We start from the raw sequence: 122594 nt of genomic DNA on the forward strand, positions 1-122594 counted from the left end.
ATACGTAGTTTAACCAGACCCCTATGGGCCATTCTCTATATAATACACAGATCCCTATGGGCCATTCTCTATATAATACGTAGTTTAACCAGACCCCTATGGGCCATTCTCTATATAATACACAGATCCCTATGGGCCATACTCTATATAATACGTTGTTTAACCAGATCCCTATGGGCCATTCTCTATATAATACACAGATCCCTATGGGCCATTCTCTATATAATACGTTGTTTAACCAGATCCCTATGGGCCATTCTCTATATAATACGTTGTTTAACCAGATCCCTATGGGCCATTCTCTATATAATACGTTGTTTAACCAGATCCCTATGGGCCATTCTCTATATAATACGTTGTTTAACCAGATCCCTATGGGCCATTCTCTATATAATACACAGATCCCTATGGGCCATACTCTATATAATACGTTGTTTAACCAGATCCCTATGGGCCATACTCTATATAATACACAGATCCCTATGGGCCATACTCTATATAATACACAGATCCCTATGGGCCATTCTCTATATAATACGTAGTTTAACCAGATCCCTATGGGCCATTCTCTATATAATACGTAGTTTAACCAGACCCCTATGGGCCATTCTCTATATAATACGTAGTTTAACCAGACCCCTATGAGCCATTCTCTATATAACACATAGTTTAACCAGACCCCTATGGGCCATGTGGGGGACACAGCCACTGCATGCACAGCGAGGTGCAGATACATGTGCAAAGGATTTCTAAGCTTTATGTAAGCGCTGAATCTGGGTCTGATTTAAGATGTGTGTAAAGAATGTATTGCACAAATCAGAGGACGCACAGCTCCAGTCACTGACGTGCCAGTGCAAGTCGTATGTTCTATTCCAGATTCTGGAGAAGCAGAGCGATGGCTAGGACTCATGCATTCAGCGTGTGAGCATTTTGAATACAGTCAACTCCTGACATTGAAGTGCACATCGAATGCAAACTCAAACACCGAGTGTCCTAATGGTAGCATGTTCCCTATGTTTGTGCACTACTTTTGACCAGAACCCTATGGGCCTATATACAGGATAGGGAACTATTTAGGATGCAGCCATTGTCAAATACTTTCTTTAAAATAGTTTCAGATGTCTTCATGCTCCATTTGGTTCATACAGTGACACCATACTGAGTGTGTGACATGTGAGTGTCAGACACAGGTACGCAGGCAGACATCCAGTTTAAACATGATACTATAGAAGATGTTAACTTGACATACAGGTACTGAACAAAAGACGAAGAACATTGCATTCTCATGGAGACTATAGGAGGGGCAGGTGAATGTTAAGTCCCCTGTTAAGTTACACCTCGCCTGTTCTGTCAGCCTACCTCACCGCAGTCCATTCATTGAGTGGAGACAGTCACAGCAGGTGATTGTTACCATACAGTGTAATGTTGTGAAATCATCTTGAGAGTGTGAACACCCTTTCTGTTGTTCCATGTCGAAATCAAGGTCAATCTCGTCAGTGTCGGTCCTCATTTACCTCCAGGATTTAAGTGTCGACAGACTTTGGATGACATATACTGAAATGGTCAATAGGGCTCTGGTCAAAAGTAGTGCACTTTAAGGGAATAGGGTGCCCTTTGGCTGTGTTCTCATTTCATTTACAACTACAATGTGTTGGTTGGGTTCTGTTCATTTGCAAGCCATCGTACACATGCAAAATTGAAATCTTACTACCTCGCAAAACTACCTGAGGCTCAGCCTGTGTGTGTTGTAAAACCCTGCTGAACAGAGTAAATGCAGTCGTCTCCGTCAGTCTGAAAGGTTCATGGGGAAAGGAAGTGGCTCCATGACATCACAGTTGTCCTCCAAATTGCAGAGAGATAATGTCCCAAATGGCACCCTATTCCCTACATAGCTCACTACTTTTGACCAGAGCTCTATGGGCCCTGGTCAAAAGTAGTGCACTATATAGGGCATAGGGTGCTATTTGAGACGCACACAGAGAGACAGATCAGGAGGAAGTGGTTGACATGGTACAGCGGTGACTGTCATGACCCGATGCTAGACACAGATGGGCAGACACAACATAACACTGAGCTCAGCAGTACACCCACAGACAGTGGACATAGAGAGAGAGAACAAGAGACAGTATGGGGGCCTACACCTGTGGTGGCCTAGGTAGTCTGGAACACACGAGTCTGTTAAATCTTGTCCAATGCCCAGTCTAGAACACACTAGTCAATAGTCTACCTTTCTCTCACACAGGCTAATCAGATCATTACTGTTGATTTGCCAGTCTTAAGAACAAGTCAAATATGCGTTGTACTAGAGGTACGAATTAATTAATTGGAATGGCCGATTAATTAGGGCTGATTTCAAGTTTTTATAACAATCTGTAATCTGCATTTTTGGACACCGATCATGGCCGATTACGTTGCACTCCACGAGGAGACTGCGTGGCAGGCTGACTACCTGTTATGTGAGTGCAGCAAGGAGCCAAGGTAAGGTGCTAGCTAGCATTAAACGTATCTTTATAAAAACAATCTTAACATAATCACTAGTTAACTACACATGGTTGACGATATTACTAGTTTATCTATCTTGCCCTGTGTTGCATATAATCTGCGCGGTGCCTGTTAATTTTCCATTGAATCACAGCCTACTTCGCCAAACGGGTGATTTGACAAGCACATTTGCGAAAAAAAATCACTGTCGTTGCACCAATGTGTACCTTAGCATAAACATCAACGCCTTTCTTAAAATCAATACACAAGTATATATATTTTATATAACCTGCATATTTAGTTAATATTGCCTGCTAACATGAATTTATTTTATCTAGGGAAATTGTGTCACTTCTCTTGCGTTCTGTGCAACAGAGTCAGGGTATATGCAGCAGTTTGGGCCACCTGGCTCGTTGTGAACTGTGTGAAGACTTTCTTCCTAACAAAGACAGACAATTTCGCCAAACGTGGGATGATTTAACAAGAGCTCATTTGCGAAAAAAGCACAATCGTTGCACGAATGTACCTAACCATAAACATCAATGCCTTTCTTAAAATCACTAACTAGGGAAATTGTGTCACTTCTCTTGCGTTCATTGCACGCAGAGTCAGGGTATATGTAACAGTTTGGGCCGCCTGGCTCGTTGCAAACTAATTTGCCAGAATTGTACATAATTATGACACAACATTGAAGGTTGTGCAATGTAACAGCAATATTTAGACTTATGGATGTCATCCATTAGATAAAATACAGAACGGTTCCGTATTTCACTGAAAGAATAAACGTTTTGTTTTCGAAATCATAGTTTCCAGATATGACCATATTAATGACCTACGGCTTGTATTTCTGGGTGTTATTATATTATAATTAAGTCTATGATTTGATAGAGCAGTCTGACTGAGCGGTGGTAGGCAGCAGCAGGCTCGTAAGCATTCATTCAAACAGCACTTTTGTGCGTTTTGCCAGCATGACATCAAGCCTATCAACTCCCGAGATTAGGATGGCAATACTAAAGTACCTATTAGAACATCCAATAGTCAAAAGGTATATGAAATACAAATGGTATAGAGAGAAATAGTCCTATAATAACTACAACCTAAAACTTCTTACCTGGTAATATTGAAGACTCATGTTAAAAGGAACCACCAGCTTTCATATGTTCTCAAGTTCTGAGCAAGGAACTTCTTGGCGCACCCATCCCGTTAGCAGGATCATTTTCGTCAACATCCGCTGAATTGCAGAGCGCCAAATTCTCATTAAATTACTAAAAATATTTAATTTTCATGAAATCACAAGTGCTATATAGCAAAACACAGCTTAGCTTGTTGTTAATCCACCTGGTGTGTCAGATTTCAAAAAAGCTTTACAGCTAAAGCAAACCAAGCGTTTATGTATGGACATCTCTCTCAGCAGACAAAACATTACAAACAGCTAGCAGCAAAGTAGTTTGGTCACGAAAGTCAGAAAAGCAATAAAATGAATCGCTTACCTTTGATCTTTGGATGTTTGCACTCACGAGACTCCCAGTTACACAATAAATGTTCCTTTTGTTCCATAAAGATTATTTTTATATCCAAAATACCTCCATTTGGTTGGCGCGTTTTGTTGAGTAATTCACAGGCTCGAGCGGTCACGACGGGGCAGACAAATTCCAAATAGTATCCATAAAGTTCGTAGAAACATGTCAAACGTTTTTTATAATCAATCCTCAGGTTGTTTTTACAATAAATAATCGATAATATTTCAACCGAACCGTAGCTTTTTCAGTAGGAGAGAGAGAGAGAGAGAATAAAATGTCTGCTCCAAGCTGTTGCACATGCAAAACTCTGCTGGCACCCAGCCATCCACTGACGCGATGTGATCGTTCTCGCACATTTTTCAGAATAAAACGCTGAAACTGTCTATAGACTTCACACAATCTGGTTGCTATCCCTTTAAATGGAGGGAAGGCATGCAATGGAACAGGGAGCATTCAAAATAAGAGGCACTTCCTAGTTGGATTTTCCTCAGGTCTTCACCTGCAATATCAGTTCTGTTATACTCACAGACAATATTTTAACAGTTTTGGAAACTTTTAGTGTTTTCTATCCTAATCTGACAATTATATGCATATTCTAGCTTCTGGGCCTGAGAAATAGGCAGTTTAATTCGGGGACGTTTTTCATCCAAACATCAAAATACTGCCCCCTACACTCAACAGGTTAAACGTTAGCTTTTTTTTTTTTTATATGGCACATATTGCACTTTTACTTTCTTCTCCAACACTTTGTTTTTGCATTATTTAAACCAAATTTAACATGTTTCATTGATGTGTATTATATTAAGTTAAAATGAAATTGTTCATTGTTCATTCAGTATTGTTGTAATTGTCATTATTACAAATATATTAAAAAAAATATACATTTTTTTTTAATCGACGGATTCATCGATATCGGCGTTGAAAAATCATAAATCGGTCGACCTCTCCTACGTACATCTAACAGTAGTTGTTAGAACACCCAGTAAAGGTTTAACCTGCAGACAATGGGGTCACCATAAAAACCATGAGTAATGAAGCCTCACTTAGACAAGGGTTTCCCCAACTCGGTCCTGGGGCCCCCGTTCTGGTTTTTGTCCTAGCGCTACACAGCTGATTCAAATAACCAACTCATCATCAAGCTTTGATTATTTGAAATCAGCTGTGATGTGCTATGGGTAAAAACCAAAGTGTGTACCTAGGAGGGGCCCCGGGACCAAGTTTGGGAAACCCTGACTTAGACTGACACACCAGATAATATTCAAACACTGGCACCCACTCTGCATGCAGATACGTATTAAACAATGACGATGTCACATTGGTTGATTGCATTTGTTTTGAAATGGGACAAGGGCTGGGACAAAACCAGTATATAGAGATACTCAACAGTAGAGCGGCAAGAAAACAAAATACAAAGTGGGTTTTAGGAAAACAGCCTTAATGTTGGAAACAAACATCATTATGTTGTCATCCAGAGTCACATGTATTTATATTTCCAAACTACAGCACACAGTATGTTACATCCAGCAGGTTAAAGGACCAACGAGTTTGGTCTGCTTCCTGTTTACATTTTTGCCATGGAAAAAAAATATTGAGATACTGGTATCGTCCCAGCCTTAAAATGTGACCCCACCCAGATGTACTGTGTGTGGGCATCTAAACCAACAGCAATGGGGTTGCATCCTATTCCCTATGCAGGCCCTGGTCAAAAGCAGTGCACTATATAGGGAATAGGGTGCCATTCGGGATGCAGACTGTGGGCTTAGTGGACCAACAGGACAGGAGGTAGGCCTAGTGAGGGAGGGGCCCTCCTCTGTTAGTGAACCAACAGGTCAGGAGGTAGGCCTAGTGAGGGAGGGGCCCTCCTCTGTTAGTGAACCAACAGGACAGGAGGTAGGCCTAGTGAGGGATGGGCCCTCCTCTGTTAGTGAACCAACAGGACAGGAGGGTAGGCCTAGTGAGGGAGGGGCCCTCCTCTGTTAGTGAACCAACAGGACAGGAGGGTAGGCCTAGTGAGGGAGGGGCCCTCCTCTGTTAGTGGACCAACAGGACAGGAGGTAGGCCTAGTAAGGGAGGGGCCCTCCTCTGTTAGTGGACCAACAGGACAGGAGGTAGGCCTAGTGAGGGAGGGGCCCTCCTCTGTCTGCTCTTCTACCTGCTGAAACAGGTCCATCTGCTTTGTCTTCTGCCATGTTTAACCCCTCAATGCCTGCCAGTGCCTCAAGCTATGAGGTAAGAGGGAATAGGGAGAGGAGAGGAAGGCCTAGGTATGGTTGCATGGGTGTAGAAGGGAATGTCACCAACTGCACCTCAAAATAGGCATGTAACATAATAGTAAAAGACTGCAGTACTCATTGCAACTTTTCCTTAGGCATTTGAAACAGATTGCAAAATCTAGTGAATAATTTAGTATCATTAATTAATTTCCAGGCAATATGTTTTCATTCAAAAGGGGAATCGTGAAAAGGGATGGATGACTGACCATTGCCAGTTAGTAGTCACACCCAATTCTAAAATAAACCAAGGACAAGTCTTTTTCCACCACTCTTATGGAAATGTTTGTTGCAGGCCGACCTGGGTGTAATCTGTCAGGGTTGCAATGCAGACCACTAGTGTGTGTAGGCTATATCAATAACACACATTTTTAATTTCTCGGCACATTTCAGACAAGGAGTTTTGTGATGCTGATGAAAATGCTAATGCTGTTGCAACAGTTGTGTTCTTGTAGGCTACGATGTATTTATTATAGGCAGGTGCTGGTTCAGTAGTCTACAAACTGATAAACCCTGGCATAGCGCACGGCCTACGAGTTTTGGGGAAATTAGCTTTAAAACTGGAACATTTTATCTCAGCTTCATGGCAAAAATGTGTAAAATACCACGACATTTGCTATAAAACGGCACATTTTTCTCTATGCCCCATTGCACAGACCTTGCGGGGCCGTGAAACCGCGCTACACCACTGCCAATACAATGTTGCAAATATGTTATGCTATGACCCATATCCCTGAATAAATCATCTGTTAAACAAATAAGAGAAGGATAACTATCTATAGGCCTACCCCAACTCTGCTAAAGTGAACAACATACATGTGACAAGTAGGAACTACATTCAGGAAGTAAAGAGGGCACCTGACCAAAGATGGTGGATAAATGAAGATGGTTCACTCAAGCAGTTTACCATTGAAAAAAATGGTCCGTTCCGGTCTACTTAACGGGGTGGGTCTCCCATAGACACTAATTCAGTAGCAGCTGGGTCTGGACCAGAAAGAAACAGCGAGTGGGGTGTCTCGCTTCCTATTCCATCTCTGACCTTGGCAGTAGCCAGCAGGTAAAGGAACCATATCCAGAGTTGTCGACGCCAAGTTATACTAGCATAGAATTAGAACAATGTTTCACAAAATCAGATAAACTAAACCGTAGATAGTGCTGGCATATCACGGAATAAAACTGCCTGTTTATGGACAGAGGTGAAATTTATGAGTCGACACGCTCAAAATACATCCTGCATGAATCCCAAATACTTCCTCATACGATTCCGCCTGCTCACTATCAGAACAACAAGCATTGGCAAATATGGTTGCCAACTGTAGCGTGCACTGCAGTCATGTTTTCCGGTGATACCTTCGAAAAAAGCTTTCAAGCAAATATAGGACAATTGCAATTCAACAACAGGTGTCAGCGCCCCCCCCGTATTAAACTTACCTTGGTGTAATATAAAATCCACAGCTCATTCAACCTCTCCTTCGAAGCCATTCTCCACCGTCCTTCTGTGTGTAATCCCTTGGTTTCAGTATGAATGTATCATTGTACTTTTACATTTGTTTGCAATAAGAGCGTTAAGACTGTTTCCAGAAAAAAGGACGAAACATTGGTCTCTTGTAACATCTTGGCAACATAGCTCGCAGTATCCAAAGTGATCGACAGACAGAATATTGTATGCTCTCCCCAAAGTTTAGCAGATTGCCAAATTAATTATAAAAGACATGGTTAAAAAAAAAATCTGCCGTGGATATCATGTCAAGAGCAAGAACAGATAAAGAATTCCAAAGCAAAATAAACCCGCATGAATATGATGATCCCCCAATTACGAAGTAATTCCCACGGACACAGCAGTCAGATGGTATCTTATTATAATACGGTTACGTCTTAATATACAGTTATGCATCTCCTTCCATATCTACAGTAAAGTGTCGGCGCAGTGAGGCGACAGGACGTTGACTCCACGCCGTTCTGTAGAAGTCTCCTAAACATCCACTTTTTGGAACGTTCACGCAAACCCTCTGGCTTCGCGACAGACTGCGAGCGCACTGTAGTATGGACAGGTAATATTCTTAAAGACACATCCACCCTTTAAAAAATGTCCATCTGGAAGTTATAACTAAACATTTAAACAGGACTTACAAAGGCCATGTTGTATGTTCTAACATTTACGTTATCAAATTGAATATGATGATGATGAAGCCCAAATATAATAAAACATTGTCATCTCACAAAATACACTCTTAGCAGCCCCATCATACTAAACAAAGATAATAAAGAGCATCGTTATCCTTCAAAAGAGAGAACAATGTGCATATTGAACTGACAGGCAATGTGGGGATTTCTGGGAAATGACAATAGTCTGTGCCAAATGTTCCCAAAGGATTTGTCCTAATTACTTGAATCAGCCTATGGTTAATTGGAATAGAGCTAGAAATCCATTTCTATGCTATAAACAGACATGTAGGGGCAGTTTCCCTGACACAGATTACTCCTAATACTGGACTTAAAAGCATTTTCAATGGGGATTCTTAATTGAGCTTGGTGTTTAGTCCAGGACTAGGCTGTGCCCTGGAAAACGTCCCATAGTGTGTTTCCCTTGAGTCTTGCCCATTGCCCACTTGGCTTGTGGATCTCTCTCCTCTATAAACACAGCCATCCAAGCTGATCCCTCCTCTTTCCAGTGTTTATATCTGACAGTAAGAAGTACAGAGCACTAAAGCCATAAAAGCAGAGGTATTAAACAAGGTATTAAATAAATATATAACCATGACAGGTACAGGCTTACAGTGAAACATCTATTCAACAGGGAACAGTATGGTACACTGTATGGATTTCCTATACTAGATCTTGTTAATTAATGTGTTTGAACAAATGAGGGGTAGAAAGACACATTACTCTCAGAAACCAAGAACTAAAATCTTGCGTAATTGCGTCATGAGCGATTGTGTGTACATAGGCTATATCATTGAAAAACAAATATGTAATTGAACATGTACAGTTAGTTGTGTATACGGAAGGGAAGAGCTTCCTTATTGTGTCAGTACAGATGGTTCCTTATTTTATTGTTCATTGAACAAATTACAAAAGACAGACAAGAAAGAACGTAATAGTTTTACTTCAGCCAGTCAATATTTGATTTTTTTTTTTTCTGTCAGATTTTCAAAGAGATTTTCAAATCGGTTTTTTTTGCTGTCAGATTTTCAAAGACTTACTGATAATTTAACTACCAACTCAAAGCTGTTCAGTCAAAGGTGGAGCCTCGGGGAAACTACACTGTTGAAACGGGTTGGAACTGGAAGGGATTGGGGTTGGTATCCCGGGCCGGTATCCTCGTGCCAATGTTATGCGATAACACTGCCTCTCAATGACCTCACACTAGTCACTCAGAAGCTCCCGAGCGGCACAGCGGTCTAAGGCACTGCATCTCAGTGCTATAGGCGTCACTACAGATCCTGGTTCGATTCCAGGCTGTATCACAACCGGACGTGATTGGAAGTCCAATAGGGTGGCGCACAATTGGCCCAGCGTCATCCGGGTTAGGGTTTGGCCGGGGTAAGCCGACATTGTAAATAAGAATTTGTTCTTAACTACCTTGCCTAGTTAAATAAAAACGTTATGATTATCAATCTAATCCATCATACAGTCAATTTCCTCTGTCCCATAATCTGTATCTTTGTAGAGGAACTGTGGATTACACCCCAGAGGCTGATAATAACTGATATACATAGGATTGGATATACAATTTATTTTGATAAAGACTCAAGATTCAAATGTCTGGGTTTAGTACATTTTTTTGTAAGAAGGGAAAAAAACGATATTTATTGTATGACCAACTGACACAAGTTAGTGATTGTGTGTGATGGTGAATTTTTAACACAGAGCCAACCATAGAGATCCTATTAAATGTGTATTCTAATTCCTAATTCTATGGGGAAAACACTGGTCAACAGGAGGATGGCCACAACAGAACCTCCAGGCAGGCAGCTGTAATATTGCCATGGCAATGGCCTACATTCCACACCAGGACCTACCCACTACCCAGTGCTGGCTGGGTGGCCCTCTGTTGGGCCTAGCTGGGCCTCTCTCTCTATATGAAGGATGAATACAAAGCCACCCTCACTCATGTGCTGATTGTAGACTGACAGTGTAAGAATATAATTATTTGTGTTAAGAATTCAGGAGCATAGGCTATACTGAAAAGATTTGGCATGGGTCCTCAGATCCTCAAAAAGTTCTACAGCTGCACCATCGAGAGCATCCTGGTTGCACTGGTTGCATCACCGCTTGGTATGGCAACTACTCGGCATCCGACTGCAAGGCGCTACACAGGGTAGTGCGTACGGCCCAGTACATCACTGGGGCCAAGCTTTGTGCCATCCAGGACCTCTATACCAGGCAGTGTCAGAGGAAGACCCTAAGAATTGTCAAGACTCCAGCCACCCAAGTCATAGGCTGTTCTCTCTGCTATCACATGGCAAGCGGTACCGAAGCAAATCTAGGCCCAAAAGGCTGCTTAACAGCTTCTACCCCCAAACCATAAGACTGCTTAACAGCTTCTACCCCCAAACCATAAGACTGCTTAACAGCTTCTACCCCCAAACCATAAGACTGCTTAACAGGTAATCAAATGGCCACCCAGACTATTTACATTGAAACACCTTTTTTATGCTGCTGTTTATTATCTATGCATATTCACTTTATCCCTACCTACATGTACTGTATATGTTTCCTCAATTACCTCGACGAGCCTGTACCCCCGCACATTGTCTAACCGGTACCCTCACACATTGACTCGGTACCAGTACCCCCTGTATATAGCCTCCATAGTTATGTTATTGTGTTTCTTCAAAAATAAAACTTTTATTGTGTTTGTATTATTATTATTTTTTAATTTACTTTAAAAAAGACTCTTCATTATTGCTTAAGCTTGTAAGTAAGCATTTCACTGTAAGGTCTGTTGTATTCGGCGCATGTGACAAATAACGCTTGAATTGATTTTTTAAATATTTTTGAGGATACTCAAAAGAACTGAAGAATCGATCACTGCGGGACTGTCTTTATGTCCAGAAAAAACGGATTTAACACCATCTGTAAATACACACTGCTTTCATTCTTTTAAATCATTATCCAACCAGCTGCATGCAGCCTGGTCCAGGCCAATTGACGAAAGCCTCTGAATAAGTACTGAGTGATCCATAGTGTCGGAGGCTTTAGACGGGTCAATAAAAGAGGCCGCACAGTGTTTCTTCTTATCCAAACAATTAAGAAAATAATTTAAAACCAAAGAAGGAGCAAAGATGGTGCTTTATTTAATCTGGTCTGAAACCTGACTGGTGTACATTTAGAATACATTTCCTAGTTAAAAAGGATATACATTTAGGTTTTCCAAGGATTCTAGAATTTTTGCTTGGCAAGAGAGTCTGGAACTAGTTCAATAAAGATTTAGGTCACACAGATCACCACCTTTGTGAAGGAGTTTATGGGCCACCTTCCAGATCCCTGGGAATTGTACCAGGAATAATTGTAAGGTTAAGAATAATAGTTATTATTCTGCATTCAGAGGAGCAGAAAGCTGCAACAAGAAAGGATCAAGCAAATGAGCCGCAGTGGATGTTTTTTTTAACATCAATCTTGTGCAAGACGTCCTGCACATCACAAGTGGAAAGCTGTTGAAATGAAAACAAAGATTCACTAGAGATTGACAGAATTTCCATTGAGCCAATTAAAGAACTGGGAGAGGGGCAGGCAGTCGACTGGTTGACCAGGGTCAACTGAACCACGACGTATTTTAAATAAAAAGCCTTCCAAGATCAAATGAAATGTTTATTTTTTTGCACCCCTGCGTATTTGCTCAGTTAACAAGGTGCCAATGTTGAACAAGGCAACCATATAGTTTGATGTTTTATTTTCATTGAAAAACATTAGAGGCCTGATTGTTGATCATGATGTCCTTTGTCCTGTGACATTATTGCAGGCTTTTCAGCCTTATAATTTGATATAATTTTGCCTTCTACTTTTGCTCTGGTAAATGCATAGGTTTAAAAAAAAAAAATACATATTTTATAAGATATTCTGATGATATTAGTGTGTTATTATTTTGCACATCATTTAATACAGTAGCCCGCCTATTTGCTCAGATGTTCAGGCCATGAATCGATGCGCTCAGCACTCGCTTCTAAACCTTTGAGAGTAGCTACTAGCTAGTCCTATGAATCGATTTCCGAACCACGACAACACAACGTGAAACAAAAATGGAGCAATCGGTTGGTTCACTGCAGGAACAAGCATTAAAAAGGAAAGAAAGACTTAAAGCTTTGAGAGGTCGACAACTTCAAGTGAGTATCACCCAGCAATAACAATGTCTGTGTTGTAAACAGTACAAACATAGAATTAGCTAGCTCGCTACCAGCTGTTTGAGTTAGCTAGGTAACGTTAGCTAGCTGATGGAAAGAGCAGGAGCTAGTTACACACAGCATTGCTCTTGACATTCGTTTGATATGTACATAGCTAGCTAACGTTAGCTGTGCAGAACGGATTAACTGGAAGCTCAAATAACAGATTCTACATGGTTAGCTAGTTAGATAACTACTAGGCTAGCTAACTAACTGTCTGTATTTAGCTTGCTATGCTAGTTAGCTATTTGTGAACTGATGGTGAAATTAGCTAGCTAGCTATGATGGGATAATTTACTCAAACATGTTAGTTCATTAATCTGTTAGTTCATTAATCGACTGTTGATATTAGCTGAGAATTCTCAACGTTGTTCTCTCGGGGTTGTTTTGATAACTGGTCATGGGATTTGCAAGCAACAACCTGTCTAAATGACTATCGCCCCTTAGTAAGCACATCTGTAGCCATGATATGTTTTTTAAAGGCTGGTCATGGCTCACATCAACACCATCATCCCAGACACCCTGGACCCACTCCAATTCGCATACCGCCCCAACAGATCCACAGATGACGCAGTCTGTTCATGTGAGAATACATTGACTAAAGTCACAGTGCAGCGTTCAACACCATAGTGCCCTCCAAGCTCATCACTAAGCTAAGGACCCTGGAACTGAACACCTGCAACTGGATCCTGGACTTCCTGACGGGCTGCCCCCAGGTGGTGAGTGTAGGCAACAACACATCCGCCATGCTGACTCTCAACTCGGGGGCTCCTCAGGGGTGCGTGCTTAGTCCCCTCTTGTACTCCCTGTTCACCCACAACTGCGTGGCCAAGCACGGCTCCAATTCCATCATTAAGTTTGCTGATGACACGGCAGATGATCACCTACGACTATGAGACAGCCTATAGGGAGGAGTTCAGAGACCTGACAGTGTGGTGCCAGGACAACAACCGCTCCCTCAATGTCAGCAAGACAAAGGAGCTGATCGTGGACTACAGGAAACAGAAGGGCCAAGTACACCCCCATTCATATCGACAGGGCTGTAGTTAAGCGGGTTGAGAGCTTCAAGTTACTTGCTGTCCACATCTCTAAGAGCTACAGAGGGTAGTGCGTACGGCCCAGTACATCACTGGAGCCGAGCTTCCTGCCATCCAGGACCTCTATACCAGGCGGTGTCAGAGGAAGCCCCTAAAAATTGTCAGACTCCAGCCACCCAAGTCATAAACTGTTCTCTGCTACCGCACTGTAAGCGGTACCAATGCACCAAGTCTGGAACCATCAAATTGTATTGGAAACACATATTTAGCAGATGTTATTGCAGGTGTAGCAAAATGCTTGTGTTCCTAGCGCCAACAGGTAGTATCTAACAATTCACAACAATACACACAACCTAAAAGTAAGAATGGAATTAAGAAATATATAAATATTAGGACGAGCAATGTCGGAGTGGCATTGACTAAATACAGTAGAATACAGTATCTACATATGAGATGAGAAAAGCAGTGTGTAAACATTATTAAAGTGACTAGTGTTCCATGATTAAAGGGGCCAATGTGTCCATATCTATGTATATAGGGCAGCAGCCTCTAAGGTGCAGGGTTGAGTAACCGGATAGTGATGGCTATTTAACAGTCTGATGGCCTTGAGATACAAGCTTTTTCAGTCTCTCGGTCCCAGCTTTGATGCACCTGTTCTGACCTTGCCTTCTGGATGATAGCGGGGTGAACAGGCTGTGGCTCGGGTGGTTGATGTCCTTGATTATATTTTTGGCCTTCCTGTAACATCGGGTGCTGTAGATGTCCTGGAGGGCAGGTAGTGTGCCCCCGGTGAAGCGTTGGGCAGACTGCACCACCCTCTGGAGAGTCCTGTGGTGGTGGGCGGTGCAGTTGCCGTATCAGGCGGTGATACAGCCCTACATAAGGCTCTCAATTGTGCATCTGTAAAAGGTTCTGAGAGTCTTAGGGGCCAAGCTACATTTCTTCAGCCTCCTAAGGTTGAAGAGGCGCTGCTGTGCCTTCATCACCACACTGTCTGCATGGGTGGACCATTTCAGATTGTCAGTAATGTATTTTTATTGTTATTTAAAAACATCTTATTTAACTAGGCAAATCAGTTAAGAACAAATTCTTATTTTCAATGACGGCCTAGGAACAGTGGGTTAACTGCCTTGTTCAGGCAGAGAATCCCAGTGGAAAGAGGGGAACCGGCCAGGCAGAGACAGCAAGGGCGGTTCGTTGCTCCAGAGCCTTTCCGTTCACCTTCCCACTCCTGGGCCAGACTACACTCAATCATATGACCCACGGAAGAGATGAGTCTTCAGTAAAGACTGAATGATGCAGAAAAATTAATCCATGCTTTTGTCACTTCTAGGTTAGACTACTGCAATGCTCTACTTTCCGGCTACCCGGATAAAGCACTAAATAAACTTCAGTTAGTGCTAAATACGGCTGCTAGAATCCTGACTAGAACCAAAAAATGTGATCATATTACTCCAGTGCTAGCCTCTCTACACTGGCTTCCTGTCAAAGCAAGGGCTGATTTCAAGGTTTTACTGCTAACCTACAAAGCATTACATGGGCTTGCTCCTACCTATCTCTCTGATTTGGTCCTGCCGTACATACCTACACGTACGCTACGGTCACAAGACGCAGACCTCCTAAAAGTCCCTAGAATTTCTAAGCAAACGGCTGGAGGCAGGGCTTTCTCCTATAGAGCTCAATTTTTATGGAACGGTCTGCCTACCCATGTCAGAGACGCAAACTCGGTCTCAACCTTTAAGTTCCTCTGCTGCTGTTGATACGGTCCCAAACTAGAGGGCGTCTCAGGAGTAATTCAAGATGGAGTTCTCACAACCTAAGAGCTCTGTGTGATGATCCCATTTGTATCCTACAATGCATTTTATATCATCACACTTTTTTTCTCTGTAGCTAGCTGGCTGGCAGATGCTTTGTTCAGTGTGGCCCCTCGACATCTGGCTAGTCATCATGGGTCCTCAACTTATAGCTACATAATACGGCACCAGTGTTTCCCTGCTAGGGATAGGCCCCTCGACATTTAGCTAGTCATCATGGGTCCTCAACTTATAGCTACATAATACGGCACCAGTGTTTCCCTGCTAGGGATAGGCCCCTCGACATCTGGCTAGTCATCATGGGTCCTCAACTTATAGCTACATAATACGGCACCAGTGTTTCCCTGCTAGGGATAGGCCCCTCGACATCTGGCTAGTCATCATGGGTCCTCAACTTATAGCTACATAATACGGCACCAGTGTTTCCCTGCTAGGGATAGGCCCCTCGACATTTAGCTAGTCATCATGGCTCCTCAACCTATAGCTACATAATACGGCACCAGTGTTTCCCTACTAGGGATAGGCCCCTCGCCTAAAAGAGTTTGGCTTTTATCAGTTACACACACACACACATACTGTATGTAGTCTACCAGTGTTACTGAGTGCGACCAACACAACCAAAGTCCACTTTACAGCTTCCTCCTTCTTGACCCTCAGTCCTGTTGTTTACATTGGTATTTTGTTCTCCTGCAGCAAACGTCCTCCAAATGACACCACATGTGTTGTTTGTTCCAAGGTCAAGCAAGCCACCGTTATTGGCCGTTAATAAGACTTGGTCTCCCTCCCAAATGGCACCCTACGCCCTATATAGTGCACTACTTTTGACCGGGGCTCTGTTGAATAGGTTGCCATTTGCAACACAATCAGGGAATGTCCTTCAGTGTGTTTGGCTGAGCCAGCCAGTGACAGCCCCGTAGTGGGCTTGTCCCAGCAGCCTGGCTAGTCTTGATGAACGGCTGTTGACATTCCTGCAGCATGTGATTGTTGTACTGTACCGGAGAATGAGTCCTTTTGGATTGTTCCAGCTGGTGGACAGGAAGCCTCTCCAGGAAAACGCAGGACTGGGAGGAGTCCTGCTAGTCCTCATTGTTATGCTCTGTGACTTGGGTCACGGTCAACAACATTCTGATATAAAAAATAAAATAAAAACATCACTACTTTTTTGTTTACATGCGTATGTTTTATGGTGACATGTTTTCATACAGGGAACCACGCCTGTCCTGTGGCCTGGTTAGTTGTACTAACTCCATCCACAGTTTGCAGAAGAAGTGGGTGGCGTGGTAGTGTCCTGGAGAGAAGTGGGTGGCGTGGTAGTGTCCTGGAGAGAAGTGGGTGGCGTGGTAGTGTCCTGGAGAGAAGTGGGCGGTGTGTTAGCCTTGAAGAAAGATGTGATCCTTATTACTTACTGTCTAGTGGGGACGGGGGACGAGTGACTCAACTCTTAAAACAAACTCAATGGGGGGACCGAGCCATTTGGGGAATTTTAGATTCTCCCTGACTGCTTTTTTTGGAGGTTGTTAGATCTCAAAGATTATCTTATTAAAACATACATACATACATACTACTGTTCAAACGTTTGGTGTCACTTAGAAATGTCCTTGTTTTTCATGAAAACATACAAGAATTAGTTGCAAAATGAATAGGAAATATAGTCAAGACGTTGACAAGGTTATAAATAATGTTTTTTTTTATTTTTAAATTGAAATAATAGTGTCCTTCAAACTTTTGCTTTCGTCAAAGAATCCTCCATTTGCAGCAATAACAGCCTTGCAGACCTTTGGCATTCTAGTTGTCAATTTAAGGTCATCTGAAGAGATTTCACCCCATGCTTCCTGAAGCACCTCCCACAAGTTGGATTGGCTTGATGGACACTTCTTACGTACCCTACTGTCAAGCTGCTCCCACAACAGCTCAGTAGGGTTGAGATCCAGTGACTGCTGGCCACTCCATTATAGACAGAATAGCAGCTGACTGCTTCTTCCCTTAATGGTTATTGCATAGTTTGGAGTTGTGCTTTGGGTCATTGTCCTGTTGTAGGAGGAAATTGTCTCCAATTAAGTGCTGTCTACAGAATGTTGCACAATGGAGTGATTCCATCATCACCCCCAGACCATCTCCTTTTACCCTGTACAAATCTCCCACTTTACCACCACCAACGCACCCCCAGACCATCTCCTTTTACCCTGTACAAATCTCCCACTTTACCACCACCAACGCACCCCCAGACCATCTCCTTTTACCCTGTACAAATCTCCCACTTTACCACCACCAACGCACCCCCAGACCATCTCCTTTTACCCTGTACAAATCCCCCACTTTACCACCACCAACGCACCACCAGACCATCTCCTTTTACCCTGTACAAATCCCCCACTTTACCATCACCAACGCACCCCCAGACCATCTCCTTTTACCCTGAACAAATCCCCCACTTTACCACCACCAACGCACCCCCAGACCATCTCATTTTACCCTGAACAAATCTCCCACTTTACCACCACCAACGCACCCCCAGACCATCACATTGCCTCCACCATGCTTGACAGATGGCGTCAAGCACTCCTCTAGCATTTTTTCTGGGTCTCATGAATGTTCTTCTTTGTGATCCAAACACCTCAAACTTAGATTTGTCTGTCCATAACACATTTTTCCAATCTTCCTCTGTCCAGTGTCTGTTGTTTTGCCCATCTTAATCTTTTCTTTTTATTGGCCAGTCTGAGATATGGCTTTTTCTTTGCAACTCTGCCTAGAAGGCCAGCATCCCGGAGTCGCCTCTTCACTGTTGACGTTGAAACTGGTGTTTTGCGGGTACTATTTAATGACGCTGCCAGTTGAGGACTTGTGAGGCATCTGTTTCTCAAACTAGACACTCTAATGTAGTTGTCCTCTTGCTCAGTTGTGCACCGGGGCCTCCCACTCCTCTTTCTATTCCGGTTAGAGACAGTTTGTGCTGTTCTGTGAAGGGAGTAGTACACAGCGCTGTACGAGATCTTCAGTTTCTTGGCAATTTCTCACATGGAATAGCCTTCATTTCTCAGAACAAGAATAGACTGACGAGTTTTAGAAGAAAGTTCCTTGTTTCCGGGCATTTTGAGCCTGTAATCAAACCCACATGCTGATGCTCCAGATACTCAACTAGTCTAAAGGACAGTTTTATTGCGTCTTTAATCAAACAACAGTTCTAACATCATTGCAAAAGGGTTTTCTAATGATCAAATAGCCTTTTCAAATTATAAACTTGGATTAGCTAACACAACGTGCCATTGGAACACAGGAGTGATGGTTGCTGATAATGGGCCTATGTAGATATTCCATTTTTTTAAATCAGCTGTTTCCAGCTACAATAGTCATTAACAACATTAACAATGTCTACACGGTATTTCAGATCAATTTGATACTTTAATGGACAAAAATGTGCTTTCTTTCAAAAACAAGGACATTTCTAAGTGACCCCAAACTTTTGAATGGTAGTGTAAATATAATATATATATATTAGGTCCGTTATCTTTTCTGCATACTTTATATCTGGTTTTAGTGATTTTAAGTTTACACTGAAAACATTTGACCATCCTAAAAAGTATATAATTATTTATTTAAATTATTTTGCAGTGGCGGCCATGATTTAGTAGCGGTGCTGCTAACAGCTCTGCTAAATGCACGCTGTAACCTGGTGTTTGTCACCTCAGTAGCCCGGTGTTTTGTCACCTCGGTAGCCTGGTGTTTTGTCACCTCAGTAGCCTAGTGTTTTGTCACCTCGGTAGCCTGGTGTTTTGTCACCTCGGTAGCCTGGTGTTTTGTCACCTCGGTAGCCTGGTGTTTTGTCACCTCGGTAGCCTGGTGTTTTGTCACCTCAGTAACCCGGTGTTTTGTCACCTCAGTAGCCTGGTGTTTTGTCACCTCAGTAGCCCGGTGTTTTGTCACCTCAGTAGCCTGGTGTTTTGTCACCTCGGTAGCCCGGTGTTTTGTCACCTCGGTAGCCTGGTGTTTTGTCACCTCAGTAGCCCGGTGTTTTGTCACCTCAGTTGCCTGGTGTTTTGTCACCTCAGTTGCCTGGTGTTTTGTCACCTCAGTAGCCTGGTGTTTTGTCACCTCAGTAACCTGGTGTTTTGTCACCTCAGTAACCTGGTGTTTTGTCACCTCAGTAACCTGGTGTTTTGTCACCTCAGTAACCTGGTGTTTTGTCACCTCAGTAACCTGGTGTTTTGTCACCTCAGTAACCTGGTGTTTTGTCACCTCAGTAGCCCGGTGTTTTGTCACCTCAGTAACCTGGTGTTTTGTCACCTCAGTAGCCCGGTGTTTTGTCACCTCAGTAACCTGGTGTTTTGTCACCTCAGTAACCTGGTGTTTTGTCACCTCAGTAGCCCAGTGTTTTGTCACCTTTTAATAGCCCGGTGTTTGTCACCTGACAGGTGAGAGATGGAGAGGACGGGGAACCAGACAGGAAGAGGGACCGGGCCGAGGAGGAAGCTGAAGAGGAGCGACACAGGTTAGTTTCTCCTGGGTCCTTTTCATTAGTACGAAAAACAAAAACAAGCATTTCATGTTGGACAAGTTCAGGTAGTCAGTCAGTTTTTGTTCCAGATGGGTGCCTATAGTGAATTAGACCAAGGTCTCCCAATGCACCTCATCCTCCCAGTCAGGTGTCCTGTGTTCAGTGTTTACTCTGGGTTGGAGTAGGTGTCCTGTGTTAAACAATAGCTGCACAAATATCCTGCAGCTGAAACACAGAGCCCAGTCAGCTGCAGGATATTTGTGCTGCCATCTCTTCCTCCCTCCCACACGACAGACGCTTTTTTTCCATTGTTTATGTTTAATGATAGTCCAGGCAGCACTGGGCTGGCAGTGCACTCACAGGCTGGCCATTGCAAGTCCCTCTTCTGCATTCCAAATTACACACTATCCCCTATTTAGTGCACTGCTTTTGATAAGAGCCCTATGGGTGCTGTGTGGGATGCCGCCTGGGTTTGTGGGTTTTGTTTTGTGGGTCAAACTCAGGAAGTACTTCTGAAGAGAGTGGAACAGTACTGGCCGTGGTATGGACGCTGGTTACAAACACTTTGCTACTTGGGAAATGTTTTTTCCACCGCTCTGTTAGTCTTCTGAGACAATATCTTGTGACCAGCCATGTAGTTATTAAAATTGCATGGGAGCTCAGATTGCAGGACAGCGGTATCAAAGACCAAGATGGCTGTGATGCAGCAGACGTGGTTGTCCTCAAAGTCTTCCTGTTGCTTTCATGTAGCCTGATTGATTATGAACAGTTCTGTTTTCTCCCATGTTCTGACAACTAGGGCCAGCCTGTAGGTTACTGCTACTGTAGGTCCATGGAATGTACAGTGCATTCTGAAAGTATTCAGACCCCTTGACTTTTTCCACATTTTATTACATTACAGCTTTTTTCTCTTTTTTTAAAATTAAAAAAAAAAAATTATACCAATTTATCAACACACACTACCCCATAATGACAAGGCAAAAACAGGTTTGTAGAAATGTTGGTCAGTTTATTAAAAAGAAAAATCGGAAATATCACGTTTTACATCAGTATTCAGACCCTTTACTCAGTACTTTCTTTAAGCACCTTTGGCAGCGATTACAGACTCCAGTCTTCATTTACATAAGTATTCAGACCCTTTACTCAGCACTCTGTTTAAGCATCTTTGGCAGCGATTACAGACTCCAGTCTTCATTTACATAAGTATTCAGACCCTTTACTCAGTACTTTGTTTAAGCACCTTTGGCAGCGATTACAGACTCCAGTCTTCATTTACATAAGTATTCAGACCCTTTACTCAGTACTTTGTTTAAGCACCTTTGGCAGCGATTACAGACTCCAGTCTTCATTTACATAAGTATTCAGACCCTTTACTCAGCACTCTGTTTAAGCACCTTTGGCAGCGATTACAGCCTCAAGTCTTCTTGGGTATGATGCTACAAGCTTAACACACCTGTATTTGGGGAGTTTCTCCTATTCTTCTCTGCAGATCCTATCAAGCTCTGTCAGGTTGGATGGGGAGCGTCGCTGCACAGCTATTTTCAGATCTCTCCAGAGATGTTCGATCAGGTTCAAGTCTGGGCTCTGGCTGGGCCACTCAAGGACATTCAGAGACTTGTCCCCAAGCCACTCCTTCGTTGTCCTGTTGGAAGGTGAACCTTCGCCCCAGTCTGGGGTCCTGAGTGCTCTCCAGCAAGTTTTCATCAAGAATCTTTCTGTACTTTGCGCTGTTCATCTTTCCCTCGATCCTGACTAGTCTTCCAGTCCCTGCCGCTGAAAAACATCCCCACATCACGATACTGCCACCACCATGCTTCACCGTAGGGATGGTGCCAGGTTTCCTCCAGAAGTGACGCTTGGCATTCAGGCAATCTCGTTTCTCATGGTCAGAGTCCTTTAGGTGCCTTTTGGCAAACTCCAAGCGGGCTGTCATGTGCCTTTTTACTAAGGAGTGGCTTCTGTCTGGCCACTCTACCATAAATACCTGATTGGTGGAGTGCTGCAGAGATGGTTGTCCTTCTGGAAGGTTCTCCCATCTTCACAGAGGAACTCTGGAGCTCTGTCAGAGTGACCATCGGGTTCTTGGTCACCTCCCTGACCAAGGCCCTTCTCCCCTGATTGCTCAATTTGGCCGGGCGGCCAGCTCTTGGAAGAGTCTTGGTGGTTCCAAACTTCTTTCATTTTTAAGAATGATGGAGGTCAGTGTGTTCTTGGGGACCTTCAATGCTGCAGAAATGTTTTTGTACCCTTCCCCAGATCTGTGCCTCGACACAATCCTGTCTCGGAGCTCTATGGACAATTCCATCGACCTCATGGCTTGGTTTTTGCTCTGACATGCACTGTCAACTGTGGGACCTTATATAGACAGGTGTGTTCCCTTCCATGTCCAATCAGTTGAATTTACCACAAGTGGACTCCAATCAAGTTGTAGAAACATCTGAAGGATGATCAATGGAAACAGGATGCCCCTGAGATCAATTTAGAGTTTAACAGCAAAGGTTCAGAATACGGTATTTCTGTTTTTAATTCTTAATACATTTGCGAACCTGTTTTCGCTTTGTCATTACGGGGAATTGTGTGTAGGTTGATGAGGGAAAACAATTATTTAATCAATTTAGAATAAGGCTGTAACGTAACAAAATGTGGAAAATGTCAAGGGGTCTGAATACATTTCGAATGCACTGTAGCTCTGAGCTGACTGCTTTGAGCTGTGGTGGACCAGAGTATGTCAGCATTCCAGCCTGGATCCACACAAGTATTGACCTGCCTGTTGGTTGACTGCTAACTCTGATAGATGCCTCACCCCCAACAGGCTCTCTGCTGTCTCCTCCAGCTAACCTAGCCTACATCTCAACACCCAGACCCATCCCCAACAGGCTCTCTGCTATCTCCTCCAGCTAACCTAGCCTACATCTCAACACCCAGACCTATCCCCAACAGGCTCTCTGATGTATCCTCCAGCTAACCTAGCCTACATCTCAACACCCAGACCTATCCCCAACAGACTCTCTGCTGTCTCCTCCAGCTAACCTAGCCTACATCTCAACACCCAGACCTATCCCCAACAGACTCTCTGCTGTCTCCTCCAGCTAACCTAGCCTACATCTCAACACTCAGACCTATCCTTGTCTCCTCCAGCTAACCTAGCCTACATCTCAACACCCAGACCTATCCCCAACAGACTCTCTGCTGTCTCCTCCAGCTAACCTAGCCTACATCTCAACACCCAGACCTATCCTTGTCTCCTCCAGCTAACCTAGCCTACATCTCAACACCCAGACCTATCCCCAACAGACTCTCTGCTGTCTCCTCCAGCTAACCTAGCCTACATCTCAACACTCAGACCTATCCTTGTCTCCTCCAGCTAACCTAGCCTACATCTCAACACCCAGACCTATCCCCAACAGACTCTCTGCTGTCTCCTCCAGCTAACCTAGCCTACATCTCAACACTCAGACCTATCCTTGTCTCCTCCAGCTAACCTAGCCTATATCTCAACACCCAGACCTATCCCCAACAGGCTCTCTGCTGTCTCCTCCAGCTACCTTATAGCCTATATCTCAACTAGTGGTTAGAGCGATGGGCCAGTAACCGAAAGGTTGCTGGATCGAATCCCAGAGCTGACAAGGTTAAAATCTGTCTTTCTGCCCCTGAACAAGGCAGCTAACCCAGTGTTCCCCGGGCGCCGAAGACGTGGATGTCGATTTAAGGCAGCACCCTGCACCCCTCTGCACCCCTCTGATTCAGAAGACACATTTCAGTTGAAGGCATTTAATTGTACAACTGACTAGGTCTCCTCTTTCAGCACTGATCCATGCTCCAATCACTGTTCACTCCCTCAGGAGGAAGCCCTATTCAAAGGCATGTTCTCAGGCTGTGTTCCCAATAGTGCACTATTCCCTATATAGTGCACTACTTTTGACCAGGGCCCTATATAGAGAATAGGGTGATTTGGGATGCATACATTGAGGGTTAGGTTTTCTCCTGTCTTTGGGCTCAATCCGTCTATCCTACAGAGATGTCACCCAAGCTCGCTAAGAATTCCACCAAGAGGGCCCTTGATGATCGATGACAATCTATCGTAGCATGTGGGACACCAGCTCTCTCCTCAGCTGTTATCTGCTGTGCTGGAGACAGACCCATTGAGCAGATGGAGAATGCTAATGAGATGTGTTCAGCAGAATAAAGGGAGGCCTTATTCCCTGACTGGTATAGTAACCTCCAGAGATAACAAACTGTAGCTGTGTTTGGTTTAGGCCTGTAGAATGTCTCCTCTCGTCAGCTGGTTCTGCAGTAGGACCTAATACATGTGGTTTAGACCTGTAGACTGTCTCCTCTCCTCAGGTCCCTCAGCTGGTTCTGTAGTAGGCCCTAATACATGTGGTTTAGGCCTGTAGACTGTCTCCTCTCCTCAGGTCCCTCAGCTGGTTCTGTAGTAGGACCTAATACATGTGGTTTAGGCCTGTAGACTGTCTCCTCTCCTCAGCTGGTTCTGTAGTAGGACCTAATACATGTGGTTTAGGCCTGTAGACTGTCTCCTCTCCTCAGCTGGTTCTGTAGTAGGACCTAATACATGTGGTTTAGACCTGTAGACTGTCTCCTCTCCTCAGCTGGTTCTGTAGTAGGACCTAATACATGTGGTTTAGACCTGTAGACTGTCTCCTCTCCTCAGGTCCCTCAGCTGGTTCTGTAGTAGGCCCTAATACATGTGGCTACACTGCCACCACCTGGTGCTTTACCATACTCTCTCTCTCTCACACACACCTGCTTATGGTATAGCTGATGGGTATAAAGCAATGCACAGCACTAAAGCCAGGTTTTGTGTTGAGTAGAGAGCTGAAGCTGAGGAACTACACCCCAGAGGATGAAGAGCTGAAGGAGAGACAGGTGCCCAAGGCCAAACCTGTTTCAGGTGAGACATCTGAAGTGATGAGTTATCTCCAGAGAATAGCTTGGGGAAGGCACTGCTGTGGTGAGGATGTTGAGTACCTACAGTACCAGTCAACAGTTTGGACACGCCTACTAATTTTTCTTTATTTTTACTATTTATAGTGAATACTACAAAACTTTAAAATAACACCTACGGAATCATGTAGTAACCAAAAAAGTGTTAAACAAATGAAAATATATGTTATATTTGAGATTATTCAAAGTAGCCACCCTTTGCCTTGATGATAGCTTTGAACACTCTTGGCATTGAAGAGCCAGTTTCAATTAACAGGTGTGCCTTGTTAAGTTGTGGGTTTTCTTTCCTTCTTAGTGTGTTTGAGACATTCAGTTGTGTTTTGACAAGGTCGGGTGGTATACAGAAGATAGCCCTATTTGGTAAAAGACCAAGTCAATATTATGACAAGAACAACTCAAATAAGCAAAGAGAAATGACAATCAAGCGCTATGATGAAACTGGCTCTCATGAGGACCGCCACAGGAAAGGAAGACCCAGAGTTACCTCTGCTGCAGAGGATACGTTCATTAGAGGTAACTGCACCTCAGATTACAGCCCAAATAAATGCTTCAGAGTTCAAGTAACAGATACATCTTAACATGAACGGTTCAGAGGAGACTGTGTGAATCAGGCCTTCATGGTCGAATTGTTGTAAAGAAACCACTACTAAAGGACACCAATAAGAAGAAACAAGAAACACGAGCAATGGACATTAGACTTGTGGAAATCTGTCCTTTGGTCTGATGAGTCCAAATTGGAGATTTTTGGTTCCAACTGCCGTGTCTTTGTGAGACACAGAGTAGGTGAACGGATGATCTCCGCATGTGTGGTTCCCACCGTGAAGCATGGAGGAGGTGTGGGGGTGCTTTGCTGGTGACACTGTCAGTGATTTATTTAGAATTCAAGGCACATTTAACCAGCATGGCTACAACAGCATTCTGCAGCGATATGCCATCCCATCTGGTTTGGGCTTAGTGGGGAATATAATTTGTTTTTCGACAGGACAATGACCCAACACACCTCTAGGCTGTGTAAGGGCTATTTGACCAAGAAGGAGAGTGATGTAGTGCTGCATCAGATGACCTGGCCTACACAATCACCCGACCTCAACCCAATTGAGATGGTTTGGGATGAGTTGGACCGCAGAGTGAAGGAAAAGCAGCCAACAAGTGCTCAGCATATGTGGGAACGCCTTCAAGACTGTTGGAAAAGCATTCCTGGTGAAGCTGGTTGAGAGAATGCCAAGAGTATATAAAGCTGTCATCAAGGCAAAAGGTGGCTACTTTGAAGAACCTAATATTTTTTAAATATATTTAGATTTGTTTAACACTTTTTTTTGGTTACTACATGATTCCATATGTGTTATTTCATAGTTTTGATGTCTAAACTATTATTCTACAATGTAAAAAATAAAGAGAAACCCTTGAATGAGTAGGTGTGTCCAAACCTTTGACTGGTGCTGTACCTACTACAGGATGCAGCTGTACATAAGACATGCTTTGTGTTGTTCCAGTGGAGGAGAAAGTGAAGGAGCAGCTAGATGCAGCGAAACCAGAGTCAGTCATCGAAGAAGTGGTAAGTTAGTGATCTTTAAATAGTTCAGATATCCAAAGCCCTCTGTGATAAGTTAGTAGATAGTCTACTGTTTTGATTAGTGTTCATGTTAAGTTTCCACCGTTTTGAATACATGTGATCATATTTCCTCCGTAGGATTTGGCCAACCTAGCCCCCAGGAAGCCTGACTGGTAAGACATTTTCACTAAGACGTTATACTTCATAGTAGAACAAGTCTAATTCTTGGTTAATTTCCGTATGCCTTGTTGTTGTGGTCTAATATCCTGTTTCTGATTGAAGGGATTTGAAACGAGACGTGGCGAAGAAGCTGGAGAAGCTTGAGAGGAGAACACAGAAGGCCATCGCTGAACTTATCCGTGAGTATCTGTTATTGTATTAAATACAGCGGATGTTATGCTGGGACCAGATATGACTGGTCTGAACATGGAGTTAGTGACTGTATCAACTATATATGACTGGTCTGACTGTATCAACTATATATGACTGGTCTGAACATGGAGTTAGTGACTGTATCAGACTATATATGACTGGTCTGAACATGAAGTTACTGACTGTATCAGACTAATTGCTCTGTGGATTCCAGAGTCCAGGGAGGCTTGACGTGATTCCTCTACTCTTCCTGTGATCTACATTCTCAGAATAGATTTGGCTTCGGCCCACATATTCCATCAGAAAGCACCAAGGGATAGATTCAGTCTGGAGGGGCTGTAAACTGTCTAAAATGGGCCGTTCCAGGTGTTTTGTTGTGAAATGATAAACATTTTAGGAGCTAAAGACAATAAAGAATACATGGTGACAGCAGCTTGGACACTACAGTTATGTCTCCTCTACACCAATATCAGCTCGTTTGTATTTTGTGCAACATCCTTTTCTGAAGTATAGATGTGTGTGTGTCCAGGTGATCGTCTGAAAGGCAGCGAGGAGGAGCTGGCTGGAGCTGTAGGAGCCATAGGGGTCACAGCAGAGGGGGACTCAGACTGACCCCTTAATCCAGAGACGCACCACGCGATCCTGGATCTGACCCTACCAATGTGTCGGTTCCTGTTCTGTTCAGCTGAATGTTTGTTGTGGGAATCGGAGGCTTTTGGTTTCTGTAGCTGTTAAAGCTATTGGGGAGTGAATATGCCAGTTAGATGTGTCACCTTGATGACTTCTGAACTCCGGTCCTAGTACGCGTCACAAATGACACCCTATTCCCTATATAGATCACTACTTTTGACAAGTAGTGTGCTAGATAGGGAGTAGGGTGCCATTTGGGATGCAGAGCCTGTGTGAAAGTCCGACCAGGCTTTGTCAGTGTAGTGCTAGCTAGAGGATCATTGGGGGCTGTTGTATACAGCTGTTGTAAGGATCGTCTGTTATTCATGTTTTTTTTTTAATTATATTTTTCCAGTAAAATGATTTGGATTTTCCCAACGTTTGTGTCTTGTGACCTTTTCTGTTGAGACTGTGAAATATTATGTACAATAGACAACACAAAATGAGTTCCTCCACATTTTTTTTTAAATTCCAAATTTATTTAGAAAATCAGCTGAAAACTGATCCTTAACCAATCAGATTGTAAAGTGACCCTAATCCACTTGTATAATAAGTTACTGCAACAGGAAATGTATTGCTACTCTATTGACATAAAATATACTATTAGCCCAACAGTTGACTGTCGGGTTCAACTACGATGGAAAACAGATTACAATGAACAGAGACATTTTTGGTATGATGATATTTCACTAATTATACATCTAAAGCACCTAAATTGGCCTGAAAAGCGCAAAACTATTTCTTTCACAAAGTGCTTCCCACCAGTCCCCGAAACACACCAAGTTTCTCTATCAAAGGAGGCTACAGATGTAGGATCTTAATTTGAGCCAGGTTGCTACAGCAGGAAAATAATCCCGTAGCAACAGGAGATGTGAATTATTATGTGGATTATAATTAATGGACATTTTTTTTGTAAGGGTTGATTACATTGCTCATAATGGAAAATCAAGTCATGAATGGAAATGCCAAATACATGACAAGATGGTTCTCCTGCAACAGAGTGATCTAAGATCCTACATCTGCATTTCACATATTATAACAGCACTTTGTTATTTATCATATTGTCACACAGGGCTACCTACTTCACTCTCCATCTGTGTTCCAAATAGCACCCCTGGGCCCATAGGGTCCTGGTCAGAAGTAGGGTACTATATAGGGAACAAGGTACCATTTGGGACGCAAAGAGGTAATTGCTCACTTCACTGAAAGCCAGTGAATTAGGCCGTATGAGAGAGATACGATAACACCCACAAACCGCTTTTTCCAACTTCACAATAATGACACATTTTGTGATATAGGTCATCATTGAGAGTAGGTATAGCCAACACTCTGGTCCATGGAGTTAACATGCCCCCTGCTGAGACTTTAGCAGGCCACACTAACACTCTGGTCCATGGAGTTAACATGCCCCCTGCTGAGACTTCAGCAGGCTGCACTAACACACTGGTCCATGAAGTTAACATGCCCCCTGCTGAGACCTCAGCAGGCCACACTAACACTCTGGTCCATGGAGTTAACATGCCCCCTGCTGAGACTTCAGCAGGCCACACCAACAATCTGGTCCATGGAGTTAACATGCCCCCTGCTGAGACTTCAGCAGGCCACACTAACACCCTGGACCAGAGACTACCTGAAGGTAGCTGTACTAACACCCTGGACCAGAGACTACCTGAAGGTAGCTGTACTAACACCCTGGACCAGAGCTACAGCCCAATCCATCTCCTACACACTACAGTACCTTTTTAAGATGGGCCATGTCTATATTGGAATCAAAGAAGCTCACGTGTTATCATATAGAAGATATAGCTTGATAATTAATACTGCAAGAATAGAACAGCACAAGTGTATCTACTGTGACACTCATCTCTTAGAGAACATATTTCATTAAGATGCAGCATCTCTAAGCATTGTGATGGTGGAAATAGCATTCAAGGCCTGTATTCCCAAAATGTCTCTGAGTAGAAGTGCTGATCTAGGATCTCGGGTCATAATGAAGACGGTTACAATAACTACATGGAGTTCCTGATCCTAGACCAGCACTCATATTCTGAGATGCTTGAAACATACAACCCCTGATGAAGAACTCCTGGCAATTCAGTCAAAGGAAACAGCATTTTTTTGTTTAGTTGTGGTTCTAGTAGAAAGTTTCAAAGGTAGAGGTTGTCTTGGCACTCGGGTTAGTGTGTTGTTGATGATGATGTCATACGGGTTGGTGCATCATGCAGATGAGCTGATGACACAGGCCTTTTCTGAACAACAGGAGACAGTAGAGACTTCTTATCTGAACAGGAGCAGACAGGTGACAGTAGAGACTTCTTATCTGAACAGGAGCAGACAGGAGACAGTAGAGACTTCTTATCTGAACAGGAGCAGACAGGAGACAGTAGAGACTTCTTATCTGAACAGCAGCAGACAGGAGACCGTAGAGACTTCTTATCTGAACAGGAGCAGACAGGAGACCGTAGAGACTTCTTATCTGAACAGGAGCAGACAGGAGACCGTAGAGACTTCTTATCTGAACAGGAGCAGACAGGAGACCGTAGAGACTTCTTATCTGAACAGCAGCAGACAGGAGACCGTAGAGACTTCTTATCTGAACAGGAGCAGACAGGAGACCGTAGAGACTTCTTATCTGAACAGCAGCAGACAGGAGACCGTAGAGACTTCTTATCTGAACAGGAGCAGACAGGAGACCGTAGAGACTTCTTATCTGAACAGCAGGAGACCGTAGAGACTTCTTATCTGAACAGCAGCAGACAGGAGACAGTAGAGACTTCTTATCTGAACAGCATCAGACAGGAGACAGTAGAGACATCCTATCCCTTCAATCTTATCTGTTATCCTGATGACGTTGTCACGGAGACCTCAAGTCATAGCCCTTCTTTATCAGGATAATTTTAGACTCAGCTGGGGTCTGTTCAGGAGGATGTAACGTTACAGATGGGGTCTGTTCAGGAGGATGTAATGTTACAGCTGGGGTCTGTTCAGGAGGATGTAACGTTACAGCTGGGGTCTGTTCAGGTGGGTGTAACGTTACAGCTGGGTTCTGTTCAGGTGGGTGTAACGTTACAGCTGGGGTCTGTTCAGGAGGATGTAACGTTACAGATGGGGTCTGTTCAGGAGGATGTAACGTTACAGCTGGGGTCTGTTCAGGAGGATGTAACGTTACAGATGGGGTCTGTTCAGGAGGATGTAACGTTAAAGCTGGGGTCTGTTCAGGAAGATGTAACGTTACAGCTGGGGTCTGTTCAGGAGGATGTAACGTTACAGCTGGGGTCTGTTCAGGAGGATGTAACGTTAAAGCTGGGGTCTGTTCAGGAGGATGTAACGTTACAGCTGGGGTCTGTTCAGGAGGATGTAACGTTACAGATGGGGTCTGTTCAGGAGGATGTAAAGTTACAGCTGGGGTCTGTTCAGGAGGATGTAACATTACAGCTGGGGTCTGTTCAGGTGGATGTAACGTTAAAGCTGGGGTCTGTTCAGGAGGATGTAACGTTACAGCTGGGGTCTGTTCAGGAGGATGTAACGTTACAGATGGGGTCTGTTCAGGAGGATGTAACGTTACAGCTGGGGTCTGTTCAGGTGGATGTAACGTTAAAGCTGGGGTCTGTTCAGGAGGATGTAACGTTACAGCTGGGGTCTGTTCAGGAGGATGTAACGTTACAGATGGGGTCTGTTCAGGAGGATGTAACGTTACAGCTGGGGTCTGTTCAGGAGGATGTAACGTTACAGTTGGGGTCTGTTTCAGGAGGATGTAATGTTAAAGCTGGGGTCTGTTCAGGAGGATGTAACGTTACAGATGGGGTCTGTTCAGGAGGGTGTAACGTTACAGTTGGGGTCTGTTCAGGAGGATGTAACGTTACAGCTGGGGTCTGTTTCAGGTGGGTGTAACGTTACAGCTGGGGTCTGTTCAGGAGGATGTAACGTTACAGCTGGGGTCTGTTCAGGAGGGTGTAACGTTACAGCTGGGGTCTGTTCAGGAGGATGTAACGTTAAAGCTGGGGTTTGTTCAGGAGGGTGTAACGTTACAGCTGGGGTCTGTTCAGGTGGGTGTAACGTTACAGAACCTTCAACAGACATGACATCACAGGAGGCTGCTGAGGGGAGAACGGCTCATAATAAGGTCCGAAACGGAGCGAATGGAATGGCATCAAACACCTGGAAACCATGGGTTCTCCCCAATTAAGGTGCCACCAACCTCCTGTGCATGACATGAACAGACATTATGATCGGTAGACTAGAGAATCTGCAATATTCTCAATATTTAATCTCACTGAATACACACCTGGTAGCTTTGATACTGACTGACTGGTAAACAGACTGATAGGTTGACTGACTGACTGGCTGGCTGACTGGCAAACTGATAAACAGACTGATAGATTGACTGACTGGCTGGCTGGCTGGCGAACTGATAAACAGACTGATAGATTGATTGACTGACTGGCTGGCTGACTGGCTGGCTGACTGGCAAACTGATAAACAGACTGATAGGTTGACTGACTGACTGACTGGCTGACTGGCGAACTGATAGACAGACTGATAGACTGACTGGCTGACTGGGCAGAGGGGGTTTGTTGTTGTTATTGCTTGTTGATGTATTTGGTTGGCTGCGTGTCTGTTGAGTCCCTGGAGTCCTGGTCGTCCATGGGAACAGGAAGTTGGATGACTTCAGGAAGGGGAGTTCTAGTCACACTGATGGCTTCCCCCTCCTCTCTGTATCTTCCTGGCCGCCGGCCCCAGCTCCACCTTACAAACCCTCTCAGCAAACTTCAGAGAACACATGGTCTCTCCCACGTTACTCTCCAGAGCAGACACCTGGAGGAGGATCAGAGAGGACACTTCCAAACGAATATGACAGTATAATGAGTGTGTTTGATGTAGTGTACTGTATGTTGTGTAAGCCAGGCTGCACCACCTTAGCCTAGTTGTCTTGTAATGTGTAGGCTAAATACAGTATGGACTTCTCCATTCAGAATGCTTTTAGTCCAGGACAAGGCTTAATGTCCGGGAAGCCAGCCCTATGGGTATACATATAGGTGGATATACAGACATTGTAATCTGTGTGTATCAGACATACTGTACTGTCCTGAGTCCCTACCTGCACCACCATGGCTGTCTTGTTGCCCTTGCCCAGTGAGTCCTGCAGCAGGTATGTGAGGCGACTGTTTCTGAAGGGGATGTGTTTCTCCTTCCCCCTCAGAGCCTGGATAACGTCCCCCAGAGCCAGCAGGGAGCGGTTGATGTTCTGGGCCTCCTTCAGCCTCTCTCCCTCAGCTCCTGACTTCCAGACCCTCTCAGAGCCAGCCAGGTCCACCAGGTTCAACTTGCCTGCAGATGTCACAAAAACAATCACCCGTTAACATAACATTTTCTGGTCCCTTGAATCGTTTCAATATTTGGAACCGGCCCACTTGCCAAATGAGTAGTGCACCCCGGACAAAACACACCTCGCCGACGAACGGTGAAAAGCAGCGGGCGTCGATGAACGGTGGTGATTCAGCATGTAGAATCACGTGGGAAATGAACAGAAAATGACAGCCGCTGTTCTGATCACAATAGGACAGCCGCTGTTCTGATCACAATAGGACAGCCGCTGTTCTGATCACAATAGGACAGCCGCTGTTCTGATCACAATAGGACAGCCGCTGTTCTGATCACAATAGGACAGCCGCTGTTCTGATCACAATAGGACAGCCGCTTTTCTGATCATAATAGGACAGCCGCTTTTCTGATCATAATAGGACAGCCGCTGTTCTGATCACAATAGGACAGCCGCTGTTCTGATCACAATAGGACAGCCGCTTTTCTGATCATAATAGGACAGCCGCTGTTCTGATCACAATAGGACAGCCGCTGTTCTGATCACAATAGGACAGCCGCTTTTCTGATCATAATAGGACAGCCGCTGTTCTGATCACAATAGGACAGCCGCTGTTCTGATCACAATAGGACAGCCACTGTTCTGATCACAATAGGACAGCCGCTTTTCTGATCACAATAGGACAGCCGCTGTTCTGATCACAATAGGACAGCCGCTGTTCTGATCACAATAGGACAGCCGCTGTTCTGATCACAATAGGACAGCCACTGTTCTGATCACAATAGGACAGCCGCTTTTCTGATCACAATAGGACAGCCGCTGTTCTGATCACAATAGGACAGCCGCTGTTCTGATCACAGTAGGACAGCCGCTGTTCTGATCACAATAGGACAGCCGCTGTTCTGATCACAATAGGACAGCCGCTGTTCTGATCACAATAGGACAGCCGCTGTTCTGATCACAATAGGACAGCCGCTTTTCTGATCATAATAGGACAGCCGCTGTTCTGATCACAATAGGACAGCCGCTGTTCTGATCACAATAGGACAGCCGCTGTTCTGATCACAATAGGACAGCCGCTGTTCTGATCACAATAGGACAGCCGCTGTTCTGATCACAATAGGACAGCCACCTGCTGCTTCTAACGGTTAGTTGGCACTGTGTGTCCCGTCTCTAAGGTGTGATGTGACGTACCTGTGGTCTTGGCCCCGCTGGCCAGGTCAGTCCCCAGCACAGTGATCATGAGGAGGGCATGAGAACGAGAGCTGTGCTGGTTCATCTGGGTCCCGAAGGTGATCCTGTTACGACGCGCCTGCGCCAGAAGCTACACAGGAAGTGACAGATTTCATGGAAATGTGATATAGAATTATAGGAAACTTGCAAGTAACATATTTTCATATGATTGTATACACTTTCCCATTACAGTAAATTAACCATTAGGGTTCTGATGGAGATGTATGGCTCAGTAGGTAGAGCACGGCTCAGTAGGTAGAGCACGGCTCAGCAGGTAGAGCACGGCTCAGCAGGTAGAGCACGGCTCAGCAGGTAGAGCACGGCACAGCAGGTAGAGCACGGCTCAGCAGGTAGAGCACGGCTCAGCATGTAGGTGCACGGCTCAGCAGGTAGAGCACGGCTCAGCAGGTAGAGCACGGCACAGCAGGTAGGTGCACGGCTCAGCAGGTAGAGCACGGATCAGCAGGTAGAGCACGGCTCAGCAGGTAGAGCACGGCTCAGCAGGTAGAGCACGGATCAGCAGGTAGAGCACGGCTCAGCAGGTAGAGCACGGCTCAGCAGGTAGAGCACGGCTCAGCAGGTAGAGCACGGCTCAGCAGGTAGAGCACGGCTCAGCAGGTAGAGCACGGCTCAGCAGGTAGAGCACGGCTCAGCAGATAGAGCACGGCTCTTGCAACACCAGGATTGTGGGTTCTATTCCCTGGGCAACCCATACGTAAAATGTTTGCCAGTTGGCTGTAAGTTTCTTTGAATAAAAGCGTCTGTTAAATGGCTTAATACAGTATATTAAATTATTATTCAATTTGAGGTCGAAAAGTCAAGGAAATTATCTATTGATATAGTTGGATAAATCAGTCTCACTGAAAAAAAGTATACAGTTGCCAAATTCCGGTAACTCTCCCCAAATTCCCAGGTTTTCCAGAAATAATGGTTGGAAGATTCTACCAATCAGCAGGGAATAAACAGGAAATCTCTGGAAAGTTACCAGGACTTTCACCCTAAGAAAAATAAATGTGAGTCTCCTCACTTTCTTGATGTGTTGGAAGCTCTTGACCTCTATGAGCCGGAGTCCAGGGACATGCAGCTGTCCTGTTCCGTCTGGGTTGATCTTAATGTCCAGCTTCTCTCCATCCTTACTCAGCAGGTCTCTGGGGACAGAACAGGAACAGGAAGTTATTGTCAGTTTATCACAACACTAACACTAACTTAAAGCACTTTTCATATATTTAAGGCCTCCTTTACTAATATAAAACAATATAGTAGCACAAATATAAAACGGAAGACTCGAATAATGAATCATAAAACATATCACCACTTCTAAATGCTGGGATATTTTTCTGCCAGTCATTGAGAGGGAAGGAGAGCAGCTGGGAAGGTACCTGAGCACCTCGTTGTAGATCTCCACAGAGCTGACAGTCACGGTGTACGTCCACATGTCCTTCCTGTCCTCTATCTCACTAAACAGGTGTTTCAGAGCACGCTGGTTGATGCCTGGGTTCTCTGTGCTGCCCTGACGACAACACAGGATGGAGATTTTGATACAACGAGTCAATTTCAATCAAATATTCAGCCTTATTTAACAACAACACATTTATAAACCTTACATTACACATTGGTATGCAGTGCTACAACACACCTCCATGGTGTGGGTCTTCCCAGAGCCAGTCTGCCCATAGGCAAAGATGCAGACGTGGTATCCATCTATACAGGATGTCACAAGGGGCTCGATCTCCTGGAAGACCTTAGACACAGTAGAAAACCAGAGGTTAGCGAGTATCGTTCACAGTCACTGCTGTTTTTGAGTCACACCACAGAAACTGAAATACCACCCCTGAGCCACTCATTTAAATAGATAGAGAAGTGACAGTACTGTGTCTCGTAATGGAGGCTGAGTTTCTCAATACCTCTTCCTGAGTCGCCTGAGGGTGGAAGACACGGTCCAGTTCAAAGTTATGGCTTCGGCCCTGCCCTTTCAGCACAGAGAGAGCTGATTCGTTGTTGGGGTCCGTGGTTACCACCACCGATTGGCCCTCCTCATGCTGGTCCTCCTTCAGAACCGGCTTCACACGGCACAGCACACGGATGTTGCCTAGCAACAATGACAGTTTATTTTAATAATGATACAGCGTTATATATAATTGCCTTTTTTTTCAATAGAACAAAGAGACTCCCTCCTCCAGTCTCTTCCTTCATATGGACGTTGTTTCACCATACCTTTGAGCTCGACCAGCTGCTCGTGGTACTTCCTCCGCAGTGCCACCTCCTTCCTGTACTTCTCCAGGAGGTCCTTGTTGGCCTCCGACATCTCACTCATAGCTGCTGATATCTACACAGACAGGCCAGAGATAAACGGTGAAATCTCACTCATAGCTGCTGATATCTACACAGACAGGCCAGAGATAAACGGTGAAATCTCACTCATAGCTGCTGATATCTACACAGACAGGCCAGAGATAAACGGTGAAATCTCACTCATAGCTGCTGATATCTACACAGACAGGCCAGAGATAAACTGTGAAATCTCACTCATAGCTGCTGATATCTACACAGACAGGCCAGAGATAAACGGTGAAATCTCACTCATAGGCTGCTGATATCTACACAGACAGGCCAGAGATAAACGGTGAAATCTCACTCATAGCTGCTGATATCTACACAGACAGGCCAGAGATAAACGGTGAAATCTCACGCATAGCTGCTGATATCTACACAGACAGGCCAGAGATAAACGGTGAAATCTCACTCATAGGCTGCTGATATCTACACAGACAGGCCAGAGATAAACGGTGAATACACACCACACCTTTTCAGCTTGGCCTTTAATTAATGTTATATCTTTACTGTAACTTCAGACATTGTTTTCTCTTTACATCTCTTCTGCTGCCTTCTGTTTGGTTTTTATCTCTTTCATTTGATTGATTTACAGTTTTGTGGGTTTAAATCGCACTTTAAATAAAGTTTGATTTGACTTGAAACAACGCTGGTTAATCCAGCAGCAGTGTTGTGTGGGACCTGTTTCTTGGCGTCGGTGATGGCTGCTCCGTAGAAGTCGGAGAAGTTGCGGACCTGGCTCCTCAGGCTGGCGTAGTCTGTCTTCATGGTGCGCAGGGTCGGAGGGAGCGCTGTCAGACGCTTCTGCAGGTCTGACACAGGACACACACAGACACACACACACACACACACACACACACACACACACACACACACACACACACACACACACACACACACACATACACACACACACAGACACAGACACAGACACACAGACACACACACACACACACACACACACACACAGAAAGAAAGAAAGAAAGACTGTCACAGATGCTCAATGGTGATGTGATGAGCATGAAGCACAACATCCTATGAATCAACAGCACTCCCAGATTCAACAAGCCCATCATAGCATATCTGCACAGCCTGTAGAAGCTTCTGAAGGTTGTATTAGATGGGACTCACTAAAGAACTGGTCCTGCAGGCTCTGGAAGTGTTCTACGGAGCACGTCGCTGCAGCTTTTACAGCCTCCTCCTTCTTCTCCTCCAGGTGACCTATCTCCTTCAGCAGTTCCTCCTGCAGTACACTGATCTCCCGCTCGTACGCTGCAATCTGGGAGAGGCAGTCCCATTCACATTCAGCATATGATGATGAGGTTCATGAATTGGAGTGCGTCCCAAATGCCACCCTGCTCCCTATTTCGTTCACTACTTTAGACCAGGACCCATTGGGCTCCAGCCAACATGGGCCCAGTAGTACGTGACATAGGGAATAGGATGCCATATTGGATGGAGACAATACCTTGCATAGCTTGGTAGGAATGAAGGTTAGTATTATACACGTTAGTTTCTTCTTCTGGTTAGTCATTTAACTGTTAAATCTCATCATTGTGAACTTTGAAGTAGAATACATTTTGTCTCAGGAATGTAATATTTCTTCATGAATATTTCACAGAACATATTTACCTTTTCTGAGGACGTTCAAACCAATACGGTGACTTTTCATTGGTTCTCACCTTGTGTTGCAGGTGACTTATCATTGGTTCTCACCTTGTGTTGCAGGTGACTTTTCATTGGTTCTCACCTTGTGTTGCAGGTGACTTTTCATTGGTTCTCACCTTGTGTTGCAGGTGACTTTTCATTGGTTCTCACCTTGTGTTGCAGGTGACTTTTCATTGGTTCTCACCTTGTGTTGCAGGTGACTTTTCATTGGTTCTCACCTTGTGTTGCAGGTGACTTTTCATTGGTTCTCACCTTGTGTTGCAGGCGACTTTTCATTGGTTCTCACCTTGTGTTGCAGGTGACTTTTCATTGGTTCTCACCTTGTGTTGCAGGTGACTTTTCATTGGTTCTCACCTTGTGTTGCAGGTTACAGCTGAATTCATCTGACTTCCTGATGTGCTCCTCCAGTTGTCTGCACTTCTCGTTCTGATTGGTCAGTTTCTCTGACAGCTGCTCGTTCCTCTCTCTGGCCTCAGCCAACTGCCTCAGAGTCACCGGTGACTCCACCTCCACAGTTTGAGTGACAATCTGTCCCGGAAAATACCAATGAAGGTTATAACCTCATTTAATATAAAACAATTTATTCAACAAGACCAGTTTCTGATTCCAAACCATCAGAAAACTGTTATCAGATTCATTTGAATGAATCCGGGACCGAGTGGCGCAGCAGTCTAAAGCACTGTATCACAGTGTTAGAGGCATCACTACAGACCCGGGTTCGATCCTGGGCTGTATCACAACCGGCTGTGATCGGGAGTCCCATAGGGCGGGGCACAGTTGTCCGGGTTAGGGAAGGGTTTGGTCGGGTTAGGCCGTCATTGTAAATAAGAATTTGTTCTTAACTGACTTGCCTAGTTAAATAAAGGTAAAATAAGAGAATGAGAAGGTATTGTATATACAGCAAGGTGTCTTTTTCAGACAATCCCTACCTTGACCTGTGGGTCTTTGGCCCTCTCTTTATCCAGCTCTAGCTGCAGCTCCCTCACTCTCTCCTCTCTTCTCCTCTGCTCCTCTCCTCTCCTCCACTCGCTTTGTTCACTCTGTCGCTCCAGGTGAGACAGCTGATCAGCCCTCTGCTGCAGGGAACTCTCCAGGTGCTGCACCCGGCTGCGCAGGTTCTCATTCTCCTACAGGGGGAGACAGATCACCGTTAGAGAACATTCTCCTACAGGGGGAGACAGAGAGCACCGTTAGAGAGAACTTTCTCCTACAGGGGGAGACAGAGAGCACAGTTAGAGAGAACATTCTCCTACAGGGGGAGACAGAGAGCACCATTACGGAGAACATTCTCCTACAGGGGGAGACAGAGCACCGTTAGAGAGAACATTATCCTACAGGGGAGACAGAGAGCACCGTTAGAGAGAACATTATCCTACAGGGGGAGACAGAGAGCACCGTTAGAGAGAACATTCTCCTACAGGGGGAGACAGATCACCGTTAGAGAGAACATTCTCCTACAGGGGGAGACAGAGAGCACCGTTAGAGAGAACATTCTCCTACAGCGGGAGACAGAGAGCACCGTTAGAGAGAACATTCTCCTACAGGGGGAGACAGAGAGCACCGTTAGAGAGAACATTCTCCTACAGGGGGAGACAGAGAGCACCGTTAGAGAGAACATTCTCCTACAGGGGGAGACAGAGAGCACCTTTAGAGAGAACATTCTCCTACAGGGGGAGACAGAGAGCACCTTTAGAGAGAACATTCTCCTACAGGGGGAGACAGAGAGCACCATTAGAGAGAACATTCTCCTACAGGGGGAGACAGAGAGCACCGTTAGAGAGAACATTCTCCTACAGGGGGAGACAGAGAGCACAGTTAGAGAGAACATTCTCCTACAGGGGGAGACAGAGAGCACCGTTAGAGAGAACATTCTCCTACAGGGGGAGACAGAGAGCACCGTTAGAGAGAACATTCTCCTACAGGGGGAGACAGAGAGCACCGTTAGAGAGAACATTCTCCTACAGGGGGAGACAGATCACCGTTAGAGAGAACATTCTCCTACAGGGGGAGACAGAGAGCACCGTTAGAGAGAACATTCTCCTACAGCGGGAGACAGAGAGCACCGTTAGAGAGAACATTCTCCTACAGGGGGAGACAGAGAGCACCGTTAGAGAGAACATTCTCCTACAGGGGGAGACAGAGAGCACCGTTAGAGAGAACATTCTCCTACAGGGGGAGACAGAGAGCACCTTTAGAGAGAACATTCTCCTACAGGGGGAGACAGAGAGCACCTTTAGAGAGAACATTCTCCTACAGGGGGAGACAGAGAGCACCGTTAGAGAGAACATTCTCCTACAGGGGGAGACAGAGAGCACCGTTAGAGAGAACATTCTCCTACAGGGGGAGACAGAGAGCACAGTTAGAGAGAACATTCTCCTACAGGGGGAGACAGAGAGCACCGTTAGAGAGAACATTCTCCTACAGGGGGAGACAGAGAGCACCGTTAGAGAGAACATTCTCCTACAGGGGGAGACAGAGAGCACCGTTAGAGAGAACATTCTCCTACAGGGGGAGACAGAGCACCGTTAGAGAGAACTTTCTCCTACAGGGGGAGACAGAGAGCACAGTTAGAGAGAACATTCTCCTACAGGGGGAGACAGAGAGCACCATTACGGAGAACATTCTCCTACAGGGGGAGACAGAGAGCACCGTTAGAGAGAACATTCTCCCACAGGAGGAGACAGAGAGCACCGTTAGAGAGAACATTCTCCTACAGGGGGAGACAGAGCACCGTTAGAGAGAACATTCTCCTACAGGGGGAGACAGATCACCGTTAGAGAGAACATTCTCCTACAGGGGGAGACAGAGAGCACCGTTAGAGAGAACATTCTCCTACAGGGGGAGACAGAGAGCACCGTTAGAGAGAACATTCTCCTACAGGGGGAGACAGAGAGCACCATTAGAGAGAACATTCTCCTACAGGGGGAGACAGATCACCTTTAGAGAGAACATTCTCCTACAGGGGGAGACAGAGCACCGTTAGAGAGAACATTCTCCTACAGGGGGAGACAGAGCACCGTTAGAGAGAACATTCTCCTACAGGGGGAGACAGAGAGCACCTTTAGAGAGAACATTCTCCTACAGGGGGAGACAGAGAGCACCATTAGAGAGAACATTCTCCTACAGGGGGAGACAGAGAGCACCGTTAGAGAGAACATTCTCCTACAGGGGGAGACAGAGAGCACAGTTAGAGAGAACATTCTCCTACAGGGGGAGACAGAGAGCACCGTTAGAGAGAACATTCTCCTACAGGGGGAGACAGAGAGCACCGTTAGAGAGAACATTCTCCTACAGGGGGAGACAGAGAGCACCGTTAGAGAGAACATTCTCCTACAGGGGGAGACAGATCACCGTTAGAGAGAACATTCTCCTACAGGGGGAGACAGAGAGCACCGTTAGAGAGAACATTCTCCTACAGCGGGAGACAGAGAGCACCGTTAGAGAGAACATTCTCCTACAGGGGGAGACAGAGAGCACCGTTAGAGAGAACATTCTCCTACAGGGGGAGACAGAGAGCACCGTTAGAGAGAACATTCTCCTACAGGGGGAGACAGAGAGCACCTTTAGAGAGAACATTCTCCTACAGGGGGAGACAGAGAGCACCTTTAGAGAGAACATTCTCCTACAGGGGGAGACAGAGAGCACCATTAGAGAGAACATTCTCCTACAGGGGGAGACAGAGAGCACCGTTAGAGAGAACATTCTCCTACAGGGGGAGACAGAGAGCACAGTTAGAGAGAACATTCTCCTACAGGGGGAGACAGAGAGCACCGTTAGAGAGAACATTCTCCTACAGGGGGAGACAGAGAGCACCGTTAGAGAGAACATTCTCCTACAGGGGGAGACAGAGAGCACCGTTAGAGAGAACATTCTCCTACAGGGGGAGACAGAGCACCGTTAGAGAGAACTTTCTCCTACAGGGGGAGACAGAGAGCACAGTTAGAGAGAACATTCTCCTACAGGGGGAGACAGAGAGCACCATTACGGAGAACATTCTCCTACAGGGGGAGACAGAGAGCACCGTTAGAGAGAACATTCTCCCACAGGAGGAGACAGAGAGCACCGTTAGAGAGAACATTCTCCTACAGGGGGAGACAGAGCACCGTTAGAGAGAACATTCTCCTACAGGGGGAGACAGATCACCGTTAGAGAGAACATTCTCCTACAGGGGGAGACAGAGAGCACCGTTAGAGAGAACATTCTCCTACAGGGGGAGACAGAGAGCACCGTTAGAGAGAACATTCTCCTACAGGGGGAGACAGAGAGCACCATTAGAGAGAACATTCTCCTACAGGGGGAGACAGATCACCTTTAGAGAGAACATTCTCCTACAGGGGGAGACAGAGCACCGTTAGAGAGAACATTCTCCTACAGGGGGAGACAGAGCACCGTTAGAGAGAACATTCTCCTACAGGGGGAGACAAAGAGCAAGACCATATTCACATATAAATGTGTGTTATAGATCTGTCATTCTCATTGAAAGCAAGTCTAATGAATGGTAGATCTGTTCTATGTGTGGTATTTCTATGTGTCCCATTCTTAAGTTCAATTTGTACGCTGTTTCAGCTTCAAACAACTTAAAATTCAATATTTGTGGTTATTGTATAGGGACTAGTGTTCCGTTTGGGACTGATTCTCACCTTGATGAGTACAGAGCTGGACTGGGAAGGGATGACAGAGAGCTGCTGCAGGAGGCCCTGGGTGACAGTCAGACTCTGTTTCAGACTCTCGTTCTCCGCTGACAGACACACAACCCGCTTCTCCGAGTCTGTGGCTCCCTGAGGAGGAACACAATGGATTACAGTAAGCATGACGAACAGGTTATATCACACTAAAGCATGATGAACAGGTTATATTACACTAAAGCATGATGAATAGGTTATATCACACTAAAGCATGATGAACAGGTGATATCACACTAAAGCATGATGAACAGGTTATATCACACTAAAGCATGATGAACAGGTTATATCACACTAAAGCATGATGAACAGGTTATATCACACTAAAGCATGATGAATAGGTTATATCACACTAAAGCATGATGAACAGGTTATATCACACTAAAGCATGATGAACAGGTTATATCACACTAAAGCATGATGAACAGGTTATATCACACTAAAGCATGATGAACAGGTTATATCACACTAAATCATGATGAATAGGTTATATCACACTAAAGCATGATGAACAGGTTATATCACACTAAATCATGATGAACAGGCTATATCACACTAAAGCATGATGAACAGGTTATATCACACTAAAGCATGATGAACAGGCTATTTCACACTAAAGCATGATCACTAAAGCATGATGAACAGGTTATATCACACTAAAGCATGATGAACAGGTTATATCACACTAAAGCATGATGAACAGGTTATATCACACTAAATCATGATGAACAGGTTATATCACACTAAAGCATGACGAACAGGCTATATCACACTAAAGCATGATCACTAAAGCATGATGAACAGGTTATATCACACTAAAGCATGATGAACAGGCTATATCACACTAAAGCATGATGAACAGGTTATATCACACTAAAGCATGATGAACAGGCTATTTCACACTAAAGCATGATCACTAAAGCATGATGAACAGGTTATATCACACTAAAGCATGATGAACAGGTTATATCACACTAAAGCATGATGAACAGGTTATATCACACTAAATCATGATGAACAGGTTATATCACACTAAAGCATGACGAACAGGCTATATCACACTAAAGCATGATCACTAAAGCATGATGAACAGGTTATATCACACTAAAGCATGATGAACAGGCTATATCACACTAAAGCATGATGAACAGGTTATATCACACTAAAGCATGATGAACAGGTTATATCACACTAAAGCATGATGAATAGGTTCTACCTGTCAATACCGGTCCCACAATATTGCCTGTTTGTTGCCTAACCAGTATGATTTCCCTATAGGTTTAAAACCAAGCCAGTGAAAGATACCTCAATGCTGACACACCGTAGGGATTTTCACACTACACCATGTTGTCTCTGACTACAGCAGCAGTGTAAACATGTACCGCGGCAGCTTTGCTGATAACAAACGGAGCAGATTGTCTTGAATGCTTACAGAGTCCGTTCTCAGTCTGGACAGCTCCTCCTCCCGCTCCTCGATGCAGTTCTTCAGTTCGTCGATCTGGGGAGGAAACAGGGGAAGTATGTCGTCTGTAGTCTTGTACAATAAGTTTAAAGGGAAGAAGATGGGATTCAAAAGGACGGATTGGATGCTGAAAAAGAGAGTCGTTTTTTTTTGTTCATCGATTGGAAATGTGCATTTGACAGTGTGCGGGTGGGTACTGTCGTAATGTTTTTAAAATAATATGAATTATGACTCATAGCACGCTAACTTCAATCATCTCCAAACTGCACGCAGAAACATACAAATGGTATTCATGAGGTCACCTGTCTCTGGGGAAGTAGAAAAAATACCTACATCTCTAAATCTCTCATTATCCCTTTAAACATGAACACCCCATAACAGGGTTAGGGCCAATTTAAATTCAATAAATTGAAGATGTTAACTTTATTACACCTTATAGTCAGATGGCTGACAAAACAACTATGGGGGCTGATGATGATGGCAATTAGACAAAGTTCTGTGTTTGTGGTCAAATCCCCTGAAGTTAATAGTGGCTATTTAAACCACTCTGAACCACGGAATACAGTTACAGTATGGATGGATTACATGGATTACAGTTAGAGTATGGATGGATTACATGGATTACAGTTAGAGTATGGATGGATTACATGGATTACAGTTAGAGTATGGATGGATTACATGGATTACAGTTAGAGTATGGATGGATTACATGGATTACAGTTACAGTATGGATGGATTACATGGATTACAGTTACAGTATGGATGGATTACATGGATTACAGTTACAGTATGGATGGATTACATGGATTACAGTTAGAGTATGGATGGATTACATGGATTACAGTTAGAGTATGGATGGATTACATGGATTACAGTTAGAGTATGGATGGATTACAGTTAGAGTATGGATGGATTACAGTTAGAGTATGGATGGTTTACAAGGATTACAGTTACATTATGGATGGATTACAGTTAGAGTATGGATGGATTACAGTTAGAGTATGGATGGATTACAGTTAGAGTATGGATGGATTACAGTTAGAGTATGGATGGATTACAGTTAGAGTATGGATGGATTACAGTTAGTGTATGGATGGATTACATGGAATACAGTTGATCCTGGCCCATAGACGACTTCCAGGGTAAGGAACCATCTGACTGACGATAAGGTGTAAAAAAGTTAGCTATCCCTTAATTGAATTTACAAATCAATCATTGCAAATGGGGCATTAAATGGTCAAGGATTTCTTACTAAACTGAATCTGATAAGCTTTAGTAATTGTGTTTATGAGCCCAAGCGTTTCCCAGGAGCAACAAAGGGACAAGTGGGAAATGGCTTCAAACAGTCAAATGGCTGAATTGAGAAGCGATGAAAAGGATTAAATGATGTGTTTCGTGTCGTTTGTTTTGTTTTGTTTTGTTACCATGACTACAAGTATCACTGAAATAATGCTCCTGTTACATATGTGTTAACACATATTGTTCAGATGTATTGTATCATATAAGGGACATATATGTAATAAACATTTGAATACTAAATGTGTTACATATATATGAGCATGTAAGTATTATGTATATATGCACATATATGTGGATATAAGGCAGAAATATTTGTCACATATGTGAAAACGGCCAATTATTGTATATTCCAACATATATGTGACATATCTAGTGCCCTCAGAAACTGTTTCAAACCTGTTGACATTTCTACATTTTGTTGTGTTACAGCCTGAAGTTAAAATGGGTTAAATCCAGATTTTGTGTCACAATACCCCATAGTGTTAAACGTAATGATGTTTTTATTCGTTTTTACATATTAATAAAACATGAAAAGCTTGAAATGCAGTGGTGTAAAGTATTTAAGTGAAAATACTTTAAAGTTCTACTTAAGTAGTTTTTTTGTGGTATCTGTACTTTACTTTACTATTTATATTTTTGACTACTTTTACTTTTACTTCACTACATTCCTAAAGACAATAATGTACTTTTTACTCCATATATATCCCTTTAAGCATGGTGAAGTTATTAATTACACGTTGGATGGTGTATCAATACACCCAGTCACTACAAAGATACAAGCATCCTAACTCAGTTACCAGAGAGGTTAGAAACTGCTCAGGATCTCCCACTCCTCTTTCTATTCTGGTTAGAGTCAGTTTGTGCTGTTCTGTGAAGGGAGTAGTACACAGCATTGTATGAGATCTTCAGTTTCTTGGCAATTTCTCGCATGGAATAGCCTTCATTTCCTTGAGTTTCAGAAGAAAGTTCTTTGTTTCTGGCCATTTTGAGGCTGTAATCGAACCCACAAATGCTGATTCTCCAGATACTCAACTCGTCTAAAGAAAGCCGGTTTTATTGCTTTTTTAATCAAACAACAGTTTTCAGATGTGCTAACATCATTGCAAAAGGGTTTTCTAATGATCAAATAGCCTTTTAAAATGATAAACTTGGATTAGCTAACACAACGTGCCATTGGAACACACGAGTGATGGTTGCTGATAATGGGCCTATGTAGATATTCCATAAAAAATCAGCCGTTTCCAGCTACAATAGTCATTTACAACATTAACAATGTCTACACTGTATTTCTGATCAATTTAATGTTATTTTAATGGACAAAAAATGTGCTTTTCTTTCAAAACAACGACATTTCTAAGTGACCCCAAACTTTAGAACGGTTGTGTATATTGCCACATATTAGTTGGGGTGCTGGGTGTTTGTCTGTAAGTATGCATCCATGTATCTCCCTCCTCTCTCTCTCTCTCTCCTCTCTCTCTCTCTCTCTCTCTCTCTCCTCTTTCTCCTCTTTCTCTCCCCTCTCTCTCTCTCTCTCTCTCTCTCTCTCTCTCTCTCTCTCTCTCTCTCTCTCTCTCTCTCTCTCTCTCTCTCTCTCTCTCTCTCTCTCTCTCTCTCTCTCTCTCTCTCTCTCTCTCTCTCTCTCTCTCTCTCTCTCTCTCTCTCTCTCTCTCTCTCTCTCTCTCTCTCTCTCTCTCTCTCTCTCTCTCTCTCTCTCTCTCTCTCTCTCTCTCTCGGTGTGCATGCGTGTTTACATTCGTGCATGCATATGCATGTGTGATGGACTGTACCTGATGTTGGAAGACCTGTACTCGTGAGTGTCGGTCCTGTTCTCTCTGCTCCAGTTGGGAGTGCAGCAGCCGTAGTTCTCCCCTCAGCTGGCTCTTCTCTCCCTGTAGTCCATACAGAGACTCTACCAGCCTGTGGAGCCCTGCCCCGGCACCAGGGACATCAGCACCACACTCACCTAAAGGCAGACAATACTCTAGGATTATGACAGACATCTTTGTCATTATACTCATTATCAGCAGCAGTATTATCATCATCATCACCACCATCATCAACATCAGGCTTTAATGTTTTCCACTCGGGTGGAAGTAATGGCATCAGCCTGCTAGTTAAACCTGCCTTTTACCTCGCATGCTAAATCAAGTTTGGGTACATATTAAATGCCCCATGTTAAATGTCTCAAAGAGCAGACTATTTAACCATGTCTAAGTAGAGTAAAGCAACATGATCACAGGGAGAGTTTAGACACTGCGTTGTAGACGAGCTACATGATAAACAACTAACGATAAGAGAAATGTGGAAAGTGTTTCAGCTTTACACAACATGCACGTTTCTAACATCCTGGAGAGTCTTTGGGTGTGAATGACGGGGTGATTGTGGAGAATCTCCCAACTCACACACCGTGTAGATCATCATCGGAACACATCTCATTAGAAGGGATAGAACACCGTCTACTAACATCCTGGAGAGTCTTTGGGTATGAATGACGGGGGATTGTGGAGAATCTCCCAACTCACACACTGTGTAGATCATCATCGGAACACATCTCATTAGAAGGGATAGAACACCGTCTACTAACATCCTGGAGAGTCTTTGGGTATGAATGACGGGTGATTGTGGAGAATCTCCCAACTCACACACCGTGTAGATCATCATCGGAACACATCTCATTAGAAGGGATAGAACACCGTCTACTAACATCCTGGAGAGTCTTTGGGTATGAATGACGGGGGATTGTGGAGAATCTCCCAACTCACACACTGTGTAGATCATCATCGGAACACATCTCATTAGAAGGGATAGAACACCGTCTACTAACATCCTGGAGAGTCTTTGGGTATGAATGACGGGTGATTGTGGAGAATCTCCCAACTCACACACCGTGTAGATCATCATCGGAACACATCTCATTAGAAGGGATAGAACACCGTCTACTAACATCCTGGAGAGTCTTTGGGTATGAATGACGGGGGATTGTGGAGAATCTCCCAACTCACACACTGTGTAGATCATCATCGGAACACATCTCATTAGAAGGGATAGAACACCGTCTACAAAAACAAACAGCAACGCAGGAGAACAGAACAACACACTACAGTAGCTGTTGTTGACTTCCCTTCAGAGAGGCAGAGCGCCCAATTGTCATACCTGTCATAAAAGTAAAGATAACTTCATAGAAAATGACTCTGGTAAAAGTGAAAGTCACCCAGTAAAATAGTACTTGAGTAAAAGTCTAAAAGTATTTGGTTTTAAATATAGTTAAGTATCAAAAGTAAATGTAAATGTAGAAATCATTTAAAATTCCTTATATTAAGCAAACCAGACGGCACACTTTTTTTGTTTTTTAAATTTACGGATAGCCATGGTTACACTCCAACACTCAGACATCATTTACGGATAGCCAGGGGCACACTCCAACACTCAGACATCATTTACAGATAGCCAGGGGCACACTCCAACACTCATCATTTACAGATAGCCAGGGGCACACTCCAACACACATCATTTACAGATAGCCATGGTTACACTCCAACACTCAGACATCATTTACGGATAGCCAGGGGCACACTCCAACACTCAGACATCATTTACAGATAGCCAGGGGCACACTCCAACACTCAGACATCATTTACAGATAGCCATGGTTACACTCCAACACTCAGACATCATTTACGGATAGCCAGGGGCACACTCCAACACTCAGACATCATTTACAGATAGCCAGGGGCACACTCCAATACTCAGACATCATTTACGGATAGCCAGGGGCACACTCCAACACTCAGACATCATTTACAGATAGCCAGGGGCACACTCCAACACTCAGACATAATTTACGGATAGCCAGGGGCACACTCCAACACTCAGACATCATTTACGGATAGCCAGGGGCACACTCCAACACTCAGACATCATTTACGGATAGCCAGGGGCACACTCCAACACTCATCATTTACAAATGAAGAATTTGATCCGCTAGATCAGAGGTAGTAGGGATGACCAGGGATGTTCTCTTGATAAGTGCGTGAATTGGACCATGTTCCTGTCCTGCCTGAGCATTTTAAATGTAACTAGGACTTTTGGGTGTCAGGTAAAATGTATGGATTAAAAAACACATTATTTTCGTTAGGAATGTAGTGGAGTAAAAGTAAATAGTAAAGTATATATAAATAAAGTAAATTAAAGTTCAGATACCCCCCAAAACGACTTAAGTGATACTTTAAAGTATTTTTACTTCAGTACTTTACACCACTAGTTTTCTGCTCTGATCGGCCTGCAGAAAACACCGATCACAGAAACAACCAGAAAGCCTTTCCTTTCCTCCACCAGGACACACAGCCTGCACCACAAATCTTTCCCTATTCATTTAACCTTTATTTAACCAGGTAGGCCAGTTGAGAACAAATTCTTATTTACAATGACGACCTACCCCTGCCAAACCCGGACGATGCTGGGTCAATTGTGCACCGCCCTATGGAACTCCCAATCACAGCCGGTTGTGATACAGCCTGGATTTGAAACAGGGTGTCTGTAGTGATGCCTCTAGCACTGAAATGCAGTGCCTTAGACCGCTGCATCACTCGGGAGCCCATATTCCCCCAAGGGAATGTTACCCTATTCCCTCCCTATTCCCCCAGGGCCCTTGTAAGGGGTGCGTAACTGGTGGCAGGGAAGTCAGATGCAGGAGAGCAGAACTAGGTAATAGCCGGAGCAGTTTAATTTAAAAAAACAACGGCATAAGAAAATAACCAACATGGGTGCAAAACCCGACGCGCACCAGTCAACATGTCACAAGCACTACAACATACAATACCACACAAAGACATGGGGGGAACAGAGGGTTAAATACACAACAATTAATGAGGGTAATGAAAAGCAGGTGTGTAGGAAAAGTGAAAAGTGGATCGACAATGGCTAGAAGACCGGTGACGCCGACCGCCGAACGCCGCCCGAACAAAGAGAGGAACCGACTTCGGTAGAAGTCGTGACAGCCCTGGTCAAATGTTACCCTATTACCCCAGGGCTCTGGTCAAATGTTACCCAATTACCCCCAGGGCTCTGGTTAAAAAAAATGCACTATATACAGGGAATAGGTTGCCATTTGGGAGTGGGATGCGCACACAGTGGCTGTTGACAACACCTCAGAGAGGCAGGCGGCTCAGACCTGCAGAACAACCAAACAACCTTTCCTTTCCTGCACCAGGATCACAACACTGGGAAGTGTGGGAAGTGCCCCCCTCCCATCCCTGTCCCAGGGCTATTTATATCTGACACGTACACGTGGAGGTCTAGCATCTAGCATGTGACGGAGGCTGGTATGTAAGTGCAGTGGAGGGAAGAGAAAGCAGCACTCACAGGGATAGTTTATTCATGATATAACAACTGATTCCCTGGCCAAGTACCATTGTACCATACATCCATCCATCTCTTTATCTAACTCTGTCTAACACTCACAGGGATAGGTTATAACAACTGATTCCCTGGCCAAGTACCATAGTACCACCATCCATCTCTTTATCTAACTCTGTCTAACACTCACAGGGATAGGTTATAACAACTGATTCCCTGGCCAAGTACCATAGCGCCACCATCCATCTCTTTATCTAACCCTGTTTGACGCGTAATGAGAGGAAGTGATGCCTGAGGTCTCCCACTTAGGAGAGCCACACATCCTGCTGCAGAGCAGAGAGAACCTCGTTTTGGTTCATCAAGTGGCATGTTTCTCCAGGGTTATACTGTACTAGACAGAGAGCAGTATACTGTATTAGGAGAGAGGAGGGATCACTTACTATGCAGAGCCCACTGTCACTGTCACACCAATCTGTCATGACATCCTAAACACTCAAATGAGTAAATCATTTGATTTTGGGTGCCGACATTACTGTCACACATACAGCCACACACACAAGCATGGGCATATATGCTACAAACGTGAGCGCGCAAACACACACACACACGCACGCACGCACGCACGCACGCACACACACACACACACACACACACACACACACACACACACACACACACACACACACACACACACACAGAGATCAGATAGGTTGATAATGGTGAGGGAGGGCTGTCCTTCTGTTGTCTGATTAAATCTAAAGGAGAGCAGATCCCTCAACACCATCCATGGCTTTGAGGTCAGTTCATCTGCATCCCAAAGGTCATCCTATTCTCTACATAGTGCATTACTTTGACCAGCCAAAGGCCACTATCTTTGGAATAGGGTTCCATTTGTGACACAACTACAGTCTGATGTCATTCCTCATCCCTGATTCCAACTTGATTTACACCAACAGCCCTCTTCTAAGAAGCCTGAACATTGTGGAATAGATTGTCTTTCTCCCAAACTCTCTGCCCTATTCTACGTCCCGAAGGGAACCCTATTATAGAGCACTGTTGACCAGGGCCCTATGGGAACGTTACCCCTCTGCTCTCTATGACTCTAGCACTGTCTCCTCCCTTGTCTCTCTACAGTGAAAGTAAATACCTGAGTTTCCACAGCCACTCTCTTCACGTGATGCAAGACATTATAACCATCCACTGGGTTTTTTCATACAAGCACTAAATAATTGGCAAATATCTCAGTCAGGTGTAGCCTGTCTTCTTTTCTCTGTACTACAGACTGGAATATATCCTCCCTCCCTCCCTCCCTCCCTCCCTCCCTCCCTCCCTCCCTCCCTCCCTCCCTCCCTCCCTCCCTCCCTCCCTCCCTCCCTCCCTCCCTCCCTCCCTCCCTCCCTCCCCATGTATGACCTTTTACCATAAATCTCCTTAAAAGGACTCCTTCCATTTTCTCCTCCTCTGTCTTCCACTTCCTTTCCATCGTCTCCCCACACCTTACACCTCCATCCCCTGCTCCACCTCTCTCACTCTGTCGTTCCTTCTCTTCATCTGATCCTGGACTCAAACCCCCTTGAAATGTAATCCCCCCACCTAACATCTCCATCCCCCACTCCACCTCTCTCACTCTGTCGTTCCTTCTCTTCCTCTGATCCTGGACTCAACCCCCCTTGAAATGTAATCCCCCCACCTCCTCCCACTTCACACCATGTTAATACCTCCCTCCAACCCCCTCCCAAACCCATTCTCTCTCTCTCTCCTCTTGTCTCACCTCCTCTCCTCCCCTCCTCCCCTCCGCTTGACTTATACCCTTCCTTCTCCCCCTACTTCCTTGTACCCCCCTCCTTCCCTCCCTCCCCTGTCTCACCGTCGCTCCCCGGGGTGCTCGGTGTGTATTGCTGGGTGTTGATGACCTCCTCCAGGCTGTCGATGACGCTGTTCTTATCTCTCAGCCTCTGACGGTACGATGTCCTCAGGGTCTTCATCTGGCGGCGGTGCTGGGCCCGGTGCCTCTTCAGCTGGACCCGGTACTGATCAGCCTGCTGCTGCAGCTGCTGGAGGTGGGAGTACTGCTCCAGAAAACTCAGCAAGTGGGACATCACCGCCACCAAGGGAGACTCAGACATCAACTGGACCAGGAGAAAACGTGGGTTTAGATGGATTTCATCTAACAAGGCCAAGGCTTGAAGCAAGAAACTGTAGTAATTATTGCATGTGTACTTAACCCACGGAGACTCCCACAACTAGACCAGCAGGAAGTTTAGATACAGCATCAGTTATAAGAAGGTCATGGCTACAACTAGACCAACAGGAAGTTTAGATACAGCATCAGTTATAAGAAGGTCATGGCTACAACTAGACCAACAGGAAGTTTAGATACAGCATCAGTTATAAGAAGGTCATGGCTACAACTAGACCAACAGGAAGTTTAGATACAGCATCAGTTATAAGAAGGTCATGGCTACAACTAGACCAACAGGAAGTTTAGATACAGCATCAGTTATAAGAAGGTCATGGCTACAACTAGAAGCAACAGTACTATTGTGTAAATGAGACCCTATATTGAGCACTACTTTTGACCAGGGCCTATGGGGAATAGGGTGCCAAGGTGTTTGCGGTGAAGCCTACCTTTCCTGCCGTCTCCAGCTGCACCTGGACCTCCCTCCTTTTCTCGTTCTCTTGTTTAAAGGACAGGAAGGCACCCAGAGGAGTGCATGCTGGGATATCGGGCACTTCACCACCTCCACCATCATCTTCATCACTCAGGGACAGGCCGTCACTATCACTGCTACTGCCTTGAAGAAAATACATCAGCATTTTAATAAGGGCATGAATTCATATGATCAATCACTGAGAAATCACCATAAATCACCATGAGAAATCACCATGAGAAATCACCATAAATCACCATGAGAAATCACCATGAGAAATCACCATAATTCACCATGAGAAATCACCATAAATCACCATGAGAGATATACCACATCAGAACAGTAGCTATTATCATTCCTGTTATTCCTATTCTACAGTAGCTATTGGGCTCCTGAGTGGCACAGCGGTCTAAGGCACTCAGTGCAAGAGGCATCACTACAGTCCCTGGCTCAAATCCAGGCTGTATCACATCCGGCTGTGATTGGGAGTCCCATAGGGCGTGGTAAACTTGGCCCAGCGTCGTCCGGGTTTGGCCAGGGTAGGCAGTCATTGTAAATAAGAATTTGTTCATAACTGACTTGCCTAGATAAAGAAAGGTAAAAACATTTGTTTTATCATTAAGCCTGGTATTTAAGTGTCTATTGATCACCATGAGGAATATCTATCTATACCATAATAACAGCAATTATCACTGATATCTGTCAGTAGTCAGTACAGTAGTTAAGTATTTAACCAGTGTTACAGTTGCCTCTATTTATAGACATTGTTGTCATAAAGCATCCACTCACTGGAGTCACTCAACCTGCTGCCACGCCCCCTTTTCTTCCTCTCCTTCCTGGGGGTGTGGCCTTTTATCCTCCTGCTCCTTGTTTCCATGGAAACACGTCCTGGCTGCTGATCACAGCAACAGACAGACAGGGGGATGGCAGAGAGCAGAAACAGACATTAGTGTTACTAAATACTGTTTTTACCTCCAACACAGACACGACACACACATACACACTGCCAGCCTGCAATGACACTGCCAGCCCAGATGCTGTTCCCCATATACAATAAACCTACACAACATGTATGACAGCATGAACATCTCTCTCTACCGACATAAAATAGCATTTCAGATGTATGTCTGTGAGACTAGCAGTAACATATCCCCCAGACAGTAGACTTACAAAAATAGCTCAGTATCTATACAGTTTCCCTGCTGTCATGGGATTGGTTGTCCTGCTGATGGTTACCATCCTCTGATGACAAGACAAAGGAACCGCGTGGGGCTGTAGATAAACCCTGTTACTAGACTCTACTGAGGGTTGTAGATAAACCCTGTTACTAGACTCTACTGGGGGCTGTAGATAAACACTGTTACTAGACTCTACTGAGGGCTGTAGTTAAACCCTGTTACTAGACTCTACTGAGGGTTGTAGATAAACCCTGTTACTAGACTCTACTGAAGACTGTAGATAAACACAATTACTAGACTACTGAGGACTGTAGATAAACCCTGTTACTATACTCTATTGAGGGCTGTAGATAAACCCTGTTACTAGACTCTACTGAGGGCTGTAGATAAACCCTGTTACTAGACTCTACTGAGGGCTGTAGATAAACCCTGTTACTATACTCTATTGAGGGCTGTAGATAAACACCATTACTAGACTCTACTGAGGGCTGTAGATAAACCCTGTTACTAGACTCTACTGAGGGCTGTAGATAAACACTGTTACTAGACTCTACTGAGGACTGTAGATAAACACTGTTACTAGACTCTACTGAGGACTGTAGATAAACACTGTTACTAGACTCTACTGAGGGCTGTAAATAAACCCTGTTACTAGACTCTACTGAGGACTGTAGATAAACACTGTTACTAGACTCTACTGAGGGCTGTAGTTAAACCCTGTTACTAGACTCTACTGAGGGCTGTAGTTAAACACTGTTACTAGACTCTACTGAGGGTTGTAGATAAACCCTGTTACTAGACTCTACTGAGGGCTGTAGATAAACCCTGTTACTAGACTCTACTGAGGTATCTGTATACTACACATTGTGAGCTTCCAAGTGCATTATATTAGTGCCCTGTAGTGCCCTTTATAGGGAATAGGATTCCATTTGGGCGTAGATGCTGTGACTAGACTCACCGCTGAGGCTCCGCCCTGAGCAGCTCCCAGGGATTCTTCCTCCTCCTTCTTGAAGACAGTGTAGAAGATGTAAACTAGCAGGGAGTAGAAGGCATACATCTCCCCTCCGTCTGGGACTCACTGTTACAGTGACAGTCACGGAACTAGATACCCAGGGAAACACTGTCACGGTCCAACACTGCCTCGGCTCACTCTGCAGAGAGGAGAAAGAGAGAGATAAAAGGAAGAGAGAGAGAGAGAGAGAGAGAGAGAGAGAGAGAGAGAGAGAGAGGATGACAATGTCGTTCTATAGCCGATTCATTTTCAATACACCAAATCTCCCAAGGAGGGATGCCTATTCACTGACAACAAAGGCTCTGGCAGCTGAAATATCAAATGCTGACGGATGAGGATGCCACAGAGAAAGACCGATTAGCATAGATCTGTCTAAATAGATCTGGCTGGTTACTCTTGATCTTTCCTCAGAGATCATCCTTCCATCTTCCTCTTTAATCCGTTTTCTGATCTTAAAACGCTCCTCCTCTCCATCTGTCAGAAACATTTAGTCTTCTCCTTTCTTACCCATACTTGTCTTCATGTCATTAATGATGTCGGTTCCAGACAATCCAACATTCTGCATTCCACCACAACATTCTGCATTCCACCACAACATTCTGCATTCCACCACAACCTTCCATGTTCTCCCTGTTTGGTCTGTTATTGTTCATTCCTTTGCAGCCCCTCTCCTCTCTGCTGCAGCAGCATCACTGCACTGACCAGCAGCTCCTGTGTGATTCTCTGTCTCTCCTTCTCTTCTCCCCTCCACTCTCTCTCCTCCTCCTCCTCCTCTCTACTCCATCCATCCACAGGCTGCTGATGCAGTGGGCATGCTCAGTGCAGCTCTCTGCAGTGCTGAAGCAAGCAGCTGAGATGGAGATTGATTGTGTTGGGGGCCATGTGGCCTCATGCTGTCAGCAGTATGCAGCAGCCACGGTTGCTTCACAAATGGCACCCTTTTCCCCACAGGGCTCTGGTCAAAAGTAGTGCACTATGTAAGGAAAAAGGTGCCATTTGGGATGCACCCCAGGAGTCTGAGCTGGAGGAGAGGACAGACAAGACAGTCACTGATACTATCTGATGGGCACTCACATGGAAAGGATCAGGAGCCATTGTTTATGTGTACAGACGCGAGTCGCAACAACACATTGTTTATGTACTGTATATACAGACACGAGTCGCAACAACACATTGTTTATGTACTGTATATACAGACACGAGTCGCAACAACACATTGTTTATGTACTGTATATACAGACACGAGTCACAACAACACATTGTTTATATATCTACAGACACAAGTCACAACAACCCATTGTTTATGTATGTACAGACACGAGTCAAAGCTAAGGACCAAGCTAAGGATCATTGGTTCGATGTTTCTGACAATTACTGTTTCTGTGTGTATACCCAACAACATATTGTCATTTTTGTTAACAAATGATGTACCAGTACACAAATGACTTAAATGACAAACGATGCCAATATCCAAAAAAGGTTCATTCAAGCATCTATTGACTATACGTATTACTCATCCACTACAATGTAAATAAGAACATGAATTAACAGGTAGATATCCTTAGTTAAGTCTGGCCCTATTTATGTTTGGCTGAGCTGGGCTTAGAGCTTTGGGAGGAAGTCTGCAGAAAAGAGCAAGTCTTGTAAAATAGCAGATCGAGGCTGGCGCTGTGCTATCCTGGAGTCCTGGGAATTACAGCAGTTCCGTTCTGCAGTGTCCACTCAGCGTCTCTATCCAATACAGAAATAAATTATTCCTTGGCTTTGAGGAGAAGAAAATCTTAATGCATTTTGGGATGCATCAAACTGAGCATCTATCTGACAACCAAATAGTCATTTATTCACAAGTTAATCACAAATACAACATAACTTACACAGAGGGTTAACCAATTAGCATCCCGAAATGCATCAAACTGAGCATCTATCTGACAATCAAATAGTCATTTATTCACAAGTTAATCAAAGTACATCACAAATACAACATAACTTACACAGTGGGTTAACCAATTAGCATCCCGAAATCAATGCACAATCCTCCAACTAGTATGGAATATCATTTTATTGGTCGGGTCCACATATTTAGCAGATATTAATGTGGTTGTAGTGAAGAGCTTGTGTTCCTAGTTCCAACAGTGGACTAATATCTAACAATACACACAAATCTAAAAGTAAAAAAATAAAATAAATTAATATTGAAATATTAGGACGAGTAATGTCGGAGTCCAGAGTATAAATGTATATATATATATATACAGTACCAGTCAAATGTTTGGACACACCTACTCATTCCAGGGTTTTTCTTTATTTTTGCTATTTTCTGCATTGTAGAATAAAAGTGAAGACATCACAACTATGAAAAAACACATATGGAATCATGTAGTAACCAAAAAAGTGATAAACAAATCTAAATATATTTTATAATTGAGATTCTTCAAATAGCCTCCCTTTGCTTTGATGACAGTTTTGCACAGTCTTGGCATTCCCTCAACCAGCTTCACCTGGAATGCTTTTCCAACAGTCTTGAAGGAGTTCCCACATAAGCTGAGCACTTGTTGGCTCCTTTTCTTTTACTCAGCGGTCCAACTCATCCCAAACCATCTCAATTTAGTTGCGGTCGGGTCAGGTCATCTGATGCAGCACTCCATCACTCTCCTTCTTGGTCAAATAGCCCTTACACAGCCTGGAGGTGTGTTGGGTCATTGTCCTGTCGAAAAACAAATGATAGTGGGACTAAGCGCAAACCCGATGGGATCGCGTATCACTGCAGAATGCTGTGGTAGCCACGCTGGTTAAATGTGCCTTGAATTCTAAATCACAGACAGTATCACCAGCAAAGCACCACCACACCTCCTCCTCCATGCTTCACAGTGGGAACCACACATGCGGATATAATTTGTTCACCTACTCTGTGTCTCACAAAGACACAGCGGTTGGAACCAAAAATGTCACATTTGGACTCATCAGACCAAAGGACAGATTTCCACTGGTCTAATGTCCATTGCTCGTGTTTCTTGGCCCAAGCAGGTCTCTTTTTCTTACTGGTGTCCATTAGTGGTGGTTTCTTTTCAGCAATTTGACCATGAAGGCCTGATACCCACAGTCTCCTCTGAACAGTTGATGTTGAGATGTGTCTATTACTTTGTAAAACATTTCTTTGGGATGCAATTTCTGAGGCTGGTAACTCTAATAAACTTATCCTCTGCAGCAGAGGTAACTGGGTCTTCCTTTCCCGTGGCAGTCCTCAGGTGAGACAGTTTCATCATAGTGATTTATGGTTTTTGCGACTGCACTTGAAGAAACTTTCAAAGTTCTTGAAATCATCCTGATTGACTGACCTTCATGTCTTAAAGTTAATAATGGACTGTCATTTATCTTTGCTTATTTGAGGGTTCTTGCCATAATATGGGCACACCTGTTCATTGAAATGCATTCCAGGTGACTACCTCATGAAGCTGTTTCAGAGAATGCCAAGAGTGTGCAAAGCTGTCATCAAGGCAAAGGGTGGCCACTTCACCTCATTTGCACAGACTGTATATAGACTTTTCTACTGTATTATTGGCTGAATGTTTTGTTTATTCCATGTGTAACTCTGTGTCGTTGTATCTGTCGAACTGCTTTGCTTTATCTTGGCCAGGTCGCAGTTGTAAATGAGAACTTGTTCTCAACTTGCCTACCTGGTTAAATAAAGGTGAAATGAAAATACATTTAAAAAACTTTGAAGAATCTAAAATCTAAAATATATTTTGATTTGTTTAACAATTTTATTTGGTTACTATATGATTCCATGTGTTATTTCAGAGTTTTGATGTCTTCACTATTATTCTACAATGTATAAAATAGTACCTATAAAGAAGAACCCTTCTTGTATAGACATTATGGACAGTATGTGGATATAATATGTAGTATATCTGAAGAATCAATGAATATAGATCCATAGTGTTAGTGGTGTGAACTCTGCAGATGTATCTAGTTAAATATCACTGTACACAGTAGCTATCTGCTGAGGCTTCAGAATGAACAGGATCCTGAATATGAGGGGACTTAGGGTCGCGTCCCAAATGGCACCCTATTCCCTTTATAGTGCACTACTTTTGACCAGGGCCCATATAGAGCTCTGGTCAAAAGAAATGTGGCTATATCGGGGATAGGGTGCCGTTTGGGACGCGGCCCGACTGTTTTGGTACCCCGGCCATGTACCCTGGCCAACTAAAGCTATCGGCTCTCAGACGTGTCCTTCCTGTCAATGACATTGGGTTCACAGTGAGCATAGTCTAGTACAAGCTGTTTGGTGCTCATCGTAGGACAAGACACTGAAGTCAAGCCAGCCCAGGTTCAACCAGAGTGTGCCCCAAAATGCCACCCTATTCCCAAAATGGGCTCTGATTAAAAGTAGTGCACTACATAGGGAGTAGGGTGATATTTGGGAGGCACACTCATAGACATAGACAGTAGTACATGTCTGGAATGCACTTCCATCCTCCTTATAGAGCCACCGTTGGGAGGATATTTTCACAGTGTAAGCAGAATATTTTATAGCCAATTGGTAATGACATTGTCCTGTAAATCAACATCCAGAGATGAATTAGACTTTCTAACATGCGGAGTGGAAGAGGTTGGGAGTATTAGTGACCCATGACAATCAGTACATACAAGCGTTAGATCCAAGCACTACTCCTTTTGTTGATACTTTAGCAAATCAATATTTTTGCACATAAAATGTTATTAACCTCTGTTACTAATATCATCAATAATGTTTACAGTTTTAGAATTAGACACCAGTGCTTCTTCGACTTGCATAGATGAAAGTACTAGGATAACAGAGCAGAGCTCCCTGGCCATGACAATAAGCTGAACAAGTAGAACAACGCCCTTGACAGTGCACATACACTGGCAACAGCCACCTGTCCCAATGGTGGATCATGTCACCTCCAAATTGGCAGAATGGCATCATTATATGGATCATCTCTTGGAAAGGTCATTGGCCAGTAGGAATTGGAAAGGTCATTGGCCAGTAGGAATTGGAAAGGTCATTGGCCAGTAGGAATTGGAAAGGTCATTGGCCAGTAGGAATTGGAAAGGTTATTGGCCAGTAGGAATTGGAAAGGTCATTGGCCAGTAGGAATTGGAAAGGTCATTGGCCAGTAGGAATTGGAAAGGTCATTGGCCAGTAGGAATTGGAAAGGTAATTGGCCAGTAGGAATTGGAAAGGTTATTGGCTACAGATCAAAGGCAAGCCACAGTGCTAGAATAAGTAGAACAAGCTTGCTCATTTTGATTGCACCCATGACTTTACCAGTCAAATCACCATGGTCAGAGGTTCCAGACCGTTCTATTCGTTCTACTTCTATGAGGCAAGGCACTGCAGGACAAAATAAATAGACCCTCCATCTGGTTCTCTTCTGTCAGCAGCTCTATGTGCACATCATGAGACCACATCAACTTAACAATCAGTCATTATCATGTGTGAGGGACTACTGAACTGTTCAGACAGTCAGTAACTGTTACAGTGATGTTACAGTTTCCCAAACTCCATGCTCGGGACTCCAAGGGGTGCACGTTTTGGGTTTTTCGCCCAAACACTACAAAGCTTGATGATTAGTTGATTATTTCAATCAGCGGTGTAGTGCTTAGGAAAGAAAGGAAACCCCGGGTCCTGAGGACTGAGTTTGGGGAAACCCTGACTTACAGTGGTAACAAGTTAAAATGGGGAGTCCAGGTCCTTCAGTTCCAACAGGTACTTGCTAAGTGCCTTCTCAGAGGCCCAGCACCCTACAGCCATGGAGCCCTTCAGGAGCCACTTAAGCAGTCCCACAGTGGCCCCTGGAGAGACAAGGGGAGCCAGAGTCTTGACCCCCACCATGGGGGCCACCATTTGGGGCAGGCTGAGGGCCACACTGCCCAGGGCCCCGACAGCGTTTCCCGCAAACAGACACACAGTGAGCGAGCAGGAGACGGCAGACAGCGCCAGACAGCGTGACATCAGCATCAACTCGTCCGCTGACAGCCAATCGCAGAGCACCGGGAGGAGAGCTGAGCCAATAAGGAGGATGTTGGCTGTGGTGCGGTCTTCGCTGAGCCACAGGAAGCCGAAGGAGAGCAGCGGTGGAGCCAGGACCTCGCCGGCCCACTCCAGGTCCCCCTGTACAGAGGTCAGGTATGGGCTGAAGGAGAGAGGCAGGGTGCAGAGGCCTGAGGAGAGACCGAGCAGAAAGAAACCCACTGCTGGAGCTCTGTGGTCCTACGAGAGAAAGAGGGAGACGAGGGAACAGTCAGGGTGAGGAGAAAGAACGAGTCATGACAATAATCAGTGGCAAAGGGGTTGAGAATGGTTTAATGGTACACAAAAGTTAGACTCAAGTGTCTCACTCAAGTGAACACCAATATATCCCAAAATTACCTTGAAGAGCTGATATGCTGTGTGCAGGGCAGAGACGGACAGTGTGACGTTGGAACATGCTGTGATCAACTCTGTCAGACAGCCTGCCATTGGACTTGACTCAAATCCAAAGCTACAGTTGGAGGATCACTCGGTTCATTTGATATGAAGAGACTGAGTGGGATTTGTGAAGGAGAATGAGTTTTCAGATATCTGCAAGTAAACTGTTGAAGACCATACCAAAGTTGAGAAAACACTGTTGAAAGTAAGCTAGTAGTCTTGTCTTGCACCATAGCTATGTGTACAGTGTTAACATTCTAAAAAGCTATGTTTCAGGTTAGTAGCCACGTTTAGAATGACCAAAGTCAAGACTGAAACTAATATGTGAGCTGAAAAATATCGGTTAACATTCAACCTTACCTGTCTCTGTTCCGCTTGTTTGAACACGTGAGACAAGCAGTACCAGGATGTGGGCGTTCCCAGACCGTAAACAACTGCGCATGCTCGGCTCGGCTTCCACCAAATTGGAAAAATATGGCGGCGCTGTTGACAACAGTAACAGAGCAGTGGATACGAGAGAAGCTACATCTAAATCACCATTGCCTTGGTAATATATTTGACACTTAAATTATAGCTTGTAAGTTGGTAGCCTAGATGTATGATTAGTTTGATTTAAAACCAGTTTTAAACTTCCATTAATAGCTAATTAACGCACAGAGACTTTGCTTAGTGCTAACGTTAGCTCGCCTGCTAGGCTAGCTGACAAAACAATGCTTTGAATTTGTCTGGCCACAGGTAGCTTATCTAGTGAAAGATGGACAACGTTACCATGGGTCTTCAACTACCCAACTACTCTACTTTGATTGCTGGCTACTAACATTCATGACCACTTTACAGCAGATGTGAGATCACTGAGCCTCCCAGGATCATACAAGGAGAAAATCAGACATCTGGGAATCTCACTAAAGAACTTTGTCCGTTTGAAAACCCTGAACCTCTCCTGTAATGCACTAATCTCTGTCGAGGTGAGATGTCTATCAACAGACAAATGTATATACAGTACATGGTGAAATGGTGACTGAAGTCTGAATGTGTAGATGTGTAGATCTGAGTCCGTCCACAATGGTACGCTATTACATATTATTCCCTATATAGTGCACTACTTCTAACCAGGGTTCTGGGCAAAAGTAGTTCACTATGTAGGGAATAGGGCACAATTTGGGACATAGACTGAATGTGTAAGTCACATTTGTTTGGGTGGGTATAATTTGTGGAACGTTCCAACAGGAATCTGGTTTCCAACAAACAACGCATAGTAATACAAAGTAACATGATCAAGTCACCTCGCTAACTAGCTGCCGAATAGGCATCAACTCACCACGTAGCTTATTCTTCATGTTTGTCCATAGGCTACCAGAGTGAGGACAGACATTTTTTGGAATAAGTGTGGTGATTTAAAAACTTAATGAAATAGCCCACTCCCTACCCGGTATCTTATTCTGCCTCTATACAACTTTATATGTGTTGTTTGTTGGCAACCTTGTTATTTACAAAGTTCTTGGAACAGATTCATGTTGGAACGTTCCACAAATTATCCCCCCCCCTATTTGTTTCTTTCTATGTTTGTTCATCTATAGGGGGTCCAACACTTGAAGAGGCTGGAGAGGCTGAACTTGTACTACAACAGCATTCCCTCCCTTCAGGAGGTCAAAGTGCTCTGGCAGCTGACTGCTCTGAGAGAGCTGGACCTGAGGCTCAACCCTCTGGCTAAAACAGATCCACACTACCGCCTGTACTTTGTGCACGCACTGTCCAACCTTCGCAGGCTTGGTACCTATAGCTACCATATTTTCATTGTGGGTCCGATTGGCTGTCCAATGACTTTGCTGTTAGATAGTTCTTCTTACCAATCTGACATTTGATGTTTGTTTTATATATATTTTTCTCCTGTAGATGACTGTCCAGTCAGGGACAGTGAGAGAAGAGCTTCAATCATGCATTTCTCCTCAGACTCTGTGCTCGGACCCCAACAGACGAGCTCCTCGGAGACAGACATCACTGACCAGAGGTACTGTACTCTACAGTGTTAGACATCACTGACCAGAGGTACTGTACTCTACAGTATTAGACAGGCATCACTGACCAGAGGTACTGTACTCTACAGTTTTAGACAGACATCACTGACCAGAGGTACTGTACTCTACAGTGTTAGACATCACTGACCAGAGGTACTGTACTCTACAGTATTAGACATCAATGACCAGAGGTACTGTACTCTACAGTATTAGACAGGCATCACTGACCAGAGGTACTGTACTCTACAGTTTTAGACAGACATCACTGACCAGAGGTACTGTACTCTACAGTGTTAGACAGACATCACTGACCAGAGGTACTGTACTCTACAGTATTAGACAGACATCACTGACCAGAGGTACTGTACTCTACAGTATTAGACATCAATGACCAGAGGTACTGTACTCTACAGTATTAGACAGGCATCACTGACCAGAGGTACTGTACTCTACAGTATTAGACAGGCATCACTGACCAGATGTACTGTACTCTACAGTATTAGACAGACATCACTGACCAGAGGTACTGTACTCTACAGTATTAGAAAGGCATCACCAGAGGTACTGTACTCTACAGTATTAGACAGACATCACTGACCAGAGGTACTGTACTCTACAGTATTAGACAGACATCACTGACCAGAGGTACTGTACTCTACAGTATTAGACAGGCATCACCAGAGGTACTGTACTCTACAGTATTAGACAGACATCACTGACCAGAGGTACTGTACTCTACAGTATTAGACAGACATCACTGACCAGAGGTACTGTACTCTACAGTATTAGACAGACATCACTGACCAGAGGTACTGTACTCTACAGTATTAGACAGACATCACTGACCAGAGGTACTGTACTCTACAGTATTAGACAGACATCACTGACCAGAGGTACTGTACTCTACAGTATTAGAAAGGCATCACCAGAGGTACTGTACTCTACAGTATTAGACAGACATCACTGACCAGAGGTACTGTACTCTACAGTATTAGACAGACATCACTGACCAGAGGTACTGTACTCTACAGTATTAGACAGACATCACTGACCAGAGGTACTGTACTCTACAGTATTAGACAGACATCACTGACCAGAGGTACTGTACTCTACAGTATTAGACAGACATCACTGACCAGAGGTACTGTACTCTACAGTATTAGACAGACATCACTGACCAGAGGTACTGTACTCTACAGTATTAGACAGGCATCACCAGAGGTACTGTACTCTACAGTATTAGACAGGCATCACTGACCAGAGGTACTGTACTCTACAGTATTAGACAGACATCACTGACCAGAGGTACTGTACTCTACAGTATTAGACAGGCATCACCAGAGGTATTGTACTCTACAGTGTTAGACAGACATCACTGACCAGAGGTACTGTACTCTACAGTGTTAATACACCAGATTGCTAATGTCAGGAGGTCTTGTCTGCATTAGATATTGATTTGTATTATTAGAAAACACCTGGAAAGACAAACTTCAGATTTAATTTAACTAGTAAGCTGTTCTTTATGTGGCATTGTTTCCAATAGTGGGTACAGTGACGTTACAGTGTTATAGATTGTATTATACAATATTGTTCTAGTAGTGCTATGTTATGACGTAATGCGTGTTTGGTTGGTGTGTTCCAGGGGCAGTAAGCTGAGAATGGCCTCAGTAAATCGCCTGGCCAAGAAGCTCTCTGTCCTGGATGACAACGATGACATAGTGTTGAACCTTGTCGCTAAGAGCAACTGGGACCAAAGTGAACCTCTGTTCCTGACTGGCTCCTCCCACAAGGAGCCAGAGTCCCAGCTCTATCATCAGATCAGAGAGGAGTGTGAGTTTATGTTGTTTGATCACAGAATAGTACATCATTTGTTTTACATTGACAAATGACAGTATGAAGTGGTGAGCGTGATGTACACCATGACTGTTAATGTAGGGACAGTCCACCAGGGGGAGACAAATGTTCTTATTTTTTCCCTAGGAACATGGGGAATTTTTGCTCATTTATGGCAAGATTTCAGAGATTTAGTCTTAATTGATTTCATTCAGTACTTGATGAATTGTATGTTTAACTAGTTACATTTATAGTCAACTTTTTTCAAGTGAGCAAACAAGCCTTCAGTATAAAATGTGATTATTTTATTTTCATTATGATCAGCTTGTCATTCCCAGTCCAATGGTCAACGTTTAAGAGAAGGATCTCGAAGGAAAGGTTCTTCCTCCTCGTTGAAAACGTCAGAGGGGCCGAGGGTAACCTTTAACCCCTGCATAGAGAAACACAGCGGGACTAGCTCTGGACGGGAGGAGCGAGAGAAACTCCCCAAACACCTGAGAGTCACAGCCAAGGGCCACTTCACCCCTCACCCTGGTGAGGTGACACTGAATATCCTCTCTGTCACCGCTGTCACACAAATCAGATGGCATGAATGGCCTAATACAACATTCTGAGTGTTTTGCACTGGCTTCCTCTTCCTTTAGATAAAGTTGACCAGCAGAAGTCTTCCTTAGTGAAGATCCGCCCCCCCAGTCCAAGAAGTCCCTGTCCCAGTAGATCTGATGCCACCAACCCCATCCTGCACCCTCCCAGACTGTCCTACCATAACACCCAGCAGACAGCAGGGGGCTCCACCTCACCACAGAAACAAGCCAAGCAACAGAAGGTGAGACGTTTCAGAGAGAGAACCCACTTATCCCTACCGTACCATTCATCCACCCTAGAGAAAACCCACCTATCCCTACAGTACCATTCATCCACCCTAGAGAAAACCCACCTATCCCTACAGTACCATTCATTATAGATCTTACTGTTCATTATAACCAGTCTTTTTTGTAATTGTATCAAATCTGTCTCCTAGGGAAGCTATAGGAAACCAATGGAGATGCTGCTGAGCCTAGTGAACAAGCACTGGACAGGGGAGAGGCCTCTGCACCATGACAACAACTTCCTCTGTGAGTATGAAACCCCCATGTACTGTGTAGCTTACCTGCTTAATGGAGAATCTGTCCCTAATAGTATGTATCTGACCTGCCTCCAGCTCAGGCAGTCCAGATCCTGTCCATGATGGAACGAGACGTCTCCAGTGGAGAAGCCGAGGTCAGGACGTTGAGAGGGAACGTTGAGGAGCTGAAGGAGCAGGCAGAGATACGAGACCAAGACCACAGGACAGAGACCCATAGACTAACTACACAGCTGGAGGAAGCACACATGTCTGTTGTAAGATTCAGACTGTTCAAAGCAGCATCTTCGATGATATTACCTCATGTTTGAAAAGGCATGAGACCCTGACTCCACAAAGAGTTAAGAATAAATGGATGGATGGAATTATCTTCAATGTCTGATTGATTGATTGATTGATTGCAGGACAGTTTGAATGAGCAGCTGAGGATACTATTGGAGGATAACGTCTCTCTACAGAAGCAGATGATCAGATTAGAGAAACAATATCTCAACTCTATGATGAAAAGTTCACCCAACACTGAGATATGTGGTGAGTGAAAAAGCAGCAGCTTTTTGATATTCCTGGTCAGTGGTCACTATACTGGGCAGAATCTGACCATGACGCAGAGCACGTGTAACCATGACGCAGAGCATGTGTAACCATGACATAGAGCACGTGTAACCATGACATAGAGCACGTGTAACCATGACATAGAGCACGTGTAACCATGACATAGAGCACGTGTAACCATGACATAGAGCACGTGTAACCGTGACATAGAGCACGTGTAACCGTGACATAGAGCACGTGTAACCGTGACATAGAGCACGTGTAACCGTGACATAGAGCACGTGTAACCGTGACATAGAGCACGTGTAACAGTGACATAGAGCACATGTAACCGTGACACAGAGCACGTGTAACCGTGACATAGAGCACGTGTAACCGTGACACAGAGCACGTGTAACCGAATGCAAGATGTTCCATAAATCTCTTAAGATTGGTACAAGTTAAACATGCATATCTCAAGGCGGTGTTCACCACGTGACGGATTGGATTGGATTTCAGTCTGTTGTTATATCCGTTGATGTTGCAAGTCAATGTGCATTTGTATTGCTGAAGCGTTAGCATCATGTGCTAAACGTGGCCCATGTGAATCTGTATTGCTGCTAGCATCATGTGCTAACTAACTGTGGTCCATGTAGATCTGTATTGCTGCTAGCATCATGTGCTAACTAACTGTGGTCCATGTAGATCTGTATTGCTGCTAGCATCATGTGCTAACTAACTGTGGTCCATGTGGATCTGTATTGCTGCTAGCATCATGTGCTAATTAACTGTGGCCCATGTGGATCTGTATTGATGCTAGCTTCATGTTCTAACCGTGGCCCATGTGGAGCTGTATTTCTGTTAGCTTCATGTGCTAACCGTGGCCCATGTGGATCTGTATTGCTGCTAGCTTCATGTGCTAACTAACTGTGGTCCATGTGTTCTTCTCTCCAGAGAAACAGGCAGAGGTGGATGAGCTGAGGAAGAAGGTATCAGAGCTGAGGGAGAAGGTTGAGGAGGGGGAAAGAGTCAAGGAGCTGGCAGGTATGCTGCAGGAGAACCATAGGTAAGCACACACTACACTACACTATGTCCAGTACCACCTGGTGCTAAGATAATACACTACACTATGTCCAGTACCACCTGGTGCTAAGATACTACACTATGTCCAGTACCACCTGGTGCCAAGATACTACACTATGTCCAGCACCACCTGGTGCTAAGATACTACACTACACTATGTCTAGTACCACCTGGTGCTAAGAAAAACATTCAACCACTCTAGGGACAATAAAAGTCCTTGACTCTTGGGATAATACAAATCTTAACACGGTCTGACTAAAAGCAACCTAATGAGATATTCATTACAGGAGATGCCAGATTATTTGTTCTAGTATAAAGATAAAAGACCAGACCCCAATGGGTGAAGAAAGTGCTTTTTAGTGTTTGTGACTAAATGGTGTTGTGTTTGTGCTTCAGGTCACTGGTTGCAACTAATGAGCATTTGCTGAGTGAATTGGAGAGGACTGGGAGACGGCTCTGAGTAGGAGAGGGAGGGGCAGCTACACGTCACAACTACAACAACTAGAGAGAACTGGAGGAGACTAGGAGACGGCTCTGAGGAGCTACACGTCACAACTACAACAACTAGAGAACTGGAGGAGACTAGGAGACGGCTCTGAGGAGCTACACATCACAACTACAACAACTAGAGAACTGGAGGAGACTAGGAGACAGCTCTGAGGAGCTACACATCACAACAACTAGAGAACTGGAGGAGACTAGGAGACGGCTCTGAGGAGCTACACGTCACAACTACAACAACTAGAGAACTGGAGGAGACTAGGAGACGACTCTGAGGAGCTACACGTCACAACTACAACAACTAGAGAGAACTGGAGGAGACTAGGAGACGGCTCTGAGGAGCTACACGTCACAACTACAACAACTAGAGAACTGGAGGAGACTAGGAGACGACTCTGAGGAGCTACACATCACAACAACTAGAGAGAACTGGAGGAGACTAGGAGACGGCTCTGAGGGGTACACGTCACAACTACAACAACTAGAGAGAACTGGAGGAGACTAGGAGACGACTCTGAGGAGCTACACGTCACAACTACAACAACTAGAGAACTGGAGGAGACTAGGAGACGGCTCTGAGGAGCTACACATCACAACAACTAGAGAGAACTGGAGGAGACTAGGAGACGGCTCTGAGGAGCTACACATCACAACAACTAGAGAGAACTGGAGGAGACTAGGAGACGACTCTGAGGAGCTACACGTCACAACTACAACAACTAGAGAACTGGAGGAGACTAGGAGACGACTCTGAGGAGCTACACGTCACAACTACAACAACTAGAGAGAACTGGAGGAGACTAGGAGACGGCTCTGAGGAGCTACACATCACAACTACAACAACTAGAGAACTGGAGGAGACTAGGAGACGGCTCTGAGGAGCTACACATCACAACAACTAGAGAGAACTGGAGGAGACTAGGAGACTACTCTGAGGAGCTACACATCACAACAACTAGAGAGAACTGGAGGAGACTAGGAGACGGCTCTGAGGAGCTACACGTCACAACTACAACAACTAGAGAGAACTGGAGGAGACTAGGAGACGGCTCTGAGGAGCTACACGTCACAACTACAACAACTAGAGAGAACTGGAGGAGACTAGGAGACGGCTCTGAGGAGCTACACGTCACAACTACAACAACTAGAGAACTGGAGGAGACTAGGAGACGGCTCTGAGGAGCTACACATCACAACAACTAGAGAGAACTGGAGGAGACTAGGAGACTACTCTGAGGAGCTACACATCACAACAACTAGAGAGAACTGGAGGAGACTAGGAGACGACTCTGAGGAGCTACACGTCACAACTACAACAACTAGAGAGAACTGGAGGAGACTAGGAGACGGCTCTGAGGAGCTACACATCACAACAACTAGAGAGAACTGGAGGAGACTAGGAGACGTGTAGCTCCTCAGAGACGTCACAACTACAACAACTAGCAGGCCCACAACTACAACACCAGGGCCACATTCCGTAGGTAAACGTTATGGAACATTGCAAATAGAAATGTCATGAATAGAGCCAATTCCTTACTCTACATGATGTCAGAGAGGAATGTTTGTTCTACATTTCTATCTGAACGTTCCAGAACGTTGTCCTGCTGAACGAGCACCAGCACCAGATTCTCTTATTTTAGCTCTATATACACTGCTGCCAACATTTACACTGTTCTTCTGATGCTCCGGGATGAATGTTGAGCAGGTAAACTGGTCTCTAACTCTGATCTCATTTTATACTTCTGTGAATCGACATGGTTTTACTGTGTCCACACCTTTACACTGTTCCTGACTGACTGTATCCACACCTTTACACTGTTCCTGACTGACTGTATCCACACCTTTACACTGTTCCTGACTGACTGTATCCACACCTTTACACTGTTCCTGACTGACTGTATCCACACCTTTACACTGTTCCTTACTGACTGTATCCACACCTTTACACTGTTCCTGACTGACTGTATCCACACCTTTACACTGTTCCTTACTGACTGTATCCACACCTTTACACTGTTCCTTACTGACTGTATCCACACCTTTACACTGTTCCTTACTGACTGTATCCACACCTTTACACTGTTCCTGACTGACTGTATCCACACCTTTACACTGTTCCTTACTGACTGTATCCACACCTTTACACTGTTCCTTACTGACTGTATCCACACCTTTACACTGTTCCTTACTGACTGTATCCACACCTTTACACTGTTCCTTACTGACTGTATCCACACCTTTACACTGTTCCTTACTGACTGTATCCACACCTTTACACTGTTCCTGACTGACTGTATCCACACCTTTACACTGTTCCTTACTGACTGTATCCACACCTTTATACTGTTCCTTACTGACTGTATCCACACCTTTACACTGTTCCTTACTGACTGTATCCACACCTTTACACTGCACATTGAATCTCAATATTTATGACTCTAGACATGTTTAAATGATAAAGTATTTATTGTGTTCACACTGTTTCTGCCTCTGTGTTTATGGAAACTGAAGTGGGGAAATGGCTTCTTCACTAAACACAATGCTGCTTGAGGTCAGTTCTAGCAAGTAAAGCCTGTCTTGGTAGAACATATTGTGGGGATAATATATTAACATATTAATGAGGAGAGAACAGGCATGGTGTTCATCACAAATGGCACCCTATTCCCTATAAAATTGTATGGAAGGATTCCGTCCAGACGGGATGTAATAACATACAACTGATCCTCTCCATAAGTCATCAGATCAGTAGAGGAGACAACTGATCCTCTCAATAAGATATCAGATCAGTAGAGGAGACAACTGATCCTCTCAATAAGATATCAGATCAGTAGAGGAGACAACTGATCCTCTCAATAAGTAATCAGATCAGTAGAGGAGACAGCTGATCCTCTCAATAAGTAATCAGATCAGTAGAGGAGACAACTGATCCTCTCAATAAGATATCAGATCAGTAGAGGAGACAACTGATCCTCTCAATAAGATATCAGATCAGTAGAGGAGACAACTGATCCTCTCAATAAGTAATCAGATCAGTAGAGGAGACAACTGATCCTCTCAATAAGTCATCAGATCAGTAGAGGAGACAACTGATCCTCTCAATAAGATATCAGATCAGTAGAGGAGACAACTGATCCTCTCAATAAGTAATCAGATCAGTAGAGACAACTGATCCTCTCAATAAGTGATCAGATCAGTAGAGGAGACAACTGATCCTCAATAAGTAATCAGATCAGTAGAGGAGACAACTGATCCTCTCAAAAAGTAATCAGATCAGTAGAGGAGACAGCTGATCCTCTCAATAAGTAATCAGATCAGTAGAGGAGACAACTGATCCTCTCAATAAGTAATCAGATCAGTAGAGGAGACAACTGATCCTCTCAATAAGTAATCAGATTAGTAGGAGACAACTGATCCTCTCAATAAGTAATCAGATCAGTAGAGGAGACAACTGATCCTCTCAATAAGTAATCAGATTAGTAGGAGACAACTGATCCTCTCAATAAGTAATCAGATCAGTAGAGGAGACAACTGATCCTCTCAGTAAGATATCAGATCAGTAGAGGAGACAACTGATCCTCTCAATAAGTAATCAGATTAGTAGAGGAGACAACTGATCATCTCAATAAGTAATCAGATCAGTAGAGGAGACAACTGATCCTCTCAATAAGTCATCAGATTAGTAGAGGAGACAACTGATCATCTCAATAAGTAATCAGATCAGTAGAGGAGACAACTGATCCTCTCAATAAGTAATCAGATCAGTAGAGGAGACAACTGATCCTCTCAATAAGTAATCAGATCAGTAGAGGAGACAACTGATCCTCTCAGTAAGTAATCAGATCAGTAGAGGAGACAACTGATCCTCTCAATAAGTAATCAGATCAGTAGAGGAGACAACTGATCCTCTCAATAAGTGATCAGATCAGTAGAGGAGACAACTGATCCTCTCAATAAGTAATCAGATCAGTAGAGGAGACAGCTGATCCTCAATAAGTCATCAGATCAGTAGAGGAGACAACCAATCCTCTCAATAAGATATCAGATCAGTAGAGGAGACAGCTGATCCTCTCAGTAAGTCATCAGATCAGTAGAGGAGATTAGAAACACACCAATAATTCTTCAGGATGGGGAGTTTTTATTTTCAACAATGCTACAAATCATGAACACACAGGTCTCGAGAACAAGAACCAAAACACAAAGCATGCACCAGGTCACAATAATCGTACATTAACAAGTTATTTTTTTGAAAAAATAAGAAGGATTTGCTTCTCCACACGAAAAGGTGCACAGTATTTGGCATTAAGCACACAAGACAAATCGTACTAAAGTGATTACGATTCAACTAGTTAACAGGTGTTGATCTCAATCAACGCATGAGTCTTATTGGTCAGCAGAAGCTAAGGTAGGGTGGCCAGTATGAAAGCAACAGTATGTCATTATGCTGGAAAAATATATGTCCTACAAAAGTCTACTTATTTGTTCATCCCCTTCACCTCATACAGTATGTCCATCAAATATCACAGTACTATATTACCCTGCCTTTTGTATTCTGTTGAATGTGTGCCGTAGAAAGTGTCAGGGTAACAGTGTTTACACTAAAAAGGTTTCTCTAAAACTTCTTCAAAGACAAGAGTTCAAGGGTCACAAACAATACTGATGAAGTCACTAGTCATATGTACCTACCTGTAGTATCTATGGCATAGTAGTCTTTTTCATTTAGAATGTAAAACCTTCTAGTTTGATGTGCATCCATTTGATACAATTCAAATTGCTGACATTTGATTTTGTAGCCTGGTGGAACCAGCCTGATTGCTGGTTCATCATATCTCTTTCATGGTTCTATTTCATAGTGAACGCAATGATCAGGCTGGTTCATCATTCTCTTTCATAGTGAACGCAGCGATCAGGCTGGTTCATCATTCTCTTTCATAGTGGACGCAGCGATCAGGCTGGTTCATCATTCTCTTTCATAGTGAACGCAGCGATCAGGCTGGTTCATCATTCTCTTTCATAGTGGACGCAGCGATCAGGCTGGTTCATCATTTCTCTTTCATAGTGAACGCAGCGATCAGGCTGGTTCATCATTCTCTTTCATAGTGAACGCAACGATCAGGCTGGTTCATCATTCTCTTTCATAGTGAACGTAACGATCAGGCTGGTTCATCATTCTCTTTCATGGTTCCATTTCATAGTGAACGCAGCGATCAGGCTGGTTCATCATTCTCTTTCATAGTGAACGCAACGATCAGGCTGGTTCATCATTCTCTTTCATAGTGAACGCAGCGATCAGGCTGGTTCATCATTCTCTTTCATAGTGGACGCAGCGATCAGGCTGGTTCATCATTCTCTTTCATAGTGAACGCAACGATCAGGCTGGTTCATCATTCTCTTTCATAGTGAACGCAGCGATCAGGCTGGTTCATCATTTCTCTTTCATGGTTCCATTTCATAGTGAACACAGCGATCAGGCTGGTTCATCATTCTCTTTCATAGTGAACGCAGCGATCAGGCTGGTTCATCATTCTCTTTCATAGTGAACGCAGCGATCAGGCTGATTCATCATTCTCTTTCATAGTGGACGCAGCGATCAGGCTGGTTCATCATTTCTCTTTCATAGTGAACGCAACGATCAGGCTGGTTCATCATTCTCTTTCATAGTGAACGTAACGATCAGGCTGGTTCATCATTCTCTTTCATAGTGAACGTAACGATCAGGCTGGTTCATCATTCTCTTTCATAGTGAACGTAACGATCAGGCTGGTTCATCATTTCTCTTTCATAGTGAACGTAACGATCAGGCTGGTTCATCATTTCTCTTTCATAGTGAACGCAACGATCAGGCTGGTTCATCATTCTCTTTCATAGTGAACGTAACGATCAGGCTGGTTCATCATTCTCTTTCATAGTGAACGTAACGATCAGGCTGGTTCATCATTTCTCTTTCATAGTGAACGTAACGATCAGGCTGGTTCATCATTTCTCTTTCATAGTGAACGCAACGATCAGGCTGGTTCATCATTCTCTTTCATAGTGAACGCAGCGATCAGGCTGGTTCATCATTCTCTTTCACAGTGAACGCAACGATCAGGCTGGTTCATCATTCTCTTTCATAGTGAACGCAGCGATCAGGCTGGTTCATCATTTCTCTTTCATAGTGAACGCAGCGATCAGGCTGGTTCATCATTCTCTTTCATAGTGAACGCAACGATCAGGCTGGTTCCACCAAGCTATAGATTTTTTCTGCATGTACGGTCAATGATATCACCTGATAATGTCACCCAACTCCTTGGCCACAAATGTCCCCTTTGATATTCTTAGTCTAAACATAGTCATTTATAGGATCTCTATGGTCTCTGTACACTCACAATGTAACCACAACTTGGTCCTCCTGTCAAAGTGAAGTTGTTTTAGTTTTAATTCCATTGGTCTGACTACTCTGCCAGAACGTAGGAGCAGAGCAAGTCACTATAACCGAGCCACTAAACACAGCAGTTGAAATGAGACCTCTGAAATATGTCGTCTGTTTCATGTTGTTAATGGTAAAGTAGTAGCATTGCATTACTTCATGCATAAGATACAGCAAGACAAGAGAAACAAACGCAGGTCAGCGTCTTAAATGAAGCCATGCGGCCGCATGTTTAGAAATACACACATTCTTACCACCAATATATTACAACTATAGACATCTGACGGCAGTATCATATCAGTTAAATATTGAAAAATACAAACCTGAACAACCCAGCTCACCTCTTAGTTTCAGAGGTCCAGCTAATACAACCCGACATAGTGTGGAACAAACTGTGGAGCCTTATCAAATTGGTGTGTGTATGATTTAGATGAATGATTAGAGATAATAATTTCAGGGTAATTTACCTATTATCTTGTTTAATATGTTGGGTGTAAATAATTGATGAGGGTTTCAGGATGAACCAGACAAGACGTGGCCTTAGGATATGAAATAATTCTAGTGTTATTCTTCTCCTTGTGTTGTAAATACATAAAGGTACAGTATCGATATGACTTCACAGAACGTTTAGAAAAGCAAGACTCACAAGGAAGGGAAGTTAAGACTCATAGATAACAAACTTGATATCTGACAGTAGAATGAACAAAAATAAAATGTTATCATTCATATGATATACGTAGCTAAAGACAGGAAGACTCAGAACTTCTACATATCCTGTTTAAAAAGGTTTCGTTATTTTAAGAACAATTGAAGGCAAATGATGTTGTCGTCAATATGTGTAAACTATGATGCAGTATAAAGGAGAACAGACAGCCGGTAGATGAAGACTCATACAGCAGACTTCATTGACCAGAGGAAAGGCAGAAAGTTGATATTGAAGATGGTTTGATCAATATAACAACCTACCAGTATATCTACTTCACCAGTTTGTGCCAATAGACATTCAACTAACTAAAAGGTATGAAATGAAGGATGTTTTTCTTCAACTAAAAGGAGGAAAAGAAGCTATGGCCTATCTAAAGCAAAGTGCAATCTTGTTAAATCATTTGGAAAACCCTTCCTTCCCTCTTATTTGTTTTTCTTGGCATGGTGTTATTCATAGTGCTTATAATACATATGTGAAGACGCCTATCATCATGAAGAGGTTTCAAAAAAATGCAGAGCAAAACAGTTGTTTCCCTTGTTGGTTGGTGGGTTCATGTGAACATTTGGCAGTAACTTGCGATCTGTCAGGAATGTACCAGCTGTAAAAATGGATGTAAACAGTTTTCCAGTTCTCACACATAACAACAAAAGACAGGAACTCAAAACATCCCACTCGCGAAAAGAAAACAAGATGGGTGAGAACATATGAAATCCTATCTTTTTGTTGTGCTTTCATGGAGTTCTTTCTTTAGAAAAGTATTATCCTAGTAGTTGGTCTTATGTTTCTGTTTCTTTCTTTCTTCACACTGGTTTGGCTCCAGGGGGCCCGGCTCCAGGGGGCCCGGCTCTAGGGGGCCCGGCTCCAGGGGGCCCTCCTCCAGAGTGCCCGGCTCCAGGGGGCCCTCCTCCAGGGGGCCCGGTGGGCTTGGTGACTTTCTTCTCATATGACCCGAGGTGTTTGTATCCTGCGACGTACCCGGATGTATCCACCATGTCCACGCGACCTGCCTTCCCCTTCCCACGGCCACTCTCGTCAAAGCGCTCCTTGTGTGACCCAGTGAACTTGGTCGTGTCCGTCAGACGAGACACGGTCGGAGAAGCCACCGCTCTCTGTGGACAGAAAGAAAGTTACATTAAAAAAAGGACATGCATGATGACGACTTGAGTTTGTTCTGAGAATCCATCCCAAATAGCACCCTATGGGCCCTGGTCAAAAGTAGTGCACTACCCTATGGGCCCTGGTCAAAAGTAGTGCACTATAAAGGGATTAGGGTGCCATTTGGGACGCAACCCTGAGTCATACCCAGCAGTTGTTTCTATATACACATCACAGTGGTCACTAGCATCCTGTCCAGGGGGTGTACTGGTACATCAAGATGCCTCACGCTCCAGGATCCCTATGGGCCGTTCTGGCTTGGACAAGGTTTACTTACATTGGTCTGTAGCATACAGTGCATTCGGAAAGTATTCAGACCCCTTGACTTTTTCCACATTTTGTGACGTTACAGCCTTATTACAAAATGGATCAAATTGTGTTTTTCCCCTCATCAACCTACATACAATACCCCATAATGACAAAGCAAAAACAGATTTTTGAAATATCACATTTACATAAGTATTCAGACCCTTTACTCAGTACTCTGTTGAAGCACCTTTGGCAGTGATTACAGCCTTGAGTCTTCTTGGGTATGACGCTACAAGCTTGGCACACCTTTATTTGGGGAGTTTCTCCCTTTGTTCTCTGCAGATCCTCTCAAGCTCGGTCAGGTTGGATGGGGAGTGTCGCTGCATAGCTATTTTCAGGTCTTTCCAGAGATGTTCGATCGGGTTCAAGTCCGGGCTCTGGCTGGGCCACTCAAGGCCATTCAGAGACCTGTCCTGAAGCCACTCCTATGTTGTCTTGGCTGTGTGCTTAGGGTCGTGGCCCTGTTGGAAGGTGAACCTTCTCCCCAGTCTGAGGTCCTGAGTGCTCTGGATCAGGTTTTCATCGAGGATCTCTCTGTACTTTGCTCTGTTCATCTTTCCCTCCATCCTGACTAGTCTCCCGCTGAAAAACATCTCCACAGCATGATGCTGCCACCACCATGCTTCACTGTAGGGATGGTGGCAGGTTTCCTCCTGATGCGACGCTTGGTATTCAGGCCAAAGAGTTCAATGTTGGTTTCATCAGACCAGAGAATCTTGTTTCTCATGGCCAGAGTCCTTTAGGTGCCTTTTGGCAAACTCCAAGCAGGATGTCGTGCCTTTTACTGAGGAGTGGCAACTCCGTCAGAGTGACCATCTGGTTCTTGTTCACCTCCCTGACCAAGGCCCTTCTTCCCAGATTGCTCAGTTTGGCTGGGCGTCTAGTTCTAGGAAGAGTCTTGATGGTTCCAAACTTCTTCCATTTAAGAATGATGGAGGCCACTGTGATCTTGGGGACATTCAATGCTGCAGAAGTTTTTTGGTACCCTTCCCCAGATCTGTGCCTCGACACAATCCTGTCTTGGAGCTCTATGGACAATTCCTTCGACCTCATGGCTTGAATTTTGCTCTGACATGTACTGTCAACTGTGGGACCTTATATAGACAGGTGTGTGCCTTTTCCAAATCATGTCCAATCAATTGAATTTACCACAGATGGACTCCAATCAAGTTGTAGAAACATCTCAATGATCATCAATGGAAACAGGATGCACTGGAGCTCAATTTCAAGTCTCATAGCATAGCAAATATATACACACACATTTGCAAACATTTCTAAAAACCTGTTTTTTGCTTTGTCATTATGGGGTATTGTGTGTAGATTGAGGATTTTATTTTAATCCATGTTAGAATAAGTGTAAGGTAACGAAATGTGGAAAAAGTCCATGGGTCTGAATACTTTCCGAATGCACTGAGTCTGTATACGTGTATTCATTCATATCTGGTTTTAGCGTCAGTACTATTGGATGTCATTTCCTGCTGCTTCGGGACCTTACCGTGACTCCTTTAATGACCGGTTTCTTCCCCTCAATCATCCTGAAGACCTCCCCCTCCGCCTCCTCTCCCGTTTTCTCCTTGAATCTCTTGCTGGCCAGCTCTCCCACCGCTGCCTTGAACTCGTCAAACGTGATGGTGCGACAGGATTTCTTCCTGAAATGTAGAAACAACCAACCAGCCACTTAGAAATGTCAAAACTACCGATGTCACAGAGTGAAGAGTCTGTGGAACTCAGTGAGAGAATTCTACTGCTGTTGACCTCTGTCTCCATGTTACATCATAAACATGGGGATGTGTGTCCCAAATCACACCCCTTTTCCTATTGAGTATCCTGGTCAAAGGTAGTGCACTATAAAAAGGAATAGGGTGCCATTTGAGACATGATTTGGCTTGTCATTTTAATGCCCCTCATCACAGTTTGAGAGCGTCAAAGGAGAATCGACCACACTGTATACAAAGCCATGAGATAGCATCAACATGTCAGCTATCTGATGGCCCTGCTGTGTGATAGCATCAACATGTCAGCTATCTGATGGCCCTGCTGTGTGATAGCATCAACATGTCAGCTATCTGATGGCCCTGCTGTGTGATAGCATCAACATGTCAGCTATCTGATGGCCCTGCTGTGTGATAGCATCAACATGTCAGCTATCTGATGGCCCTGCTGTGTGATAGCATCAACATGTCAGCTATCTGATGGCCCTGCTGTGTGATAGCATCAACATGTCAGCTATCTGATGGCCCTGCTGTGTGATAGCATCAACATGTCAGCTATCTGATGGCCCTGCTGTGTGATAGCATCAACATATCGGCTATCTGATGGCCCTGCTGTGTGATAGCATCAACATGTCGGCTATCTGATGGCCCTGCTGTGTGATAGCATCAACATATCAGCTATCTGATGGCCCTGCTGTGTGATAGCATCAACATGTCAGCTATCTGATGGCCCTGCTGTGTGATAGCATCAACATGTCGGCTATCTGATGGCCCTGCTGTGTGATAGCATCAACATGTCAGCTATCTGATGGCCCTGCTGTGTGATAGCATCAACATGTCAGCTATCTGATGGCCCTGCTGTGTGATAACATCAACATGTCGGCTATCTGATGGCCCTGCTGTGTGATAGCATCAACATGTCAGCTATCTGATGGCACAGCTGTGTGATGGTGTGCTCTACAGACAGACACAGGGAGAGGCATCTTAGGCACTGCCTGGACAGAGACAGACACAGGGAGAAGCATCTTAGGCACTGCCTGGACAGAGACAGACGATGTGTTTATGTGTGAAAGTGAACTTCTCGACTACAGAGTTTTTAGATTTTCTGGTGTTCCGTGTTCTGCTTTCTACTAGGGCTGTGTCCCAAATGGCACCCTCAAATAGCACCCTATTCCCTAAATGATGCATTACTTTCAACCAGGGTCCAATTGGTACGCAGCCTAGTAGTCATCAACATGATGTCAGGTGTTATTATAGCTCAACCAATCACATCCACCCCTCCAAGGGGCCATGCGTACGGCTGTTTAAACTGACTATACACCATTCTGCTTCTCCGTTCAGACGTCGTCGTGCATGGTAACACAAATACAAACAACCATTGCTGTGGTGATAAATCTGCTAAACAAAAGGCTGTAAAGCCAAACAGTCTCCCCGGGTAACCTGTTGTCATAGCAGCAAGCTACAGTAAACAGGCGTGTTTGGGGTTTATTATTAAATTGACTCCTTCAGTGACTGATTTTGTTTGGGCGATCCGTCAGTGTTGAACAGTTGAGAGCTCCATTCCTCCGTTGCCTGTTCCATGCTGTCTAATGTCAGATGGGACATAGGACTTCCAGCTGGCACGTTGTGTCTGAGGAGAGGAGGAGGAGGAGAGGAGGAGGAGGAGGAGGAGGAGGGCTCTGTGTCCTCTGGAAACCAATTAAAATGACCCTGTCAGGAGCTTGCTAAGGAATCAGACATATCAAACAGCATCTACAAAGCGTAGGAGTGCCGATTTAGGATCAGTTTAGCCTTTTAGATAACTTCCTTTTTGATTTATTTCACCTTTATTTAACCAGGTAGGCTAGCTGAGAACAAGTTCTCATTTACAACTGCGACCTGGCCAAGATAAAGCAAAGCAGTACGACACAAACAACAACGCAGAGTTACACATGGAATAAACAAACATACAGTCAATAATACAGTAGAAAACGTCTTTATACAGTGAGTGCAAATGAGGGAGGATAAGGCAATAAATAGGCGAAGGTGGTGAAGTAATTACAATATAGCATTTAAACACTGGAATGGTAGATGTGCAGAAGGTGAATGTGCAAGTAGAGATACTGGGGTGCAAAGGAGCTAAATAAATAAATCAATAAATAACAGTATGGGGATGAGGTAGTTGGATGGGCTATTTACAAATGGGCTATGTGCAGGAGCAGTGATCTGTGAGCTGCTCTAACAAATAAGGACAGGGGGGGACCTGATCCTAGATCAGCACTCCTACACTGTGAAGCTTGACACACAGCTCTGGATCTGTGGTGGGGGCTGGTTGGGACAAATCATTGAGTGGCTAGCCGTTTGGTAAGCCTTTCGGTTCTAGACTGTGCGGATATAGTTGTTATACCGTGTTAAAGATGGGATGGGACTTAACTTTTTACTTTCTTATGTTTTTACTGGAGAAAAAAACATCTATCCAGCTGCCTGGCTCACCACAGTAGGGTTGGGGTTGGGGTAGGCAGTAGACACCATAGAACTGAACTACAGCAGGTCCAGCCTGGTCTCATAGACTAGACGTAACATAGTAAAGGTAAATCAGTGACACTCAAATTAGTATGATATGTTGTTTGGTATGGTTACATAAGACAGATGATTACTTAAGGCAAAAATGAAAGTAGGGGGGTTTGGTCGGGGTAGATGGGTGGGTGTATAACGCGAACATCTAGTAACCCAAAGGTTGCGAGTTCGAATCTCATCACCAATAACTTTAGCATTTTAGCAACTTTTCAACGACTTACTACTTTTTTTGCTACTTTGCAACTACTTAGCATGTTAGCTAACCCGTCCCCTAACCTTAACCCTTTAACCTAACTTTAACCCTAATCCCTAGCCGAGCTAATGTTAGCCAGCTAGCTAAAGTTAGCCACCTATCTAGAATTCGTAGCACATCCTACGTTTTGCAAATTCGATAACATATTGTACACTTTGCACATTTGTAACATATAATACGAATTGTAATTCGTAACATACACTACATGGCCAAAAGTATGTGGACACCCCTTCAAATTAGTGGATTCGGATATTTCAGCCACACCCGTTGCAGACAAGTGTATAAAATCAAGCACACAGCCATGCAATCTCCATATACAAACATTGGCAGTAGAATGGCCTTACTGAAGAGCTCAGTGACATTCAACATGGCGCCGTCATAGGATGCCACCTTTCCAACAAATCAGTTCGTCAAATTTCTGCACTGCTAGAGCTGCAACGGTCAACTGTAAGTGCTGTTATTGTGAAGTGGAAACGTCTAGGAGCAGCAACGGCTCAGCTGCGAAGTGGTAGGCCACACAAGCTCGAAGAACAGGACCGCTGAAGTGCGTAGAGCGTAAAAATCATTGGTTAAGTAGGGCTGCAAAGGGTCGGAAACTTTCCGGAAATTTTCCATGGGAAGTCAAGCCCAGGAATTTTGCTTAAATTCATAAAAAAAGTTAGCTTATAACAGTGAACCTTTTTTGTGGGATAAGGCAATTATAGGTCTTGTGGCATATTTTGGTTAAACTATCCCCAATTCAATGGAATTGCAACCCTCTGCATGCACAGCACATTCTGTACGCTGATTCTCAAGATCTTGCACACTAATGACATGCTATTGAGCCCACACTACTACACTGTCTGAGCCAAGGACTACATGCTTTCTGGTAAGTTTTGATTACAATACTGGGAGGGGTGAATACATTTTATATGACATACATTATTGTTTTGTTAACTAGTAAATAGTAGCCTACAGCAAAGTGTGTTTAAATAATTTCTAACTTCTAACAATTTCTGCTAGTTAGTTTTTGCTACCATGTGGGTTTTAGCTTGCTTGAGCCTGCTAACTAAGGAGTGTTAATTCACCTGTTTCCATAAACATTTATCTTTAAAAGGAGTTGTTTAATCTAACTGCTTAACTATTTATCTCTACATGGAATTGTATTTTTGTTTTCTTTTACAGGGAAATGCCACATCTGATGTGTGGAGACATTTCACTGCAGCTAATGTAGAAGGAAAAGCTGTGTACATTTGCAAATACTGTGACAAATCATACGTGAAGAATGCAACAAAGATGCAGAATCATCTGGCCAAGTGCATAAAGTTCCCTCAGCGCTCACAACAAGCAACCTCTGACAAAAGTCCCTCTACTTCTATTCGAGGTGAAAATTATGAATCAGAGACCTTATCGATAGCAACAGCTCATGGCCCTCCTGGAATTAGAAGTTTTGTTGACTCAATGGAGGAATGTAGTCAGAGAAATGCTGATGAATATCTTGCTCGAGCTGTGTATGCAAACTGGTTCACCTCTGATGCTCACAGGCAATGTGTATTGGAAGAGATTTCTGAATGTTCTTCTCCCAGCATACACCCCTCCAACCAGACATGCTTTATCTACTAATTTGCTGGATGCAGAGTTCAACAGAGTTCAATTGATGGTCATGCAAATCATAGAGAAAGCAGACTATTGCAATCATCTCTGATGGGTGGTTGAATGTTCATGGGCAAGGAATAATTAACTACATCATATCCACCCCTCAACCAGTATTCTACAAGAGCACAGACACAAGGGACGATAGACACACCAGTCTCTACATTTCAGATGTCATCAATGACCTTGGACCACAGAAGGTATTTGCACTGGTGACAGACAATACTGCGAAATATGAAGGCTGCTTGGTCTAAAGTGGAGAAGTCCTACCCTCACATCACACCCATTGGCTGTGCTGCTCATGCATTGAATCTGCTCCTCAAGGACATCATGGCACTGAAAACAATGGATACACTCTACAAGAGAGCCAAGGAAATGGTTAGGTATGTGAAGGGTCATCAAGTTATAGCAGCCATCTCACCTCACCAAGCAAAGTGAGAAGAATAAGACCACCAGATTGAAGCTGCCCAGCAACACCCGTCGGGGTGGTGTTGTCATCATGTTTGACAGTCTCCTGGAGGGGAAGGAGTCTCTCCAAGAAATGGCCATATCACAGTCTGCCGCTAAGGACAGCCCCATCAAGAGGATCCTCCTGGATGGTGTATTTTAGGAGAGAGTGGTAAGCAGCCTGAAACTCCTGAAACCTGTAGCAGTAGCCATTGCACTGATTGAGAGAGACAATGCCATCCTGTCTGATGTTCAGACTCTGCTTGCAGATGTTAGAGAAGAAATACGTACTGCCCTGCCAACTTAACTGTTGTTCCAAGCAGAGGAAACTGCAGTTCTGAAATACATCAAAAAGCGTGAAGACTTCTGCCTGAACCCTATACACGCCGCAGCGTACATGTTGGACCCCAAGCTGGCAAGAGCATCCTGTCTGGTGCAGAGATCAACAAGGTCTATGGTGTCATCACTACTGTGTCTCACCACCTTGGCCTGGAGGAGGGCAAGGTTCTTGGTAGTCTGGTGAAGTACACTTCCAAGCAAGGGCTTAGGGATGGAGATGCAATATGGCAGTCGTGCCAACATATCTCATCAGCCACCTGGTGGAAGGGACTTTGTGGATCTGAGACCCTTTCCCCTGTTGCCTCCATCATCCTCCAAATTCCACCAACATCAGCCGCCTTAGAGCGCAATTTGTCCTTTTGTTTGGGAACACACTCACCAAAGCACGCAACAGGCTGACCAATACAAAGGTTGAAAAATTGGTGGCCATCCGGGCAAATGTGAGGCTTTTTGAGCCTGACAACTAGCCATCCTCAACAAGGTTGGAAAGTGACAGTGGAGATGAGTCTGATGTTCAAGAGGTGGACATTGAGGAGGTCCAGGGAGAAGACATGGAAGCCTGAGAGGAAGACAACCAATGCTTTAGTTTCTAGACTATCATTTTACAGATGTATGTTGAGAACATTTTTGGGAGATGCGATGGATCATTGGGGATCATTCAATATTCCCTTTCTTTTGTTTTTTAGTGAAATCATCCCATGTGAAGAGTCAACTCATTTAATTCAAGTTCAATTCGTAACTAAATTATATATATATATGTTTTCTATTAGAAGGATTTAATCATTTGCAATGATGTCTACTTATGATAAGGTAAAGGGTTTCTGTTTCTGTCTCCATATGATATGGTAAATATATCCAATGCAAGAAACGAGACGCTACCTCCCCTAATGCATAGTGCCAACTGTAACGTTTAGATGAGGAGGAATAAGGGTTCAGGCTAGGCCCCTTAGTTCCAGTGAAGTGAAATCTTAATGTTACAGCATACAATGACATTCTAGATGATTCTGTGCTTCCAACTTAGTGGCAACAGTTCGGGGAAGGGCCTTTCCTGTTTCAGCATGTTAATGCCACCTAGCCCAAAGCGGTTTGTTGAGATGGTGTGGAAGAACTTGATTGGCCTACACAGAGCCCTGACCTCAACTCCATCCAACACCTTTGGGATGAATTGGAACGCTGACTGCAGGCCAGGACTAATCGCCCAACATCCGCGCCCGACCTCACTAATGCTTTTGTGGCTGAATGGAAGCAAGTCCCTGCAGCAATGTTCCAACTTCTAGTGGAAAGCCTTCCCAGAAGAGTGGAGGCTGTTATAGCAGCAAAGGGGGAACCAACTCCATATTAATGCCCATGATTTTGGAATGAGATAATTCGACAAGCAGGTGTCAACATCAACATTTGGTCATGTACTGTAGTGTATCATATGAAATGGGTGATGGACATCCACAAATAATAAATACCATACGAAATGAAACATCATATTAAATGGAGTGTCTCGGCGTTACGTACAGAATAATACAAAATGCTCTGAGTCCAGGTTGTCTAGTCAGTGAGAGGGAAGGATCATCACTGGCATGAAATGGCACGACAACAGAGACTCGTTACATAGGCTATAGCATGGCAGAGAAACCCAGGGGTACAGTAGACAACTTCCTCCCTGAATAAATGTGGATTTAACGAAGCCATATAGTCATCAGACAGTGGCCATAAAGCCGTTGAATTATTCATGTCATTGCTAGCGCTGTGTGAGCTCTGACTCTCTGATTAAAAGAAAGGCTCCATCTGCATCATGTCTGGCACGCACGCCTCCCCAGCTCAGCTCTGCTCATGCCTCAAATATCTCTCTCTCTCTCTCTCTCTCTCTCTCATCACTGCTCTACTGAACACACAACTGACAACAGCAGCCTTCAATTTTTTTTTTTCAGTTTTAAAGCTAATTTCCTGCAAATGTACACATTATGCCATGTAGCTGAGAGAAAATGTTGCAGTACATTTCGGCCATGGAGCTAGTTTCCTGAATTTTGCAAATGGCTAATGCCGTGTTTTTTTGTTGCTGAAACATAATAACAAAATGAATACTGGAATTCATTGTTTTGGGAATTTTCAGTTGTCAGTGTGGTCGTGAATGAACTGCTCTCTCCCCTCGCTCCAGCTACAGTACTGGTCTGTTCTGACGCTGTCTAGCAGAATCATCTCTACTCTCAGGGCTCAGTCAGGATGAAACAAATCACTTCATTAAAGCTTCATACTGGAGCAAACAGCAACCCCCCCCCCCCAAAACAAATATGACTACATGTAAAACAGACTGCCCTGTCCTGTCATTTAGCTTCATGCTTTGTAGATACACCTTCCTTCACCTGCATTTAGAGCACAATGCTCATGATCAACACGATAGACATACACCCCCACGCCTTTCAAAGCGTACAGAACATATATCTTAACCATTCAATACCTAACACAGAACATACGAACACAGAACCCCACAACAAGCACGGTTCAGTCAGTGTGTGTTGGGTTGTTATTGAGGTCATTCTACTAGAAATGACCTGGACCCTGTGGCAGTAGAGGATGACGACTGCCTCAGGCATCTGGGGAAACAGCAGAGTGAACAATCCTGCCCCCGGACTGTTACCGAGGGCAACAACCCCCCACAACATGACTGTTATCGAAGGCAACAACCCCCTACAACATGACTGTTACCAAGGGCAACAACATGACTGTTACTGAGGGCAACAACACCACACAACATGACTGTTACTGAGGGCAACAACACCACACAACATGACTGTTACTGAGGGGTTTTCCTATTCAACTGTTGGGAGTCTATATCGAGTGAGACTTTCTTTCCTTTTATACAGTATATTCTTAGAAAACAGTATTTTATATAGTATTCCATCTCTTGGAATGGAATAGTGTCTATGTCCCATGAATATAATATAGAAAGGTAACATAGTATCCTGTGGATACAGAACCTACCTGTGAATGTCATATCTATTTCTATATCTGTCCCAATGCTGATAGTTTTTATATCAACAGACACTGACATGCCATATTGTCAGGAAGCAGTAGTTAGTATGTGTAATTCAAATTCCAAGTCCATCGATCAGCAAATTGAGCTTGATCTAGATACTGGCACCCTTGTTCCCAGTCCCAGGTCAAACCATCCATCCTACTATCTCTCTGTATCTGTCTGATTTACATAACTATTATAGAACAGGAGGATCCTACCATCTCTGTATCTGTCTGATTTACATAACTATTATAGAACAGGAGGATCCTACTATCTCTCTGTATCTGTCTGATTTACATAACTATTATATAACAGGAGGATCCTACTATCTCTCTGTATCTGTCTGATTTACATAACTATTATATAACAGGAGGATCCTACCATCTCTCTGTATCTGTCTGCTTTACATAACTATTATATAACAGGAGGATCCTACCATCTCTCTGTATCTGTCTGCATTGCATAACCATTATATAACAGGAGGATCCTACTATCTCTCTGTATCTGTCTGCATTGCATAACCATTATATAACAGGAGGATCCTACTAATGGATCTCTACCAGTCATCCCTTTATACTGAGACAACAGTTGATTCAATGAAATGCATTTCACCATTACAATGAGGATGAAAGAAACAGAAAGGAAGATAACTCAACTCAACTCCACTCCTTTCCTCTCCTCTCCCCTTCTCCCCCCTCTCCTCTTCTCCCCTCTTCTCCCCTCTCCTCCCCTCTCCTCTCCTCCCTCCCTACACCCTCCTCGCTCTCCTCTCCTCCCTACACTCTACTCCCTACACTCTCCTCCCTTCCCGTCAAAAGTAGTGCACTATTTAGGGAATGGGGTGCCATTGGCGCTGCAAGATTTCTACTACGCCATTTGGGACACAGCCTACTATAGAAAATATTTCCTTACTTGACTTTAGTGAAGACGATATCCACGTCCGTGAGGGTGACAGTTTTTCCGTCGATGACGCCACAGTCCTTGCACAGCTTGGACCAGTTCTTGCCATGCATGTCCTTTCCTGTGGCACGTGTGTCGCCGTGGATGGCGAAGCGCCGGAACGACTCCTCCAGTGCGGTTATCTCCACGGGCGTCCGCGACCCTGCCCCACCCTCGCTGGTCCCGTTGGACTCGGAGGAAAGCCTTTTGGAGGCCCGGTCCTTGGACTGCTGTTCGCTGGGCGGCCGCAGGGGAGTGGAGGAGATTGGAGAGTTGGAGTGCTTGGCCGTCTGAACTGTAAAATCTGCCATGCCGTCTCTGAGGAAGAGGAAAGAGACCGACACTATTAGCTGAAGAGCCAGGATGTGTGGTTTTCCTGTTTATGTGAAACAGATTTACATACTGTACATGAGTTAAGTATGTGGGACATAATACCAGCTCTGTGTCTCCTGTGTTAAACCACTGTGTTAGTACAGGTGTACTGGGACATAATACCAGCTCTGTCTCCTGTGTTAAACCACTGTGTTAGTACAGGTGGACTGGGACATAATACCAGCTCGGTGTCTCCTGTGTTAAACCACTGTGTTAGTACAGGTGAACTGGGACATAATAGCAGCTCTGTGTCTCCTGTGTTAAACCACTGTGTTAGTACACTGTGTTAGTACACTGTGTTAGTACAGGTGGACTGGGACATAATACCAGCTCTGTGTCTCCTGTGTTAAACCACTGTGTTAGTACAGGTGGACTGGGACATAATACCAGCTCTGTGTCTCCTGTGTTAAACCACTGTGTTAGTACACTGTGTTAGTACAGGTGGACTGGGACATAATACCAGCTCTGTGTTTCTCCTTTGTTAAACTACTGTGTTAGTACAGGTGAACTGGGACATAATACCAGCTCTGTGTCTCCTGTGTTAAACCACTGTGTTAGTACAGGTGGACTGGGACATAATACCAGCTCTGTCTCCTGTGTTAAACCACTGTGTTGTGTTAGTACAAGTGGAATGGGACATAATACCAGCTCTGTGTCTCCTGTGTTAAACCACTGTGTTAGTACAGGTGGACTGGGACATAATACCAGCTCTGTGTCTCCTGTGTTAAACCACTGTGTTAGTACAGGTGGACTGGGACATAATACCAGCTCTGTCTCCTGTGTTAAACCACTGTGTTGTGTTAGTACAAGTGGAATGGGACATAATACCAGCTCTGTGTCTCCTGTGTTAAACCACTGTGTTAGTACAGGTGGACTGGGACATAATACCAGCTCTGTGTCTCCTGTGTTAAACCACTGTGTTAGTACAGGTGTACTGGGACATAATACCAGCTCTGTCTCCTGTGTTAAACCACTGTGTTAGTACAGGTGGACTGGGACATAATACCAGCTCGGTGTCTCCTGTGTTAAACCACTGTGTTAGTACAGGTGAACTGGGACATAATAGCAGCTCTGTGTCTCCTGTGTTAAACCACTGTGTTAGTACACTGTGTTAGTACACTGTGTTAGTACAGGTGGACTGGGACATAATACCAGCTCTGTGTCTCCTGTGTTAAACCACTGTGTTAGTACAGGTGGACTGGGACATAATACCAGCTCTGTGTCTCCTGTGTTAAACCACTGTGTTAGTACAGGTGGACTGGGACATAATACCAGCTCTGTCTCCTGTGTTAAACCACTGTGTTAGTACAGGTGGACTGGGACATAATACCAGCTCTGTCTCCTGTGTTAAACCACTGTTTTGTGTTAGTACAAGTGGAATGGGACATAATACCAGCTCTGTGTCTCCTGTGTTAAACCACTGTGTTAGTACAGGTGGACTGGGACATAATACCAGCTCTGTGTCTCCTGTGTTAAACCACTGTGTTAGTACAGGTGGACTGGGACATAATACCAGCTCTGTGTCTCCTGTGTTAAACCACTGTGTTAGTACAGGTGGACTGGGACATAATACCAGCTCTGTGTCTCCTGTGTTAAACCACTGTGTTAGTACAGGTGGACTGGGGCATAATACCAGCTCTGTCTCCTGTGTTAAACCACTGTGTTAGTACAAGTGGAATGGGACATAACAGGTCTGGAGCAGAAAAGGGGAATTCTCATCTCTACTGCATCATGCTGTGATCCTGACTGTAGGTCAAGGAGATGACTGTAGGTCAAAGAGATGACTGTAGGTCAAGGAAATGACTGTAGGCGAAGGAGATGACTGTAGGCGAAGGAGATGACTGTAGGCGAAGGAGATGACTGTAGGTCAAGGAGATGACTGTAGGTCAAGGGGATAACTGTAGGCGAAGGAGATGACTGTAGGTCAAGGAGATGACTGTAGGTGAAGGAGATGACTGTAGGAGAAGGAGATGACTGTAGGCGAAGGAGATGACTGTAGGTCAAGGAGATGACTGTAGGCGAAGGAGATGACTGTAGTCGAAGGAGATGACTGTAGGCGAAGCAGATGACTGTAGGTGAAGGAGATGACTGTAGGTGAAGGAGATGACTGTAGGCGAAGGAGATGACTGTAGGTCAAGGAGATGACTGTAGGTCAAGGAGATGACTGTAGGTCAAGGAGATGACTGTAGGCGAAGGAGATGACTGTAGGCGAAGGAGATGACTGTAGGCGAAGGAGATGACTGTAGGCGAAGGAGATGACTGTAGGTGAAGGAGATGACTGTAGGTCAAGGAGATGACTGTAGGTGAAGGAGATGACTGTAGGAGAAGGAGATGACTGTAGGCGAAGGAGATGACTGTAGGTCAAGGAGATGACTGTAGGCGAAGGAGATGACTGTAGGCGAAGGAGATGACTGTAGGCGAAGCAGATGACTGTAGGTGAAGGAGATGACTGTAGGTGAAGGAGATGACTGTAGGTGAAGGAGATGACTGTAGGTGAAGGAGATGACTGTAGGCGAAGGAGATGACTGTAGGCGAAGGAGATGACTGTAGGTCAAGGAGATGACTGTAGGTCAAGGAGATGACTGTAGGCGAAGGAGATGACTGTAGGCGAAGGAGATGACTGTAGGCGAAGGAGATGACTGTAGGCGAAGGAGATGACTGTAGGTCAAGGAGATGACTGTAGGCGAAGGAGATGACTGTAGGCGAAGGAGATGACTGTAGGCGAAGCAGATGACTGTAGGCGAAGGAGATGACTGTATGACTGTAGGTCAAGGAGATGACTGTAGGTCAAGGAGATGACTGTAGGTCAAGGAGATGACTGTAGGCGAAGGAGATGACTGTAGGCGAAGGAGATGACTGTAGGCGAAGCAGATGACTGTAGGCGAAGGAGATGACTGTATGACTGTAGGTCAAGGAGATGACTGTAGGAGAAGGAGATGACTGTAGGCGAAGCAGATGACTGTAGGCGAAGGAGATGACTGTAGGCGAAGGAGATGACTGTAGGCGAAGGAGATGACTGTAGGTCAAGGAGATGACTGTAGGTCAAGGAGATGACTGTAGGTCAAGGAGATGACTGTAGGTCAAGGAGATGACTGTAGGCGAAGGAGATGACTGTAGGCGAAAGAGATGACTGTAGGCGAAGCAGATGACTGTAGGCGAAGGAGATGACTGTAGGCGAAGGAGATGACTGTAGGCGAAGGAGATGACTGTATGACTGTAGGTCAAGGAGATGACTGTAGGTCAAGGAGATGACTGTAGGTCAAGGAGATGACTGTAGGCGAAGGAGATGACTGTAGGCGAAGGAGATGACTGTAGGTGAAGGAGATGACTGTAGGTCAAGGAGATGACTGTAGGTGAAGCAGATGACTGTAGGCGAAGGAGATGACTGTAGGTCAAGGAGATGACTGTAGGCGAAGGAGATGACTGTAGGCGAAGGAGATGACTGTAGGCGAAGGAGATGACTGTAGGTCAAGGGGATGACTGTAGGCGAAGGAGATGACTGTAGGTCAAGGGGATGACTGTAGGTGAAGGAGATGACTGTAGGTCAAGGAGATGACTGTAGGCGAAGGAGATGACTGTAGGCGAAGGAGATGACTGTAGGCGAAGGAGATGACTGTAGGTCAAGGGGATGACTGTAGGTCAAGGGGATGACTGTAGGTCAAGGGGATGACTGTAGGTCAAGGGGATGACTGTAGGCGAAGGAGATGACTGTAGGTCAAGGGGATGACTGTAGGCGAAGGAGATGACTGTAGGCGAAGGAGATGACTGTAGGCGAAGGAGATGACTGTAGGCAAAGGAGATGACTGTAGGCGAAGGAGATGACTGTAGGTCAAGGGGATGACTGTAGGTCAAGGGGATGACTGTAGGTCAAGGGGATGACTGTAGGTCAAGGGGATGACTGTAGGCGAAGGAGATGACTGTAGGCGAAGGAGATGACTGTAGGTCAAGGGGATGACTGTAGGTCAAGGGGATGACTGTAGGTCAAGGGGATGACTGTAGGTCAAGGGGATGACTGTAGGCGAAGGAGATGACTATAGGTCAAGGGGATGACTGTAGGTCAAGGGGATGACTGTAGGTCAAGGGGATGACTGTAGGTCAAGGAGATGACTGTAGGTCAAGGAGATGACTGTAGGTCAAGGAGATGACTGTAGGTGAAGGAGATTACTGTAGGTCAAGGAGATGACTGTAGGTCAAGGGGATGACTGTAGGTCAAGGGGATGACTGTAGGTGAAGGAGATGACTGTAGGTCAAGGAGATGACTGTAGGTCAAGGGGATGACTGTAGGTCAAGGGGATGACTGTAGGTCAAGGGGATGACTGTAGGTCAAGGGGATGACTGTAGGCGAAGGAGATGACTGTAGGTCAAGGGGATGACTGTAGGTCAAGGGGATGACTGTAGGTCAAGGAGATGACTGTAGGCGAAGGAGATGACTGTAGGTGAAGGAGATGACTGTAGGTCAAGGGGATGACTGTAGGTCATTATCCAGTAGTTCCTTCATTCCTTTATCCAGTAGTTCATTCATTCCTTTATCCAGTAGTTCCTTCATTCCTTTATCCAGTAGTTTCTTCATTCCTTTATCCAGTTGTTCCTTCATTCCTTTATCCAGTAGTTCCTTCATTCCTTTACCTAGTTGTTCCTTCATTCCTTTATCCAGTAGTTCCTTCATTCCTTTATCCAGTAGTTCCTTCATTCCTTTATCCAGTTGTTCCTTCATTCCTTTATCCAGTAGTTCCTTCATTCCTTTATCCAGTAGTTCCTTCATTCCTTTATTCATTCATTCCTTTATTCATTCATTCGTTCATTCAATGACAGCGATAACTGTCTGAAGCCTTCATCTTATCTTTTTTACAGAGTAGGTTATGGTTTTTGGTCAAATGTATTCTATGACAGTCAACTGAATACAGGTGAAAATGTAACAGTACTGAACTCACACAGTTACTCAGTGAACTGTTATGTTGGATGACTGTATGTGAAGGAGATGACTGTAGGTCAAGGAGACGACTGTACGCGAAGAAGATGACTGTAGGTGAAGGAGATGACAATGGGTGAAGGAGATGACTGTAGGAGAAGGAGATGACTGTAGGCAAAGGAGGTGACTGTAGGCGAAGGAGGTGACTGTAGGCGAAGGAGGTGACTGTAGGTCAAGGAGATGACTGTATGTGAAGGAGATGACTGTAGGTCAAGGAGACGACTGTACGCGAAGCAGATGACTGTAGGTGAAGGAGATGACAATGGGTGAAGGAGATGACTGTAGGTGAAGGAGATGACTGTAGGCGAAGGAGGTGACTGTAGGCGAAGGAGGTGACTGTAGGGTCAGATCTAATGTTGTTCATCAGACCCTACGGGTCATGAACTATGTAGAAAATAGGGTCCCATTTTGGACAAGGGCTTAGCCTGGGGACAATGTTAGGACAGCTGTACAGACAGCCGTAGGGGTTTGACTTGAGTCCTCTTGTTCCCCTGTGAAAACACACTGTCTCTAACACAAGGCTTGTTTCATTGGCTCTGGTTCTCTCTCACTCACTGCTAACTCAGTGTGCTAGCTGGAGGCTGGAGGCAGAGCTTTAGCTCAGCTAGTTGTCAGTGGTGTGAGCCCAGGCTGACTGTGAATGGGCAGATGTCGTAAGTGTTCTGGCATGGAGGTGATGGTTATTAATAGATCTCTGGTATTCAAGAGCAGAGCCATGGTTGTGCCAGGAGAGCAGACGGACAGTCAGGCCGACACACACACACACACAGCCAGTATTTCTACTGTTTCAAACCGCTGTGTTTCACTGTGATCCTGAGGTCATAGAACAGTTTAGAGAGAGGCAGAATGCTTGAAGAAATGTTGGGCATTGATGTTGATACAACAGCATATTCAGAGACATTCGTTACTACTTACCTTAGTTCAGCCAGCTTTGGGTCAGCCAGCTTTATTGGGTCAGCCATGGCGCTGCAGTAGTTGGTTTCCCCCTCTACACTGCTTGGAGTAGGTGACTCTCTTAGTTTCTTTGTACTGTGAAAAAGATTCAATGGACATTGTAAGTGAGTAATGTCTTTCTCTCTCTCTCTGTGTGTGTGTGTGTGTGTGTGTGTGTGTGTGTGTGTGTGTGTGTGTGTGTGTGTGTGTGTGTGTGTGTGTGTGTGTGTGTGTGAGAACAAGAACGAAAGTGGACAAAGTGATAGCCCATTGTTCATCAAAGTCGGAAAACTAAGTGCAAAGTCCGGGACTGTGAGTGCTCCTACTTTCACATTGTGAGGCCTTCAGACTCATTAATCACCCTTCTTCTACTGTCCACATATTTATGACCCATCCAGTGATAACCACGTCCCAAACGGCACCCTATTCCCTGTATAGGGTACTACTTACCCATAAAGCTCTGGTCAAAAGTAGTGCACTATTTAGGGAATAGGGTTCCATTTGGGACGAAGACATATTTCATTATGTACTTGGCACCAAATCCAAAGCACTAAACTAGTAATAGCATGTCAATACGAATAACACCTTATAACCTAAATACTTCTAGTTTAGATGAAAAATAAATACATACCGTATTGTTCAGTATTATAGTTAAAACCCTAACAGACAATAAAGTCATGTCCTGCCACAGCTGTCTTACCTCCTGTTTCTCATTTCTTCAACCCAACTGATAAAACCTGACTGCCTTCCCTTTTAAAGGCTGGCTATAGCCGAGCCCCTCTCCTGTTAAGGGCCTGTTTTACAACAGTCTTTCTCTGGCTACGTCCCAAAAGTAATGCACAGGGTGCCGTTTGGGACACAACCTCCCTCTTCCAGATGCTTTCAGTCAGTCTGAGGAGCAGGAGCAGAAGAGGGCTCCTCTTCAAACACATCATAGTCATCACCATTTGTGTCTACACACAGCAAGACAAGCGGCATTCAGATAAACAAGGCATAAAACACTCCTGGATCACAGATCACATCTACATTAATAAAGACACACACAGGTATTTTATTCCATGTTTACAAGTCTCATTTAAATACCTCGTGTAGATTTTAAAAGAGTAACCAATGACAGGTATCAGATGTGTTTTAGGAAGATACTGATGACTTACTGATAATGTTGTTCTACTGAAGTAAATAAGGACTGTGCTCACCAAGTCGTTCCCATGGTGAACTACAGTAACCACTCAGCAGCCTCGCAGAACCCGTGTTGCCATGGCAAAGTACACCACAGCAAAGAGCCCCCCCCTCCCCTCCGACACCCTACGCAGCTTGTCAGTTCTGACTGCTCCCAGAGAGCAGTTCTGATATCTCTCTAGAGGTCCGGAATACGGACAGACAACTTTTATATTCTCCAACCGATTTCAACTGTCACTCTAATTTTATAAAATATAGAGGAGTGAAGACTGGATAGTTGCTGTCATTCAATGCACCCCCAGCCCCCTTCAGCACTACATGGGTGGTACGGCCCCGTGGGTGGCAGAACAGGGGTTTTGTTGACAAGACACAGCTACAAATCAACCACACAAAATGAACTGTAAGTACAGAAAAGCCCAGCTGGACCCTGAGTAAAGGCATTATGTTTCACAGGTCCATTCTTACAGGGTAAACAAGCCCTTATTAATGTCTATCAATCATGTCATTGAGATGGAGGGACACTGGGGAGCCATTGTGACAGCACTGTGACAGCTCTGTCTGGTTCTGAGTCTCATGGCCATCTCTTCACACACACACACACATGGTGGGTGACGTCGCTGGGTGCTACCGTTGGTGTTAGGGGGGTTGAGGTGGTGGCATGGGTCATCCAGGACTCTGGCCAATACCGTATCCCAAATTCCACCCTATTCCCTATATAGTGCATGACTTAGTGTTGACTAGGGCCAATACAGCTCTGGTCTAAAGTAGTGCACTATATAGGGCCCTGGTGAAAAGTAGTACACTATATATGGAATAGGGTGACTTTTGGGACTTGTTAAGTTAACTGTTATAGCTCTAACTTGGTAAGTATTTAAACAGTTACCCTTGAAACCTAAACAGATCTAGTGACCGACCATTCAACTACTGAACTCCCAACTTCAGCAATAAACAAACAACTGTATGATAGAGAACACATAAAGAGTTCAACAGCTTCTCTCTTCCGCAAATGAATAAAAACAGTGATATGACCAAGCATTTCGCTACACCCGCAATAACATCTGCTAAATATGTGTATATGACCAATCAAATGTGATTTGATATCACAACATTCCAGCTACCGGTGGTACAGGACCTTGGATGATCGATGTGAAACTTTCACACAATCTTGTTTCAGCTTGCATCCTGCCAAACAAGACTTTCCCAGCAAATTCACTCCAATTTCTCTGGAACCATCTACATGTACTGACAGACAGACTTGGCTTCCCTCTGTGCACATACTGGTGTTTGGGGAAGCCTTTAGGCTGTTTATTTACCGTGACACCCTCATCTCTATGATAGAGTGCTTTGTGACACCCTCATCCCTACTATAGAGTGCTCTGTAACACCCTCATCCCTACGATAGAGTGCTCTGTGACACCCTCATCCCTACGATAGAGTGCTCTGTGACACCCTCATCCTAACGATAGAGTGCTCTGTGGCACCCTCATCCCTACGATAGAGTGCTCTGCGACACCCTCATCCCTACGATAGAGTGCTCTGTGACACCCTCATCCCTATGATAGAGTGCTCTCATCCCTACGATAGAGTGCTCTGTGACGCCCTCATCCCTACGATAGAGTGCTCTGTGACACCCTCATCCCTACGATAGAGTGCTCTGTGACACCCTCATCCCTACGATAGCGTGCTCTGTGACACCCTCATCCCTACGATAGAGTGCTCTGTGACATCCTCATCCCTACGATAGAGTGCTCTGTGACACCCTCATCCCTATGATAGAGTGCTCTGTGACACCCTCATCCCTACGATAGAGTGCTCTGTGACACCCTCATCCCTACGATAGAGTGCTCTGTGACACCCTCATCCCTACGATAGCGTGCTCTGTGACACCCTCATCCCTACGATAGAGTGCTCTGTGACACCCTGTGTGCCCTGACGACTACAGCAGAATCCATCTGGAACAAAGGAGTCTTTTCACTCTCTAGTCTTATAGTCAGTGAGATCTCAAGTGTTCAACTGCCAGTCTTCTATACAGCCAGGCTCCTCAAAAACCCATCACGTTCAAGACTAAGGATAATAGAGAGGCTAGCGAGAGAGGATGCATCCCAACTGACACCCTATATAGTGCACTACTTATTGGGTTCTGGTCTAAAGTAGTGCACTATGTAGGGAATAGGGTGCCATTAGGGAAACACACCCAAGAGTTAATTCAGTCGACAAAACCCTCATGTTAACAATTAAGACTGGATGGTGTGGAAAATATAAGCAGAGAAAGTATGTTAGTACTTTTACATGGGGAGTGTTTCCAAGCATTGTGTCTATTGAAGGTGCAATATGCAGAAACCGCTCTGCCATTTCCTGGTTGCTACAATTCTAATAGCTCACCTAATTTCAGTTTATGTGGCAAAACAAGCAGGTGTAGAGAATCATCATCTAAACCACTGTGAAATGTATTTTCAATAAGCCAAAATATTGTATTTTCAGCTTGTTTGAAACTGGTGTACTAAACCGAAAGTAAAAGACACAAAAACTAGAAGTTAAGAAGGTGAAGCTCACATAGAACAAATCTACCGCGTCTTAGACTTGCTTTCAATAAGCATGACAGATCTATAGCACACATTTCTATGTGAATTTGGTCAGGTCACCCAAAAATGAACATATTGCAGCTTTAGGTCTCATTTAGTCCATGAATACAGAATAAATTATTACCTTACATTTTAGTAAACGTGTTATGATTGGATGATCATGTGATTGATGATGATTGGATTACAGTGATGAATATATTACATCAATTATAACGGTCAGAAATGACAGTTGGTGTGGCTTGGATCTCATATGCATATGAAAGGTTATTTACCATGGCATTAACCAGGCACTGGGCATAGTAACCCCCAACAGTGTGGAGTATAGTCCGTGCTGACACATTGGCCAGATAGACAGAGAGAAGACCGTACTACAGACTGTCTTAGGCCTGTTTCCTGTCCCACTACAAAGGACAAAAGCCATTTGGTCAAGTCCAGATCTCAAGAGATAAACCTGTGACTGGATGACGGCCTGCTTACATATACTCTCCTTCTGGCCATGCATTGCTGCTCACAGATGACTGCTTTACTATAGAAATGGGCCCATTTTGAACTCTGGTATTTATAGCAACACAACACGCCATGGTAAGAACATTCTATCTGTTCTTCAGAGAGGGGGAATAGTCAGCACAAGACAATAAGCAGACAGCCAATCGTAAAAATGATGAGAATACCACACACTTAACAACTTGAGGTGTGTGTGTGTGTGTGTGTGTGTGAGTGAGTGAGTGAGTGAGTGAGTGAGTGAGTGAGTGAGTGAGTGAGTGAGTGAGTGAGTGAATGAATGAGTACATGTTTGCTTGTGAGCGAGCACTCGTGTGTTCGTTCATTCAAGCATTCGTATGAGTGCCTGTATGTGTGTTTGTGTGTCACTGGGCATGCCGTGGTGAACCCATCTGCTCTCCATCTAGATCAGTCCCAGCCAGCCAACTGCTCTTGAATGTGGCCTTGTCAGCCAATCAGAACAGAATGTGTGGTACAATGCCACCATGACCCCTAGTCTACCCTGTTCTATACCATCATGACCCCTAGTCTACCCAGTTCTATACCACCATGACCCCTAGTCTACCCAGTTCTATACCATACCAGGTCATCTACAAGTCCATGCTAGGTAAAGCTCCGCCTTATCTCAGCTCACTGGTCACGATGGCAACACCCATCCGTAGCACGCGCTCCAGCAGGTGTATCTCACTGATCATCCCTAAAGCCAACACCTCATTTGGCCGCCTTTCGTTCCAGTACTCTGCTGCCTGTGACTGGAACGAATTGCAAAAATCGCTGAAGTTGGAGACTTATCTCCCTCACCAACTTCAAACATCAGCTATCTGAGCAGCTAACCGATCGCTGCAGCTGTACATAGTCTATTGGTAAATAGCCCACCCATTTTCACCTACCTCATCCCCATACTGTTTTTATTTATTTACTTTTCTGCTCTTTTGCACACCAATATCTCTACCTGTACATGACCATCTGATCATTTATCACTCCAGTGTTAATCTGCAAAATTGTAATTATTCGCCTACCTCATGCCTTTTGCACACATTGTATATAGACTCCCCCTTTTTTTTGTACTGTGTTATTGACTTGTTAATTGTTTACTCCATGTGTAACTCTGTGTTGTCTGCTCATACTGCTATGCTTTATCTTGGCCAGGTCGCAGTTGTAAATGAGAACTTGTTCTCAACTAGCCTACCTGGTTAAATAAAGGTGAAATAAAAATACAATGACCCCTAGTCTACCCAGTTCTATACCCAGTTCTATACTATCATGACCCCTAGTCTACCCAGTTCTATACCATCATGACCCCTAGTCTACCCAGTTCTATACCCCTATGACCCCTAGTCTACCCAGTTCTATACCACTATGACCCCTAGTCTACCCAGTTCTATACCATCATGACCCCTAGTCTACCCAGTTCTATACCACTATGACCCCTAGTCTACCCAGTTCTATACCACCAGTGATCCGGGTCAACAGCATCAATGTAACAGTATAACTTTAGACCGTCCCCTCGCTCATACCCGGGCGCGAACCAGGGACCCTCTGCACACATCAACAACAGTCACCCACGAAGCATCGTTACCCATCGCTTCACAAAAGCCGCGGCCCTTGCAGAGCAAGGGGAACTACTATTTCAAGGACTCGGAGCAAGTGCCGTCACCGATTGAAACGCTATTTAGCGCGCACCACCGCTAACTAGCTAGCCATTTCACATCCGTTACAGTAGCCTGGTCCCAGATCATTATGGGGTAGCCTGGTCCCAGCTCTAACTAGCACTGCCAATCCCATACATAAAGCAATATCGATCTGGGTCCCAGTCCGCCATTGTACCACTAACCACTGAACCGAGTCCACCAGTCAGACCAACTCTTCCCTGTGTATACAGCTCTACCAAACCTCTCTACCACATCCAAGTAGTCAGTCTGCCATGGTGACACTCTTAGTTACCCAGTCTTGCCCAGGGCTCTACACTGACCTTTTTTACAAGGAGCATGTGTGCAACCTAAATGTATGCTCACACAAATATGATGTAATAAAACTAGAATCCTTCATTTTCCTAAATTAAAATTCCAGGTCACACATCAAAATATTTAGGCGCATAAACCCCCTCCCCTCCATCCATCCAGCTATCCCAGAGTGCATTACACCATCACCCTACTGCCCCATGGGTCTGAAGTCACTCACTGTTGTTGGTCTGTGTCTCTTGCTGCAGTTTGTTAGGGCTGGGGAAATGCCAGGGATCTCACAATATGATTTTATCACCATACTGCATTCTCATGATTACATAACATATTGGGATTCTATACTGCGATTTGATGTTTCAAACGTATTGCTCACCATACAGTGAGGGAAAAAAGTATTTGATCCCCTGCTGATTTTGTACGTTTGCCCACTGACAAAGAAATGATCCGTCTATAATTTTAATGGTGGGTTTATTTGAACAGTGAGAGACAGAATAACAACAAAAAAATCCAGAAAAACACATGTCAAAAATGTTATAAATTGATTTGCATTTTAATGAGGGAAATAAGTATTTGACCCTCTGCAAAACATGACTTAGTACTTGGTGGCAAAACCCTTGTTGGCAATCACAGAGGTCAGACATTTCTTGTAGTTGGCCAAGAGGTTTGCACACATCTCAGGAGGGATTTTGTCCCACTTCTCTTTAGAGTTCTTTTGTGTTTCTTCCATTTGCGAATAATCGCACCAACTGTTGTCACCTTCTCACCAAGCTGCTTGGCGATGGTCTTGTAGTCCATTCCAGCCTTGTGTAGGTCTACAATCTTGTCCCTGACATCCTTGGAGAGCTCTTTGGTCTTGACCATGGTGGAGAGTTTGGAAACTGATTGATTGATTGCTTCTATGGACAGGTGTCTGTCATACAGGTAACAAACTGAGATTAGGAGCACTCCCTTTAAGAGTGTGCTCCTAATCTCAGCTCGTTACTTGTATAAAAGACACCTGGGAGCCAGAAATCTTTCTGATTGAAAGGGGGTCAAATACTTATTTCCCTAATGAAAATGCAAATCAATTTATAACATTTATAACATGCGTTTTTCTGGATTTTTATTGTTGTTATTCTGTCTCTCACTGTTCAAATAAACCTACCATTAAAATTATAGACTGATCATTTCTTTGTCAGTGGGAAAACCTACAAAATCAGCAGGGGATCAAATACTTTCCCCCTCACTGCATGTCTGCTGCAGAGAGACAAGAGAGAGCCATGAGAAAAGTAGTTTTGATCAGTTAGGGAAATTAAAGTGCTGAAAACATGTTCACTATTTAAGAAGAAGATGGAGAACAAGCTATAAGAGTAAAAATACTGGAGTTTTGGCTCAGGTACAGCCGACTAGCGCTAGCTAACGCAACCTGCAGTTCTAAACAAAAGTAAATATTTTTTACAAATCGATACTTGGAGTCAAATATCGATATAATATCATCTAAGAATAATATTGCAAAGTGTAACTATTGATTTCTTCCCCCATCACTAGAGTTTGTGTGTCTCTGTAACGGATGTGAAACGGCTAGCTTAGTTAGCGGTGGTGCGCGCTAAATAGCGTTTCAATCGGTGACGTCACTTGCTCTGAGACCTTGAAGTAGTTGTTCCCCTTGCTCTGCAAGGGCCGCGGCTTTTGTGGAGCGATATGTCACCTTCGTGGGTGACTGTTGTTGATGTGTGCAGAGGGTCCCTGGTTCGTGCCCGGGTATGGGCGAGGGGACGGTGTAAAGTTATACTGTTACATCTCCATCCCTCCCTCCCTCCCTCCATCCCCCCCTCTGGTGTCAGACACAAATGTATTGTGCTTCAGAAACAATATGTCACACTATATCTCTGCTCAGTTCTTATTGTGGTCATAACAACAAGCCATATTAAGATACAAGGCAGAGTAATGAAAGAGAGGATCCTTATTCAACCCCATTGGCTGAATGATCCCAATGAGAGCAGCAGTGGTCCTGTCTGTCACGGAGAGAGGCCTGGGCTGTGGCTCAAATGCTACCTTATTCCCTATGCAGTACACGACATGGGCTCTGGTCAAGAGTAGTGCACTATATAGGGAATAGGGTGCCATTTGGGATGTATTCATCCGACAGCGCTGAGTGGAAGGTGTTGAACTTCAACAGGAATGCAGAACAAAGTGGGTTCCCTTTGACATACTACTGTACACACCAGTCAATTGTGGAAACTGGAACCACGTGTTTTCATTGATATCACTCGGCTGGGAGAGGCAAAGTTTAACATTTCAAAAACTAAAACATTTCAAAATGTAGCGTGCTGATTAGAAACAGACAGCGTCCTCTAATTACTAATCATCAGTGACACCAACAAATTACCTGAATGATTTAAGAGGACTACAAGAGCTGAATTTCTCTGGCTTTTTAAAAACATTTTGTGGGGAAAAAGAGTGGGGAGTTTTTTTTCACGTTGGATAGTGGTGAAAGGTAGGAGAGAACCGGCTTAAAGAGCAGTCGTCCGGGTTCAAACCCATGTTGACAGCGGTACATCGTACATGTGCTCCTGAGGAGGAGGCTTAAAGAGCAGTCGTCCGGGTTCAAACCCATGTTGACAGCGGTACATCGTACATGTGCACCTGAGGAGGAGGCTTAAAGAGCAGTCGTCCGGGTTCAAACCCATGTTGACAGCGGTACATCGTACATGTGCTCCTGAGGAGGAGGCTTAAAGAGCAGTCGTCCGGGTTCAAACCCATGTTGACAGCGGTACATCGTACATGTGCTCCTGAGGAGGAGGCTTAAAGAGCAGTCGTCCGGGTTCAAACCCATGTTGACAGCGGTACATCGTACATGTGCTCCTGAGGAGGAGGCTTAAAGAGCAGTCGTCCGGGTTCAAACCCATGTTGACAGCGGTACATCGTACATGTGCTCCTGAGGAGGAGGCTTAAAGAGCAGTCGTCCGGGTTCAAACCCATGTTGACAGCGGTACATCGTACATGTGCTCCTGAGGAGGAGGCTTAAAGAGCAGTCGTCCGGGTTCAAACCCATGTTGACAGCGGTACATCGTACATGTGCACCTGAGGAGGCGGCTTAAAGCTTTGACTACTAGACCACCTCTTTGGCTTTTTTCACTGACCATGCAGACAACACACTTTCATAAGGTGGCTTTTTACCAAAAACAACCGTTCATAACACCACACTGTCCTGAATATGAACGAATGGAAAAACAAAACAGACTAATTTACATCGTGACGGTAATCGTTTATGACTGGATCCAGTGGCTCTCCGGACCAGAGTGCACTGCAACCTAGAGCCAAGAGAGAAATCTGGGGCATAGTCAGTGGATGACTGCATTCTCTCCTCGTGCGTACCTAATACAACATATGGCGATAAACAAGGCTAACGCACATGTAAATCAGAAGTGCTATGAACAAAATACTGGGGCATTTATTTGTAGAATCTGACCTACGTTTGCAATTAGGTCAACGTTTTAATTACAGTAGTGCTTTCCTTATATAATGCTTGAGTCCGACAAAAGCAAAGACTGATTGGCAAATGCTCTCATTTAACTCTCTTGACTGTGAAACACTAGATACTGTATGTAAGAACAACACGTGTAGTGCTGCCTGCCAAGCATCTGTCATTTCCATTAACATACATGACCATACCATCAGCTACACTACCATACCATCATCATGTTACAAGATATAGGTAGAATCTTTGACGCAATAAAATCGACGTACGCCTAAAGAGTACAGAAACAGAATAAGGAAGAGAACTGGGTAAATGGGCGTCATGCATCCTTGCGGTAGTTTGTATGTATGATAATATTATAATTCCAAAAAAGCTTCCTTCAACTATTTCCCTTCTAGGCTGTCCAGGCGACATGATGTAATAGTCATGCATTAGAAGGCAGCGCAGGGTTCGATACAAACGATCTGTCCTACAGTTTCAAGAGGATCTCCTATGTCATCACGGACCTTGAGGTAGTAGGGAGAAGGTAACAACAACACATGTAAAACGTCGGGAGAACAAACGACATAGACTATACTATGGTTTTGTTTAAGTTGACAGTACGGAAGTTGTGTAATGCAGTATGAGCGTGTTTCATGCGCGAGACTGGTTACATAAACTTGCAAATGTGCAGAAATGCATGCTCCAGTAGTGGTCTCTGGAATAGTCCACAGTGGCACGTGACCATTGTTATTGTGACCATGCACAGGCTGCAGTCGCCGCTCTTCTATTGCCACTTGCCAGTGCATAACGCAATACCTGGCAATACATTGAATATGCGTATACACCATTGACAGCGTCTACAATTCAGTAAACGATACACCATTATGCAATGCATAATTCCAGAACCAAACGGCGTAAAAGACCAGAAGCTTTCAAATGAGGGAAAAACGAAAGCATATTTGACAATCAAGCGACTTCCTGCATATAATGCACAACATCATTTAGTGCAATGAAATATTGAAATACATTTACATTTGTAGCTATCAAGTTGCATATTTATAAAAAGGCATTGAACCGGACTGTGTCAGTGTCAAAATAAGCGAACACCAAAACAAATAACCTGTCAACATCAATAGCTGTTCTTTTGCCAAAAATATTTGACCACCTCTGTAAAATAACCCATTTACCTGATATCTCAATCCTTCTCCAATCCACTGTTCTTTGTTGTCAATTCCACAAAATCATAACTGCATGTCGAGGAATGTTGGAGGTTGAAAGAGCATTGCCAACACTATATTCTCCCGCTATATAGAATCTCAAATGCCTGTCTTGCTGTTCGCCTCCCAGAAAGAAATGCGGGGAGAAATCCAGGCCACTGATTGGCTGCAGCACTCCTACCACTCGTGTAAACATCAATCTATTCTCATGAAGGTGATGCAGGACGTTGTTTTGTTTTATCCATAATAGGATAAGTGAATTCCTTCCGTTCCGTGGGAATCTCTGTTCTGTCATGCTCTTTTGCAGTATGGCGTATTCGGGGGGGCTTCTAAACCATCTATCAAATGTTAGATCAGCCAGTGAGGTGATTGTACTTTCACCTGTAGTAGCTGCTGCTAATCAATCCATTGTACTCCCATCCAATAATGTAATACTTCAGAATATACATTCTGAGTGAAATGTATTCCACAATAAAGAGACAGTACAGGCAGAGTGAGAAAGCAGTAGCACAACACTAAGGTCAAAGGTCATGACATGTATATAAAAAGATTAGAAAATAAAAACATATTTTCTCCAGGAAATACACCCTGGCTCTAGTCCGGGTACAGGATGTCTTGTGTGGGCTGGTCAACACATGGCCTGTGGGATTCTCTCTCTAGGGAAAGAAGATTTTCCTCAAAGATACAATTTGCATCCCAAATGGCACCCTATTCCTTTAGTGCACTTCTGTTAATCAGGGCTTATAGGGTGTCATTTGGGATGCATCCTCTCTCTAGGGAAATAAGATATTCCCTAAAAGATAGAGATTAGGACAGAACCCTCTCCTTCCTTCAACGTCAACAGTTCTGCTTGGAACACACATGAGACTTGAAAATCAAAGTCTCAACGTCTCTGTAATTGTATCACTCTGCCCCCCATCTAACCTCTGTGGGTCAGTTGATTTCTAGGTATGGTTAATTCTCTGATCTTGTCCACTCACGGCATAGACCTCTTTAAAGGGTTATACAACTAGTGGTAATGATTTAACATGTAGAACTGGAGATGATATAACGCAGTGTCCACTGGGGCCAGGCAGGCTGGTGGTGAAACAGCACCAGAGGAGGCTGGTGAGAGGAGGGCGCCTCATAATAATGTCTGGAATGGAGTGAACGGAATGGTATCAAACAAAATACATTCATTCCTTTTCATCCATCACTATGATCCGTGTCCTCCCCATTTAAAGTGCTACCAGCCACCACTGTACAGCACTCATGGATTATCCAAGACACTCAATTTACAGCTCCAGGAAATGTTTCTTAGGAATGACAAATGCTCTGTCACTTCATTGCCTGGATAATACATAGGGTATAAATGAATGAGATTTATTGTAGTTCAAGGAGTCTCAGTAGCGCCACTGTGTGGTTAACTAGGGAATGGAACATTTCAGTCAAGAGTTTGTACGGTGTGTTTACACATTTAATTTTTTAAAATTCAGGCAAGAACATTATGATCTGATATGGCTAAATTAACTAATAAAACATAGGTAAAACAATTATTTAACTCCCCAGATAAAATACATACAATTGCTGCAATATAAATGTCCTTCCCGTCACTCAGTGTAAACATCCGATTAAAATAATCAATTATAAAAATGTCCATTTCCAGTTTCAAGTGGTGATCGTCATAGGCAACAGCAGGAGGTCCGTTGGACGCATCACGGTGGCTTCAGTGCTGTGCTGGGTCAATACTGCTGCCGGTGGACGATTCCATGGCTTCTGACCAGACAACAGCAACAGTCATTGTTTGTTCATTTCCCAAAGATTTGACATGTTGAATCGACCGCAGTTAGTCACCATCCAGTAGGTGATCTACTGTACTGCACACGGCCGACAGTCACTATGGCGTGTCAATGCCTTTAGTTCCTCAGGTACTGTGTGTGGCCACCTGCAGAGCATCAGAGACCAGCTACTGATGAGCTCTGTCAGTGCAAGGGACCCCCCTCACACGGGCCTGCTCTAGGGCCCTCTCCACCTCCACCCAACCTCCAGCCCAAGGGGTCATCCATCACCACTTCACCTTCCAGACAGAACATTTAAAACATGTCAGTGAGGAAAACCAGCAGATTGGAATTAGTTATACTGATAATCACCTAGGGCTGTGTCCCAAATTCCACCATATTCCCTATGCAGTGCACTACTTTTGACCAGGACCCATATTCACTGGGGGCTGGTCAAAGGTAGTGAACTAAATAGGGAACAGAGTGTCATTTGGGACACAGCTCTTGCTAAATAGGAAAGACCCGGAGACCTAAATTCAGCGTAGGCGTTTAAAAAAGTTCATGCTGAATTGAAAATGTCTGCTCAAACTCACCTGGTATAATCTGGGTGGGTAAAATCCCCGGGTATAATCTGGGTGGGTAAACTCCCCGGGTATAATCTGGGTGGGTAAACTCCCCGGGTATAATCTGGGTGGGTAAACTCCCCGGGTATAATCTGGGTGGGTAAAATCCCCGGGTATAATCTGGGTGGGTAAAATCCCCGGGTATAATCTGGGTGGGTAAACTCCCCGGGTATAATCTGGGTGGGTAAACTCCCCGGGTATAATCTGGGTGGGTAAACTCCCCGGGTATAATCTGGGTGGGTAAACTCCCCGGGTATAATCTGGGTGGGTAAACTCCCCGGGTATAATCTGGGTGGGTATACTCCCCGGGTATAATCTGGGTGGATAAACTCCCCGGGTATAATCTGGGTGGGTAAACTCCCCGGGTATAATCTGGGTGGGTATACTCACCGGGTATAATCTGGGTGGGTATACTCACCTGGTATAATCTGGGTGGGTTTACTCACCTGGTATAATCTGGGTGGGTTCACTCACCTGGTATAATCTGGGTGGGTTCACTCACCTGGTATAATCTGGGTGTGTTTACTCACCTGGTATAATCTGGGTGGGTTTACTCACCTGGTATAATCTGGGTGGGTATACTCACCTGGTATAATCTGGGTGGGAATACTCACCTGGTATAATCTGGGTGGGTATACTCCCCTGGTATAATCTGGGTGGGTATACTCCCCGGGTATAATCTGGGTGGATAAACTCCCCGGGTATAATCTGGGTGGGTAAACTCCCCGGGTATAATCTGGGTGGGTAAACTCCCCGGGTATAATCTGGGTGGGTATACTCACCGGGTATAATCTGGGTGGGTATACTCACCTGGTATAATCTGGGTGGGTTTACTCACCTGGTATAATCTGGGTGGGTTCACTCACCTGGTATAATCTGGGTGGGTTCACTCACCTGGTATAATCTGGGTGGGTAAACTCACCTGGTATAATCTGGGTGGGTAAACTCACCTGGTATAATCTGGGTGGGTAGCTCTGTGCCATAGTAAAAGCCATTTTCCTTTTCTGATGATTTAGTAAAGTTGTCCAACTAGAACAAGAACATAGACTTATTTTATTATAATATTTTCTTGCAAAATGGTCCTAACAGATAGTTCTGAAACAAAAAACCTCCATACAGACAATACCCCAAATATTACTTTAGAATACGATGACAAAAGTAGTTTAGTGATAACCTTTCATTTGGTTAGGGTAACTGACCTCAGTACAGAAAGATCCAGAAGGTCGACTTGCAATAGTTCCCGTTTCCTGATTCTTGCAGCTACCACAGGAAAAAACAAGGAGATGCCATGCAGAATGTGTGATTCTACAAGTCTATCTTTGAGATAACTACAATAATGTGTGATTCTACAAGTCTATCTTTGAGATAACTACAATAATGTGTGATTCTACAAGTCTATCTTTGAGATAACTACAATAATGTGTGATTCTACAAGTCTATCTTTAAGATAACTTTTACACTTTGGAAGATTACAATTCCACAGCTGCATAGCAGAACTTCCAGTACCTGTGTCTTGCAACACTGAACATGATAACCAAATGCATGGGTGTCTTGATTTCCTAGTGGGATTACCTACCTGACACTGTCTGACAACAACGCATCACAATCGATGGAGGGCTCCATTTGCGGATGATTCTAAAAAACAATCAAATCAACATATCGATCCTGAGAATACATGATTGTGTAGTCTCACTTGTACCAAACTCATGGCTGTGGGATTGAAAAAAACAGTTTGCATGCAACTATTGGAATTAGAGTTGCAAAATTCCAGTAACTTTCCCAAAATGCCAAGTTTTTCCAGAAATCCTGGTTGGTTAATCACCACGGCCAGATAGGAGTAGTGAAACAAAGGATCTGACCTGTCCTGCGTTGCCGTTGCTGTCAGATGACTGGGGAAAACCCATCTCTATGTCCTGCTGGCTGGCCTGTTTACGACGTCTTGTTATAATGTAGTCATACGTACTCATTTTGTTGACCACTGCAGAGACCAGAGGAAGAGAAGACAGTAATGAAGGAAGGAAGACATGCAGTATGTAGCGTCTGGTTGTGATGACCTTGTGTATTGTTAGAACACTGCAAGACAAACATCCTCAGAGAGAAACATTAAGTGTTGTCATGCCAACTCACACACAGATACACTATTGCATCGGTTCCACTGTACTAAATCAAGATAACATCTAGTATTTGGAAGGTATTCAAAAGTATTTTCACATATGTACAATATTCTAACCAGGTCTGGGCCCGTATTCACAAAGTCTCAGAACAGAACTGCTGATCGAGGATCAGTTTTGCCTTTCAGATCCTAATGACAACGCTTATATGGACAGGGGGGAACCTGATCCTAGATCAGCACTTTTACTCTGAGACACTTGATACATACAGCCCTTGGACCAGTTTGTAACTCACAGAGATAGATGTGGAAGCCCAGTAGGTGAACCAGCAGCAGTAGAGAGCCAGTAGCCAACATGACCGTGAGGAAGGCGACAACCAGGAGACTCCCTGACCCTGTCTCCATGGGTGCCAGGGGCAGGAAGACCAGCCACGTCCCGTTACTCATCACACCTACAGACAGGAAGACCAGCAACGTCCCGTTACTCATCACACCTACAGACAGGAAGACCAGCAACGTCCCGTTACTCATCACACCTACAGACAGACAGGAAGACCAGCCACATCCCGTTACTCATCACACATACAGACAGGAAGACCAGCAACGTCCCGTTACTCATCACACCTACAGACAGGAAGACCAGCAACGTCCCGTTACTCAACACACCTACAGACAGGAAGACCAGCAACGTCCCGTTACTCATCACACCTACAGACAGGAAGACCAGCAACGTCCCGTTACTCATCACACATACAGACAGGAAGACCAGCAACGTCCCATTACTCATCACACCTACAGACAGGAAGACCAGCAACGTCCCGTTACTCAACACACCTACAGACAGGAAGACCAGCAACGTCCCGTTACTCAACACACCTACAGACAGGAAGACCAGCAACGTCCCGTTACTCAACACACCTACAGACAGGAAGACCAGCCCCGTCCCGTTACTCAACACACCTACAGACAGGAAGACCAGCCCCATCCCGTTACTCATCACACAACTGTGGTGTGGAGATGAACTCACTGGTAAACTGTGGTGTGGAGATGAACTCACTGGTAAACTGTGGTGTGGAGATGAACTCCCTGGTAAACTGTGGTGTGGAGGTGAACTCCCTGGTAAACTGTGGTGTGGAGGTGAACTCCCTGGTAAACTGTGGTGTGGAGGTGAACTCCCTGGTAAACTGTGGTGTGGAGGTGAACTCCCTGGTAAACTGTGGTGTGGAGGTGAACTCCCTGGTAAACTGTGGTGTGGAGGTGAACTCCCTGGTAAACTGTGGTGTGGAGGTGAACTCCCTGGTAAACTGTGGTGTGGAGATGAACTCACTGGTAAACTGTGGTGTGGAGATAAACTCACTGGTAAACTGTGGTGTGGAGATAAACTCACTGGTAAACTGTGGTGCGGAGATAAACTCACTGGTAAACTGTGGTGCTGAGATAAACTCCCTGGTAAACTGTGGTGTGGAGATAAACTCACTGGTAAACTGTGGTGCGGAGATAAACTCACTGGTAAACTGTGGTGCAGAGATAAACTCACTGGTAAACTGTGGTGCAGAGATAAACTCACTGGTAAACTGTGGTGTGGAGATAAACTCACTGGTAAACTGTGGTGCGGTGCGGAGATAAACTCACTGGTAAACTGTGGTGCGGAGATAAACTCACTGGTAAACTCTGGTGTGGAGATAAACTCACTGGTAAACTGTGGTGTGGAGATAAACTCACTTGTAAACTGTGGTGCAGAGATAAACTCACTGGTAAACTGTGGTGCGGTGCGGAGATAAACTCACTGGTAAACTGTGCTGCGGTGCAGAGATAAACTCACTGGTAAACTGTGGTGCAGAGATAAACTCACTGGTAAACTGTGGTGCGATGCGGAGATAAACTCACTGGTAAACTGTGGTGCGGAGATAAACTCACTGGTAAACTGTGGTGCGGTGCGGAGATAAACTCACTGGTAAACTGTGGTGCGGTGTGGAGATGAACTCACTGGTAAACTGTGGTGTGGAGATAAACTCACTGGTAAACTGTGGTGCGGAATTAAACTCACTGGTAAACTGTGGTGCGGTGCGGAGATAAACTCACTGGTAAACTGTGGTGTGGAGATAAACTCACTGGTAAACTGTGGTGCGGAGATAAACTCACTGGTAAACTGTGGTGTGGAGATAAACTCACTGGTAAACTGTGGTGCGGAGATAAACTCACTGGTAAACTGTGGTGTGGAGATAAACTCACTGGTAAACTGTGGTGCGGAGATAAACTCACTGGTAAACTGTGGTGTGGAGATAAACTCACTGGTAAACTGTGGTGCGGTGCAGAGATAAACTCACTGGTAAACTGCTGTGCGGTGCAGAGATAAACTCACTGGTAAACTGTGGTGCGGTGCGGAGATAAACTCACTGGTAAACTGTGGTGCGGTGCGGAGATAAACTCACTGGTAAACTGTTGTGTGGTGCAGAGATAAACTCACTGGTAAACTGTTGTGTGGTGCAGAGATAAACTCACTGGTAAACTGTTGTGCAGTGCGGAGATAAACTCACTGGTAAACTGCTGTGCGGTGCGGAGACTGGCAGGGTCCATATAATGCTGGATGAAGATGAACAGGACGACCATGAGAAGCACAAGGACGCCCAGTGTAGCAGACAACACCGTCACAAAGAAGTACCTGAGGAGGAGAAACAGAGAGAAATGTGGCTTTGATCTCAATCAAATGTATTGGATTTAACCTTGTCCTTTTGATATGAGCCACAAAGGGCTTTCCAGTTACCCGGCCCAGACCCCAAAGAGCAAGCAAAGCAGAAGCTAAAGCAAAGTGGCTGAAATAAACTACATTTAAAAAGAACGATACTCAAAACAATATTTCCTCAAACTCTTAGTAGTCAACGTTGACTGAAACGGGCCATCCTCCCATGCTTCCATCCTCCCATGCTTCCATCCTCCCATGCTTCCATCCTCCCATCCTCCCATCCTCCCATGCTTCCATCCTCCCATCCTCCCATCCTCCCATCTTCCCATCCTCCCATGCTTCCATCCTCCCATCCTCCCATCCTCCCATGCTTCCATCCTCCCATCCTCCCATGCTTCCATCTTCCCATCCTCCCATGCTTCCATCCTCCCATCCTCCCATGCTTCCATCCTCCCATCCTCCCATGCTTCCATCCTCCCATGCTTCCATCCTCCCATGCTTCCATCCTCCCATGCTTCCATCCTCCCATCCTCCCATCCTCCCATGCTTCCATCCTCCCATGCTTCCATCCTCCCATCCTCCCATCCTCCCATCCTCCCATGCTTCCATCCTCCCATCCTCCCATGCTTCCATCCTCCCATCCTCCCATGCTTCCATCCTCCCATCCTCCCATGCTTCCATCCTCCCATCCTCCCATCCTCCCATCCTCCCATGCTTCCATCCTCCCATCCTCCCATCCTCCCATGCTTCCATCCTCCCATCCTCCCATCCTCCCATGCTTCCATCCTCCCATCCTCCCATCCTCCCATGCTTCCATCCTCCCATCCTCCCATGCTTCCATCCTCCCATCCTCCCATGCTTCCATCCTCCCATCCTCCCATGCTTCCATCCTCCCATCCTCCCATCCTCCCATCCTCCCATGCTTCCTCTTACCAGTAGTTCTGCCCCCCCACACAGTTGTTCAGCCATTTACAGTGGTGGTCAAAGTCTTCAATACACTTGTTACACACACCACAGTGTTTCACTTTCGGGTCCCTAGAGAAAGACACAGACACCACATCAACCTTGTTGATTTCTTCAATGAGAAAAAAAAAACACAGTTGTATCTCAATTTTATAGTATAATGCAACAGGTCATACATATATACTTTTAAAGGGGTAATCCTGAATTCAAACCAGAACAAAATGTCCGGCCGCCACTTTTAAAAGTGAATGAAAACATTTGACCAATTCCAGATTGGCCTTTTTAACGAGACTTGTGTGAGATACATACACATTGATTTTACACAGGTAGCAGTGTAGGTTGTGGATAACATGTGGTTGTTTCTTCTTGTCGAAGACAGGCAGTGGGTTGGAGTAGCTCTTCTTGGCACGGACGCCTGCCTCTGCTGGGTCTATAGACACGGCAGCTAGATGGCTGACCAGGTGCACAATGAAGGCTATGCCAGTCAGCTGCATAGTGGAAAGGTCAAGGGACTAACAAGGGAAATATTGATACGATTGATCAAATAGCCACAGCATGAACCATAGTAGAATCCAAACCAGCTTGAATATCTGATTCAGTATCGACGTATGACAATGTGTCCACTCTCAGTCCAGATGTCATTTTCACAGACCTTACAGTGACTTCAAATGACTATACGGTATACTAGTGAATAATATAACATTCAACTCATTCATGATCTTCTCACAGAAGATTCCATTGTGTGTGGAAGAGCCACACATAAGAAACGGGGCCTTTAGGAGAGCCATCGAGGTACACAAAAGCTTCTCTATGTGAGGAGGAGTAGTAGTGCCAAGTCTGAATAAATCTACCCTTTCTGTTTCTGCCATCAACCTGCTCGTCTTTAAACAAGAGGTGCAGCTGACATCATACTGCAGTCAAATCAAGACAAAAGAGCTGTGATGACAGTGGCTTACATCCCAAATGGCCCCCTATTCCCTACATAGTGCACTACTTTAGGTCAAAAGTTGTGTACTATGTAGGGAATAGGGTGCCATTTTGGGACGCAAGGCAACACCAAAGCCTTCTGTGCAATTTATAGGTCTTGCTCTTCACTCAAAGCAGAAATATTTCAGGAACTGAAACCAAGCAAGACATCTCGCAGAAAACATCTGACCTGAACCCCTCGGTCAAATATTTACACTTATTTGAGTTGAGAATGACTTTTGGTACTATTCTATTGGTTCTACTTGTACCTGGAAAACTAAATCAAATGGTTCTACTTGTACCTGGAAAACTAATTATATTGGTTCTACTTGTACCTGGAAAACTAATTATTTTGGTTCTACTTATACCTGGAAAACTAAATCAAATGGTTCTACTTATACCTGGAAAACTAATTGTATTGGTTCTACTTGTACCTGGAAAACTAATTAAAATGGTTCTACTACCAGGCAAAGTAAATCGAGTGCAGCCCAAGTATTTGAAAGTGTTTGACCCCAGGCTCCCTTGAAACCTCTTCAACCTCTGCTTTCGACCCAGAGTCCTTGACTCCTTGAGTAAAGGTTACAGAGTAGGCCATGTGGCTCCAGGGTGAAGGTAGTAGTGGGATATAGATCCCGAAGCCAACTACAGCCATGTAGCTGTATATTGTCCATCCCACCAGCTGGAAGGAGTGAGGGGGACAGGCCCAGCCGTTAACCCTGGAGAGAGATGCCGTCGAGGGGGTCACCAGCTCATTCCTGCTGCTGCCGCGTGCAGGGGCCGTCCGCCTCAGCCCCCGCCCAAAACAGCTCATCTGGAACACAGAAGACAGCGACACATAGGATCAAGGTCCTATGTTTGAACTTGCAACCTTCCGGTTACTAGTCCAACCACTAGGCTACCCTGCCGCCCCTATTCAGTGCACTACTTTAAACCAGGACCCATAGTGCTCTGTCTGTAGTGCACTATATAGAGACTAGTGTGCCATTTGGGACACATCCCAGGCATTTCTCCTGAACACAATACCTGACCAGGAAAACCTCTGGTTATAGACTATGGTGCCTAGAACCCTGGTTATAGTCTATGATGATTAGGACCCTGGTAATAGACTATGATGACTAGGACCCTGGTTATAGACCCTGGTTATAGACTATGATGACTAGGACCCTGGTTATAGACTATGCTGACTAGGACCCTGGTTATAGACTATGCTGACTAGGACCCTGGTTTTGACTATGCTGACTAGGACCCTGGTTATAGACTATGATGACTAGGACCCTGGTTATAGACTATGATGACTAGGACCCTGGTTATAGACTATGCTGACTAGGACCCTGGTTATAGACTACAACCCTGGTTATACTACAACCCTGGTTATAGGCTACAACCCTGGTTATAGTCTATGATGACTTGGACCCTGGTTATAGACTACAACCCTGGTTATAGACTACAACCCTGGTTATAGGCTACAACCCTGGTTATAGTCTATGATGACTAGGACCCTGGTTATATACTATGATGACTAGGACCCTGGTTATAGACTATGATGACTAGGACCCTGGTTATAGACTATATTGACTAGGACCCTGGTTTGGTTATAGACTATGATGACTAGGACCCTGGTTATAGTCTATGATGACTAGGACCCTGGTTATAGACTATGATGACTAGGACCCTGGTTATAGACTATGATGACTAGGACCCTGGTTATAGACTATATTGACTAGGACCCTGGTTTGGTTATAGACTATGATGACTAGGACCCTGGTTATAGTCTATGATGACTAGGACCCTGGTTATAGACTATAATGACTAGGACCCTGGTTATAAACTATAATGACTAGGACCCTGGTTATAGACTATAATGACTAGGACCCTGGTTATAAACTATAATGACTAGGACCCTGGTTATATACTATGATGACTAGGACCCTGGTTATAGACTATGCTGACTAGGACCCTGGTTTTGACTATGCTGACTAGGACCCTGGTTATAGACTACAACCCTGGTTATACTACAACCCTGGTTATAGGCTACAACCCTGGTTATAGTCTATGATGACTAGGACCCTGGTTATAGACTAGAACCCTGGTTATAGACTACAACCCTGGTTATAGGCTACAACCCTGGTTATAGTCTATGATGACTAGGACCCTGGTTGTAGACTATGATGACTAGGACCCTGGTTATAGACTATGATGACTAGGACCCTGGTTATAGACTATATTGACTAGGACCCTGGTTTGGTTATAGACTATGATGACTAGGACCCTGGTTATAGACTATATTGACTAGGACCCTGGTTTGGTTATAGACTATGATAACTAGGACCCTGGTTATAGTCTATGATGACTAGGACCCTGGTTATAGACTATAATGACTAGGACCCTGGTTATAGACTATAATGACTAGGACCCTGGTTATAGACTATAATGACTAGGACCCTGGTTATAGACTATGATGACTAGGACCCTGGTTATAGACTATATTGACTAGGACCCTGGTTTGGTTATAGACTATGATAACTAGGACCCTGGTTAGAGTCTATGATGACTAGGATCCAAAGTTCTTCATTTTTTGTGTCAAATGACCAAGGACAACTTGCCCCCCCCCCCCCCCTTCCATCATCACACCAAAAGTGAAAGGGATGTTTTGTGTCTCTTTTAGAATGCATGATGCCACACTTGGTAGGCTGCGGTTACATTTGCCAGGGAAATTAGTTGAGTTGGAGCATGACGGCATCGTTACCATCCCCCACAACCATCCTGTATTAACAGCTTTTCTCACAGTGTCCATAGCGGTTCAGCATAATATCTAAACACTCTGGGCCGAAGTCCCAAATGGCACCCGATTCCCTATATATTACACTATTTCTGACCAGGACCCATAGCGCTCTAGTCGAGTGTAGTGCCCTATATAAAGAACAGGGTGCCATTTGGGACGGACACAACTGTGGTCATAATATCCAACCCTTCTGGACGGTTTTGGTTAAGATGAAAACAAATCTACTTCCTTTTCTTTGGACTATCGGGTTTTTAAAAACAGAAGTTCGTTTCACAAGGAGGATATTGCTTTGAGCAGTCAGGCAGGCACAACATTTTAACCTTTCCCAATCAAAGCTGAACTTTTTCTATGACATTTACGCGGACAAACTCCTCCTATGCCACTATGTTTCTATCGTTATATCTGACTTAAAATGGTCCCTTCCTCGTCTTACCTTCTCCACTAAGCTGTCAAAATCCTAATGACCTTTCTCTTTATTCTCAAAATTCAATTGTCAGAATGTTAGTGCATGAAAAATGATGATGCTGTAGAGCTAATCGTTTGGTCATCATCTTAAATTTGGCACACCTGGGCATGAGCCAGCGCTTTGACATGGGCGTATGATCCTGTCTGCCTCCTGAGTTCATTGACAGGGGTTGAAATTCGGTTGCCTAGCAAATTCAGTAATAAATCCCTGTGGTGTATTCATTAAGCGCCACACGGAAGAAAATGTACTGAAACTGGGAAAGACTAGTCTGGACTAAACCCTCGTTTTCGTTTGCAGTTGCAAAACGTTTTGCTCCGGTGTGGACTAATGAATAGGACCCAGGCTTCTTATTTGCGCTCCTGCCAATCGGATGGTTTCTCCGACTACACTGTTTTGCTAGGCAAATAATGTAGCCCTAGTTCCCACAATAGTTGAAACATAAATCGAGACAGGAAAATGTATAGAGAGTCAAATGGCTTTAATATATAGAAGCCATAACAAAATGCACCAACCGGACGTTTAACTGCGAATGTTCCATGATGCGTTGTGTTCATCATCTGTCAGTCACACACTCAACAACGCAAACACCACAATCAGAACTAACCATTTTCCAAAACACCAACGTGCACAACTGCAAACATAAAATACATACACTGATTATACACATATCAAATAAGCTATTGAAGTTGACCTTTTTACATCTGTAAAGTGTATTCAAAATTATTAGAAAATTACTTACTTTTGTCGGATGGCGTTCAAAAACGAAAAGCACACTGTGATGACCAAAATAAATATTTGCTTAAATTAAGAAGCAGAATTAACCGTCTTGATTGCCCATAATTGTTTGTTTTACCCAATCAGTCGGACTTTTGTCTCAGCTACAGTCTCTTGCCAAAACGCAAAAGCGCACTGAATCAATTGGGCAGGAAACAATTAGGAAGGCTACTAGGCTATATAAAATGTAACGTACGTAAGTCCATAGTAAGATCCATATCAAAGAAGCTCGCACGGTGGGTGTCAGTCAATCATCATAACTTGGAGAACTTATCTCGCGGTGCGACCACTGCTATGGAAACTGGCCTTGGAGAAACGCGCATGCCCCGTACACGGTCATAATAGAACTCCCTCTAAAAGGATGCCTTTTTACCAGGCTGACTGCACAACCAAGTTTGAGTATTTTGCATATCTAAAACATTATACTTTTTAAAATACAAAATTTGTGTAACATATGCAGCCTAGAACTCTAGCCCTATGACCTCGGCATTGCATCCAACTTCATGTAGCCGTAATTAGGGACTTTCCTTGCCATGACTTGTTTGTTTCTTTTGGAGTAATTGACTTTACAGTTATTATGCTACACCATTTATAGCCTCCACAGAATAACGGGAACTGAAACCAGGTAGGACATACTATGTCAGTGAAACTTCTGCTTTCTTAACAGACTCCTACACATACTTTAAAGCCTGCATCCTAAATGGATCCCTGTTCCCTTTATAGTGCGCTTTGTGCCAGGGCCCATTTGGGATGCAGCCTTTAAAGTATGTGTAAGAGTCTGTTCCAGTTCATCCCAAAGGTGTTCGATGGGGTTGAGATTTCCCTTCACTGGATCTAAGGAGCCTTGCCAGAACCATGAAAAACAGCCCCAGGGCATTATTTCTCCTCCACCAAACTTTACAGTTGGCACTATGCATTGGGGCAGGTAGGGCTCTCCTTGGCATCCGCCAAACCCAGATTCATCTGTCGGACTGTCAGATCGTGAAGCGTGATTCATCACGCCAGAGAACGCATTTCCATTGCCCCAGAGTCCAATGGCGGCGAGCTTTACACCACTCCAGCCGATGCTTGGCATTGCGCATGGTGATATCAGGCTTGTGTGCGGCTGCTCGGCCATGGAAACCCATTTCTTGAAGCTCCTGACAAACAGTTCTTGTGCTGATGTTGCTTCCAGGGGCAGTTTGAAACTCAGTACTGAGTTTTACAACCGAGGACAGATGATTTTTATGCCCTACACGCTACACTCGGTTGTCCCGTTCTGTGAGCTTGTGTGGCCTACGACTTCGCGGCTGAGACGTTGTTGCTACTAGATGTTTCCACTTCACAATAACAGCTCTTACAGTTGACCGGGCCAGCTCTAGCAGGGCAGAAATTTGACAAACTGACTTGTTGGAAAGGTGGCATCCTATGACGGTGCCACCTTGAAAAGTCACTGAGCTCTTCAGTAAGGCCATTCTACTGCCAATGTTTGTCTATGGAGATTGCATGGCTGTGAGCTCGATTTTATACACCTGTCAGCAATGAGTGTGGCTGAAATAGCTGAATCCACTAATTTATGGGCTGTCCACATACTTTTGTATATATAGTGTATATTGTTCCTTTGTACCCTGTTTCTTACCTGTCCCTAATGGTCTGAATGAACCCTTTTCATAACTTGATGAGCATAAACCAGCACAGACCTACAACATTGACATTAATTTCAGTGTGATGTTTTGAACTCAACATTACATAGTCTCTTTCCTCACAGCCACAGCCACAGTGACGGAACATTGTGGCGGAACAACTGTGTTACCTTTCCATGAATACAAGAGTCCATTCTAGAATTGTCCTTAAATAGAACAGACAGTCCAGCTAAAACTGGTGGGTTGGACATGTAGCTTAGCAACAATAGCTCTTGGGTGGCCTGTAAGAGACTCCACTCCAACATGCTTGTTCCTTTTCTCTCTAACAGTGGGCAGCCATGTAAACACAGGGACCAGTCCTTTTCTCTCTAACAGTGGGCAGCCATGTAAACACAGGGACCAGTCCTTTTCTCTCTAACAGTGGGCAGCCATGTAAACACAGGGACCAGTCCTTTTCTCTCTAACAGTGGGCAGGCATGTAAACACAGGGTCCTTTTCACAGCGGACCAACACAACCCGCGTGATAACATCCTTTATGAGAGGAGGACTTCACAAGGAGGAAAGTTGGTAGGCTCCTGGGGCCTTATTATATATCAAGTGTCTCAGAGTAAAACACTGCTGATTTAGGATCAGTTTAGCCATTTAGATAACAATGAACAGGATTACATGGACAGGGGGAGTCTGATCCTAGATCAGCACTCCTACACTGAGATGGTTGATACATATGGTCCCTGAGCTTATTTTTAACCTTTATTTATCCTTTATTTAACTAGGCAAGTAGATACGAACAAATCCATACTTACAAAGACAGCCTTCCCCGGCCAAACTCTCCCCTAAGCCGGACAACACTGGGCCAACTGTGCACTGTCCTATGGGACTCCCGAATTACGGACGGTTGTGATACCGCCCGGGATCGAACCAGGGTCTGTAGTGATGCCTTAGACCGCTGAGCCACCCGGGAGCCCTTTTATACTGCTCTGATATCTGCCCTCTTGAAAAGTACGAGATCAGACTCCACTGTATCATATCAATCCCTGAAGTGCCCAAAACATTTAAAGGAAAACGAATGACTGTGAGTACTGTGTAAAAACACAACCTGATGACACAGTACTGTGTAAAAACACAACCTGATGACACAGTACTGTGTAAAAACACAACCTGATGACACAGTACTGTGTAAAAACACAACCTGATGACACAGTACTGTGTAAAAACACAACCTGATGACACAGTACTGTGTAAAAACACAACCTGATGACACAGTACTGTGTAAAAACACAACCTGATGACACAGTACTGTGTAAAAACACAACCTGATGACACAGTACTGTGTAAAAACACAACCTGATGACACAGTACTGTGTAAAAACACAACCTGATGACACAGTACTGTGTAAAAACACAACCTGATGACAGTACTGTGTAAAAACACAACCTGATGACACAGTACTGTGTAAAAACACAACCTGATGACACAGTACTGTGTAAAAACACAACCTGATGACACAGTACTGTGTAAAAACACAACCTGATGACACAGTACTGTGTAAAAACACAACCTGATGACACAGTACTGTGTAAAAACACAACCTGATGACACAGTACTGTGTAAAAACACAACCTGATGACACAGTACTGTGTAAAAACACAACCTGATGACAGTACTGTGTAAAAACACAACCTGATGACACAGTACTGTGTAAAAACACAACCTGATGACACAGTACTGTGTAAAAACACAACCTGATGACACAGTACTGTGTAAAAACACAACCTGATGACACAGTACTGTGTAAAAACACAACCTGATGACACAGTACTGTGTAAAAACACAACCTGATGACAGTACTGTGTAAAAACACAACCTGATGACACAGTACTGTGTAAAAACACAACCTGATGACACAGTACTGTGTAAAAACACAACCTGATGACACAGTACTGTGTAAAAACACAACCTGAT

General features: G+C 44.4%; 7 protein-coding genes across 14 annotated transcripts in view; 2 read left to right on the forward strand and 5 right to left on the reverse strand.

Annotated features, from left to right (window-relative positions):
- The window catches only part of LOC149984794 (neurobeachin-like protein 2), a 131875-nt gene extending 123043 nt beyond the window's left edge, over positions 1-8832 (reverse strand). For all 4 annotated transcript variants that reach the window (XM_090186837.1, XM_090186832.1, XM_090186824.1 and 1 more), the window contains exon 1: positions 7703-8832. In XM_090186837.1, coding sequence (XP_090042963.1) covers positions 7703-7753 — 51 coding nt within the window. In that variant the 5' untranslated portion in view covers positions 7754-8832. The remainder of the gene's footprint in view (positions 1-7702) is intronic.
- Positions 8833-12489: 3657 nt separating this feature from the next.
- Positions 12490-27874, forward strand: ccdc12 (coiled-coil domain containing 12). Its single transcript, NM_001165046.1, is given in 7 exon segments — positions 12490-12597; positions 19915-19991; positions 24830-24909; positions 26456-26517; positions 26653-26687; positions 26797-26873; positions 27416-27874. Coding segments are annotated over 7 exon segments (498 nt in total). The 5' UTR covers positions 12490-12513; the 3' UTR covers positions 27499-27874.
- Positions 27875-31783: 3909 nt separating this feature from the next.
- Positions 31784-56579, reverse strand: LOC110505768 (kinesin-like protein KIFC3). The gene is made up of 20 exons (XM_090187002.1): positions 56254-56579; positions 55693-55885; positions 54346-54451; positions 53534-53700; positions 52773-53034; positions 47338-47513; positions 44222-44287; positions 42748-42885; positions 39037-39234; positions 38462-38635; positions 37571-37718; positions 37121-37251; positions 36323-36434; positions 36013-36197; positions 35745-35849; positions 35488-35618; positions 35136-35256; positions 34070-34199; positions 32654-32883; positions 31784-32370 (listed from the first exon to the last, which is right to left on the reverse strand). The coding sequence occupies exons 2-20, from the start codon at positions 55789-55791 to the stop codon at positions 32239-32241; spliced, it is 2811 nt and encodes a 936-aa protein (XP_090043128.1). The 5' UTR covers positions 55792-55885; positions 56254-56579; the 3' UTR covers positions 31784-32238.
- A 1208-nt stretch (positions 56580-57787) lies between these two features.
- Positions 57788-62618, reverse strand: LOC110505816 (transmembrane protein 276). 2 transcript variants are annotated; one of them, XM_090186975.1, is made up of 3 exons: positions 62543-62618; positions 62144-62296; positions 57788-61984 (listed from the first exon to the last, which is right to left on the reverse strand). In XM_090186975.1, exons 2-3 carry the CDS (start codon positions 62231-62233, stop codon positions 61445-61447), a joined length of 630 nt encoding a protein of 209 aa, XP_090043101.1. In that variant the 5' UTR covers positions 62234-62296; positions 62543-62618; the 3' UTR covers positions 57788-61444. The 2 variants fall into 2 exon arrangements, with proteins under 2 accessions (XP_090043101.1, XP_090043107.1); XM_090186981.1 differs by lacking the exon at positions 62543-62618 and having other exon boundaries at positions 62144-62366.
- Positions 62606-71741, forward strand: LOC149984795 (centrosomal protein of 72 kDa-like). 3 transcript variants are annotated; one of them, XM_090186895.1, is made up of 12 exons: positions 62606-62729; positions 63020-63147; positions 63760-63952; positions 64076-64190; positions 65840-66027; positions 66355-66564; positions 66675-66856; positions 67052-67145; positions 67232-67410; positions 67558-67684; positions 68639-68750; positions 69164-71741. In XM_090186895.1, exons 1-12 carry the CDS (start codon positions 62657-62659, stop codon positions 69225-69227), a joined length of 1665 nt encoding a protein of 554 aa, XP_090043021.1. In that variant the 5' UTR covers positions 62606-62656; the 3' UTR covers positions 69228-71741. The 3 variants fall into 3 exon arrangements, with proteins under 3 accessions (XP_090043021.1, XP_090043025.1, XP_090043022.1); XM_090186899.1 differs by having other exon boundaries at positions 64133-64190; XM_090186896.1 differs by having other exon boundaries at positions 62636-62729; positions 63023-63147.
- Positions 71742-75662: 3921 nt separating this feature from the next.
- LOC149984796 (tubulin polymerization-promoting protein-like) lies at positions 75663-106202 on the reverse strand. 2 transcript variants are annotated; one of them, XM_090186959.1, is made up of 5 exons: positions 105856-106202; positions 94986-95099; positions 88703-89047; positions 79340-79493; positions 75663-77489 (listed from the first exon to the last, which is right to left on the reverse strand). In XM_090186959.1, exons 2-5 carry the CDS (start codon positions 95030-95032, stop codon positions 77181-77183), a joined length of 855 nt encoding a protein of 284 aa, XP_090043085.1. In that variant the 5' UTR covers positions 95033-95099; positions 105856-106202; the 3' UTR covers positions 75663-77180. The 2 variants fall into 2 exon arrangements, with proteins under 2 accessions (XP_090043085.1, XP_090043082.1); XM_090186956.1 differs by lacking the exon at positions 105856-106202 and adding an exon at positions 95704-95726.
- A 1495-nt stretch (positions 106203-107697) lies between these two features.
- Positions 107698-119571, reverse strand: LOC110505916 (palmitoyltransferase ZDHHC11-like). Its single transcript, XM_090186952.1, is given in 13 exon segments — positions 107698-107863; positions 107865-107941; positions 109216-109294; positions 109465-109525; positions 109842-109900; positions 110125-110243; positions 110672-110827; positions 112913-113037; positions 113992-114093; positions 114331-114509; positions 115571-115798; positions 118975-119008; positions 119206-119571. Coding segments are annotated over 11 exon segments (1218 nt in total). The 5' UTR covers positions 118975-119008; positions 119206-119571; the 3' UTR covers positions 107698-107830.
- Positions 119572-122594: the final 3023 nt, after the last annotated feature.

The sequence above is a fragment of the Oncorhynchus mykiss genome, chromosome 2, assembly GCF_057628025.1.
Source record: "Oncorhynchus mykiss isolate SJ-2025 chromosome 2, ASM5762802v1, whole genome shotgun sequence".
Taxonomy (NCBI): domain Eukaryota; kingdom Metazoa; phylum Chordata; class Actinopteri; order Salmoniformes; family Salmonidae; genus Oncorhynchus; species Oncorhynchus mykiss.

Bases quoted from the DNA above. Each gene is read 5' to 3' on its own strand.
- LOC149984796 (XM_090186956.1), bottom strand. The intron at 79,494-88,702 runs GTAAGGAAATAT...TCTACATTTCAG, and splicing joins ATCGTCTTCACTAAAGTCAA to GAAGAAATCCTGTCGCACCA. The intron at 77,490-79,339 runs GTAAGGTCCCGA...TTCTGTCCACAG, and splicing joins CGGTCATTAAAGGAGTCACG to AGAGCGGTGGCTTCTCCGAC.
- LOC149984795 (XM_090186895.1), top strand. From the start codon at position 62,657: ATGGCGGCGCTGTTGACAACAGTAACAGAGCAGTGGATACGAGAGAAG. The intron at 63,148-63,759 runs GTGAGATGTCTA...GTTCATCTATAG, and splicing joins ATGCACTAATCTCTGTCGAG to GGGGTCCAACACTTGAAGAG. The intron at 67,146-67,231 runs GTGAGTATGAAA...ACCTGCCTCCAG, and splicing joins CCATGACAACAACTTCCTCT to CTCAGGCAGTCCAGATCCTG.
- LOC110505768 (XM_090187002.1), bottom strand. From the start codon at position 55,791: ATGTATGCCTTCTACTCCCTGCTAGTTTACATCTTCTACACTGTCTTC. The intron at 54,452-55,692 runs GTGAGTCTAGTC...TGCTGTGATCAG, and splicing joins CTCAGGGCGGAGCCTCAGCG to CAGCCAGGACGTGTTTCCAT. The intron at 47,514-52,772 runs GTGAGACAGGGG...GTCTGCCTTTAG, and splicing joins GAGCACCCCGGGGAGCGACG to GTGAGTGTGGTGCTGATGTC.
- LOC110505816 (XM_090186975.1), bottom strand. From the start codon at position 62,233: ATGGCAGGCTGTCTGACAGAGTTGATCACAGCATGTTCCAACGTCACA. The intron at 61,985-62,143 runs GTAATTTTGGGA...TTTCTCTCGTAG, and splicing joins CAGCATATCAGCTCTTCAAG to GACCACAGAGCTCCAGCAGT.